At 39.3% G+C, this 110,846-nt stretch overlaps 1 protein-coding gene across 1 annotated transcript; it reads left to right on the top strand.

The window, feature by feature from the left end:
- The first annotated feature begins 25,010 nt into the window (after positions 1-25,010).
- On the top strand, positions 25,011-77,330 carry Sumo (Small ubiquitin like modifier). Its single transcript, XM_067145706.2, has 3 exons — positions 25,011-25,218; positions 25,313-25,441; positions 73,880-77,330. Exons 1-3 carry the CDS (start codon positions 25,201-25,203, stop codon positions 74,027-74,029), a joined length of 297 nt encoding a protein of 98 aa, XP_067001807.1. The 5' UTR covers positions 25,011-25,200; the 3' UTR covers positions 74,030-77,330.
- The last annotated feature ends 33,516 nt before the right edge of the window (positions 77,331-110,846 follow it).

The raw sequence follows: 110,846 nt of genomic DNA on the forward strand, positions 1-110,846 counted from the left end.
AGCTGGAATAAGTATTCCACGCTGGTACACTTCATTTGGACAAAGACTCCTAAGTTGACTAGGGCCACGGATATATAGCCGTGATCAATGGCAACCAGAATACCTGAAGGAAATAGTTTACCTTATGTGTGATTCACACTGTATCTTTTACTCCCTCTGTATGTATATGTAGGATATATATCGTGAATAAGAATTTTTAAGGTAAAAAGGACTGGAAAAACCAGGAGAAAATTGGTGAGCAGCATTTCACGAATATCGGTATTTTAAGTCAGGGAATAAAGCATCACAATCAACGCCCTGAGCAAGGCTATAAATGATTTTATTCACGTTGGATGACATGATATTTCAGGGGAAGACGTCTACATTTTAAATTTGAAATACGTAGATTTTTGGTCCCATCGAAAAAGTTTCATAACAAGATTTGTAGAGGGAAACATTTTGGATCATTCATGTCTTATACAAATTTTCCGTATAGACTCTGAAAATATATTTGGTGAATTTAGACTTTTGTTGCTTAGTACATAGTAACGCCGAACATTGCTAACAGGGATATATTGTTCGGTCGTGTTAATTGGCGGTAGTTTTTGTCATTATTGTTTTTAAGGCGAAAGAACGCATGGTCGTTGGTCCATGTCGACAAGGAAAAAATTTAAGATGATTATAACACTTTAGAAAAACCGTAAAGGAGCGATCGCTTGATGACTAAGAGAAGAAGGCATGAAATAAGGAAGGACTCCCTTTTCATTATCTGCCCTAATATCACAGAGTCGGAAGAAAACTAAATGAGAAAGCCTACGTTATCGAATGCTAATAAAACTGATCAACAATAGCATTACATTGACCATTGTACTGATGCGATTTTTTTCTTCTGCTGCCAGTCATCCCTAATAGATTGATAATAATAACAATAATAATAATGTTATATTCTTTATTCCCCACTAACTAATTTTACGGTTTTCGGAGACGCCGAGGTACCAGAACTTAGTCCCTCCGGAATACATTTACTTGGCAGTAAATCTACCGACACAAGGCTGGCGTATTTGAGTACCTTCAAATACCACTTGAGTGAGCCAGGATCGAACCTCCAAAGTTGTGGTCTGAAGGCCAGCGCCTCAACCGTCTTAACCACACGGTCCGGCCCCGGCAGATGGGATTACTGCTCCGTCACGAGTAAAAAAGGATACCTGAATATTCGGACAGTAGCTGGGGAGTTAGATATCTTTGCATATGGTATATGATTGTCCTGTCAACGACGGGTATTACAGCTAGTAAGATATAAATTAATATACCGGGAGAGCTGGCCGTGCGGTTAGGGGTGCGCATCAGTGAGATTTTACCCGGGAGATAATGGGTTCGAGCCCCACTGTCGGCAACCCTGAAGTTGGTGTTCCGTTCTTTGCCATTTTCACACCAGGCAAATACTGGGGCTGTACGCCCTCTTCCTTCCCATGCCTAGCCCTTTCCTATCCAATCGTCGCCATTCGAGCTATCAGTGTCGGTGCGATGTAAAACAAATTGTAAGAAAATAATTACAACCTTCTGAAGCCGTCGGTGATGGGTTATTTTTTAATATTGCAGTAGTATTGTCATCTATTGGACACGAATTGTAACAATAGAAGTATGGCACATCTATATTAACAACAATAAGTGTAAGTATTCATTCAGATCCATAAATGTAAATATTAGCTTTGTTTTATGGGTCTCGGACATTGTCGGCACGTAGGGAAACTTCCGCGGGTTAATACTACTGCACCTCGGAGTCTCAGAAAACAGGAAATGTTGTTAGTTGAACGCTAAATTATTATTATTATTATTATTATTATTATTATTATTATTATTATTATTATTATTATTATTATTATTATTATTATTATTATTATTATTATTCATCTTGTGTTAGTTGTAAGAAATCTACATTAAGTTCATGTGTTGGTAACTTAAGTGTATTATTCCTTGAAGAAACTGAGTCGATTTGTCTACCATGTTGAATTATAATTATATTAGATTAATATTATTATTATTATTATTATTATTATTATTATTATTATTATTATTATTATTATTATTATTATTATTATTGCTGCTGTTGTTTTGCCTATTATAAAGCGATCATGACAACAACAACTATCACCCTTACCAGTTAGTTTGCTACTGTGTTACATAACAACACTTCCTTTTCGGCAATGGTTGCCGTTGATAGACTTCGTAAAATATATTTAAATTCTTGAAAATCTCCATTATTACAGCTCGCACGGTAAAACGTTTTCAGATATAAATGAATGAGTGAATAAATGAATGAAAATTATTGTTGATATCTATTCGTTTTTAGCTCACAACACCAGTTCAGACAAACACATTTTACGACAAAAACACCGGCTTCATCACACACATCTTTATTGCGAACTGTTGCCCACAACTATAAATTACACACAGCTAGCAGTTCAAACAATAAAAAATATGGTAGACAAATCGACTCAATTTCTTCAAGGAATAATACACTTAAGTTACCGACACATGAACTTAATGTAGATTTCTTACAACTAACACAAGATATATACTGCATGTATGTTATTATTAATTTTCATGTGAAAATCACAGCATTCCAACACTCCCAACTTTTCTCAAAAAAAGGACTACACTTCAATCAATTTCCACTTCATTGTAAACCTATAATGCTACAGAAAATCTTAAGCTTGTTGCTTAATAAATTCTTTGTGAACAAGTACGCAACATTTCTCTCTGATGCTACATATACAAACTCAATGAACCCTTTTCCTACTAGTTATCTACATACATGATATTTGATGCCAACAGGTTTTGACCTTTCACTCACATTGTCGTATTTACTTAATTTAATTGCTGCTGCATTGTCAGCAAAACTTTATAAGGTGTATCCATAAACCTTTCCAACCCCAGCTCTGATAGCAAATCTTCCATCCAAGTTACTGTACTTCCCGAGATACCTCTGCCGTTGATTTTATTCAGCATCCATGGTAGATCTATCAATACAGCTCTGTTTCTTACTATACCAAGACACTGCTCCCCCTGCCACTGTGGTTACATTCCCACTCACTGATCTTCTTGAGTCAGTATCTCCACCCCAATCCGCATCACAGAATACTTGTACGGATTCTTCACTATTTTTAAAGCATAACTTTAAACCTCCAGAACCACATAGATATCTCATGATATGCTTCACCTCTTTCCAATCTCTAATCTTAGGTTTTTGACAATTTTGGCTAACTTTACTTATCGCAAACGTAATGTAAGGGCTAGTATTACTTGAAAAATATATCAAACTTTCTACTATACTGGGAGAGATGGTACAATCAATTCCTGCTCATCGTTTTCAGTTGCTGTATACCCGCTTGGTAAAACAGTCTCACTCGGTTTACAGTCAAGCATGGAAAAAACAGCAAGTAATTTTTCTACGTACAGACTTTGAACCAACATAACCCCTTCTTTTGTCTGTTCTATTTTTCTTGACAGTAAGTTTATCACTTTCCCTAGATCTTTAAATTATAACTCATCTGCCAACCTTATTTTTACCATCTTAACAACCTCTTTGTTAGATATTACAATTATATCGCCAATATACTAACCAATGATACAGTTTTCCTTTATATACATACATGGGTTTTTGACATATCTCTTAAAATCTAGCCTTATTATTATAGCACCAACACAAGCATTCCACTCTTTACTTGAATTCGGTAGTCCATAGATGATACTTTTCTTCAATTCACATACATAAATTTGGTCATCCTTTTCTACGAACAATTCTTGGTTGTTCCATGTACACAATAAAACTGATTTCACTATTTAAGTGAACACTAGTTACATCTAGATGTTCTACAGTCCAATATTTACGCACTGCAATGCCTATCAACAGTCTCATTGCTTTCCTCTTTATCGCAGGACTAAATGTTTCATCATAACTACAGTAAGGTTCATCTGTCTCTTAAAATTTTCGGCATCCAATCTGGCCTAATATTCCTGAATGTTACCCTCATTGTCATTTGTCAATGAAAACATCCACTTAGAACTAATTACCTTGATATTTTCTGGTCTTTTTTTTCGCAAACATCCTTCTTCCTCACCCCTTAGATCTCCACTTTCATGGCTTCCATCCAGTTATCAAACTCTAGTCTTGACATACCCTCCTCAACTGTTCTAGGTTCCACTACACTCCCATGTCTAATTTCCATCACTGCCTTACAATCTGCCCAAGTCTTTCCTTTCCCCTGTCTTATCGACCTTCTCAGATTATTCCCTTACTCTTGTATTGCTATAGACTTAGCCTCTAGTTGTTCCTCCCCTGTCGTTGACTTAAGAGACAATGTTTCCTCTCCGTCCTCCCCTGTGTCTAATTCAGTCCCTAATTTTATCTCTGTTTCTTCAATGCACATTATGTCAAAGTATGTTTCACCATCCTCTGCCTTAAGTACATTTATCTATCGATTCCAGGAACTTTCACCTTAAAGAGAAATATCTTCTCCTCAATACCACACTTCTTCTCACTATTACTTTTTGCTTTCAAGACACTTTAATCTATATCCATCTTTAGTACCTGCCTCGTACCCTATCATAACGCATGACTCTGCTCTGGGATCTAACTTCCTGCTGTCTACTCTCACAGCCCACGCCTCACATCCAAATACTTGCAATCTACCTATTTCTTCCTCACCCAACTTCCTATTGAAACACAGTACATACTGTACCGTACCCAGGGGTAAATACCCTCTAGGACGATGCCTCCATTCCTGTTGAACATCCGACTAACTCAGGGTTGGGCAGAGTGTGGGTTGGTTGTCGATTGGGTCAGGATAAAAAGTCGAAGTTATACACTAAATAGCAATCAATGACAGGAAATGGAGGTATAACACGAATGAGAAACAATCATAGGGGGTAAGATGGATTTATTAACAAATATCCCCGATCAAATCACCCGAAAATAAATTGAATCAAAAAAAATAAAAATTTTGTAAAAGAAAAATAAACTCAAAGTGTAAAAATAATTCGAAATTAGAAACGTTAATTGAATAATTGTACAAATTTGACATTAAAAGAAAAACAAGTTCAACAAAGAACATTAATATATATCAAGGCTGAACTTCTTCTAATAGTCCAATGTTTAAGTTGTATGGCAACAAGTGTACGCAAACACTGCCATATAGTATTTCCGTATGGAGTTTCACACTATCGCATCCCAACGATACGGTTTCAAAACTAAGTTACTCCCGAGAGTCGTCAAACTATTTCCGTAAAATAAAAGTTACATTATAAGAAAAATTACAACGGAAAGAAAAATAATTAAGACGCACCGGACGCTATGTAAGGTATGCAAAATACTAGGGGCAAATCCTACACTATATTTACAGCAATTCAAATAATCAAACTAAACATATATGTACATCGGATATCGAGTAAAGTCTTAAATGCTACACTGCTTCTAATGTGAATCCCGGTTCACTACAAAAGATCTAGACAGAACTAGATAAACCAACAATACTTCAGCACTCGGGCTGTTCCCTTAAAAAAAACAACGAGACAGGGTATACAATCATAAATAATAAGGTAAAACCATCCTGTAAGGGAAAAACATATAAATAATCCTTGATATCATGAAGAAAGCAATGGGCAACATTGCCTCCTTCTGCTGCGTTTAAGCGCTCAACAGCGCGGTCATCCGTCATGTACATCCGGGTAGATTACGAGCTGTAAAGAAATATTTAACTCCACTATGCTAAAAATTGGGTTTTGTCTCCCAAGGCCGCCACAAGGAAATACTGTCTCTTTCACACATAGCGATAACACAGCCAGGAATCAGCTTGCCATGAGATAACGCCCATCATCAACTACACGGAAACTCCCGTATATTCATTGCTTCTTAGCATGCTTGGGCCATTTAACAACATCAGACTCAATAGTCTGGAATTAACACTGTCCATTCTGATCACAATATACACTCAGAAGACACTAAGCAGGCACACACATCTGCATAATATTCTTTATCTTGTCAGGCATACCATCAGCCTGCACCAATACATTATAATTCAGCATGCAATTATTATCTCATTATTCCTCATGAATCCCACTGGCCTTTCCACATAACGAGACGCAGTTCGAGTCCTTGGCAGACCATCAGGCAAACCGAATCCAACTTAACTTCAAAGATCTTAATTTAACAACGACGTTCTGCAGCTCCTTCTGGCAGCTTCTGTAAAACCATGCATCATGCAAAATAGCTATACCTGTCTCTCTGAATAACCGAAATAAAATGAATTGATACGTGTTTGACGTAATATAAAAATGAACCTGTCGATCTAGCCCTTCTAGCCTATATACAAGGAAAACTCGGAATATCCTACGCTAAATACTATATTTACAACAATAACTGATCCTATCAATCCCTCATTTTCCCAAACATCTACTCATAAAGCAAAATGAAAATAAAATAAACATGCATTAATCTCGTATCCGAATCTACCATAGTAACAAAATTAAACAAACACATGCCGTCAGGCTTACTTTATATGAAAATTAAAATTCTATCTACACTGCCCTAGTACCTTAACATAACTTACATATCATGCGGTAAATAATACATGCGTCTTACTTTACATTCTACGTGACTCTCGGGAAACCAGGATAGCAGCTTACATCCCCACTGCTTTTGTGTTTACTCCATGTTAATCACAGCATTAACATGTGGGAATGCACTTCCTTCCTCTGCAGGTGTATCCATCATCTTGCTGGAAAACAATTCACTGGAACTCAGAAGACTATTATTGATAACCTCTTCACTGCTTAATGCTGCGAGCCGAGATACCCTTTCTTTTACCAGATCAGCTAACACACTGATTCACATATATATAACACACTTCACTTAAAGGGTAAAAACACAGTTTTTAAAGCAGCCCACGGTTCGGTACGGAAGTTCCACGCGAATACGCGCCCGTCGCGAAATAGTAAAACAATAGCACATTTCCACCACACTTGTTACTCAGCGGTTACTGAACACCGTCTTTATCACTTGAAAGTAAACTCTGCCAAAATTGTACTATTTCATTTACTGAAGTACAGTAAATATTGCGACTGCACAATTTACAGTATCAATGATAACCAGTTACTATTACTGAAATAACGTCAGTCACAAAGTTAATACATCCGCACTGTGCAAACTTTTACTACAAAGTGACGCTCTCCAGAGATAAGGGTTACTGAGGAGGCTTCGGTACGCCAATAATGTTGGGGTTCCCGGGTGTCTGAACCAACCACCAATCAGAAAGTTCGTCATGTATGATGACATAATACTTATTGTAATATATTTACCAAACACAGCTCAAACACTAGCAAATCTCTTCCACCAATTTCTATAATACATTTCCAAATATATCTGACTTCAGAAACTGTGGAAAACCGATCTCTTTCAGAAACTGACTTTATCCACAAAGCACGTTGGTCATCCTGGAATTAATATTTGGCGCGGTGTAGCCTCCAGGTTTGCCAAATCCCTAAGTTCCCATTGGCTGAAATATCTTGCTTGGTCAGCATCTAATACACGTGTCGATCCTTGCCAGCGCTTGGGTACGCTATCCTTTCTCACGGTCATACGGAAATATGAAGCAACATCCAGCGAACCACTGTCTTGCTCAACATCCGGTATCAGCTACCTTAGGATACGATGCTTTCACATATTAGACTGTAACTTTTCTGAATAAATTTCACATGTTTGGTCAAATAATATTCCAGTTATTATTATGGGCCGGTAGGATACGGCTCAATACGGTATCTGAAAATTTACCTCTGAGGATGGGCACCTATTTCTTAAATAGACTGCGGTCATTACCGCGTATCCCTAATATTGATTTGGTAACCCAGATGTCTAACAGTATCAAACATCGTTCTATTCTGCCTCTCAGCTAATCCATTTTGTTGTGGAGTGTACGGTACTGATCTCGTATGAGTAATGCCCTGTTTTTGCAATTGTGTTGAAACCCGCTACATGTGTACTTTGTACCTTTGTCAGATTGTACTACATTAATTCCTACACCATGCACTATTCTACCTTTGCCTGATACCTATGAAAAACCTCCAACACTACATCCTTATTTTTCACACACACAGCCACACTACTACTCTGGTGTAATCATCAATCATATTTACAACATAATGAGCTTTCCCAAGTGATGGTGGACTAATTTTTTCAACTACATCAGTGTCCACAACATCAAGTTGCTTTCCCCCTTACGCTCACAAGACTTAGGTACTCCCTTGTTACTTAGTTTCCGCTGAATGCATACAGAAGAAGTATTAATATCATTGCTTCATTTCAATTCTAACATAGGAAAATCAAACAAAGCTTCAGAATATACATGTCCATATCTTTCATGCCACAACTTGACCTGTCCAACACATTTAAATGCTACATTATTATTATTACATTCTTGATCTAGCGTTTGGTCACAATCACTCACAGCTACAATATCATTTCTTCCCTCTATCTGTACTACATATACATCAGTCCTCCTGTTTGCAATAAACAATGTTTTATCTCCATTCTTAACAACCGGTGCTTTCTTGCCTGCAAATCCTACTTTGAAACCATTGCTGGTTATCTTACCAACGGTTATTAAATTCGCACCCAAGTTTGGCACAAACAACACACCTGTAAATGTAATTGTCCATCCTGTTGACATTTTCACTTTCACCTTACCTATACCTCTAATATCCAGCTTACTGTTATCTCCTGTTTCCACAGTCCCAGTCACATTTGTTGACATGTATATAAACAACTCCTCTGTTGGACACAAATTATGGGACGCACATGAATCAAACAGCCAATCTCTAATTTTATCAGTTCCTACAGAAACTTTCATGCTCTATGCTTCATCTACTACATGTACAGTTTCCGAGCATACCACGTTTCCACTCCCATTCATTGATTTACTCTCCTGTGATGATTGTCACTCTTTTTAGGATAATGTCCCATCTTACAGCAATTGAAGCACTTTTGGGTACTGTGACAATATTTAGATACATGTCCCTGCTTACCACAATTGTAGCAACTATATTGTTTTCCTCGTCCCACGCCTTCTTTCTTGATATATCGTTTCTGTTGCACAGCGATGACTTGAGCTTCATTCTCCTCATATTTTCCAGTGTCATAAGCCTTTCGTCCATTTTTTTAAGTTTCTTTCTGCTTTACTCAGTGACTAATCTCGCCTTCACATTCGAGATCGTCAGTTTTACCAAGACCGACTCCAATCCTCAGACCTTAATGCTATTCTCGATAGTTCAAAGATGGCGAATCGAGTAGCCAGAATTGTTGGAAAATGGGTTTGTTTTGGTTTGTTGTAATCGTATGTAGTCTGTGTAATTTTATGGAAGTTGACGATAAATGTTAGTTTCTTTGTAGAATATAAGTGTGCGAGTGTATTTATATGAGTCAGTGGACACATACGATCTGTAATTATACGCAGTAACGTGAAAATATGCTTGCTTTGATCGTGTTTTTACCCATTAAAGAATATGAGTGCACTAGGTGGACCAGGTTTTAGTCTAACTATGGCAAAGCCACTCATAAAACTGTTCTTATGTTTCCGACTGAATATATCATTAAGATAGAAATGGATTGGGAATATATATCGTGATTATTTTGAAGTCCATGACAAAACTGTAGCGTGCATACATCATTTTGAGAATAAATCTGAGGTTAGGGAAACCATTTCTCTGCTTGCAAACTATTTGTGTTCCTCGAATAGAATATAATCGATATTGTGTTATTCCGTCAGTGTCTATGTGCTTCAAATTATCAAGTGATCTAGATGCAAGTTTATTTTACAATAATCTGTGCTTTTCCTGCGTTAATGTTTGGCTGGATTTTAGAGTATAATAGAACTTATAAGTGTGACAGTTGGGGAAATCTGTATACTGTTACACAGAAGAAATAGTGACCTAGAGGTTTTGTAACTTAGGATTTTACACTACCAACACTTTCCGATTCATGCTGTGGTTATCAGTTATCTAGCAGATTGCGCCGAACTGAAGCTCGTGCTTGTGGTTAAATATCAATGTTTAGTCAACAGAGTTTTTGCACTCATGTTCTTTAATGGGATAAAACCTATTATATCTTTATTATCTGAACGTTTCATTACTAAGGTTACTATCATTGTGTGAGGTGCTGTTATGCCATATGTATTATGCTAACATTACCAGGGCCGTTCATAGGGGTAACATAATCATTTTGGGTGTACCTGGGCTGAGTGACTCAGACAGTTAATGCTCTGGCCTTCTGACCCCAAGTTGGCAGATTCGATCCTGGCTCAGTCCGGTGGTATTTGAAGGTGCTCAATACGTCAGCCTCGTGTCGGTAGATTTACTGGCATGTAAAAGAACTACTGCAGGACTAAGTTTCGGCAATTCGACGTCTCCGAAAACTGAAACAAATGTAATTAGAGGGACGTAAAGCCAATAACATTATTATTTCGCCTGCACTTCATTTTCGTTTGGTGCTGAATTTAAGAAATTGTCCAACACTGCAAAACTAAGGCAACAAATTGTGTTTCACAGTTCTCATGAGAGCGAATAGATCGAGGAATTTCGTACCTTAATTTATTTTGAAACATTAAAAATGATGTTAGAAGTATCATTTTAACAGTTTTATCATGTATTTACATCTATCCAGCGGAGTGAAATCTAAGAAAAAGCATTATTTGACGAATTGAAATTTCTAAATAATCAGCTTGTTGGTCTCTTTGCTAGTAGAATATATGTGATTCTTGTTGGCGAAGCGTTTTCATACTTGTAAAAGTGATTTTCCTTATGATGTTACATTTGAATTGTTAATTTACCGCCGTTTATATAATATGTATGCGCTATTTTCGTGTTAGCCAATATCAGCAATCCGGCTACTTCGGCCGCCATGCTTTTTAATGTTACGGTCTGAGGATTGGAATCGGTCTTGGTTTCACCGAATCAGCTTCTAAGGAAGGTATGCAATCTGCATATTCCTCTGTAAGATTTCCGATGAGCAATCCTGCAAATTGTTGATCTGTGAACTCGTATCCGGCGTTACTCGTTCTCCTTCACAGTTGATTTATTTTTGCGAAGCATTCATGTCCTTGGGCTTCACGAAATGAGTTAACTGTTGCTAGCCCTCCATCATTACACAACTCGTTCAGTTTCTCCCATGCCTTTTTCGCTGATTCAGTATCTGCAAAGTCACTTTCGACATTTTCTTCCACAGATTTGAAAATAACCGCTAACGTGATCATATTGTTTCGCGCTTCTCTTCTCGTTTCTCTCTGAGGCAATTGACAACCTGGCGTATCCTCATACCCTATAACTGATTCCCACACATTTTTCAACAACAGTTCTTGTTTCACTTTCAATGCCCACGAAAGGTTGTTCTCCACTGTAAGCTTAGCCACATTCCTATTCAGTGTGGCCGAATAGTCCACGAGGTCACATTTTCTCTGTTAATAATGTCACAACTCGCTTCGTCCGTTAATTTTAGTTACGGTACTCCATTTCATCTTATATTGTCCGAAATGTACTGCGGCGCTCTGGGCCCCTACCGTCTTGGTATCTCTTCATTTTTAGCTCATAACACCAGTTCAGACAAACAAATGTTACGAAGAAAACACCAGCTTCACCACACACACCTTTTATTGCAAACTGTTGCCCAAAATTACAAATCACACACATCTAGCAGTTCAAAGAATAAAAAAACATGGTAGACAAATCGACTCAATTTCTTCAAGTTACCAGCACGTAACTTTAATGTAGATTTCACCGGGCGAGTTGGCCGTGCGCGTAGAGGCGCGCGGCTGTGAGCTTGCATCCGGGAGATAGTAGGTTCGAATCCCACTATCGGCAGCCCTGAAAATGGTTTTCCGTGGTTTCCCATTTTCACACCAGGCAAATGCTGGGGCTGTACCTTAATTAAGGCCACGGCCGCTTCCTTCCAACTCCTAGGCCTTTCCTCTCCCATCGTCGCCATAAGACCTATCTGTGTCGGTGCGACGTAAAGCCCCTAGCAAAAAAAATAATGTAGATTTCTTACAACTAACCCAAGATATATATGTATGATATTATTTGATCGTTATTTCATGCTAATATTTTATATTTATGGATATATTTCGATGCTCGTGAAATACTAGAGTCTCTCTAATCCGATATATAGTAAATATGAAGAAAGAGACAAAAACACTATCTTGGCTTACGCTGCCTGAACCGTCCTCGATAGACTCCAATTGTAAGCGTACGAATTGTAGAGCACAGAAAGCTCTACAGAAAAATGTCCTGAGTGGTATATACTTATTTCCAACCGGTTGCCCTCTGTAAAGCATCCAGCGTTAAGATAAGTCTATAGGCTTTATGGATTTTTACTTCTATTGGTGTTACCCACTTCAGTTCTACACGTATATAATGACTTCCTATCAAAATGTATAATTTTTCTTTACGAAACGAGCATTGGCTGTGCCATACATTACTGAAGAAGACGTAAATTCATTTTTATATCTTCGAGTTTATCATTTTAAATATCGTATATGCGGTTCAGTACACGGAACAGCCGTTCATGCTTGTCGCATCGCGTGCCACATTTCAGCGTGTACTGTGGAAGTGTGGACAGTAGTCAACACGTGTAATAACTCAGCATAACCTCTGCGAATGATTATTGGTGAGGTCAGGGAGGCATGCTTCCTGTTTTGCGTGTGTCCCTCATTACAGTGATTGCTTATGTAAGGGAGATATTCGGCAGATTGAATTGATCGTCTTTCTGTAGCGCGTAGTGTTTTGTTATAAATATATTGTGTTTCGTTTTTCGTGTATTGCATTGCTTTTGGTTGTGTATCGTGTATTGTTTTGTGTGTTTAGTACGGTATTTTACATTATCAATCAGCGAGTAATACATTTAAATTTTGGCTGAACATTTGAAAATGGGAAGTGGTGAAGTTGCCAGGAGAAAGGAACGGCAAATGGTGTTTAATAAATTTTCATATTTGAAAACAAAGCATCCAAGACGAAGTGTAAGCTGGGAAGTAGATGAAGCCGCAAAGTTTTTAGGAATTTCGAGGTCTTCCGTCGTCAACATAAGGAAGGAAGCCAGCGAAGGGCCACTCCAGAGTACCAGCAAGAAGCGGGAAAGGAAAAGTTAATTCGCTGTAATTCCAGACTCATTAAATACTATGTTTTTTTCAGAAGTGGAATATAGGGCATTGTTCATGAATTATATTTTAGAGATGAACCGCCAACTCTGAACACAATCCTCACTTCCGTAAACAGCAACGCCGCACTACGTGATTTTAAGAAATCATACGGAGAGGTCATTCAGCATTCTATATTTTATGTTGCGGAAGTATATTTAAGTTATCGTATTTTGTGATAAACATGAAGCCCTTGCATCTGTCACTTACGAGTAAATTTATCTGAAGTGAGCTGAAGGATACATCACCGAGATAGAGATATCTAACCACACAGTGTTTGCCTAATGAAATGTTTCAGGGGGCTAATAGACTCAGCACTGCGCTCCCTTAAAGCAACAACGATCATGAAACTTTCTCAGATATAAGAAACAAGACATAATCATTTCGGTTTCTGGACACGCATGTTATTATTATTATTATTATTATTATTATTGTTATTTTGTTCGCATCGCTACATGTTCAAACTCTTACTCTATTTCGAATGATACTGTCAGTGGGCTATTATCCTTAGAAACGTTATGGCAAAACGAAATTTCATGACTGTTATTTCATTAATGACTGAAGATAATCCGGCATTTATATTATTAGTCTTGCAACAGCTGTACCTAGCGATGTATGATGTTATGTCATCACTGTATTTCACAAGCAGTTTCCGAGCCGCGGTGAGTGAGGGAGTATGGCAACAGTCGAAGGTAGCAGGCACATAAGGCCTGTAGCCTTTTCTTAACTCTGAATGCTCTAATTTTGCTTGAATGTTTCAAAAGTTATTACCATTTCAATCTTTTTGTGATAGTACATTTTTTTATACGGAGGGCCCTCGTAGCCCGCTCCCCCGCCGTGACCATCGACGCAATCTACATGGTCTCCAACATGCTATTAATTTCTAAGAAGAAAGGAGATAGCTGGGTAGAGTGGGAAGTGATACTACAGGAGTGTGCCTGTCCCCATGCTCAGCATGTTATCAGGCCAGATGTGGTGGTGGGTATCAATAGTGGTGTAATCGGGTAGTAAGGGTCAGGAAAAAACCACATAGGCGGAAATAGAAAGATGTCTCCATATAAAACCTGACATTTTGTAGATAGCACATGCAAGGATGTGGGTTTGATTTTTCCAGGTTGTGTTAGTGAGGAGTATGTATCATGCACATGTCATGTCCATTATCCAGAAATGTTTGTTTGTTATATGGGGATCAGCCTTCTTGGCACTGCGGGATTTCGTGCGCGGGTCCAATGGCTTCTGGGCTTTGGAACCACAGGAAAGGTCCCATTGTCCAGCCGCCACTGTTCCCTGGTGCCAAGCCTCCATTTACGGAGAAGGGATAAGCCAAGCCAGCTGTATAGCTGGGGCTAGCGTCTTCTTTAACGTCGTCTTCTTCCTTTCTCATCCCTTGGGTGTATCCCGGCGTTGCGGTGGTGGCCACTCATGTCACTTCTAATCTAGAGATAACCATATACATATATATATATATATACACCAATAAACAATCGGGAACATACATGCTTGATATTATAATGATTACTGTACAATTTTTTTTTTTGAGTGCGGTCTCGGGTTTCCGTTCTCTTGTCTCTGTGGCCAATCTTATGCGATTGTTGTCCATGGGCGCTTCTTGAGGGGCTGGTCAGCTACTTTCCCTCGTGTTACTGAAACATATACGTAGAAATACAAGGAAGTGGAAAACATAATATAAAATTTATATACACTTTTTTAGTGATGTTTGAGTGGTGTTTATTTGAGTATATTTTGGTGAGTTATGCCTTAGAAGGAGTGAGGAGTCCGTTACCTTCTATTCCTGTGGCTGAATAGTATTTGTTTTGGCGTGGGGTACTTTTTGTATTGGTCTGGGTCGTACCTTCCAATACTCCTGATTAGGGGATTGATTTTCTTGCCCCACGCCTTGGTGTGCATTCGTAGTGTTTGCTTTCTAAGGTGGTATCTTATGGAGCGAGTGTTTGTTAGAGTGCGTAGGTCCCTTATTGCCGTTCCGTAAGGGAGTTTCGCCGCTGCTCGCAGGCATTTGTTTTGTATGCGCTCGAGGCTGTTTATGTTGGTTTTGGCCTGTATCCCCATGCTGGGGCAGCATACATGATGATTGGCCTAATTAAGGCTTTATACATGTTGACTGCTACCTTGGTGTTAATGCTGGATCTGCTGTTTAGTATGGGGTACAGTTTAACAAGCCTTATTTGAACTTTTCGCCTTAGGTCTCTGACATGATATAGCATCGTTAGCTTTTTGTCTAGGATTACCCCTAAATATTTGGCTTTTTCGTGCCACTCTATTTGTTTGTTGAATAGTGCCAGTGGTTTGATGTTGGCGGGTTGGTGTGTGCGTCTGTTTTTACGTGTGAACATCACTGCTTGGCACTTCTCTACGTTGACTTTAATGCGCCATTTAGTGAGCCACGGTTCCAGTGTGCGCAGCGCTACCTGGAGCCTCTTTCTTGTGCTCGGGAGCTGTGGGTGCTGGACGGTAATTGCTGTGTCATCTGCATAGAGGTGCGTGGTAGTGAGCTCTGCTGTCGGCATATCGTTGGTATACAGGACAAATAGGATCGGTCCTATTAGTGAGCCTTGGGCTACGCCCGCTCTGATGTTTCGAGTACTTGATAGAGTGTTGTGCACGTCTACTTTAAATTTTCTGTCTGTTAGGTAAGATTTAATTAGCCTTACATATCCTGGATGGAACTCGTAGTCTATCAGTTTTGCTAGCAGGCCTTCATGCCATACTTTATCGAAGGCTTCTTTTATATCTAAGAATACCGTGCCTGTATCCCTTCGCTTGTTAAACCCGATAGTGGCATGTTCAAGGAACCGCGTGAGGAGCTGAATGTCCGTTACGGAACCCAAATTGCTCGTTCCTTAGTACCTCCTTTCTCCTTTATGTGGTTTACGAGCCATTTTAGCAGTATTTTCTCAAATACTTAAGGCTGTTAGTAGACTTATGGGCCGATAGCTGTTGGGATGCGATTTATCTTTCCCTGGCTTCCCGAATACAAGGATTTTTGCTAGTTTCCATTGTTCTGGGAAGTATTGCAGTTTATGCATGGCATTGAATACGTTGGTAATTTTTGTGAGGGCTTTCCTGCTTAGTTTTTTGAGAACTAGATTCATGATATCGTCTGGCCCTGCTGCTTTTTGGGGGTTGAGATGATCAATAATCCATTTTATTTCATGGATATTTGTCTTTTTAACTTCTGACCTAGATGCATTGTTCAGAAATTCCTCTACCTTTGCTTCGGTTTGCCGCGTGAATTCGGGGTCGGAAGGACTGTCATTCGGTGTGAATGCTGCCTCTAATGTGTCAGCTATGATTTCGGCCTTCTCCCGCGTGTCGAATACTGGTCCATTTGGTCCCTTAATGGTTGGAATAACGTGTGGTTCGCGTGTGAAGTGTCTTGCTAGTTGCCAGACGGGTCTGGTGTTCGTGTCGAATTTTCTCAGTTTATTGTTCCATTCGTTGGACCGATGTTCTTTCAGGGCATTTTGAATTTCAGTGTTCAACTGATTTTTCATTTCCCTGTCTTTGTCGTAGTGGTATCGGGCCCAGCTGCGCCTGTGACGGTTCCGTCTTCGTGTGAGTTCCTTAATGTTGCTTGGAATTTTGAAAGTGTGCTCCTTATGTGTGTGGGTGGGTACGCTCACTTCTGTCGCTGTCTGTATCGCCTTAATGAGGGTTGATATTGTCTCCTCAATCTCGGCAGGGCTTTCAGGGGTGTTGTTTTCTATTCCCTGTAACAGCGAATCAAGTTTCCTTACGGACTTGTCCCATTTGGCTGCTTTATAGTTTAGCCTTCGCTTGGGAGTTAGTTCGTATCCCTCGGGGTCAGCATCCAGTGTTAGTAGTACTGGTTGGTGTCTTGATCCTAGGTCATTGATCACCTTCATGTTTTAGCCTTCGCTTGGGAGTTAGTTCGTATCCCTCTGGGTCAGCATCCAGTGTTAGTAGTACTGGTTGGTGTCTTGATCCTAGGTCATTGATCACCTTCATGCTGTATTCCAGAGGGATGTGATTGAGTTTTTTTTTTTTTTTGCTATTTGCTTTACGTCGCACCGACACAGATAGGTCTTATGGCGACGATGGGATAGGAAAGGCCTAGGAAGTGGAAGGAAGCGGCCGTGGCCTTAATTAAGGTACAGCCCCGGCATTTGCCTGGTGTGAAAATGGGAAACCACGGAAAACCATCTTCAGGGCTGCCGACAGCGGGGCTCGAACCCACTATCTCCCGATTACTGTGTGATTAAGTAGGACGATGTCTAGTATATCAGAAGTGTGCCCTCTCGGAGCTAGGAAGGTGGGTTCCTTGGGTGCTGCTATGACGTATTCGCGGGCGAGCATGTGTTCGTATAGCGTGGTGGGGTTTAAGACAGCCCCAGCTTTCGTGTTTCGAATTGATGTCTCCGCCAATTATCGTGTTTCTGGCTAGTCCTAGGAGTACGTCAATGTCGCCTGTGTTGACTCATCTTGGAGGGGAGTACGTTGCAATGACGTTAATTAACGTCCCACGTACTAGTAGGCGTATCCAGCATGCTTCCATTGCCACTAGTTCCGGAATTTCAAGCTCCATGTGTTTTAGGTCCCTTCTTACCAGTACTGCCACGTCTCCTCTGGGTGAGGGTCTGTCGTACTTGTGTACTTTGTAGCCTTTAACTGTTAATTTCGAGCCTGGGGCGAGAAATGTCTCCGCGATTAGTGCTACGTGTATTTCATGCTTTACTAGGAAGGCTCCGAGTTCTATTTTCTTGTTGCGTATTCCATCGCAAATCCAAATTAGAACTCTCAGCCCCTGTGTGTTGTGTGTGTTTATGTGATGTGTATTTTGTGCAGCCATTTCAGGAAATAGAGATAAATGACTCGATGAGGTTTACTATTATTCTCAGTCACACTTTTTAAGAAGTTTAGTATGGTGGGTATCAGGGTGGTCAGCGGTATATTTATGCCTAGTGACTTCAGTATGTCTTCGGCCGCATTGGTCTTCCGACCTTCTCGTGGAAGTTGTGGCTGGGGTAATGTGTTTAGTGTTTTGTTCGTGGTGGTGGGCGTGGTCTGGGTAGCGGATGCTTTGTGTGTAATCCTGGTTACCGTGCGCTGACTGCGAGGGGTGGAGCAGGCGGCGGGTTCTCCCTTTAGTTCCTGCTCGGGTTCCCTAGGCATGGTCTTTGCGTCCATTTTGTTGTTTTTGTTTAGCGGGTTGGTCCTGCCTTGGTTGTTTGAGGCTATATTTCTGTCGCCCGAGGCTTGGGGAGTGGGGTCTGGTTGGGTTTGAACCTCGGGGTATCTGTCTTGTCTGGTTTGTTTATTTTGAGTCTTGCATCTGCCTGAAGGGCCTATACAATTGGCAGGGCCTTTATTTCCTGGTTGGCTATGTGATAGTACGTTTCCTGTTTTCTGCAAATTGCCCCTTGTTTGCCGCTAGGGATGCCAGTGTCGCTCCAGCTGTCAAATGGATGCACCTTCCTCTGATTAGAGCTTCATGACTAAGTTTCTTCGCTTCCTTGGGAGTGGTGTGGGAGTCTTGTGAGTAACTATATGTATTAATTTCTCAACTCGCTCCGAACCTCATGGCGGAGTCGAGTGGGGGACAGCGTATGGAGGAGGAGTCAATTGAGGTAGATAGTCGTGAGTTCTCTTTGGATAACACCCTCGTGTTAAAAGACCCACCCCCACCTGATAGTAACCGTGCTCCCTCTCCTAAAGTTGATGTGTATTCGCTGAAACCTGACACACAGACATATGACGAGACACATACGGGACCCTACGTCGTATTTGTGGAGGCCCTTGCTGACGGTAAGAAATTGGGCAGCATCCATCCCATGGCTTTGGGAAAAATTTTTTATGATCGTAAATTTGAGGGTGTTACTCAAATTGCTCGGCGAGGTCGCCATAGGATCCAAATTGAGTTTAATTCACGAACAAAAGCTAACGATTTTCTCACCAACCCTATTTTAAAGGAAAAAAACCTTAAAGCGTTTATTCCTTCTGCGTCAATCTATAAGATAGGCGTTATTCGAGGGGTTGATAAAGATTTATCGGTCGAGGAACTTTGTAAGGTTGCTGAATCAACTGCCCCATTAGTCGAAGCACAGAGAATGAACCGACGCTCCTTTCAGGATGGCCGCGTCAGTTACATTCCCACTGGTACCATTAGACTCACGTTTCGCAGTCAGACTCTCCCTGCTTTCATTTCCGTCTACCGAGTTCGTACCCAGGTCGAACCATTTGTTTTCCAGCCGACGATTTGCCGGCGATGCCAACGATACGGCCACACCAGAAAAAACTGTAGGGCTCAACACCCTCGATGCGCTAATTGCGCACATGAACATGAAACTACAGAATGTAAGAATTCTACCCGCCGTTGTCTCAATTGTTCCGGAGAACATTCCGTAGGTTCACTTCAATGCCCAGAACAAAAACGGCAACAGGAACTGAAAAAACAGCAGGCGTTGGCCGTCCCTCAGTTATCCTCAGAGTCCCTTTTTACTCCGACAGCCAATAGATTCAATCCCTTTTTGACCTTACACAACTTTCCTCCGCTTCCGAGCACTTCGTCGTTTCCTCAACCCCAGCAGCCGAGAAAGCGAAAATTTACGGCGGTTGTTTCATCGCCTCCACCTAGTCCGGATCGTTCGCCAGGTTACGATGTCAAGGGATATCGTGCTCTTCTCAAACAGCCTCCCTCTGTCACCACTGCTATTCATCCTATACCCTCCATATCGGGGACGAACCTCCCGGCCACTTCCCGGCATGTAGATTCTACTGTATACTCAAAGCAAGACAGTTCCCGGGCCTCGAACCCGGTATCGGCTACCATTACAGCTATTTCAAACAAACTCTCTGCCTATGCCCGGGCGGCTGAAAACGATGCTAAATGGTCTAAAATGCTCCTCACCATGCAAGAGGAAGTTCAGTCACTACTCCATTCATTAGTATCAATTATATCGTTACATGATCATTCTTCAGTGGAATGCACGGAGCGTAGTTCACAAGAGACATGAAGTATTCTTACTTATTGATTCTTACAAACCTCATATCATTTTCCTTAGTGAAACTTGGTTGGCTCCGGCCAAACATTTTCATATACCCCATTATACTGTTATTCGTCATGACAATTATGGTTTTGACGGGGCGTGTATTTTGGTCCATAACAGCCTATCATACTCGTCGGTATCATTAACGTATAAAATACCTGGTACACAGGCGGTCGCCATTGTGATCAACAACATCCATTTTATTTCCATCTATTGCCCCCCGAGAATTCAAGGCACTTATGCTGATTGGGCGACCTTTTTCTCACACCTGCCGCACCCCTTTCTTCTGGGGGGCGATTTAAACGGGCACCATCGGAGTTGGGGATGTGACGTTTCGTGCCCTAAGGGCAATAAAATAGCTAAATTAGCGGCATCACATCATTTACGGATTTTGAATGATGGGTCACCTACTCGCGTTACGCCCCCTTCTACAAATAAAAGTGCTGTGGACTTAACTATCTGTTCGAGTAATCTGGCGCACCGTGTGGAATGGGAGGTCGTCAAGGACACCCATTCCAGTGACCATTTCCCTATTTTTATTGGGTTGGCTGACGGTCTCCCCGCCGCTCAACCCCCGGTTAAAGTAAGCAGACGAATGAGCAACTTCAATTCTTCTCAGTTTCAACATTTTTTAGCCCACAAGTTTGCAGCCTTAGGAGGTCAACCGGTGTCCTACAGTTCCTTCACAGCTATTATCACTGAATATCTCGATCTCTACCATCCACTACAACCATATTTCCCACCTAAATCTATCGTTTATGCTCGCTGGTGGGACGCGGAATGCACCGCCTTAATATCACGCCGGAAAGCAGCATTGCGCTCTTTTCGACGTTTGGGTACGTTCCAATCTTATTTACATTATAAAGTCATAGTAGCACAATCGAAAAAGGTTTTTAATGATAAACGCCGCCGAGCTTGGAAAACATTCATTGCCTCGTTAAATAGGCAGACACCGTCCAAACATATATGGAGAGCAATCGCTGGTCTATCGAACCGCCTCCTTAATCCACCGTCTACTATACATTTCAATATGGATGCTTTGATTACCTTGTTTCATCACCTCACGCCAGATTCGGTAGACCCTCAGTATGGTTTCGTTATCCCTCCTAGTTCCAATACTTTTTCGTCGCTCATGAGCCCAATTGACATAGACGAATTAAATCTGGTTATCAATACTTCCAACAATTCGACACCTGGACGGGATGCGATTTCGTATTCCGTATTAAAGCAACTCCCCCTTCTAGCTAGGCAACATTTACTACACATTTTCAATCATTGCCTTGAGACGGCTCGAACCCCTTCCACATGGAATGACTTTTATCTCGTACCCCTGTTGAAACCAGGTAAAAATCCTCTCCTCACTGATAGTTACCGGGGTATCTACCTGGGCCAATGCCTTAGGAAACTTTTCCAAAAAATTCTTCTGGAACGCCTCAAATGGTCTCTCGATTTTTATAACCTGTTACCAAAATATCAATTTGCCTTCCTCCCGGGTCGTTCTGCCTCTGATGCCATTCATCTTTTGGTTACAGATATCAGTTTAGCACGCTGTCGGAAGGAACCTTTGTTGGCAATTTTCTTTGACTTACGGGGAGCATATGATCATGTTGACCTAAAAATTTTACTCCAAAAATTGCTAAATTATAAGTTTCCGCCGCTCTTTATTAATCTCCTTTTGAATATGCTCAGGCACAGATCACTTCAACTCAAACACTTCCCACAAATCTCCGCACGCCTGACCTCTACGGGGCTCCCTCAGGGGGATATCTTAAGTCCTATTCTTTTCTCAATTTATTCGATGTCCCTCGAGAACATTATTACACGCAGAGCACGTATGATTCAATTTGCTGACGATCTCGTGATATATCTCAGTCTTCCACAACTTGACGAGGTTTATAAGTCATTACATCTGACGTTACTGGATTTTGGAAAGTGGCTCCATGATCATAACTTAGAGGTATCTTTTGCCAAATGTCGTGCGATGATTTTCTCTTGGGCTCGGCGTACAGATCACCCGCCTATTCGCTTCCAAGGGTTTTCGATCCCGATAGTCCAGTCTACTAAATATCTTGGTATTTACCTTGACCGGAAATTACTATGGCACTCTCACATCAAATACCTGGTGGATAAGTCCTTTCCAAAAAAATCACTCTTTGTTGCCCTACGACATAGATCTTGGGGATCCGATCCTAGTACGATGCTTCTGTTATATCGTAACATTCTTCGATCGTCTTTGGATTATGGCTCGGGGTTTATCGACACGGCGGCCAAGACCAAACTTAATCACTTGGATTCACTGCAAGTACAGTTTGTTAAACTTTGTCTTGGGGCTCTACCATCTTCCCCCAACAATGTCACCCTGGTTGAAGCTGCAGAATTCCCCTTAAATCTGCGGCGAAAATTGCTAGCAACCAAGTTTCTTCTAAGGACTTTATCTCTAAACTCTCACCCTCTCATCCCTAAATTATCTTTACTCGTTCGCTATTATCACGATATGGGTACTCCGTTACACAGATTCCCCGCGTTGGCTTGGGCTTATTGGAAATTTAGCTATCTTCGCAACTCTATTCTGCGTAACCCGTCCACAGCTAACTACATCTTTCCCTTTCAGGCAAACTACTATGTCCCTGACATGATACTCCCCACGTCAGGGGAGGTCCCATTTTTGGCCCGGCCCGGACACAAAGTGCTCGGAAATATGTCCATCACATTTTGGCACAGGATGTTCACACATTAGCACCAGTCTTCTATACGGATGGGTCCAAAATTGGTACCCCCCCAGGTGTGGGGGCGGCCTTTTTCTCCCCAGATCTTGTCCTAGGTAAACAATTCTCCCTCCCGTCGGAGACTTCTATCTTTACGGCTGAAGCTTTCGCCATCCGTCAAGCCCTCTTATACGTTAAGTACTCCCGCCTCGAAACTGCTACTATTGCTTCTGATTCCTTGAGTGTACTTCAGGCTTTACACAATCCCACTCACCGCTCTCATTGGTACATTCAGAATCTCAGAAAAATTTGTTTCGATCTTCATCAACGAGGTAAACAGATTAAATTTCTCTGGGTTCCGGGTCATTCCCATATCAATGGTAATGAACAGGCTGATCGCTTAGCCCAGGCTGCTGCGCATGGTCAGGGTGTGGCGTTTTATTTGATGTTGCCCTATATGGAATTTTGGAGCGGCTGTTGCGAGACCCTACGACAGATTTGGCAGACTGAGTGGAGTAACCCCGCGTGTCGAAAAGGACGGAACTTATTCACAATTCTCCCGAATGTCCCACGTTCTCCGTGGTTTACAAAACATCCTTATACTCGACGTCATATTACGAATCTTGTCCGTTTGCGGCTTAACCACATGTGCACGCCGGATCAATTATTTCGGATGAAGTTGGTCGCGTCTAACCTCTGTCAGTGTCGAACGTCGATTGCTACCATTAATCATCTACTTTTTCAATGTCCGTTACTCGAAATTAGTAGGCGTAAATGGTTACAACCTTTTTTTAGTACACACTTCGCGTTACCCACTCAATTGACGTGTTGGATACTCGATCCCACGCCTACTACGGTAATTGCCCTCTCGAATTTCCTTCATGACACTAATTGTTTACTGTAGGTTCGGTGTTGTTGTTTTTCCTTTTCCCCTTATGTGTCGACCTGGTCTTGTTTGTGATTGGTAGAAGTCGCCAAGTATCGGTCACTCTGGCGTGAAGTCTAGTACCTTGTGTCCTTGTGCTTTTCCTGTGTGGTAGATATGTAGTTGAATTCCTTATTCCCTTTTTTTTTTACATTCTACATATTCCTTTTCATCTTCTCCATCTTTTGGGTTTGTTTAGAGGATGCGTGGCTGGGTATACCGCTCCCAAGCGAAGCCCATTAAATTATACGATCAAGACAAGACAAGAGCTTCATGACTCGTTACAGATCCTTAAAATGTGGGACTTTGGACCGTTGGCATGGAAAATGCCATTTTCGAGCAGCGTTAGTATATAAAGTTATTCTCAATGCTAACGCGAAACATTAGACTCCAACTCTCGTAGACCTTAGAATAACTTCTGACTAAACTTTCTTACATGATCCTTTTCTTTAACTACTTTCACGGTTTTCGGAGACAACGATGAATGCATTCAAAACAACTAAAGCCTGACTACTCTTTTTTCTTTCTTTCTTTTACGTATGGTCTGTTTTGTGCTATATATCCTTACTGGTAAAGATCGAAAGTCCTACAAGCTTGTTTTGGTCTTGTTTGATGAAGGCTACCCAGAGAGTAGACCGTGTGTTCGAACCTTACTGTCGACAGCCCTGAAGATTGTTTTCCTTGGTTTGACATGTTCACACCAGGCAAATGCTGGGGCTGAACCTTGCTTAAGGCCGTGGTTGCTTCCTTCCCGTTCGTATCTCATTATCGCCATTAGGCCTGTCTGTCCTGGTGCAACGTATAGCAATTTGTAAACTTCGTTGGCCTAAGGCCGGGGCTTTTGCGTAGTTGCCATGAACACATCCCGGGCCTCCTGGTAGCTTTCTTATCAAGCATACATTTACCTCCAGGTCAAGTTTTTATGTCGTTGTTTAATAAGCAAGACACTAATACCTTTTGTATTTCTCTCTCTTTCGTTGGTTTGTCATTCTTTGCTTATCGCAAGGACGGAATGGGAGAAAGTGAGATGGCACAAGAAAGAGACGGAAGAATCGGTCACGTGGTGATGAGAGAATGGTCAAGCTCTGTGTATCAAGCTCTAACGATGGATTATTTACCTCATGAGTTCAATTTGTATATTTATTATTTGGCATGAGACTCAGTTGAAATGTTTGAGGTAACTGCTTTGATTCAACAGTGACAGGTTATTCATTTTTTATCAAGCCTTTTCTTGACTTTGTGATTATGTTTTTCTACTTCCGTTTCCGTAAATTGAGTTCTTCCATCGCTTAGTGAAACGCGCGGGTAACTGCATTACGTACTTCATAATGTCTGACGATAAGAAGGTATGAATTTGGAGCTCTTGCAAGTAATGTGAAATATGGGAATATTGACCACTTCAATATTTGTTTTTTCTAATTCGTATCTTCTGTATTTCAGGATATCAAAGGTTCTGAAAGTGAACACATAAACTTGAAAGTTCTTGGACAGGACAATGCTATTGTCCAGTTTAAAATCAAGAAACACACTCCGTTAAGGAAACTAATGAATGCTTACTGCGATAGAGTGGTGAGTGTTATAATGGAAACCTTTAGGAATATCTGAATGTATTATGTTGTCCATTGTATGGTATGACGTCACTTTCCTTCATTGTTTATAATAACTTTGAAGTGCAATGTTTTTAGTTCATTTAATGTTGAAATGTTCGCATTTGGAGAGACCTTTAGTATACCGTATTGTTCTAATCTATTAGTATATTTGAGTTGTTTTTCTGGTATTGTTGTGTGCGTCTAGGTAGTATTTATCCTGTAAACATAACCTACAATTAATGAAATGCCCTGCCGGAACTTGTAGATAGTGTTGATGAACGAGGCTCAATTCAGGTTTAACAGCTGAATTGAAAACATTCTGTAGTATTATTATTGATGAAGAGTTTCGTCACGAAATTCAGCATCTGGTTATACCTGGGCAATGATCTTCTGTCATGTTGTAATTAGACTTTCTATGAAAGATAAAAGAAAATTGGTCAGTACCGCTTCATTGTATTGCCAACTTAGTAATTCTGTGGGTCTGACTTCGCTACGATGATACATTCCGAAGCGTGATCTCTCTCTTTTTTTTTTTTTTTTTTTTTTTTTTTTTGAAAGTTATTCTGGGTTCAGATTTGTAAATTTAATTTTATTTAGACAAAGAACATTTGGATAACATTTAAAAATGGGTCCGGTTGCCCGAATTAAACAGTTTTGGGGTTGTTTCTGTAATGGGTTATTATTTGGAATACTTGTACATAGAGGAAGTAAAGAGCGATTTATTGGCGACATATCTGCTTAAATAGTTTAAATTGTTCGTTCATACTAGTGTCACTGCAGTCCATGTTATGACAGATACCCTGAGCGAAAAGCATCAGTGGTTATTCAACAGCGTCTTTGACTCACCGTTGCTTGAGAACTGTCACCCCTTGATTGCTTTCTTTTTCTCTCGCCTTCTCATCAAGATGCCTATTATGCCTGACCTGGTTTGAGCATATCCTTGTTCATCCATGATGAAATTAATTCTTAATACCATGTGAACACTGTACAGCATGATACAGACCTATTTCCATACGCATCCTCCACACAATGGCTCTGCTGACACCATCTGCCACCATATCTGAATAACTGATGTGGGCAGTTCTGGACAAATTCACCCCCTCTGTGGGTGAGGAAAATAGAATATCATGCCTGGTATCTCCTGCCTGTGGTAAAAGGCGACTAGAAGGTGCCCCAGGAGCTTTTAAATTGGGAGCATGGGTTGTCGATCACAGGGCACTTGTCCAAAGTGCAAAAGTAAATTGATCAGTACCGCTTCATTGTATTGCCAGCTTAGTAATTCTGTGGGTTTGACTTCGCTGTGATGATGTATTCAAAACGGGGTCCCTCTCTTTTTTTTTTTTTTTTTTTTTTTTTTTTTGTGGAAAGTTATTCTGTCTTCACATTTGTATACAGTATTTCTTTTAAATTTCATTTAGACAAAGGATATTTGGATAACATTTAAAACTGGGTCAGGTTGCTCAAATTAAACAGTTTTGTGTTGGCATTGCTTTCATTTACTTGTGCCAGGTTCCTAATTTTCATCCATCTTATCCAACCTCCCTTGGTCAACACTTCTTTTCCAACCCTGATGGTAATATGTTTCCAAGTCTTAGGGATTCTTTCATTTTCACACCCTTCATGACCCCTGTCTTTCTTTGGCCAGTACCTTCAGTTTTTGAAATGTTGGACCACTTCCTTATTTTCTGTCTGATTAGGGTTAATAGAAGATTGTTGCCCAGTTGTCCTTCCTCTTGAAACAATCACCATCACCACCTGGATGAATTCATGGCAAAACTGCATCTAATCACTTTGCTTCCGGATGTACAAACAGCATATTAACACAATGCGGACCCCTCCCGAGAAAACTCGTGTTTGCCTGGCCGAGCGTTGCAGACCGGTCCCGAGTTATCTCGTGTTAGCAGCAGACTGAAGTTTAGTGCTATATTTTGAAATATACCAGAACTATTTGGAGGTTAAGGGTGATAAAACTCTGTTATGTATGGTTCTATACAATCAATAGGCGCATTTTTTCCTTTGCATTTCCTGACAACATGTTTACAAAGTTCGAAGAGCCATGCAAGGTGGCAGGGATCGCATGTGTTTAGACAAGGATTAAATTATTCGCGAATTATGTGCTGATACAGGCTCCGAACATCCAAGTGATGGTGTGAATATTTAGGGTTCGATGATGAAATATATTCTAATGGAAATGTTTCAAGTGATGACGAGGATATAGCCTTGTCTTCAAGGTGTGGAACTCACGTAGTGCAGAACGAGAGTGATAATTGTGTTACGGGTGTAAATATTCTAAATATTGTACATAATGTAGTGTTTTCTGAAAACTGGGTTATAGATAACAGTTCACCTAGGCTAGAGAATTTTGAAGGTGCTCCTGGTATAAAGGTATGGGCTAATGAATCTGGAAACATAGGTCAAGTAGCAGGACTTATGTTTGGTGAGGAATTTTTTCAGTATGTAGCTGAGCCGACAAACTTATACTACGAGCAGAATTCACATTCTCATAACGTATCCCCTAAAATACTAAAGTGGACTAATGTCACTAGCAGGGAAATTAAAAAATATTGCTCTGTGTGTATTGATAGGGCAGGTGAAGATATCATGTCTGGAAGATTACTGGGCAACCGATCCCCTAATAGAAAACCCCATATTTTTGAAATCTGTGAGTCGAAATAGATTTCAACAAATACTTACCTACCTGCATTTCAACAACTATTCAGGAAGGCCACCAGAAAAAAAACACACTAGTCCTTCCAAAGCTAGTGAAGTTCTGACAGTTTATTTGAATGCATGCACTCCAGCTTGGAGGTAGTTAGAAAGTTGCCGGGAACAGGGCTGTGTATGGGGTGAAGGGCACCCGGTCTGCAATGTGTTAACACTTTACGACGATACCTGATTTCTTCCTGATATTCGTAGCCAGTCATAGACAATTGTGCGATGTTCTTTTTCTTCGAATAACGACACCCATACTAAAGGGTCAGTTATCATTTTACGTGGTTCTGAATATCGTGGTCGCTGTGAGCTTGCATCCGGGAGATAGTGAGTTCTAACCCCACTGTCAGCAGCCCTGAAGATGGTTTTCCATGATTTCCCCTTTTCACACCAGGCAAATGCTGGTGTACCTTAATTAAGGCCACGGCCGCTTCCTTCTCACTCCTAGTCCTTTCCTATCCCTTCGTCGCCAAAAGACCTATCTGTGTCGGTGCGATGTAAAGCAACTGGCAAAAAAAAAAAAAAAAAAAAAAAATCACGGTCATTGTCACAGAGCATCTAGTTTACTTGGAATGTAATCAGCAGGTTCGTGACTTTTCATTTTAAAAATTCTACGTTCATTGGACTGTCAAGCCCTGAGGTACAGTAGAAGATGACTACAACATAGCTTTGTAGTAGCAGTGGGGTGGTATCTTTATGTAAATCATTCACATTGATCTACATTGCACCCTACGTTACTTCACTAGGCCTGGAAATAGAGCCATATCTTGCAGTGACTGTCTAGTAGTTCTGCTTCGTGCCTTTGGGATCATTGATTGATGCTCAAGTTGCTATTCACAATAAAGGCACACCAGTGATTACCTATGGTCTTCATCTTATATGGGGACGCCTGTCGTCGTCCAACAATAAAAGCATTGAAAACATTGAGGCAATATTCCTGAAGAGACCACTGTGTGTGTGAGAGTACACACCCCCAAGGCTGTATATGAACTGTGCAAGGAGCCAATGCTGTTGGAAGAGCTGCGTCTCGAGCTGCTGCTGTTGCTGCCATCTACACCTCTTAACTACTACAAGCTCACCATAAAATGAAGGCTATGATCTGGAGTGATTTTTATGTCACAGATGTGATCAGCAAGGAATGGAAAGAAATCATTTACAAATTAAAGATACTTGATTACAAGGTATGCGGTCCATGGCTTCCACCATGGGTATGCTGTACACAGGACTTTCATACATGCCGCATGAAGATTGAGTTTGTTCCCATGTGACCAGCCGTGCGAATGATGTAAAAGTAAAAAGAGAACTGTGTCAATCACACAATTTTGTAACAATTAACTTATGTACTTCGAATATTCTGCATATTTCTCTTCTTAAATTAACCAGCTTTAAATATATTTTTGAGCACTTCTTACCTAATGTTCCAAAGTTTGAATCACGTTTCATGCCATTTTTAAAACCTCCAGTAGGTTTTGTGTTCATAGTTGTGTAATTCAGAAATGGTTTAAAAAATTATTGCTGTAAAACTACTGAAAGCAAACTTTCATGTATAATAAAATAGTATATATATATATATATATATATATAAGGTTTTGTCTGTACATTGCTCAGAATTTGAAAAGGATGGTGTTTCTGTATCAGTCGTGCCCACAGTAACAAGGAAATGCACTTTTTAATTTTCCGTAATTTGTCTGTTACGTACACGCATCACGAGAAAATGGCTGAAAAGAATTTAATGAAAATCGGTGTGCAACGTCGGGGAATAAGTTCTTACAATCTAGGCCATAAATAATTGTATTCACGCTGAGTGAAATGGTAGTTTAGGGGAGGCTTAAAATTTAATTCTCAAATATGTTATTAGCGGTCATATCTTAATGAAAATCCATATGCGAAGTTGGGGAATAAGTCGGTGTAATCTAGGCCATAAATAATTTTATTCACACTGAGTGAAATGGTAGTTTAGGGGAAGGGCTACAATTTAATTCTCAAATATTTATTAGTGGTCGTATCGATAAAGACTACATAACTAAAGTTATATAGTAACACGTGTCTCCTGAAAAATCAGGTTTTTGGACATACCTGGTTCTGCCTTAGTATCACAGAAATAAAATAAAGGTTCAGTGAATGCAGACTGCTTTTGGTGAAAATTTGAATTTTTGTTGTCTGCACAAAAGGACAAAGCTATGCTAATTGGAATGCTAAGAGTCTTTAAGGCAGCTTGTATGAATTTAGATATACGTAGCTTATGCAGTCTCTTGAGATTCCTCCATAAAATAAATCAATGTTTTTACATACATTGCTTTCACTATCCAGTGAAACATACTGAACGCATATTGGACAGAATTTTCTGGTCTCTTTATACGAAGTGTCGGTACATATAGAGGGTAAAAAAAAATACATTTATTAAAGAAATAAATCATCCATCCTCCAATGAGGGTGACCATTCAGATCCGGAATACAGTTACAGTTTCATTGGAGTTTAAAAGTATAAAAAAATGGAAATGTAATTGTTAATGCTGTTATCTTGTTTTGTCCAGGGTTAGTGGGGGAGGAACGTTAATCACTTTCTTAGGTGTAGATGGAAATGAATGATTTGCAGTGTATCCCTTAGCATCTGTATTACTTTTAACTCGCAGAATAGAACTTTAAAATGTTGTAGGAAGGTCTATGTCTGACTGGAGAGGGTGCCTCTTGCTCCGAATAGCAGGCCTCTGACAATCCACCGATCGATAGGAATTTTATACTTAGATGACAGGTAAGGCAAACACGTAACATAAACAGCTTGCTTTTCTAGGTCTACATCCCGATCCTGATTCAGGTCTTTTTCAAAGCGAATGGTGGGATCTAAAACGATTGCTTTAATGTCCTTTCTGTTGATGGCTATGTTGTCAGCCCTCCAATTAGTCATCGGTAGAGATGCAGTGAACCTCCTCGTGCACCTCCCATCCACGCTGTCTCAAGCTTTGAGCATTCAACGTTCTTACACGGTGGTGGCGATGGTTGTGCATTAGCTCAGTGCTCCGGCAGAATCCCACCACATGTCCAAGGGTTTCTGTCTCGTTTCAGCCATTTTGGCCGCAATGGGTTGTGTTGAATGACCTACCGGGAACCAACCTGACTGTGGTGAGGTTGCATGACATCTTGACTACGTTTATGTATTCGGAAGAGGACAGAGGTGATTTATGAGTCATCCAGGAGTTTGTTTCCGGTTAATCTGAATATAATACCACTTCCTTTCCTTTATGTGATACCTGGCACCCCGACTGAAAGGATCGATTTCTCAAAATTTCACGTAGTTTTTCTTCTGTCAGTCTTTGGGCGAAAACTTTCTTTTTGTATGTCAAGTCTGTGGAGGGCCATATGTTGTTCTTCAGGTAACTTCCTTACGTATGGTAGTTGAACGTCCTGAATATGGCGTAAGCGATTACAAATATTGGAATGCTGTATACTGGCTTCCCGTTCTGCGTAAATTATTCCCATCCCTCAGACCTTTCTGGCTCTATAAGGCATCGAATTAGTAGTATCATCTGGCAGAGTCATTATTTCTTTTACAGAACTTCTTGTAATTTTGTCCAGATCTTTAAGAAAAGCATTTGATAGTTGTGTCAGAGGGGCACATTGTAGAGGATAGATCAAGCCCGGCCAAACAAACTTGTTAATAACCTTGATCTTTAGCTCTGGTTTTAGAAGTTTTTTTTTTTAACCAGATTATTTAAGTCAAGTTATTGTGCTTACTAGTTTATGTCTGTCAAGAGAAATTTCGTTGTTGAAGTCAATTCCTGAATACTTGATTCTTTCATTGTTTGTTTGTATCAGTGGGATTATAGATTTGCTTTTAAGAGGATGGATATGTAAACCAATTTCTGCAAAACTGCTTTCAGCTAAATTTAACAAGGTAGTGGCATCACTTTCGGTTTTGCTGTGTATGACTAGGTCATCTGCAAAAGCAAATTAGGATAATGGTGGTAGATCATCAGATAAAATATAGCCATAACATTGGCATATGTCATGGTCAGTGAGAGCTGTTTCTGTGGATCAATGGTAGAGTGTCGGCATTGGGATCCCAAGATAGCAGGTTCAAACCTGGCAGAGGTAGATCTCTGGTGACACATTTGGTGTTTACCCGACTAAATTCATTAAATCTCAGCCATAGACGTCCAAGAGAGTTTCGGTTTATTCGGGCTGCCATCTAGTGGGCCTAGAGTAAAACAGAACATCAAAATTGATGAGCAGACAGCCAGATAGTGTCATATTGAAATGTCTGCACATGGTAGCTGAGGCAATATTAATATTATTATTATTATTATTATTATGGTCAGTGATATTTTGTATTACAGTATTGATTGCTAAATTAAACAGCAATGGTGAGATAGGGGACTCTTGAGTTACGCCACACTTAATTTCAATGGGTTTTGATTTCTTATGATCAGCTTCCACTTGAACTGTGTTCTTTGTAAGAAATGCTTCAATTAGTCTACATAAGTTTGGAGGAATTTCAGATTGTCGAAGAGACCGTTTGATATGATCATGTCCAATAGTGTCGGACGCTTTTTTGACGTCTAAAAAATGACGCAACAATCCTGTTTGTTATGTTTCGCATCCTGGAGGCAACCATTCACAAGGGAAGCGTTGACATGAGTTTCAGCTAATGGCAGGAAGCCACGCTGGTGGGGACTTAGTGTGACATATGAACGCAGTCTTGTATCTAATACTCGTTCAGTTCTTCTTCTGATCTTCGAATATGTGGTTATAGGTCTCCATTCTTTAATATCACATATGTCTCCACCCTTATGTATTAAAACTGTTCTGGCCATTTTGGGCCGATTGCAGAAACGGCATTTAGACGATGTCTACGGTTAAACAATGCCTAAGTATGGCTGCCGCATTGCAGAGACGTTATTTATCACTTAGACACTGTCTAAAACCGATGTTCAACCGGTCATGTTTAAACACTGCTGAGAGCACTTTTTAACCTTAAATGATAGGAGTGAATCACAGTCAGAGGTTATGTACCGTGAAATATGTAATTTGTATTATCATGTTGAGACGATTTCGGGAAGAAAGGTTAGTCCGACGGCCTCTCTGTGGGTCGCCCGCTGCTAAATCGCAGCAATTCGTTTAACATGCATGGGGAAATAATCATAAAATAAGGTTTCGCTTTACGAGAGGCTTGTTTCTTGAGACTGACAAAGTGACAGTCCGGTAACTGTCAACTTGAATACAATTCTTGGCAATTGATATATTTTATTATATACATGGGGTAATTTCCATGGAATTATAGGTCACTTCGACTACATACATATCAGAATTATGTGTCCCGATCGTCTGAGGGCTGTCACATACATCAACCGGGAGAGATTCACTTATATTTGCTGCCAAGTAAACACACATAATAGTGAAAACTAAAAAGTAGGTTGTATGAGATTTTTATATATATATAATCGCATAGGTTTTCGGCAACTGTCAGATAGGAAAAGGCAAGTGGTGGTGATTATCGTTTGAGGACTGGGGAAGAAGAGCAGTGGCCATAATAACAGCCCTAGTATTTGCCTGGTGTAAAGATAGGGAAACTACGGAAAACAATCTTCACGGCTGCCGATGATGCGCTTCGAATCTACGATCTCCAGAATGCAAGCTACATCTATATGGCCCATACAACACACTCGGTTACACATTACTATTGCTTCATCTTCTCTTCGTCAAAGCTACTGTATTTATGAGTAAATTACACTCACTGTAACAACGCTATAATGAAAGCTATACTTCCCCGTACGGTGGCGTGTCGCTTTAGTGTCGATAATATTATGAGATTTAATTTGCACCGAAAGCGATACTCTTATCTACGGGCAAGTCATGCTCAGCCATATTTGAGTAATGTGTAGGAAGACAAACAGCTGACTGGCGTTCGGCACGCGCACCGACGAATTTCATTGGTTGCGACAAGCAAAGAGTTGCATGAAAGATACTTCTGTCTCCATTTTCAAAGCAAAATTGAAACTTTAAGGGATGTCTAGTTAAACATCGACTGAACATTGTTTATGCAATGGAAGATCGTGAATGATTTAGACGTTGTTTAGGTAGACGATGTCTAAGACTTAAAACTAGTCATCGTTTCTGCAATCGGCCCTTTGAGTTTTGTAGGTACGTAGGAAAAATGAACCATCATGTTGATGAGTAACGTCAGAAATTTAGTAACCTTGAGGTGCCATAATGTGCAAACTAATATGATCTGGGCCTGGTGAGGTGTCAACTTTAATGTTGTATTATGCCTTATGGAGATCATCTACTGAAGTATTAATGTCAGCAAGTAAGTCAGTGCTTTATTCCATAAGAGAAAGAGAATTGTTATTTTCAGTACCAAAAGTCCTTTCAAGATGATCCGAAATCATAGTTATTGGGATTTTACAAGAATGGTCCATAGTAGTTTTGTCAAATTTTGTGAGCAATTTTCCGCTTCTGATTATAGAAATTATATTGGGCTACCTCATAGGCATAACGCTCTCTGTTTTTCTGTTGTCTTTTAGACCGCTGTGGGTTACTAGTGGTGTCATGGTCATTTTAACGATTATTTTGTAAATTTCTACTTTTGTAATATTAACAGCAGGTTGTTGAAGGCCAGGTAATTCATTTACCTGATCTGCAAAGAATTGCATAACCTCAGAAATAAGAGATTCCAGCTGATCAGCATCACCGTTTTGCATAATATTTGAAATCCTATCCTCCCAACTCTTCATAGGATTCGTATTTTCAGTTTCATGATCAGTGGCCATTGTGGTTTCTTCTGTCAACTGTAAGCTTTCCCCAACATTCATGTTACAAGCATATTGTGTGTTACGATTGTATTTCTTCTTTTCTCACGGTGAGCTTCTATGTGAATATTTACTCCTAACATTGACTTAGAACATTTATTACAGATAGGGCATGGAATTTTGTCACCAGACTGAATCATCGTTGGCCATTTTAATTCAGTACGTTTATTTTAACATGGAGGAGATGAACATTAGTTTATTTTTCATAGAGTTACTAAGGTAGATATCGGAGCTCTAAGTATTCTTAACTCTGGGTCAATTATAATTTTGTAATGACAAGATAGATGGACATGGTGAATATTGAAAAGAAATAAACATTGTAAATCTAATTTATACGAGGTGCGTAGAGTATACATACAGATAGATAAACCCACTCCATATGATATCAGATGTAACTAATGCGAATTCTGCCAGATGGTAGTGCGTTATAACTTCCAAGATTTGGTAACGTTTAAATTAGTCTGTCTCGAGAACTGTGCAGTCAATGCCAAGCAATAAAATAAAGATGGCTGTTACCTTTGGCACAACAATTAAATATAAGAATCTCTTAACAGGAACATCGCATAAGACAGAAACATAGACAGACAACGTAGAACATCCTAATTTTGATTAAATGGCATTAGGGAAGTCATAATTTTTGCAATCAGCATTAGTAAACACCACGTATGATAACAAGTTTTGGAACTAGTTCATAACCTTCTAGGACTGTGGCATATTTGCCTCATTCATTTTCCACTAAAGCCTCTTCTTTTACTTCTGCACGTCATATTTGTAGTTATTTTCAAATCCTCACATAGATAATGGGTCAACTTGTTCCTGCAGTCTAAATAGTTGTAGGACTAGTTATGTTTTACACAGTGATGTACTCAAAACATTTCTGCCAGTGCAATCTGCAAGTTACTTCAAGAGTTCTAGGATTAGTTATGTTTTACACTGTAAAATGCTTGAAGATTTTTTTTTTTCAAATCAAAATCTCTTTATTTGCAAATGAGGTGTTTACCTCGGTGGCAAATGGTACACTAAAATACATTATTGTCAAGCACCAAATATTAAATTAACAAGAGAATAAAATTTTCCTATAATACAATATTATATAATTTACGCTAACGATTTTTTCTATTAAACACACAGCTCATCCTTAATAAATTTACATTGTTTACAAAATTCTACTTATGATATCTCCTGTACTACATACAAATATAGTCATCTGATATTCAGTATGTGGAATTACTTCAAATGATACTGTACAACTGGTATAAGATTAAAATTTACATTGCATTTATTTGCTTTTTTCTTTTATTTACCCATTCTGGAACCTAAGTAGCATAACGACCTGCTGCGTCTTAACCAGAGCCCCTTTTACCACCACTTTTCAGAGTTCTTGAAGGGCCTTCACAGCTACCGTAGCGGTCCCAGGGCCCTCGAAGTCTCCACTGTACTTCACCCCTACAGGCAGTCCCCTACTTTGGCTGTCCAAACTTCTTAGACCAGGGGATGGAATTAATTTATTTACACACATTTTTAATTTACAATAACCTGCACTGGTCGAATGCCCTCTAACACTTCATTTATTTTCTCTATTGCTGTTTATTCTCTTTTTGAATATCTGTACAGATTTTGGAAAAGGATCAAACACTACCCCTGGTAAACTGTTCCACTCCTTCACACCCTTCCCAATGAATGAAAATTTACCCCAATCGCTTCTGCTAAAATTCCTTCTAATTTTATATTTGTGGTCAGTCCTGCCGATATAATTATTTTCCAACTGAAGCCTCTCATGGATATCTCCCCATGCTGCTTCTCCTGTATAGGCTCTATATAAACCTATAAGTCTAGTTTTCTCCCTTCTCTTACTTAAAGTTTCCCACCCTAGTTTCTTTAACATTTCTGATACACTACTCTTTCTTCTGAAATCCCCTGTTACAAATCTTGCTGCTTTCCTCTGCACACTATCAATTTCTTTTATTAGGTATTCTTGTGAGGATCCCAAACACTGTTTGCATATTCCAATAATGGACGAACCATACTTAAGTAACTTTTCTCTTTTAATTCTTTGTTGCATCCTTTAAGTAGCCTCATTATGACATGTAACGATCTGTATGCTTTCCCAACAACGTCATCCACATGACCCTTCCAATGCAAATTACTTTCAAATCTTACACCTAAGTATTTGCACTTGCCATCTTTTGGGATAACTACCCCATCCAAAGTATATTCAAATTCAGTTTTAAAACGCCTGTTTGTAAATGTTGTAACAGTTGATTTGCCTCCATTAACTTTTGTTATTCTCTTTAACCCATTGTTGGATATCAAGGTCCCTTTGTAATTCTGAACAATCCTCAATGGTATTTATTTCCCTGTAAACAATTATGTCATCTGCATACAATCTTATTTTTGATATATTGTTCCCTAAATCATTTACGTATATTAAGAAAAGTAACGGACCGATTATACTACCCTGTGCAATTCCCTTCCAAACTTTCTCTTCCTGCGATACGTTAATTCCTACTTTGACTTTCTGAACCCTTGAATTTAGAAATGTTTTTACCCAACGTGTAACCCTTACGTCCAATCCTATTCCCTCCAATTTCTTTAATAATAATATTCCATGTTCCACTCTATCAAAGGCTTTGGAAAGATCTATGGCTATGCAATCTAACTGGCCTCCTGAATCCAATTGATCTGATATGTCCTGCTGAAATCCCACCAGTTGTGCCTCACAAGAATATTTCTTTCTAAATCCATACTGGCTCCTCATTAACCAATTTTTATCATCACATATCCCTCTGATGTACTTTGATATTAACTCTCCAGTATTTTACAAACTATACTGGTCAGGCTGATTGGTCTGTAGTTCTCTGGTTTCCTTTTATCACCCTTTCCTTTATAAATTGGTATTATTATAGATTCCTTCCATTCCTTTGGTATTACACTATTATTTATGACATAGTCAAAGAGAAATTTTAAATAAGGCACTATGTACCACCCCATTGTCTTTATCACCTCCCCAGTAATTTGATCACTTCCTGCTGCTTTTCCTTGCTGAAGCAGTTGGATTTCTCTGAAAATATCTTCATTTGTGAACGAGAAGCTTCTTGTTTCCCTCTGTGTCTGTCCCTCTGTAATTTCTGTTTCAGTGTCCAACTCCTGACAATCATCTACTGAATCTCTAAATTCCCTACTAAAGAGGTTTGCTTTCTCAGTATCTGTTAAAGTGTTCACCCCCTTCTCCCACCATTATAGGTATTTGGATTCCATTTCCTTTTTGATTCCTGATATATGAATACAGTTTTTTCCATTTCCCTTTGTGGTCATTACGCTCTTGAAGAATGCCATTCATATAATTCTCTTTTGCTTCCTTTTTTACTCTATTCAGTTCCCTCATTAGCTGTTTTCTACTTTCTCTACTCTCCCTACCTTCTTTGATTTTCCTGTTTACTATTCTACATTTTCTTTTTAATTTTCTTATTTCCCTTGTATAATAAACAGGGTCTGAGGTCATTTTACCCTTTCATCCCTTTCATCGGTAAACCATTCATGTGAACAATATGTTTCCTTCACCAGAATAAACAGCCCCCCTCCCTTTTTATCTCCTCGGTCTCTACGATAGACTGTGTACCCTTCTGGAAATACTTCTCTATTACCCACCCCTTCTCTCAACCACGATTCCACTCCTATCACCACATCAGTCTCATAAGATTCCATCAATGTACCGAATTTTAATTGTTTATTTACTACACTCTGACAGTTTACTAAGAGCAATCTCAGACCCCCTTCCTCCCTAAAAATTGACTGTTGCAATTGGGTAACTTGAAATTCCTTACTTTCCTGAGTTTCATTTACTAGTTGGCTGAGCCAGCTTGAAGTACAGCTGGCTCTTTCTATTAGTTTTCCTGGTCAGTATTATAACTCAAGGGAGTTGCCTTTTTTACAGTACATATCTTATGATTAATAAAATCTAGAACAATATTTGCTATCTTTCGTTTACCTGAATTGTTTAGATGAAGGCCATGCTTTGTGTAACAGTGTCTCTCGAAACTGCTGCTATCAATTACCTGTGTATTACAAAAATGTTTACAAATTTTAACCATATCTGTATTAACTTTGTCCACTTCAGTGTTCACACACGAGTCTCTAATCAAATCATGCCTTTGGGGCACGTTCACTACAAAAATGTTAGTGTGAGTCAGCTTACCTAGTGTACATTTAAGTTCCGAAATAACATTCTTAGCGTCGTTATGAGCTACGTCGTTCGTCCCGCCGATGATCACTACTGCATCACGACTTCCGAGATTTCTTGCCGCCTGCCCTGTGTTTTCCAATACCTTCTTCATTGGGGCCCCAGGATAGATGACTGCCGATGCTGCAATATCTTCATTGACCATTTTCTCCGCAATTCCCCTCGCCTGGCTATCACCAAATATAAGAACGTTCGATACTTTAATTTCTGCCAATGGAGTCTGCAAATAAATTACCTAAATTGGTAAAAGATTGAACAAGATGTTGCCGGCCCTCCATCCCTTGCCACATGCCGACCGGAGACACGTTTCTAGTATTTTGTATTTGGTGTTCTGTTTGAAATGCTCAAAATTTGATATGATTATGGCTGTTTAAAATGTTAACAAATAAGGACAAACAGAAAGAGAGCCTGGTGATGCGTGTTCAGTAAGCATCACAAATTTTCATGAAAGCAATATTGAGTAGTTCGAACTCGGTCCATGGTGAGTTTCGGTGCCTATTCTGTATCAGACCTTTCCCAACCTACTTCAGACAAATGCCAAATTGGTGTCTTGTTAAGGTTAACTTCAATAATAATAATAATAATAATGATAATAATAATAATAATAATAATAATAATAATAATAAGCTAATGAACCTATAACCCTTGAGGAGAGCACCCAAAACCCCAAAGGTCTCGAATATACCTAGGTTCAACACCCAACGGCTGAGCGATGAGGATTGTGACTTCCAGACCACCCTTTAGAAGAATGCACAGAGACTAGGGTGGTCTACTCTACAAAAGGCTGTACTGGATGCTGCTCAAGAAACCATCCTTGCTTCATCCAACAAAGGCAATCACCCTTGATGGACTACATAGTGCGAACAGGCTATAGAGCAAAGGTACATAGCCTGGATCAAGTTGAACTAGCGCAAGGATGAGCCCAACTATCAGGCTTTCATTGTGAAAGAAAAACAACAGCGAGCATCATCTGCAAAACCCAGAGGAACTACAAGAAGTCTCAAATACAACAGGCAGAAAAAGACTTCAAGAGAAACAATTCAAGAGAACTCTAGAAGGGACTCAAGAAACAGAATACCTCATACATAGCCCCCACCCTACATCTCCGAGGGCCAGATGGGAAGTTCCAAATGAACAACAGAGACTGCACCAACACCTTTGCAGAGTACTTCCAAAAACTCAACGCAGAAGAACCTTAACCGAGCCCACTGTCAGGAACCAGGACTCTGTACCACCCAACAAGGAAGATATGGAGGAGATCATCAAGGACCTCAAGAACAAAAACACCCCAGGTAAAGATAGTATAGTTGTAGAGGTGTGGGAGCACATAGATGAACAGTCCCTGCAGAATATCACCCAGATCATCCAAGACATATGGAAAACAGAGTTCTTGCCCACGAGATGGACCTCAGCCATGATTCATCCACTACACAAGACAGGAAGTCAGGCCTCAAAACTACAGAGGCATTTCCCTGTTACTTGTAACCTACAAGATCTTCTCTAGAGTCCTGCTTACTAGTCACTGAACAGCTGGTCTCCCAACTAGGAGAATAACAGGCTGGTTTCCACGCCAGTAGGTCCTGCATTGAGCAGATACAAAACCTCATGGCCATCCTCGCATATAGGAGCCAAGGGGGGACGTCCCTGGGTAGCCATTATGGTGGCTTTCCAAAAGGCATACCACTCAATAGACAGACCCTCTTCTCTACCCTGCAGGAACTAGACCTAGATAAGATGACCACCAGACTGGTCCAAGCTACCTTGACAAACACTACCTCCAAAGTCAAGTTCAGGGGCGAACTCTCTGAGAGCTTTCCCATCCAGACAGGAGTCAGACAGGGAGATGGCCTCTCATGCATCCTCTTCAACTGTGTACTAGAGAAGATCATCAGGGAATAGACTGCCACATTGTCATCAGAAGTAGGACTGAAGCTTGGATACAAGAAAGACAACCTCAGTGTACCCTGTCTAGTCTTTGCTGATGATCTCACCCTACTGGCAAACAGCATGGAGGAGGCTATTCACCAACTACAGAGCCTCTACAAGTACTTTTCCAAGCACCTAAAGCTGAAGCACTACATTCAACTCAGTAGTAAGACCCTCTGTATTCTATGCCTCTGAGTGCCTCTTGATGAATCAAAAGGGCCCTCTCAGGAAACTTGAATTTAAAGAGAGGAAGATCTTGAGGATACTAGGACCCATAAGAGAGGAGGATGGCACCTACAGGATCAGGCACAACAACAAGCTGTACGGACATCAGGAAGACATGGTCAGGTGTATGAAAAAAGGCAACTGAACTTCTAAGGACACATGACCTGCCTCACCAACAGAATCCTCACAGTGACAAGTTGTGGAAAGGCTTCCAAGACTATGTGGATCACCTCATTAAAATCAGACCTAGAGGAACTACAAATCCCCTTAGAGATCACAGAGAACAAATATCAATACCGACAGGCCATCCTACCGGGAGTCTTCCCACTGTCCCTCAGAAGCAAAAAGAGTATAGGGACCACCAGATCTAAGTGGACAGATGGAGGGAAGCAAGCACATTGCCAGAAAATGAAAGCACCGAGTTCGATAGTTGCAGTTGCCCAAGTGCTGTCAGTATTCCGTATTCAGAAGATAGTGGGTTCGAACCCCCGTCGGCAGCCCTGAAGATGGTTTTCCGTGGTTTCCCATTTTCACACCAAGCAAATGTTGGGGCTGTACCTTAATTAAGGACGCGGCCGCTTCTTTCCCACTCCTAACCCTTTCCTATCCCATCATCGCCATAAGACCTACTGTGTTGGTGTAAAGCAACTTCTAACAAAAGAAAATGAAAGCGTACTGGGCTAAGAAAAAGCAGAAGACCACGACTAAGAATTAAGGCAAGTACCATGGTCCCTAGTAGGCCAAAACGAACCAAGAAGATAATAGGCTAATGACAATATTAGATGATAGTCGCAAATTTGGGAAGAGACTTGGAGCCAAATGGGAGAGAAAACAGCAGATGAGATTTTCTCAGCAGCCTCAAGTTACAAGAGCCTTCGTGGCTCAGGCAGCAGCGCGCCGACCTCTCACCACTGGGTTCCGTGGTTCAGATCCCCTTCATACCATGTGTTTTTTGTGTTGGACAAAGCAGGGACGGGACAGAATTTTCTTCGGGTACTCCAGTTCTCCACGTCATCTTTCATTCCAGCAACACTCTTAATATCACGTCATCTGTCAGTCATCATTACCCCAGAGGAGTGCAACAGACTTAGGCAGCCAGTACAATTCCTATCCTCGCTGCTAGATGGGGCTTCATTCATTACATTCCTGACCAGTCTCGAGGTACAGACTCGTCCTTTCCTTACCCACTGATGCGTACCTCTGGGAACATAACTTAAGACGAGCTTTACAGGTTCAAATACTGAACCCGGACAAACTTGGAAGAAAACAATATTTCATGCAAGACATATTCCAGACTGTCAGGAAGAATCAAAATAGAAAGGAAAAAAAAAAACAGGTAATAAAAAAAATTCTATGTTTTTACATTTTCATATCCAGTACAAGTAGCGAATCGTGGGCTTGCCTTTTGGTTTATATGGCTCTTGAATCACATCATCTGTCGCATGAGGTAAGGGTTTGATGACTCTAAACATCCCCAAAATCGGGAGGCAATAAGCTCGTAAAATGATAAGAAAGAAAAGTCAACCCTAAAGCTTCAGATTAAAAAGAAACTTGTCATTCTTGATGCTTCGTTTTATAGATCAAATCCAAATAACAAAAAATTCACTCAAATCTGAGAAAGTGGAGAAATATCACTGAAACTTGAACCAGTACCTTATAGAGTGGTCACCAGGCCAACACTGCATGCTGTTGGGTGAAGGTCATGTGATTTTTCAAGGCGCACACCAGGCCAAATTTCTTCCGAAATGGTGACTGCTATATTATTGATGGAAGGAAATAAAAACAACTCTCCAGACAGTATGTAAAAGAACACCTTCAGCCAGACAGTAGAATCCGTGAAGAAGAAATGGATGACAGAACACATACTGGATTTGTTGGAAGAACGCAGGAGTATTAAATCCAGCAAGGATCAATATCGGTAGATTTATAATCAAATTAGTAAATCCAAACAGGAGTGGATGATTGAAACATTTAAAACTATGGGGATTCTCAAAGATGAGCATGATGCCTTTAATACTCATATGTATAAAGTCATCAAAGAAGTAACTAAAACCTTCAGGCATAAAATATCCCTTGTTTTAGAAGATAACTATAGTAAACCTATTATAAATCACTTTGACAAAGTCAAAACATGGGGGAAAATATTGGAGACCTCTTTTTTGATAACCGGCCACCAGTAAATGTTCAGTCATGAGTACACTGATGGTGTGACGTACCCACTCAGCCCACAGATGTGTGACAGTATTATAACGTGGCGGGTCACTTTAATAGTAATATAAATAAATGATATCTAATTGTTTCTCAATAAACAATATCCCATGGGCGCCAGCCTTCAAGCTTATGGCTTGAAAACGATAGTTCAAAATTAATAATAATAATACGTCATGAGACTCAAAAAAACTCCCAGGGGTAGGGTGACGGGACACTAACCATTAAGTACACTAACTTGGAATTTAAGGATCATTAATAATCATTTCATAAAATACAAATTAAAACAGCTATTTATTAGGATGAAAAACGTGACGTAACGGCGTATTAACGAAATCTGAACTTACGGAAACAAAAGAAAAATTGAATTAACTCTAAGAAAATGAACTGTTGCGCGAAGACTTGCCGTAACTTATGCCTTTAGCTTACCATATGTAGACTCTGTTATCTTGAAGCTGATAATGGGTGGATCTCTCATACCGGCTGCGTCATCTGTTGTTGGATTCCAGTCCTACTTCTGCTTTTCCTGCTTTTAACACTTCCTACTGTACTCCTTACATAAAGTCGTAATGAGTCCTAATTTTAAATGCAAAACCACCGTGGGTTATGTTCATGGAGAGAATACACTTGTATTCTTCCGTATTACGGAACAGTAGCGTAGCTAAATTCATAATGAAAGCTCTCCTTCCCTGTACTAGTCAAAACCGGTCTCCCGTTGACTATACCTCTCGTCATTGATATAACAAGTCCCAATGAGAGTAACTTTTGAGTAGTATCCTACGGTACTACTCAGATGCGAAGTGAACTAAGTTAAAATCTTCTCCGATGTGCAGACGTAGAATCGTAGTAAGAGTGTCTTCCAAGAGTGTCTCATTGTCTAAGAGTGAGAATAAGAACGTCCTCTCCAGCTCTTGTCTTCGACGTATATAGGTTCAAAAGTCTCCTTCCATCAGCCATATCACATGGTCCAGTAAGATTCGAGGTTTCATCCCTTCTCCTATGTATTGCTGTGAATCCATCACGTTGCTTCATTACGTTCATTCACATAGGCTGAAATAAGGCATCAGGTAGCGAAGTTCGAAAAGTGGGCGTTCATAATGTATCAACTGTCTCTTCATGAGGTGGAGAGGGTAAGGTCTCTTGTAACGTTGATGATGTACTTTTCCTGGAAATGGGCTGAAATTAGCCTGCTGACTCTGGACACCTCACAACGGCTATTGGAAAATTTACCGCAAGCTATTAATATGAATGATGTTGAAATACTTTACCGAATGTGTGGTTCGTTCAGAATAAGTTATAGCCGCGATACAAAGAAATGAAATGATGTGAAATGGACAATTAAAACCCTATGTATATATTAATTTAAAAATGACCTATCAGTGATTAAATATATACATCTTATCAGTTAATTAGACAGTTCAATAATTTATCACATGCTGTGATGTTCCAAACATCACAATGGGTCAGTAATTTTGAAATCGGAAGTAACTTGTGCAGTAAACCACTTAAGATGGAAAAGCTTTGGGCCCTGATGAGATTTCAGCTGAGGTTTTCAAACTTATCAGTGAAGAACAATTCAAAGTTAGTGTGTCTCTTTATCTTCAGTGTATATATATATGTTATGCCTTTGGCGAGTTGTAGTGTTTACAGTGCACTGTCTCTTCTGGTATGGACTTTGTCCTGTCTCAGTCTCATCCTTGGCTTTGACAATATCAAAGTGACTGAGGAATGAGCGATGTTAAGTCCAGCCGCTGGCTGTCCGGCACCGGCAGATCGTGATGTGACGGAAAAAAAAGAGAGGAGAGAACAGTATTGCCAACCTGTAGCGATTTGAAACTATAGATATAACCTTAAAAACACTTACGAATTTACACTGTGCTGTATGATTTTAATATTAAATCACTGAAACCAACACCCTTCGTCGATTTGATGTTATTGTTTTAATTAAAGTTATTTTACCGCAAAGAATACTAATCGTCTTACTAATAAACAGTGTATAATTTTTATACAAGGTTTATACATCGTTTATATGTAAAATTCGTTACTAATAAACCGTGTATAAGTCTCATGTGTATACATCTGTTATAGTTATTCATTGAATTGCTTATACAGACCAGGACCCTTGTATAAGTGTTGTATAGCAGCGAGAAGCGGAAAATGAAAGGAGTGAGCAGTTTAATTTCGTGGTAATTGCTGTTTGCAGTAATATAATCGTGGTGAAATATTCGACTTTTCCATTTAACATTAAACACACATTGAAAGAATGGACGATAACGTTGGTGATCTTCACGATATTTTAAACGAAGAGACACCATTCAGAGGTTATGGGTTACATCTTCATAAAGTAAAACAATTTAAAGAGACGGAATGACAATAACTATTAAAGAAATGATGGTTGGTCGTATTTTTGTGCGATAATGTGTTACTACTTAATAGACTTTTGAAATTGTGAAATTATTATACATTATCTGCCTCTACAAAGATCTTTTCCAAATTTCAGTATAAAAAGGGACATATTCTGTGACAAAAAATGGTATAACTTGAAAACCGTACGTAATATGATTTCCATACTTTGTAGTTGAATACGCACATATACAGTGTATAAATGCCTAATAGAAACTTTTTTGATCAAACCTTTCTTTTAGCTGCAAAACAGTTTTACCTTTCTCCTGAAAAGTAAGGATTTTGGAATGTGTACGCTTTTCAATTCACCAATTGAATTACAATAGCTTACGTTTATCGTACTATCCCAGTTAGGAGCTTTTGATCTTTTCGTAAGCTTTTCCATTTCCTTCGTGGCGTTCTTTACACAAGCAAGCTGAAGAAATGTTGATATCAGTATAAGCCAATTTCCAGCTGTCTCACTTTATGTTGCAGCTGCCTCTGTGGATCAGCGGTAGAGTGTCGGCCTCCGGATCCCAAGATAGTGGGTTCAAACCCGGCAGAGGTAGTCGGATTTTTGAAGGGCGGAAAAAAGTCCATTCGACACTCCATGTCGTACGATGTCGGCATGTAAAAGATCTCTGGTGACACATTTGGTGTTTACCCGACAAAATTCATTAAATCTCAGCCATAGACGCCCAAGAGAGTTTCGGTTTACTCTGCCTGCCATCTAGTGGGAGCCTAGAGTAAAACGGAACGTCGAAATTGACGAGCAGACAGCCAGATGGCGTCAAATTGAAATGTCTGCACACGGTAGCTGAGGCCATACGATTATTATTATTACTTTATGTTGCCACTGCCTTTTCAATATGCCGTGCTACTGCGCGGCTTTCCAGAAAGTTTTGCTCGTAGATAACCAACAGAGGCGATCATAAAGGCAGTGAACGTGCGAAATACGTCAGTGAACTGCAGGAAGAGATTCCTACGACTTGGAACAAGTGTATACATGCTGTATAGTAATACAATGCGTATACGACGGTTATTAGTAAGAAACATATACAACGCTTATACAGGGTTTATTCACTGTATAACTATACAAGTGTTAAACAACTGTAGAAGGACTTTTTAATAGTAAGACAGTAAGAGTTCTGCTATTGGTAGAATAATTGTCACGGTTTGCAATGCCTGACATCACTGGCACGCCAGATTTAAGATTTAACAGCAAGCACCAATCACCGTTCATGTCGCCATGAGTCTTGTGTAGAGATCGGGCCAGCTAGGAAGACATCCGGTGAGGGGAAGTGTGCGAGTGAGAAAGCAGAGCCGTGGGAGCGAGAACGCTGACTTCCCCTTCTCGCTCAGTGTTGTGGCGACGTACAGTTGACCCGAAATATTTGTTATAACTGACATGTAACACTCTGCAGATTTTTAGTTAGTGGAATTCTCTTCCAGCTGTAAATTACAGACATACATAGCCGAAATCAATTTATTTACAAGTGTTACAGATGATTGATAGATTTAAGGAGTTAGAACATAATTTAACATCTTATTATAGTATATGTGAAAATCGTTTTCATGTATCAATTTGTGTAGTCGTTATTTTAAATTATAATTTAATGTAAAATTACCTTTACGACGATGTAGATACACAGTGTAGAATATGGTCTGCTATAACAACAGGCTTCATAACCTGAGCCACATCATATAAAATAAGTCGATAATAATAATAATAATAATAATAATAATATGAAGAAGATAATATACATTAAGAGTGAAACACACTACAAGAAAATTGAAAAACTCTCAGATACTATGCGAAAAAGGAGGATAATTTTTTACGGTCATCTTCTCCTCAGAATGAACTCTAATAGATTACCCGAACAAAACTTTGACTTCTTCCGTAACTGCAAAACAAAACCGAACTGGTTCAAAGAAACTGAAAAAGACCTGGTAGAATTAAAAATTACAGAAATTTCATTATTTGGTCGAACAGCTAAAGTAATAACTAAAGAAGAAAATATAAGGTTCCAAGACAAATCCACATTAACCACCAACGCTAGTGGCTTTACGTCGCACCGACATAGTTAGGTCGTATGGCGACGATGTGATAGGAAAGGCTAGGAGTTGGAAGTAAGTGGCCGTGGCCTTAATTAAGGTACAGCCCCAGCATTTGCCTGGTGTGAAAATGGGAAACCACGAAAAACCATCTTCAGGGCTGCCGACAGTTGGATTCGAACCCACTATCTCCCGGATGCAAGCTCACAGCCGCGCGCGCCTAGCCTCACGGCCAACTCGCCCGGTAAATCTACATTAAAAGCCAAATCTATCATCTCAGAAGATGAGGGGAAACGAAGGTCAGAAATAATGAAGAAATACTGGGCACTAAGAAAGGAACAACGCACAGAGATAGGAATAATAACTTTTGCTATAAGGCGTAAAAGCAGGGTTAGACTACATAATCGTTTGTCCCTAGCTCCTTAATGCCAAGATTTTGTTGCCCTCTTATAAAATAAGAAATGCGACTTAACGATATGACATATATAACGATATAATGGTTCTCAGGTGCAGAAACAAAATATAATTTAAAAAAAAAAACACCATAAAGGGTCTACATATGCCGAGTAAAAGGCAACAAGTACGTATAAAAAGATAACTTAAATGACACTTGAAATAATAAATAATAAAATGAGCGCATACTTGTTTTAAATGTCCTCTAGAGCTCTTCAATTCCACTGAGTCCTCCGTCATCACTTCTGTCGGCTGGATCACAAAGGACTCGATAATGTCTTCCTCATCTCTCATGAAATCTTTCTCCACCTTCTTTGTGTGTTCACATTTACGCTTCCAGTCTTCGTCGGACGCGAATTTCTGTCTAGCGAGTTTCTCTACATTGTCAATAGTGAAGGTAGCGTTGTGGGAAACTACCCAGTTCTTCACTTCTGCCCACATTATTTCAATACTGTTCAATTCAGGGTGATATGGGGGCAGTCGAAGGACCGAGTGTCCATACTGTCCCATGAGTTCATCTAGGACGTAGGTTTTGTGTGCCGGCTTGTGCAATTTGATAAGCTCATAAAGCTCGTGTTTGTACATTGTATCACGGTGTGGAATGTTCCTACTCACTAGCCAGATCATTGGTCACTTTCCGTGCATTTGAGGTTGGAGCACAATCTAATTCCTTATTGTGATATGACGCGTTGTCAATCACGAGAACACTTCGAGGCGGAAGATTAGCAATAAGCATACCTATCACCCACTTAAAAAAATTGTCACTATTCATGTCATCGTGGTAGTTGCCACTCTTGCTGCCAGACTTCCAGATTAGCAGATAGTTCTCGCTGAACCCCATTTCCCCGCCAGCATGTACAACTATAAGCCTTTTTCCTTTTGACATGGGCGCTGATATACCGGATATTGAATCATCAGGCCAGCCTTTGCTGTATACATGGGACGTATGTATATAGGTTTCATCCATGTATACTATAGGCCTATCTTCCGCCCGATACTGGGCAGTTTTTCAAATAAACAAATCTTTTGTATTTTATGTCATGCTTTTCCATTAGAATGCACTTATTAGTGTTAGTTTTTTCCAACGATATCCTAATGATCGAAGGATTCGCTTGACACTAGTATTGGATCCTTTGAACTTGAAGTCTTTTTCAAACTTTGCACGAATTTTAGAAACTGTAGGTAAACATTTTTCAACTAAATAAAAATTGTTAACAATATGACGTACGGCACCTTTGTCAAAGTTGTCCAGTCCAGTAACATTATTTGTGCGCATTATTTTTTTGTATGGTGTTTCAAACAGACAGTCCATAGGTTTTCCTATCGCTTTTCGCTCTTCATCCGTGCCACAGAACTTTCTGACACTCCCAACAGCTGCTGCTACTCTTTCCTGCACTTTCTTACAATCTATCACAAACTTTTCTTCCATTACCTCCCTTTCCATAAAGTCTTTAACGTTCGAGATTGCTGCACGAGTCTGACTCTTATATATATCGTACCTTACGATGCAGGCTACTTTTAACGCCTTCCTTATTGTCACAGATAGGCCTAATGTACACCACCACTAACCACAGTTACTACATAACGAGAAATTACAAAGCAGCGCGCGACAGCTGAGTGTAAACTTATGCAGTGAACTGTCCTTGTAGCAGGAGCTCTGTTAGGAGGGGATGTGCTACGCTGGATCGCCCAAAGTGTGCATGCGCGACCAGACGTCTTCCTAGCTGGCCCGATCTCTACTGCTAGTGCGGTGAAGCCACGTGTTTGAAGAAAAACACGTGGCCTCAGTTGGTCTCTAGCCTACATGAAGTGCGTGTGTTCACGGTGTGTGGAAGTCTTTTGTTATTGTGACATGGCTAGTGGATCATCGAAAAAGAGTAAGAAAATAATCAGTTGTTATTAGAGCCAAAGCCATGAATTTTTATATTGGCTACATGAATTTTTTGAGAAAGAGTTGTGATAATGATGGACCTCTTCTTCCTATTACAAAGTGGTGGATTGAGTTTGTAGCAAGATTATGGATGCATGTTCCAGCATAGCTGTCAGCCAGAATCGTTACACATGACTTACTACCTGGAAAAAAATACTGTGGGGGAAAGACACCCATAGCACCCTTTTGGATAGGGATGGAAAGGGTGTGAAGTATAAAAATAATAGGAAATGACCAATGGTAATGCAGGATCCATAGTTTTTGGAATTGCTGAAATGAATAATGACACTCCACATGCCATTCAAGTCCAAGTTCAGCCCCATCGGCACGGTGGTGAGAGGTGGTGCAAAAGTAAATGTCCAAAATGACAGAGATTGTAGATGAATGAGTGTATGTACCAGCATAGATCTCAACAAAACTTGGAACACACGACTTACTATATGGAGAAACGACTGTGCATGCAAGACACCCCTAGGAGAGGTTGTGAAAAGTAAAAAATAACTGAAAATGACCAATATTAGTGTTGAATCCATAGTTTCTGGGGTCACCAAGAGGAACTGCGACACTCTGGATGCCATTTAAGTCATAGTTCAGCCCTAGTCGGAATGGTGGTCTAGAGGGGGGTGAAAAAGAATGTCCGAAATGAGTGAGATTATTGGATGTATGTGTGTGTGTTCCAGTATAGCTCTCTAACAAACTTGGTACACATATGACTTACTGTCTGGAAAAAATACTGTGGGGTTAAAACATCCCTTGCACCCCTAGAGGAGGGAATGACATGTAAAAAATAATTTAAAACGGCCGATACTACTGTCGGATTTTTTATTATGGCCACTCTAGTTTAGGTGTTAATTACAAATAAACCAGTAGGTCAGATGAGTTATACCAATATTTTCCTTGTTTAATTCTTCATTAGAATAAATAAGACACATTGTTTCTGAAGTTCATTAATTAGTTTTTATTTGTGGTTGTAATAAATATCATCCGCATTTTTTGCTTCTTCTGTAGGAACCACTAGCTTAAAAATATATGTGGAAAACTTCCTGTCTGTTAAGAATGCTTTTTTATATATATATGCAGGGGTAGAAGAAAATAGAAATAATTCAGTAGCCAGCACATTTTTCGCAAATATACATTATGAACACCACAGGTTAGACTAGGATCAAGCTACGTATTATTTTTGAAATGTAGCCTTAAGTAGTATAGTCTCAGTTCATATAAGAATGGAAATGTATATTTTAAGAGATACTAACCCAAATAATCACCAATCACCTTCAGGGTCAGCGTCTTTTAAAATTACACTACATGTGCCTGTTTGATTTCCCACCAGTAACATTCAACTTGCTTAACAATGCAAACAAACCTTCAAAATCAGTGTAGGGTCTTTTTTTTTTTCCTCAGTATGATAAGACGCCATGAACAATGCATTCATATGCTGTAACATATTAGCATTCATTTTCTTGACGCACCTCGCTAAAAGTGCACATTCAGGATTTTTCATGAAACATTCAATCTCCTGCCGGCCCCGCAATGTAGTGTTAGCGTGCCTGCCTCTTACCCGGAGGCCCCGGGTTCGATTCCTGGCCAGGTTACGGATTTTGACCTGGATCTGAGGGCTGGTTCAAGGTCCACTCAGCCTACATGATTACAGTTGAGGAGCTATCTGACGGTGAGATGGCGGCTCCGGTCAAGAAAGCCAAGGATAACGGTCGAGAGAATTCGTCGTGCTGACCGCACGACATCTCATAATCTGCAGGCCTCCGGGCTGAGCAGCGGGCGCTTGGTAGGCCAAGGCCCTTTGGGGCTGTTACGCCTTTTTTTTTTCGAGTGAGGATAGGATTTTTCGTATGTTTTAAACGTTTCCAGGACCGGGCGAGTTGGCCGTGCGCGTAGAGGTGCGCGGCTGTGAGCTTGCATCCGGGAGATAGTAGGTTCGAATCCCACTATCGGCAGCCCTGAAAATGGTTTTCCGTGGTTTCCCATTTTCACACCAGGCAAATGCTGGGGCTGTACCTTAATTAAGGCCACGGCCGCTTCCTTCCAACTCCTAGGCCTTTCCCATCCCATCGTCGCCATAAGACCTATCTGTGTCGGTGCGACGTAAAGCCCCTAGCAAAAAAAATAAAAAATAAAAAAAGTTTAAATGGTCCTGAAAATCCGGATACACCAGGGTGTGAAATCAGAAATAAATGGTGGGGGGGAGGGACATAGGGTTTAACTACTAGTGTTTTTTCAGGCAGTATTTCGCGGGGGGGGGGGGGGGGGGGGTTAAATTTCTCCTGTAATTTAATTACCCCCTCCCTCCCCAGACAAATGTAAATTGTAGATCTTTTTGTTTGAATTTTGTTGTTATAACTAGAATGATAAACATTAGAACATTATTCCAATCAGCTGAGAAGTTTTGAGAGACGAGGTGCGATTTGTCCTGATTTATTGCTTTTTATTAGTGGAACCTTCCTCTATCAGGGCTAAGTTTTGACTGAAAAAATTTGTCGGTTTGTACACTGCTTAAGTGAATATTGTCCTATTGACTACTTATCGGAAATACACCCTTTCTAAGAAGTACACGAGTGGTGTAAGCTCGAGCTACTTAGAGAAATGACAAAGGAGGAGAGCTTCAAGTAATTTATATTTTTCTCAAGTTTCAGATGGACTTGTCAGAGTGAAATATGAATAATAGGTTGCAGGTCCGGATTGCCACTGCTGTGTTGTTTTATTGCTGAAGGTCTGGCAGTCACTTGAATTATTGTTGATGTTTTCATAAAAATATGTGCAGTAAAAATCATTAATTTCAGTCCAAAATTATATGTTCTACATTTTCCTCATAATTTTATAATGAAAGAATCCCCCCCGGGCAATTTTAGTGGACGGGGGGGACCTTTGAGGTAAAATAGTCGGTAGGGGGGAAATCTCTTCCTCCCTCCCCCCCCCCCCCCCCCCCCAACGATTTTGCACCCTGGGATACACCTTTAGAATGTTTATCGGCAATACTACGAAAGTTACTGCATAATTTACACTTCACAATTCCTTCTTCATAGCACAGCCACTGTAGTCATTCAAGCTACAATTCTCTGCATTGTGTATCATTCTCATGCTTCTCTGAACCAGTAACATTCAGCTTGCTTAACAATATAACCAAACTTTGGGTGTAGGGTCTGTTATTTTTTGCAGTATGATACGATGCCATGAGCAATGCATTCATATGCTGTGACATATTAGCATTCATTTTCTTTACGCACTTCGCTGAAAGTGCTGAAATTTTCGTTTGCCTGAAAATTGAAATTTCAACGTATTTTTTATGTTTGACCTATCATTGTCTTAAATACCATAAATTTCATGCTGGTCATTGTCGTCCTGAACTCTACAGTCGGCACTTCCATCAAGTGTTTTCTCACATTCACTCCCTTCTGTATAACTTTGTGTTACATTTATGGGCCCTACTTACGAAAAAAATCTGAAAGAGTACACTGTTTGTTACTCGCATCAGTCAATTTGTGCGGTTTTGTTCATTTTATTTTGCCGCTTTTCTCAAGCATAGCCCAGAAACGTAAAATACACCAGCGTTAAATGGCTTCCGAGTTCGCGGGCTTCGCTGTCTGATGCTACGTTGCCAATTTTCCATAAACGCACAGGAATAAAAACAACAGTATTTATAAAGTGCAAACAGGAATTTATCAGCACTGCTTTGGCGGCAATAGTTAAGGAATGGCTAGTCACGGGAAGGATGGCGGTAATGTAGTGTTTGTGGAATTATTTAACGTAGTAGGTCTCTGCATTTCTCCACAACTCTGGTCTGATCTTTGTACTCGGCTGCCGATAGCTGATCATCTGTAATAGAACTCGATGTGTTACAATACGTCCACATGAAAGGATACTTGTTTGACGGGTTACAACGATATCTCCCATGACCACTAGGCTTGACCGTGCAGAACTGAAACGTCCAGTTCCAAGGTACGAAGAGCAATTACAGAATTCAAGACTTTGCCAAAAGCACAGAAAATGTTTATTGCACATATTAGAATATATGAGCTATAGAAAAAAAAACGTGAAACACCACATGACTTGTTACTTTGTAAAGCAATGAGAAAGTACATGTAAGGGAACTCCGGATTTCAAAAAATTAATTTTCATAACCGAATTTGAAAATTCAGGCGCCATGGCGACTGGGCGTCCGGTATTTTTCGACCCCTGTATATATGTTATATCCACATGTCTTTGTAGTGTAATACTCAAGTTGTAATTTTTCAACCAGCCCAAAAAAGTTCTTACTTTTCTAAAGCAACTTTTTCTCAGCCCAGGATAAATGTACAACAGGAAACTTGGGTATGTTTTGAAGCAGTCAGTCATGGTTATCAGAACCTACAACCACTGTAACCGTACAGTGTGATACTGAATTTATGAAGAGTAATATTGGTAGGAAGTTGTGTGTGCGCTTGACCTTGTAATTAACAGCAGGTGGATGGTGAAACTGGGTGCAGGGTTGCTCTGCACACACTGCCCGGGCAGGTGTGAAATGGAATGAAGATGTCCTTGATTTGTCCGCTTGTTATTTTCAGTCTAGTTGTGTTCTGCATGTGGGCCACATCATTTCAAAATGCTTCCGAGATCATCGTTGTCAGAAGGTGAACTTGCAGTTGTTTTGAGTGCTATTTGTTTCCTTCAAAGTGAGGGAGAAAAGTATGAGACACAGGTTCCCAATGTAGAAACCTATCATCCAAGTCTAGAAAGAAGCAGTGTTTGAGGCCAGGGCGTTCAAAAATCCAACTCGATTTTACTTCGGCCACAATACTAAGAACTATACATGACTTTTACATGAATAAAGCATTCCCTAAGATTAAAAGCCTCCATCTGAAACTGGTGGAATAGATGGGGGATTTTACTTATATGTCAGTTTCTATGTTTTGGAAACTCTGGAAACAATGTAAAAAAAAAAAAAAAAAACCACTAAGAAAATGGAAGACTACAACTGGGAGAAAGATGGGCTGTCTAAAAATGCCCATCATTTCAAGCCAGTCATAATCAACATGAATGACAGCCATTCTGATTCATTGGAAGTAGTGTTGGTTACTGAATGTATGATTGGAAGCAGTGTATCCATTCATTCAAGTGTCCGAGTGAATCGTTTCACAGGAATGGCGAGCTCACGGCACATGATTCAGCTGACTCGAAGCAGACAGTGCTGAGTGGCGCACTCACGGATCAGTGAGACACAATACATATACGGCTCACTGCCAGGACACTGAACATTGGCGGGGAGCTGAACTTCCGCTGCAGCGAGACATGACAGAGCCATGGCACACTGAAGGAATCGTACGCAGTCATGGATCAGTAAGACACAACACATACATCTTTCATTATTGATACACACTGGACATTGGCGGAGAGCCAAACTTCTGCTGCAGCGATATGTACAGAGTCACGGCACACTGAAATAATTGTACCCTATAACGGATTCTCGCGCTCAGCTTATTTGAAAATTATACCCACTTGCATTCTCTGCCCTATTCTTTCAGGGAGGTTTAAATAATAGATGGAATTATTTGCTGTGTTAAAAAGATAGCCAAAATATAATTCCAAAGCACCTAGCTTTTAAGTAGGTAGGCTATTTACCGTATGAGTTTAATCAATCAGTATTGTGGTCATTCGACAGTTAAACCCAGCTCTCTAGCCCACCCGCCTGGCTGCGTGGCTCAGACGGTTGAGGCGCTGGCCTTCTGACCCCAATTTGCCGGGTTCGATCCTGGCTCAATCCGGTGGTATTTGAACCTGTCATATTTACTGGCACGTAAAAGAACTCCTGCAGGAATAAATTCTGGCACCTCGGCGTCTCCCAAAACCATACAAGTAGTTAGTGGGACATAATAAAGCCAATAATATTAAAATCTAGCCTTCCCTATGACTATGAGTCATGCTCATGACCACTCGAAATTACCCGTTTTATATTTGGAAGAAGCGCTCGGTATTCTCTCAGTCCATATGTTACATCATTGCACAATACTTCAATAATCGAATCACGAGATCACCGATGTACACGGACAGTGAGTGAGCCGACTGATGCAATAGCTTAAATATAAAGATGTTTAACTCATTGGGCCCGAGCCACGGAACCGTTCCATGCTTCGTCTTGGTGGACCAAATGCCGGACCATGGAACTGTTCTGTTGTCTCTCTTTACTACGTAATTCAACTTTTCCTCAAGAGATGGCAGAGTGAGTTGCATTTGTGATTTGTGAAGGGACTCTTTCTTTGCAATGTTATATGCCCTTTACTGATATGTCTGTTACTTTCAGTGACCTGTCTCAGTCTCATCCTTGGATTTGGCAATATGAAAGTCGCCGAGGTATGAGCGATGCTAGTAATACCATTCCTTATGCAGCCAGTCCCTACTATGAATGGTGTGAAAATGTTGCTCGTAGGGTCGGTTGGGGCATGCATTTCAGTGGGCTTGGCAGACTGATATGTAATAGCAACTTCTGGTTCAGTGAGGAAAGCAACAGGAAACTACCTCACTCCCCCAATTCCCTAGTATGCCTCTTCAGTGACACCTAGGCTATCTATGACAGTTGTTGGCGTAGCTGTGGAGGATCAAACCAGCCTCCAGACTGAATACTCAACATACATCATCATCAATAGTGTACTTGGTAATATTAGTTTGAAGTGGGCTACCTCTAGACTTTGAGATTCGCTTGTAAACAAGATGGCTGCCGGTAAAGAACTGAACTTTACTGATATATAACTCCTTTTAGAAAGTAATGATGATTAGGAATGCCACTTTTTTTTTTTTTTTTTTTCAGTGAAATTAGTATTAATAGTGTGAGCAATGCTTCTGAAGAACAAATAGATATGGAAATCGAAGAGGAAGTGCAAGGAGAAAACTGTGTTACAGCTCAACAGACCGACTGAGTACGGACCCGTGATGCTAATAAAATTAAATATTTTTAATTTATTCTTTGTTCCGCAATTTGTAGTATGAAAGCCATTTATTTTCATGTATAATTAAATCTTTAATGGTCTTGTAAGTAAGAAATTTCTCATGATATGAAGTGACACTATATTTCTTCCAAAATAATCTCAGCCCCAATGCAGTTTCAATCCAACAAATATGCAGGGCTCAATGGGTTAATCAGAAAACCAATGGTCTACTGTACATCTCTGGTAGCCTATACAAAATTTGACGATTTAAAAAAATCCTCTGCTGATAGAAAGCTATTTTCAAAGATAACCGAGCTAGTTGGCCGTGCGTTTAGGGTCGCGTAGCTGCAAGCTTGCATTCGGGGGATGGTGGGTTCAAATCCTACCGTTAGCAGCCGTTAAGATGGTTTTCCGTGGTTTCCCAGTTTCACACCAGGCAAATGCTGGTGCTATACCTTAAGGCCACGGCCGCTTCCTTCCCACTTCTAGCCCTTTCCTATCTCATCATCACCAGAAGACCTATCTGCGTTGGTGCAACGTAAAGCAACTTATTTTATTTATATTTAATATGTAGGCTACTTATTGTGGACACAGGTAATTTTGCATGTAATTCTGTAAATATAATAGAATTGTGACTTTCAGAGAACTGTGGAAAACCATAAGGTAGTGTATAAAATTTGAGTTATGCCAGTTATTAACTACGTAAGACTGTGCTGTAATATAATAAGCACGTATAGTACTGTACAAAGTACCTATTTTTTCCCGCACTTCAATTTTTAACTTATTTATTTTGTATTATATACTTACCGTGAATATAATGAAATTTCCAAGTTCTTTGAAATCATTTAAGACTAGACAAACAATTGATAGGGAATCTTCCACCTGGGCAACAGCTCTAAATGCAGATCATTGATGATTGTGTATACAAATATTTTTCATCAAACTCTATTACATATTTAATGGAGTTGTCACTGTGGGGGTGGGAAGGCTTTGTAACATCAAAACTTGATGCAAAGAAGCAGCTGCAAGAGAAACATTAACCTGAAAGCTAGATGACTCATAGGAAAGCAGTTCGTTGAATAAAGACCAGATGGCAGCAGCAGCAAGCATTGAATGTTGTTGCTGCTGTCTTGTCCTTGCACACTACACAGATGCAATAGGATCGATGACTCTGAGCCGTGAATCGGCTCGCTGTATTGATTCAGTAACGTGAATGGAATCAAATTAATCAATTCAGTAAAATGAATTGAATATCGCATCACTAATCAGAACATAGTAATTTTTCAGACGAAGAATATTGACAAAATTAAATGTTGTAAAGATATGTAAATAATGTATATTGTAAAAATTGTGTAGTGTGACATTAATAAACTAGGAAGCCAACCATTTGTAAACCTGCAATTGAACGCCCAAAGTCCTTATGAAAAAAAGATGATGGGAAGTGAATTTTTACGAGGAACTAAAATCAAAAGTTGAAAGTAAATGTAAAGCTGTGTTTTTTGTGCACTGTATCCGATTTCATCACTCTGCCTACTGTTAATTGCACGGTCTAGTGTGACTCTGAGCGCTACAGAAAAATAAGAATTTCTTTGGAATGGTTAAAAAAAAGTTGTAACTTGAGTTTTTCACTGCGGATACATGTGGCTATAACATAAAAATTTCATTACCATCAGATAAGTAGTTTTCTTGTATATATTTTTAAGTGAGCAGTTCCTAGAAAAGAAGCTAAAAACCTGGACAGTATTTACTACAACCATAAATAAAAAAATAATTATTTTCCAAAACGGTTTGTCTTATACACTCTAATGCAGAATTAAACGAGGAAAATTTTGCAATAGTCCTGTTGGTTCGTTAGTAGTTAAAGCCTAACTCAAGTGTTCATAGTAAAAAATCCACCAGTAGTGTCAAATCCATAGTTTTCAGGGTCATTGAGATAAGTTGTGACACACTAAATGCCGTTTAAGTTCAAGTTCAGCCTACATTGGTATGGGGGTTAAGTAGGTGTGAAAAAGAAAATGTCTAAAGTAAGAGAAGAGAGGAGAATGTTGATTTCGAAGTCTTTTGGGATCCCTAGGCTGATTGGTGACATTCCAGTAAGAGTTGGAATTGTGTGTCATATCCATACATACAAGGAAGTAGTTCAACACAAAATTAAATAATCTCAAATTAAAACTTAAAATTATTCACATAATATTTTTAAATCTACAAAAGAGTTTGTAAACTACCCGTCAATATTGCATTAAAAAACATACCCGAGCAGAGCTGGACATAAACATATATAACTCTTGAGAAATACCTAAAGACTGTCTATTATCTACTTTCATTCCTCTGCCAAAACAATCAAACTCGAAAAAATGCAGCAAATATTGTCTTATAAGCCTAGTGAGGCATTTGATGAAACCCATCCTGAGAATTACATGCCCGAATGAGAAAGGAATGTGAAGGCATATAGACACTACCCTGTTTGAATTTTGAAATGGTTATGGAACTCGTGAGGCTCTCTTCTCCAAGAATGCTGGGACCAACAGAAAGATGTATTTGCCTGTTTATAGATTATAAAAAACCATTTGATAGAGAAAAACTCAATGAGCTCATCAGAATATTTCAGCTGGAATTGACTGTAAAGATATGAGAATCATCAAAAACCTCTACTGGCATCAGAAAGCTGTGGTGAAGATTGATGATACATCAGACACTATGTAAATTAGGCGAGGGGTTCGACAGAGCTGTGTTTTGGCACCAATGTTATTCAGCATTTACTCAGGAGCTGTATATTTAAGTCAGTAAGGGTGCGTCCAGCCAGGATCCATTCCGCTGCGTGCAACACGTCATGATGTGTTTTATACGACAGCGCTTATCAGTCTTGTGCGGCGTGGCCACACAGAATCAGTCATCCGTTTTGTCAGTCTTCACCATGCCACTGGGAAGGATAGGATGGAGGTTATTGCTCTGTGAAAATGTTGCAGAAATTAAGTTTGTGTGAGGAGAGAAGTTGGTGTCATGAAATAAATAATGATAGACGAAGTTATGGCAAATACCATACATTATTTCCGAAACTTTTGAAGCATGATAAAAAATTTGCTGTGTACTTCAGGATGTCTTAATACTGCTTTCACATTCATGAGAGTATTTGAGACAGGCTGTCAAAAGTGAAATTAAATTACCGTGATCCAATTTCTACGGAGGAAAGGCTAGTAGTTACATTAAGGTAAGACTTTTCTTTAGAGTTTCACTATCATTGCCTTTTATTTTAAAAAATTAAGTACAGATAGATACAAAATAATGGCAATTCACTATGAGTTATTTATTATTAATAAAAGAACTGTGCCTGGTAGTCACCCATACTAGTGTCAGTCTGTTCACTCCATGTTGATACTGTTGTACTTGGCGACGTGGAGTATTGTTGTTGATTTAATCCGTCGGCTACTGAGCCACCGGCAATTTCCTTGTACAGCATCTCTTGAAATCATTCTTCTCTCTCTCGGAAGGGATTTGAAATCCTATAACATGCTTTTAAAGAATAATAAATCTTCATCTTCATCCTCAATTAAGTCCCTCTCAAGAAGCTCAGCTTTTTTAGCTTTAAACTCCAACGTAGACTGCCGGTACAGATCGGTCCCTCTTTTCTTTAGGTCTTGCCTTTGAGTGTTTCTATAGATAATGACTTAGGGTTTTGTGTGATGTCTTGACTGGGTCCTGCTTTTTGACTGATTTCCGTAACGGAGTCGTTGCTAGCATTTTCAATAGTTTCTTGCGCTGGCTCCAGTGCATCTTCACTCCTTGTTGACTCAAGATTTGTTGTCCTGGGCTGAGTAGACATTGAATCATTCAAAAATGATAACAGAGGGAAAAGGAGCCAGTTGGAGGTTGAATGGCTATCAGCTCCATCACCCGATCAGGGTTTCTCCAGTTTCTTCAGTTCCTTTCTGTAATAGTCCCGTATGCCACGCCATTTCATCTTGAGGTTCTCTGAAGAAAAAAATTGTTTCAGGTATCTGGCTACACGCAGTTCGTTTTGGGCACTGGCATTCTCATTTCACATGGGAAAAAGTACTGTCGCAGAAATAGTAAAGGAAACGTGTGATGTACTACGGGACCTGTTAAGTAGTATGTACCTACATTGCAACACGGACAGCTGATACGTGGCTTGCCGTAGCAAAACAGTATTGGGATAAGTGGAATTTTCCCAACTGCCTAGGCAGCCTGGATGGCAAGCATGTAGCTATCAAGTGCCCCCCTCGATCGGGATAGAAATATTATAACTACAAGCAGTTCTATTCCATCAACATATTAGTCGTCAGTGATGCGGACTATAAATTTACTGTGTTGGATATTGGTGCCTACGGTGGAGTGTTCAGAAGATCTGTTTTGTATGATCAGCTACAAAGTAATTGCCTGAATATTCCTGAAGATGAGTATTTACCGGGACAACATGTAAAACACTGTACATTTTTGTAGCTGCGAAGCTTATCCATTGATGGAACACGTCATGAGGCCATATCCGAGAAGATCACTGGGGTATTCAGAAACAACTTTGTTACAGACTGGCACGAGCCCGTTGAATAGTCAAATGCAGTTTTGGGATTCTTACAGCCAAATGGCGAATGCTTAATACAGCTATAGAAACAAGAGTAGAAAAATCTGTGTCAGTAGTTAAAGCAGGCTGTTTACTTCATAACATTGTGATGACTCATGACGGTGTAACATCTACAGATAATTTGCCCGATTGTGAGACATCTGTGGACCATATTCCAGTAACAAGAGCTCACAACTGTTACACCACTTCAGCGAAATTGATAAGGCAGAGATTCACACAGTACTTTTGTAGTCCCGCGGGAGAAGTTCCATGGCAGTACCGTTTGTTATAGAAATAGAACAATAAACACCTTCCATGTGCTTGCATTTTGTAAAAATAGATTCTGCTTCTGCTATACTGAATTATTACAATTTGAAATATTACTTAATATTAATTAAATACAGTATCAATATTAAATTAAAAGCATTTTAATAACATTATTTGCATACCTTCGTCTGCTCCTAATTCTGTCGCTAAATCTTGCCAGATACGTTGGATTACATTGCGGTCCTTGTGACCTTTGTTGGATGAATCCCACAGCGGCGGATACTTGAACACCCATGAAATAATGTCTTCTTTGGATGGCTCACTACTCGCTTTAGTCACTGCGTCTTGTCCGTTCTGCGTCTAGAAACAAACTGTTTTGAAATAAGACAGATGACGGACTCGGCGGAGAAGACTGATAAGCCGCGCACGCATTCTGTGCGGCCACCTCCATTAACACAGGTAGGTTTGTTCAAGGCGCACGTATGCGCAGTTGCCTGAAAAGACGGATTGCCGGACAAGACAGATCCTGTCTGGACACATCCCCACAGATACAGAAGTGAGAATCAAGGTCAGCTGAGAACTAATATGCACGCTCAGATAAGCAGATAGCACAGTACTTCTTGACAGTAGTGTTGAAAGCCTATAACTATACTTTAACAAATGTAATACAGTTGGGGGCGAATTGGTCTCACAATCAACACAAAGAAAACAAAACTTACGATTTTCAATTGGGGAAGAGATAGAACTATTCTGAAACTGAAAGGTCAGCAAATCCAACAAGTTGACAAACTTAAATATCTTTGTTGTTGGGTATCAGCTGATTTAAACCCAGAAATGGCAGGATTAAGTTTGAAACTGAGACAGTGCATACTTAAATGTTATGTTTGGTCAATTTTGTTGTTTGCAGTTGAAGCTTGGATATCGTAAAACAACCACTATAAAATGGCTCAAAGCTCTGGAAATGTGGTTTTATAGAAAAATGCTAAGTCTCCTGGATAGAGCATGTCTTTAATGAGCAGATATTGCAGAGAGCAAACTCTAAAAAAGAGAGCTGCTGATCACCATAAAATGCTAAATCTTTCTACTTTAGCTTTATGCTACGTGGTCACTTCCTATGACTTTCGCTACACCACCACACCCCTCCGACATCAGCAGCTAAATTCCCACCGCCAACAGTGCCAACTCTTAATGTAACACACAACGGAAGAGAGTATAAATGATCCACATTATATCAATACAAATTATGTTGTTAATACAAAATCGCAACATTTTTATTAGGAACCGGTTTCAATGTCTTTGGACATCATCCTCAGCCATAACAGGTTAAATGAACAAAGATATATATCTTACAATACAGAATATGAACCATTAATAATGAGATAATATAAAATGGGAGAAATATACAACATGATGCTCAAGAATCATTTTTACGAAATGTACAAGTTAAAACTTGATGGTCAGACTATAAAATAGGAATGAAACTTTTATCACTAGTTTAAAAAGTCTTTGCCATTATGTGATGTCTAAAAGTTTTTGAGCATGGCATAAATAAAAAAAATTGACGTCTGAAAGTTGACATAAATCGTTCCTCTGTAGAAAAATTGTCGTAATCGTTGTTCCTCTGTAGAAAAATTTGTAACTTGGTAATGGCCTGTATCTCGGTTTTCATGAGATAAACATTGAGTCATAAGGTGGTTAAGCAAGTGGATCATGTTTACAGTGTTGACATAAGTATGTGTTGTAAGACCAGAAAGTTCTCGATACAATGCGGGACCTGAAGTGTAAGAAATTTTGAATTAAAATAAGTTGATGGAAAAGAGGGCATTATGTTAAAAGAATTTTAAAGTACAGGACTCACCTTGATCGGCCTGTTTGTATCGAGAGCGGAGAGGAACTGAAGGTTGAAGCTTACAGGGAGCATAGCACAGTGTTAAGGGAGGGAGAGGGGTTGGTCAAGAGGGAGCGGGGAAGGGGCGGAGTCAGGCGGACGTGGTAGGGAAGGATAGCGTGATCATTTGTTACGTAAAATCTGATAGAACCAAATGTTTTCAGGGAGCTTGACACTGTTGAATACTGATATGAGGACATCAAATAAAATTCTAGGCTTTTTGGAAATGTCATTGAGATTCAGATTTGGATTGAAATATTGGTCCAAATGTATGTAGCAGATCTCCGTAGTGTCTAGCAAAGGGCCTTTGCTCAACGTATGTAAAATTGTTAAGTCGTGATCTATTCCATTAAATTTGTGTTTGTAATCATAAATGTGCTGACCTACTGTGGAAAACCTGTTGTATTTGACAGCATTAAGGTGTTCTGCATATCTAATCTTAAAGTTCCTACCGGTTTGTCCGATATAAGAACTGCGGCAGTCATTACACTTAAACCTGTAAACACCTGACTTCGTGAAAGGGTTTGATTTATTAATTAAATTGGAATTGTGCAAAACATGCATGTTGCTGTTGTTAGTGCGGAAGGCAATATTAACGTTATGCTTCTTGAAAAGTTGGTAACACCGTAAATGTTGCGCTTAAAGGTAAAAGTTGAAAACGATTTAGATTTGGGTTTGTCTTTTATTAAATTAGAGTTTGAGCGGTACCTGAATTTGTTAATAATGCGTTCAATAAAATTCTTACTATAACCGTTGGAACCTAGCTATCACACGTATGATGTTGAGTTCTTTATTCAAGTCTGCTTTCGACATTGGGACCTTGAACTCTTAATGTATGGCATTTACCTGTATTTGGCTAACAACAGGAAATTCATACATTACTGCATTATTTTAACTCTGTTATGTGCAAATCTACTGTCTTGTAATTTTTCCCTTTTAGTTAAATGCCATAAGTTTTTAAGTTATGTTTTGCCGGGACCTACAGAAATTTGTGTATAAAAGAGAATTTTGCAAAACAGAATTACATATAAACTAATTAAAATATTGCAGTAATTGCATAAACTTAGGCTGTGTACGTCTATTGATGCTATACAAATCGTAGTTGCCAAAATATTCTGGTTCATTGCAGTAAAATCATGAAATTAAAATCCCTTCAACACTTATCTTATACGGCATATTTTAACCACACGCTTTGAAACAGTGCTTCGGCTAATTTCGAGACTGGCTGATGTAGCTCATGTCTACCACTGGCCCACTCACCAGCGATACCTGGGCTATGTAATCAGCCTCCCCTCCTTTCTCATAGCCCTGCATCTTACACATCCTCCTTACGTCTCACAGCCACACGCCCTCGGTCCAAAAATTGAACCTCTTCACTGGTTACAGAGAGCAATCTAGTGTTGATGGAAAAATTGCTGTTATGTGCGTGAATATACTGAGCTAGTTAAAGGAATAAGCTTCTGATAGACCCTTTCTTACTAAGAGGTTCACTGAACAGATTACAGAGATTACACTTGCTGGGTGGGAAAATGAAGTAAGGAGGCGCCTAGGTTTCCTACCTCAGGTTACAAACCGTCTGCATTCCGACAGTAGCAAGGATGTGTAAACCATTCGAAGTGCCCCTGTTTTTTTAAAAGATGAAGTTGCTGCTTTATAATCTGATGGTTCGGGTTCAAAAAGGTTTAAAAAAAGTGTGGTATCCAACTGATGAGCCCATGCCGCACTCTGGGCGAAACACTGGTAGGCTAATTTTTGACGATTGAGATTCCTGAATTATATTTTTAGCTATCTCAATCGGAAGCCGTATTTTTGGTTACGTTAGCCCTAGAGGGCAGTATAGCAAGTGGAGATGCAATTCTCCCTTAGTACGTCGGCTCTGCATTGTGCTTATCAAATGTATAGCTTGCAGTGGTGTCGCTACCAGCGTGCTAGCCGGTCAGTGTCTTGGAAAGGTGCGGTATCAAACTGATGAGCCCATGCCGCACTCTGGGCGAAACACTGCTAATTTTTGACGATTGAGTTTCCTGATTATTATTATTATTATTATTATTATTATTATTATTATTATTATTATTATTATTGTTACCGTGTTTTTGTGGTAGTTATGCGTGAAAGAAGGTGCGGGGTGGTGAACAGGTCTCAAGCTACGAAAGTAAAATTAATTTAAAATTTAACAAGGTTATATTTTCTTTTCAAAATAAAGAAATAACAAGCATGGCAGGTACAGAGTAGCAAGTCAAAAGGGTAGTTACAATATTTACAGGATTTGGGCTTCGAGCCCTGACTTCACAATGCTTGGGCAATCAGCCCAACCTTACTTCAAAATAAGTATTAACAGAGGGGCAGAAAACCCCATTCATGCTCAGGAGCACTTGCTCCAAATTACACCGAAAAGCCTCCACGAGGCATACAACACTCAATTTTCGAAAAAGAGCCACTCGCTCTCAACTTTAAGCCTCTCAAAGGCCACACCAAACTCCACCTTCAAGTTGTCCTCTCAGGACATAGACACAGGGGTAACATACCCAACCTACAGAGGTCAATTAAATGAAAAAGGGTAATTACAATGACCTCTAAAGAAACAATTTGAGAGGAGGCGATCTGCACTCCTAATTTATTTGTTTCAAAACCTAATTTGGCTCTAGGCCACTGATGCAAGGGCTAATCCCATACTACGGAGGTGACTTTAGAAAAGAAACAAATTTACATAATGTTAAGGAAGAATAGGTTGAGAAAATAAGTTCACCTCAAAACAATATGAGTGGGAGCTCGAGAGGGTTAAGCACTCTCTATCCCAATATGTAGTTTAAAAGATAGAATAGATACAAGTTTCTTTACATTTTAAGGAAGGTTACATAATGGAAAAACTTCGGACCCGCCCCGAGCAAGCAAGAAAAGAAGTAATTAATCGGCCATTACCTGGTTGTTGACCGCTGCCGAAGAAAGAGGCGCTTCCCGCCCCCTGCTATGTACTTTACACACTGAAAGATGGAACAGAAGTGGCTCGGAGACCCTAAAATCAGCAGTTTATATTCTCTCGCGGAAGGTTCGAGGCGTTAGGGGAATGAAAACACCCTCCCACAAACTCTTTATTGGGTAGGATACAGCAACATATTCAAGTTGGGGGAAGATACATCCGATTGGTCAGAAATTAATAAAAGAAATTCGGGATTGGCTAAATACAAAACAAGGGGAAAGAGAGGGGTATACAGCCAACTTAAACAATAACAGAAGGAAATTTAACAAGAAACAAACTTTTGAAATAAAAATTTCTCCAAAAAATAGTTCTTTCACTCCGCACTAGGGTGCACTATTGTTGATCTTCAGTAGTGTCCTCTAGAAGAGAAAGTTCACACTTCTTACTACAAGCAAAACAAAAATACGTCGAAAATGACACAGTTCAAAAACTCTAAAATTTCCAGGTAGTGACATCTTCTGAGAAACTTGAAAATTAATACCGTCAATAAAGTTCAGACTTCCTCCAGCAGAGGAGTTTCAACTGGCGCACATTTTAAATTAGCGGCGTGGAGGTGTACCGCCCGGTACAAATATTATTATTATTATTATTATTATTATTATTATTATTATTATTATTATTAACTTCATTGGACCACTTGAGTATTTCATGTACATTTTTTCTTTGAAGGTTGTACTGTTTGATTCTTCTAATCTGCCCGGTACTTCTTCATTCATTCTGATCGCAGTGTTCTTAATTCGTCTGAAATCTCTACAGGCCTTCTGTGCATTTTTCAGTCGAAAATTTGTGTTCCTTAAGAAGGGTGGTAATTTTATTCTTGTTCTCTGCTTCTGTCATTTTGAGTCCAATTGTTTTGAGATCCTCTTGAATTTCTGCGATCCAATGCCGGCCCATCTTCTTTCCGAGATTTTCATCACTAGTTGTCGTAAAATCCTGTTTTCTGGTAATCGTAAGATGTGAAAGAAATGAGCAATTCTTTTCTTCTTCATTGTGCTGGTAACTGGGTCAGTCTCTCGATAGACAGTTTCATTGGGGAGTATTCTCCAGACTCCTTCAAATTGGTACTTTTTATTTATGCAAGTTCTAATAATTTTTATTTCAGTTTTGAGGAGCTGATCAGTTCTTCTTTCATTTTTAATTTGGAACAAGGTTTCACAAGCATAAGTGGCTTCAGGCAAAGTTACAGTTTTAATAGTGTTGGATCTTAGTGTCTGTTGACAAGCATTTTTGTTATAAGTTGACCAAGTTAGAAATTGTGCTTTTTTCATTTTGTTGGTTCTATTTATCCATGTTGCTTTCTTGCTTAAGTTGTGCATAATGATTTCTCCAAGGTATTTAAATTGTAGGACTATGTTAATTTTTTTATCATTTATGATGACTTTGTTTATGTCAAGGGGTTTGATTGGCATGATCTCTGTTTTCTCAAAGGATATTTGTAATCCTATTTTTAATGCAGTTTTCTGGAGACTGGTGATTTGAGCATGGACTTCTTCCATGTCGAGGGCTAAGAGAGCTAAATCATCTGCAAACCCTAGGCAGTTTGTCCTTATTGAGGGTTTGCTCCAATTTTGATTTTAGGTGGGTTTTCTTTTTGACAAATTTTCGTGATGTAATCTAGAGCCACATTGAAGAGCAGTGGGGATATTGTGTCACCTTGTCTGAGGCCTCTATTTATTGTAAAAGCATTTAACATTTCTCCCCTGAACTTTACTTTTGAAATTGTATTGGTTATAGTTAGTTCAATACTTTTGATAAATTTAGGATGAAGGCCATATGATTTTTTTTTTTTTTTTAAGAGTGGCTTGGTGTATACTCTCATAACCCTTTTTGAAATCTATGAATGAATAAAACAGCTGTTTATTTCTGTATTTGTAATATTCCATTATTAGTTTCAGGCTGAGAATTTGGTCTGGGCAACTTCTGTATGGGCAAAATCCTCCTCGGTATTCTCCAAGTTGTGGTTCCAGAATGTTTCTTTATCCTATTGTACAGTAAATTATGCGGGAGAAAATTTAGTAAGTGCAGTCCGAAAGGGTTATTCGTCTGTAATTGTTTGGATTAGTTCTTTTGGCTATTTTGCTTTACATCGCACGACACAGATGTGTCTTATGGCGACGATGGAATAGGAATGGGAAGGAATCGGCCATGGCCTTAATTAAGGTACATCCCCAGCACTTGCCTGGTGTGAAAATGGGAAACCGCGGAAAACCATCTTCTGGGCTGCCGACAGTGGGGTTCGAACCCACTATTTCCCGATTACTGGATACTGTTGGATTAGTTTTATCTCCTTTTTTGCATAATGGATGGATTAAGCCTGAGGTTCAGTGTTCTGGGAAGTAGAAGGTTTAGTCGTTCAGACGCAACCGGAACAACAATTGGATCCAGCTAATGTCACGCTGAAAATACAATATAGGTTAATCCCTTGGCCGAGCAATTGAAACACTGATAACATCAGTCTAAAAAGCATCCAAGTAACACTTCAGCTAACTATAGAATGACACTGGATAACGCATTCCAACATACACGTAGTTTAATCCACAAGATTGCTTAATTCCTTATAATAGTAACAACCTACTATGCTTCTTTCCTCATGGGATATTTCAAGCTTTGCAAGAATGACAACTAACTAGGTTCTTATTTTGTTGCTACCAAACTGGAACAAGGAGATCCAGCTAATGTCAGATTGAAAATACAAAGCACATTAACAATCTCATGGGAGAACAATGAAACACCGATAACAATCTAGAAAGCATCCAAGTAACTACTGTATGACAGTGGATAAAGCACTCCAACATACACAAAGTTTAATCCACAAAATTGCTGAATTCCTTATAATAGCAAAAAAACCTACTATGCTTCTTTCCTCATGGGATATTTCAAGCTTTGCAGGAACAACAACAAACTATGATTCCTATTTTGTTGCTGCCAAATGAATGGCATAGGAGAACAAAAAGAAACTACCAGCCTAACAGTTCATCTAATGATGAAGAGATCCAATTGTTGCTTTGTACAGTTCGTAAATTGTTAGATAATTTAAATGTATTCATGTAACAAATTTTGTTTTAATTGAATTTGCACATTTTTGTAATTTCTGTACTTATCACCTAAAGTAAGACCCCCTTTTCATTTGTAAAAAAAAAATAGGAAGATTTGTAAACTAAGGTCATATTTGTACATATTGGTTCCAAATGTTCAGCAAAGACAAGACCTGGGTCTTGACCTTACGATTGACAATAAGCTGAAGATGCCCAAAAACAGGGCGAAACATGTACCTAGGTAGTGTATACAAATCACGTAGAATTCAATCACCACAAAAGGTGAATTGTATTGAATAGGTGGCTACAATAAATTTTATTCTAATAGAATCTTAATTATTGTTAAGTGGAATCCAAACCACAATGTGACTTCCATAAAATTTCTCACATATATTGGCTAGAATTTGAACTGCAACCACCTTGGTAATAAGCCAGTGACATTACTTCAGAAGGTATTTTTATGTGTAGATGACTGCATTTCATTTTCTCTAAGAATTGCGATTTCCTGATCTTGCTTAACCCATTAGTGCATTAAGTTTCCTGGTCGCATTTTAGTTAATTTTTTTGTGTTTTCCTAACCATATGTAAGTACATTAAATATATATTATGCATAGAACACAGTATATGGCAATCCGAAAAATCGGATCACATGCAAGGATAAAATACACTGAGGGAGAGGAAGAGAAGACTCAATAATAGAAGACCAGTACAACACAACGATAGTTTCTTTATTGTTGATTTTGTCAGAATATCAGTTACATATACACTCACATACAAGAAACATGCTCAAATGTTGATACAAACAATATTTTTTGCTCAAAATTCTGTACTTCTATCACACTTCTGTAGAGTTCTTCAAAGAAACTGCCTAAGGCATAATACCACCACTGTTTTCCTAGTATGAATGGTAGGCCTTGAAACATTTCGGGTGCAGGCCTACATCACATTTGTCGCACATGAATTTTGCTTTACCTGAACACTGGCGACATTTCTTTTCCGTGATCATGGAAATAATCCAGTGGTTCCTTCCGTCGAAGCGACTATGTTGGGATCACACGGTTGTTTTCCCCTTCTAGAAACAGTTCCATGCGTTTTCAGCAAACTAACGCATACATCCCTTCGATACTTCAGGAGACTTTGCGATTTATCATCATCCGGCAAGACTTTACGCATTATCAGCCATGCATTGACAATACAAAGTAAACAAAGATTGGCCAGTACCACTTTTTTTGACGTATTCTGGTTCTGTATGTCGCCACTAACTGATCCATTAGATCTACACCCCCCATTCCTTTATTATAGGAGCCAAAAAGTGTAGGCTGCTTGATTGTCACCTTTCCTTTCTTTTCCTTGGACCATCTAGAGCAGGTTCCTTCTCTATTTTCACCGTGGTTTGTTGAACATTGTTATCCTTCCACCTGACAGCAAGTATTTCACCCGAAGAGCAGAAATCGCTGGATCCACGCAGCAGTTTCTTCATTTCTGCTGTGCTGATGAGAGGGGATTTCTCAGTACGGCCTTCTCGAATAGTTCCCATTGCACAGTCACCTTCATCAGACAGGTGTTTGAGCAATTTTATTGATGTGAAATAGTTATCAAAGTATAGCTTGAACCCTTTGTGTGGGGGTATATCTGCAGATTTTATTAGTGAGATAACTGTATCACCACCTAAGCCAAAGTGCTTCTCATCATTTTCTTCCTTCCCTGTATAAATTTTGAAGGACACCATATAACCAGATGAATAACAAAGTGCCCAGTTCTTGAATCCAAATCTTATTGGTTTACCTCTTATATATTGCTTAGCATAATGTTTCCCATAGTATGGAATCATACTTTTGAAGTCCACCATGGCTCCTGAAATTTTCGTTCAGTATATCGATGATAGGTCTCAACTTGTACAGACGATCGTTCAGGTCAATGTTGTCATCATTGAAATCCAGGTAGTGCAAAATACTTTCAAATCTATTACAGCGGATGCTGTTGGCTAAAAGCTTGGGAACATCTTGATCTGCTGACCAGTACATCCTTCTGTTGGGATATTGAGCATACCCTGATAAAAGCAGGCCTCCTATCAGCACCCAAAATTCCGACTCTGTTAGGCCGAGAATAAAATTTTTCTGAGCTGCATATTTATTGCTTTCTTCTACAATTTTCTGTACCAAATTCTTTGAAAACAAACAACTGAAAAAACTGCAATGGTGTTTGGCATGTTTCTGCAGTCTCAGACACAGGTATTGGTTCACAGAGTTTTCAAGACAGGATGAGGATCTGATTTCCTCCACGTAAAATTTTGTTTTTCCCTCACAGGAACATGTTTCTTCTTTCGCAGGAGTCCACCATTTTCATCCGTTTCAGATACTTGAACAACTTTTGAACCAGACGCAATAAGTTCTGGTGTGTCCGAGAAAATTTTCAGTTTCTTCAAAGTCTATGTCATTAGTCTGTATTTCACACGAGCTAATCATCATCCTCCAACCAAGGTGGTTAAGGTTACCCTCATGTTCGTCATCTGTTTTACCTCTGTCAATGTCTGTCTCCCTACCCTCAGCTGAAACTGCAGCGTATATTACATTCTCAGTGCCATCACAGTCTTCCTCGTCCTCTTCCTCAAGCATTTCAATTATCTTGGACACAGGGAGGCTGAAACAAAATGAGAAACAAATATTGTACTCATTATGTTGAGATCAGAAACATCCTACAACAATTACAACATTTAGTTGGTATTGTGTAAGGAGAACAATGTAAAACTGCTTTGCATGTGATCCGATTTTTCGGATCCACGAAAATAAATCACGTTATTTCCAAAACGTATGAACGTACTTGTCTAAAATACATATCAAACAAAAGCATGGATTCTCAACAATACTTCTACAACAAATAAGAGGTGAGATATGTTATAAATAAGTGATATTTTTGCAAAATACTTACCACATGCTGTGAACAGTGCTCCTCTGAGACGCCATGTTGTCTTCTGATTAATACTGTATCAGTCTGGCCAACTGCACGCACTAACTAATGGTACTGACTTGTTCAGAAGGAATTACTGAACAGATATGAAAGTGGAAAGAAAAGAAAATCACACAATTATGATGAAAGTGGAAAGAAAAGAAATTCACACAATTATGAAATTTAAAGCCTGAAATACCAAGATCTGATTTTTCGGATCATATGCACTAATGGGTTAACCCCTTCAGTCTTGAGAAGCAATCTGGGGGCATTTTTATTAAAATGTTAGTGGTAAAAAGTCTATTGGATCAATTATACCTGAAAAATATTAAATGTCATTAGAATGGTAAGCAAAGTAGGAAGCTAATGGAATCGTACCCCTTGGGTTGTCCAACTTTTAATTTTTTATGAAGCCATCTAAGCTCTTACTTGGATTAACTCTTATTTTAAGTGCTTTTTATCTTGACCAGGTTCAGCATAAACTCATCTAGTGATATTATCACTACACTTCCTCAGGCTTCACAAAGTTTCAGTGTACTGTACTATGATTATTTGAAAATAAACTATTGTTGCAATGGATTGGCTGGGGTTAGAGGTGATGAACAATAAATTTATTTAAGAGATATTATCTCTTCCACCAGATGATTTAACCACTTAAATAATTTTTTAAAATTTCCTACTTGTTTGAACACTAGCCTTCAGGCCCATAACGCGATGAACCTTATGCCTCTTGAAAAGAAAGGAATGACCTAATGTATCAAATATGATATATCATGTCTCTACACTAAATTTTAATGCTATATAAATAGATTATCTATTTTTGTCCTGGATTTTTATGTTTACATGTATGTAAATAACTATACTATTATTCTGTTTTATAGGGGATTGCCATGGCTACCATGCGGTTCCGATTTGATGGACAAGCTATAAATGAATCTGATACTCCAATTTCTTTAGAAATGGAGGAAGGTGATACTATAGAAGTGTATCAGCAGCAGACTGGAGGTAGGATGGCCAGAAAAGTCTGTTGAAGAGAAGTTGAAAGTGATGTGATGTGAAAGCCGAACTCATATGATTCAGTGCTGGTTTCCCTAGTTTCTTACGTGTAATGTATGTGATTTTTTGTAACACCGTCTGATACGAAGATCTTTAACACAAGTTTGAAATGGGGGAACTGTTGAATAATGTGATGTATTTATCATTTGAAGTTATCAATTTCCAGATTGTAGGCTCTGTGGGATTGATTACAGACTTTTCTATGATATTGTTTGTAAACAGTCAAATTATTTATGTTGTGGTGTAACGATAGTACATTTGCAGAACACTTCATGATAATTATGGACCGATTCGTACCTCCTTTAATAAAACCCTTCAAATGGGAACATTGGAGTTGTGAAGTTGTTTCAGTTCTTTTATATTTAATTTTTTTAAATGAATTTTGAGACTTCTGCAGGAAGGTCACTGCCCAGGATGTGTTATTTTCTAGGCCTGTTATCAACTTGGGAAACTTCTCTAAGCCACAATGAATGCCAGTTTGTTTTTCTGTCTTCAGTGTTCAAATAGTACCAAGTCTTTTAAGCTAGCAGAGTGAATACATGTCACCTATTTTTCCTTTATATTTATTGATCATAGACTTCTGAGTAATAACTTAAAACTACACTTTTCATGTTATTACTCCTAAAACTCTTCCTTGCTGCTTCACATTTTTCCTCCCTGAAAATGATGGAATAATCGGTAATTTGTATCTCTGCTTGTTGGTACTCAGAGGAATAGTTTTATTAAGAACATGCCAAATCTTGAATACATCCATGTAAATTATTGGAAAATTGTAATATTTCTAAATCTGTAACATAAATTTCTTTGCAACAGTGGTATTGACATTCTCTAAAAACCTGTAGGAACGTAATCAAGCTACCTCAGTTTCTGCAAATTAAAATAATAGACAGTTGGATTCACATCTTTTGTTGTAATTTTATACCCAGAGGAAAATTTGTCATTTTTAAATATGGACATAGAAATTTTGAAATAAAATCTGATTGACATATTTTCTAAAAGTCTCTTTGGAATAATTTTCAGTAATGAACCTAGAGCTTATTGCAAAAATAATGTTTTGGCATGGGGAGAATTGCTCCTGTATTTTTATGGAATTCTGAAGAGCTTCAGTCATAAATTCATAACAGGTTTTTTAAAATAAGAAAATGTGGCAACTGTAGTTGTTTGGTTAAACAAGTGTTCATGTCAGCAGAAGTGTTAACTCAAGTAATCTTACGTATAATTCTTTTTTGTGTGGTGGTATCAAATTTAAAGAATTATATTCCTGTCTAGATGTTGGATTTGGCAAGTACAGATGTATGTGTTGTACGAAAGAACAGCCTACTGCTGGTGGACTCTATGGTCAGAATTATTTCTGCCTCATGAAAATGTACACACTGCTATGAAAGTGGGAGAATCATCATAGAAATTGAAATGTGGATCAAACTGCTTCTTGGGAGAACTGGTTAATTAAGCAGAGTGCTTTCCCTGTGGTTACCATGAGTGGGATCCAAAATACAGTGAAAACCTTATTTTGTGGTATTGCTACTGCTGTTTAACATTTTCACAATTTTCTGTGGAGAGATTGTGCTCCCAATGCATATTTTTCTGAGTTCAGGGTACCACACAATTGTACCTTCAGGCAAACACTCGTTACTTCTTTGAACAGTATTTGTGTGTTTGGGAAATGGAATATCATTGTAGATTTGAAACTCTGTATCAGTTTGGTAGTAAATCTGCCATTTAGAACAAGCCATGGGAAGTGTAAATGTTTAATACAACTGATGTGATTCAGATTGTTTTGTACAGAATTAACCTGTATAATTGTTGCAAATGGTTAATACCATTAACTATTCTACTGTGGATTGATATATTATTTGTCGCAATTGTTTCCGATCTCTTTAATGTGCTGCAATTGGTATCTATAGAAACCATGCCAACTGGTCTGCAAGGATGAAATCACGTGCAGGTTCAGCACTAAAATTAATTCTGAAATAGCTGAAATGTAAACATTCTTCTCGTGTAGTTTTCTGTATTGAATGAAGAAAAAGTTATGTGCAAATAAATGAGTTAAAGCTATATGTTTGACTTTTGTAAATTACTGTTAGTTTCTAAACATCCGCATAGCAGGTTTTCAGTTTCAAAGAGGAATTTGCCTGTAAGAAGTTAGATCTCATATCACCAGCAGAAAACTACCTGAAGTTTGTCTAAGCCTTGACTAAATGCTACAAGTAACTTGACAACCTTAATATTACAACTATGATTTTAATTCTTTGTTTGCCAGAACGTTGTTTGTTGAATGCTCAGTTTGGATGCTGGTTTGGACCTCAACAGCTCCTCCATCAGCCGTCATAGGTGGCCCAGGTGTCACTGAAGAGGCTTACTAGCAAAATGAGGAGTGAGGCAGTTTCCCGATGCTTTCCTCACTGTGCCTGAAGTTGGTATTACATATTAGTCTGCCAAGCCCACCTGAAATGCCCACGCCAACCGACCCTGTGAGCAACATTTTCACACCATTCATAACAGGGATTGGCTGAATAAGGAATGGCATTACTAGCATTACTAATACCTTGGTCACTTTCATGTTGTCAAAGCCAAGGATGAGGATGAGACAGGTCAATGAAAGTATCAGATTTGTTCTAGCCCACATCAGAAGACATAGTGCAGTGTAAACACTAGGTCTTGCCAATGTAGGAATTTGATTGTATTGAAAAAAGTGCTGGTTGACAAGTGACACGTTTCTGAGGTAGAAGCTGCCATTACTTTGCCTAACAGGTTTGTGAATATTATTAGAATTGGATTGGTATAAGATAATGATGGTATTCAATTTGTACATTTTTAAAATTTTATTTTTTTATTTTTTTACACTTACCATATTAAAAAGAAAAAGTAGAATGTTTTCTGCATCATGTTTCAACTTAATAAATGCAAATGGCTGTTTCACTCTATTCCATAGATTTGTCCCCATTTATGATTATTTTTTACCTCTTTTACATTATCTTGCAATTGCTGTATATACTTGTGTATCCCATGCATATCCAGATGGTATCTGAAAAATGTGGTGGTGTACTTGATGATATGCCATATTTGATGTCATAGTTCTTGCACTGTTTCTTTGAAGATCCCAACCAAAAATTCGGGTGTGAGAATTACACCTGTAATTCGATCGATTGGAGAATATTTTACAGATTTGGGTATAAATGAAAATTAATGAAAAACATACCAGACAACCTTTAAATATTTTTCAAGCTCATCAACTGGCTTTGTAAAGCATACAATGTCCAATACAAGACACGAATGATACAGGCAGTACACCAGTAATATCAGTTTTATGAACTAGTGCCACATCTGCTGCAGTCATCTTAAAAAATAGTTGCTTCTAGATAGTGATATTATGTTCATGCACATATCGTAGTTATCACTTATAGGATATATTTTCTGCACAACACATATTTATAAACAAATTATTTTACCACCTATAAGCTGGACTAACACACAAACTCCACCTTTCACTTCATTGGGCTTACATATTTCACTAAGCCTTGATTCTTTATTTAAAAGCTCAATATCATTTAAACTATTAGCACTTTCTTGTCATTCTTCATCCTCAGAAGTTTCAGAATCAGACAATCCCTTTTTCTTGTTTTGTATTGCCTTCGTTTTTAGTTTTCCAGCCAGTAGAGGACTAGGTCTACCATGCTCATATTTATTGGATTTGTTCTTTCCCAATTCATATATTCTTCTGAAGTAACAACTTGGCTATGCTGTTTTATTTTATTTATTTATGATTTTTTTTTAAATGGAAATCATTAACAGGGTGAAATGATGTAGAATTAAATTCACCCGTTATTGAATAATATACTAATCGTAATGAATAACATACTGTTAAACCTATAGAAAAAAATAAAAACTAAATCTTTTAATATAGGACACCTCAACAATTTCAAAAATTAAATCCTTCAAATAAAATCCAGCTAAAAAAGGTATACCGCATAACACGAGAATATCCAAAGGATGTTAAACCACCAAGAAGTACTATCAGATCAGTGTTCATGTTGGTCACCAGTTGCTTTGTGTTATCTGCTATATGTCCTTGAAAACTGTCAATTACAAGTAGAGCTGAAAGTCAAAGCAATGATCCAGTTCAATTTTTCCAAATGTGTGAATCATTTACCGAGTACATGTCCATCAGCCTTTCTCTTGAGCATGAATGTGTATCCCTCTGGAAGTTTAACCTTCGACATTGTTATTAGTTGAAATATAACATATGGAAGTAGTTTCTTTGTTTCTCATCATCATCATTTCTTTGCTCCAGCAAGCCGGGTGCAGTTGTGTACGAGCCTCCTCCAGTTTGTTCTATCCATCCACAGATGCTGTTCATATATGCAACACCAGTTCACATCTCTAATTTCAAAGTCCTTCATTGTCTGTTTTTCCCAAACATCACGAGGTCTTACTCTTGGTCTCTTCCCAGGAACATTGTGGTCAAAGTATGTTCGAAGAGTCCTGTGAAGGTTCATTCTTTTCATGTCATCCTACCATTGCAATCTCTTCACTTCTAGAGTCTGCAGCAAGCTTCTTTCCAATCCAAGCTGTTGTCGAATATCCACATTCCTTATTTTATCCATTTTTGTTTTTGCAGACAAGAATGGAGAAACTTCATTTCTGTTGCCTGAAGACGACTCTTTGTTGGTCCAGTAAGTGTTGCTGCTTCCATACGTCAATATAGGTACTAGATATATTTGTACAAGCTGATCTTGGAAACTAACGGAAATGTTTCATCCCAAAGTATTTGACGTACAGCGTGATAGAATTTGGAAGCTTTCTGTATTCTGTTACTAATCTCTTGATGTATGGTATTGTCTGATGACAGAACACTACCTAAATACTGGAAGTCGTCTACAATATCCATCTCCTCATCTCCAATTCTTGGATACAGTTGGAGAGCTTCTACTCATCACCAAGCCAACCGTCTTAGTTTTGCTGATTTTGAGACCTAAGGTTGTAAAGCTTCATGCCAGAGATCTAGTCTAGTTTGTACTTCCGCTTCTGTCTCATCCCATACCATTACATCATCAGCAAAAACCAGGGCATTAGTTGTTGGATCCTTTCTCTTAACCGCTTTTAAAACTTCCTTGCTGGACTCCACTCTTTGTTTCAAACCAACCTGACTTTCCATCCTGGACACAACACTTGGTTTCATCATATAATCATTGTACTCGTGCTGTGATGTCATTGGGCACTTTTTTATGTCTCAAACATTCCCATATATACCTGCGTGGTACGTGGTCAAATGGTAATAAGTGTTTTACCTTTCTCCCAATACTTCTCATAGAGCATTCTGGTGGCAAAAATGAGGTCTATAGTCGATCTATGAGGTCTAAATCCATGTTGTTCCTCCTCAAGTGTAGGTTCAACATATTTTCTAATCCTGCTCTCAAGGATGGATTCGTAGATTTTGAGGCCATGTGACAGCAGAGTTATACCTCTGTAGTTGGTACATTTCTTTCTATCACCTTTTTTCAACAATGGAATGATGACTCCTTCCTTCCCATCATTGGGTATTACATTCTCTTTCCAGATTCTATTTAGTACCCTGTACATCCACTGTTGTCCTACCTCGCCTAGTGCTTTGATCATCTCAACACTTAATTCATCTAATCCAGTTGATGTGTTGTTTTTCTGCTTAGATATTGCTGTCTCTACTTCCAACCATGTCAGATTAGTGGTATTTGTGCTGCCAAAATCATAAGGTTCGTCATCTAACGGGGTGACATTTTCATAACAGTTCAGCAAAGTTTCAAAGTGCCTTTGGAACTCCTGTAATATTTTGGTCTTATCCCTAGTCACCTCACCATTAGGAAGTTCTACAGATTGGATAGATTCATTTTGAGTTCTTCTATTCTTAACAATACTGTATAACAGTTTTTTATTTCTATCCTGCGTTATTTTGGTAGCCAGATCTTCCTTGCATTTCTGCTTTTCAGCTACAACCAACTGTTTGACCTGTAATTTTTTCTTTCTGTAAAGTGACAGCTTCTCCTCTATTTCGTGTGGATCTCCCCGGGTTCTTGCTTGATATAAGGATCTTCTTGCACGGTTTCTTTTTAATATCATCATTCCACCAGGCAGTTTCTTTAGGTTTCCTTATTTGACTCTGTCGTCCACATACTTTTTCTGCTGTACCAACCACAACCTTCTTTAGAGTATCCCATTCTTCATCTACCAATTTCAGTTCTTCTTTTGGCAACAACCTGCGGACACCTTCCCTCAATCCTTCCTTTACACTTGGCTCGATTAGTCGCCAAGTTTTTATTTTTGGGACTCTTTTGTTACAGACTTTGGGAGGTCTTTCTTCTGCAATAACTGCAACAAACTGTCTATGGTCTCCACCAAGGTCTTCACTTGGAATGACCTTAACATCATTGACATTTTTCCATACATTTTGATCTATCAGAATATAATCTATTACTGTACCTATTTTGTCATCCCAGCCATATCTTGTGATTTTATGGGAGTCCCTTTTCTTGAACCAAGTGTTACTCACCATCAGGTTGTTTCTCATGCATAGATCTAGCATATATTCTCCCTTTTCATTTCTGTTTCCCATTCCATGAGGGCCCAGTATGGTTTCATTCCTGTTCGTTGTGAGCCAACTTGTGAATTAAAATCACCCATTACAATTACATTGTCATACTCAGTGTGTTCTTCCAAGTTATTAAGGAAGTTGGCCTTTTCCTCTTTTGAGCATCCTACCTGTGGAGCATAGACTTGGATCACATTGTACTTTTTCCCTCCTAAACTTAATTATCCTTTCCCTAACAAACTCAACTTCACTACAAGCATCTATGTCTTTATGTATTAAAAATCCTACTCCATTCTTAGACTCTACTTCATTTCGAGACCATTAGAGACTATAGTCCAATCTGATATTCATTTTCCCAGTTTTCTTCCACTTTGTTTCACTCAGGCCCATGATCAGAAGTTTCCTCCTTTCCATGAGGTCGACCAGCTTTACAGTTTTGTTTGTCAATATCAGGATATTTAATGTTCCCACTCTGATACTTCGTTTGGTTTGGGTAGCTGGTGTAACATCGGGCTGTAAACCGTCATTCGCACCAAACTGATGTCGTCGTCGTGAATTCCTACATCCGAGGCTCATGTTATTCTTGAAAGCAACTTCTTCAGTAATCCCCCTGTTGACCAGCTGAGCCTAACATAGACGGAGATTTTCTTTCAGGGTTTTCTCCCTTAGCCTTTGGTGTCCAGTCACCTCAACCTACAAGGCAGCAGGTTGTACTCATATTAATCCCTGAATACAGGGATGCCTCTTCCGCCATCTTCACCATACCGAAGTCCACCTTCTCCGCTGTAAAAGTCGTTGAGGTCTTCACTTGTAACCCTGAGCTGGGACCCTTACCAGATGTTACACATCGGGTTAGTGTGCTCTGGGACTCGCATAGGCAGGGCTGCCTCCAAAAAGGGTCCCTACCTGCTACCCTGATCTTTCTCATTTCCTGTATTCCACACTGTAACGCTTAATTTTCTTGAATGATTCTATTCTGAGGAGGCATGTCAAAATTCATTGGCAAATGGCCGCCATTGCTTGTTTGTGTAAACAAGTACGCCTTCTCTTTCTTCTAATAGCGTATTGATTAAATTTGTATTTTTTTCGTTGCGGTCTTTGGCATTCTTTGGCACAATATTTGATGTTTCAGTGTGAGGTTATTTCGCTTCATAAATCCAGTCATCCATCCCTTGCTCGTTTTGAAATCTGAGAAACTAAGGCTGTGCTTTGTGGCTATCACACATTCTTAAAATTGCCTCATTCCATCGATCGCTATGTAAAGCCTAAATGTATTTCAATAGTTCTTCAACTTTTGGATACTTACTCTTTGGACTGTGGAAGGCTTTACACAAATTTTTCATTTCTTAAGGTGTTTTTTTTTTTTTTTTTTTTTTAAACGTCAGTATTGTACATTAATTCAGACACTGTGAATTTACAACTTGCTGCTCTTTTACCTTGCTCTTCAGCGTACTGTACTATGAAGAAATTAAATCCAGCTGTATTGTACGAATACTTACCACACCAAGAACTCTCCAATTGGATGTCACTTCAGCTTGCTTCTACTCGCACACAGGAGCCAAGAAGCCTGGAAAACATGGGCTAATTTAAGAACTATAAACCAGTATGCCTACTTCATGTGGGAGAACAGGAAGAGGGGTAGAAGGCTGAAGGTACCCTTACGCAAAGCATCGCTGGGCTGTGTGATTCAGACGGTTGAGGCGTGGCCTTCTGTGCCTAACTGGCAGGTTCGTTCCTGGCTCAGTCCAGTGGTATTTCAAGGTTCTCAAATACATCAGCCTCGTGTCGGTAGATTTACTAGCATGTAAAGTAATTCCTGTGGGATTAAATTCTGGCACCTCAGAGTCTGAAAACCATATAAAGGTAGTTACTGGGATGTAATAACATTATTAACACAAAGCATCGCACCAGTGTTGGTGACCTTGAGGTAACTAGTTATCAGAGATGCCAAGAAGGGGCAGAAGTAAACATGGTTTTCTAGCTTAAGAGGAGTAGAGATTCATAACTACAACTGATCAACAATAACATATTGACCATTGTTTATTGTGATGCTCTTCGTCTCTTCTGCTGCCACTCATCTGTGATAGATGGGATTACTGCTGCGTACCAAGTATAACAGTCTGCCTGAATATTGGCGGGAAATAGCTGGGGAGTGAGTTAACTTCCTTCTTTAGCATGCCATTCCTCTGGTTCATACATTTTCTGATACTGCTGGTACGTAACACACTAGTCCATTCCCCACTGAGGCACTGATTGGAATAAGCAGTGTGCACATTTAACACATTGCGGACCGGGTGCTCATCACACTGTTCAGATCCTGCACCCGGCCATTTTCTTGTAACTTACTGCTACAGCGCTTGCACATAAAAAACTTAGTCTAATTTCACTAACCTTCTACGGATTATGGTGAATTTTACTGAAGACCTTTGGTAAGAGTCCTAATAAGGTTTTCTGGTGTGGTAGGCTGTGTAGTAATGACCTCCGTGAAGTAAAACGCATCAAATTTTGAGGGGATAAGTTGACCAGTAGTCTTTCCAACATGGCTTTTTTTTTTTTACCTGTACCGTCAATATGAACAAAGCAAAAAAAAATTTCAATTTGCAACTAATTACATCGGGCCACTTCAAGCCCTTAGGGGATATTTTGTGTAATGAAGTATTTCGCTGGATACAAGTTCGTCTGCTCGGCAACAAGTTCAAAGAAATCACAAAAAATAAGCCCTACTACTCTTCAATGTTTTGAGGTTCATCAAGTCTTACCGTTATGCCAGGAACTCCTGGGAAATTCTTCAGAGCCGGTGAACTATTGTTTTCTACCCATTCATCAGGAGAAATGGACGTATCACTTTCATTTACACTGTAGGAATGCATGCCTTTTATCGTGTTCTTTTTTTTTCACCTAGACCGTGGCGCAGTATATGTGATGGTAACCAAGAATTAATAAATCTTATTTTTGATTTCTAAAAGTTGGCAGGTATGGTGCTGACATGGAGTAAGCAACAAAAGTCTAAATTATGAATATCTCTGTTATCACAGCTGGTCAAATCAAATCAAAATCTCTTTATGTGCAAATGAGGTGTCTACCTCGGTGGCAAATGGTACACTAAAATACACTGTCAAGCACTAGATTTTAAATTAAGAGAAGAAGAAAATTTTCCTAGAATACAATATTATACAATTTATGGTAACAATTTTTTCTATTAAACATACACAGCTCATCCTTAATAAATTTATATTGTTTACAAAATTCTACTTATAATATCTTCCATACTTACAAACATAGCCAACTCATATACAGTATGTGGAATTACTTCAAATAATATTATACAACTGGTATAAGATTAAAATTTACATTGCATTTATTTACGTATTTATTTTTTACCCATTTTGGAACCTACGGTAAAATTGTATATATAAATGCAGGAGAAACTGTATTCTCCACAACTTGGTTATGTTGTATTTATCAATAGAACCACTAATTACAACAATATTTTAAAATTAAATTTTAGACCTTCCCCTAAACCACCATTTCACACAGCGTAAATAATATTTATAGCCTAGACTGTATTGCCTTATTCCCCGACATTGTATGCCAATTTTCATTGAATTCTGTCCATGCATTCTCTTGTGATGCACATCAATCAATCAATCACTACTGATCTGCATTTAGGACAGCCACCCAGGTGGCAGATTCCCTATGTGTTGTTTTCCTAGCCTTTTCTTAAATGATTGCAAAGAAATTGTAAATTTATTGAACATCTCCCGTGGTAAGTTATTCCAATCCCTAACTCCCCTTCCTATAAACGAATATTTGCCCCAATTTGTCCTCTTGAATTCCAGCTTTATCTTCATATTGTGATCTTTTCTACTTTTAAAGACACCACTCAAACTTATTCGTCTACTGATGTCATTCCACGCCATCTCTCCATTTATTTTATTGCTAAATGATTAAAACCTGGTACATGGTTTCACTCACTTTCTGAGCATCTTCAGCCACTTTAGAATTTAAGGCTAATTAGGAATACTGACCTAGAACTTATATGATTGATTTGTTATTAGCAAGCTTAAAATAAATACAATTTTTAAGAAACTTAGTTAAATACAATTATTTTGTATATTGTGTCAAAATGGTTGTAATCTAAGTATAACAATTATTCACATTCAATTAAAACTATTACAATTTTCTTGTATAAACATCAAAATGGCTGGTCTAAGTATAACAGATATTGTCACTTGCAACATACCACTTAGCTGAGTAGCTCGTCTCCTTTCTCCCAAGTCTTCCTAGCCCAATCTTTGCAATATTTTTGTAACACTACTCTTTTGTTGGAAATCGCCCAGAACAAATTGAGCTGCTTTTCTTTGGATTTTTTTCCAGTTCCTGAATCAAGTAATCCTGGTGAGGGTCCCATACGCTAGAACCATACTATAGTTGGGGTCTTACCAGAGACTTGCATGCCCTCTCCTTTACATACATACATACATACATACATACATACATACATACATACATACATACATACAGAGATAACTGAAAATTTAAAATGGCATTTCCTTCTTACTGTGGACACGACCGATACAGAAATGTGTCTGTTGGGGGGGGGGGGGGGTGTTTCCCCTTCGGTATTTTAGTTATGTACATGTACAGTACATACCCTATTAATATTAATGACATTCTAAAACATTGCTTTAAAATAGAAATCTTTGAACACAGTACATAAATCACTTCAGGTCAATTCACTTGGTTTCGGAGACGCATTTGTACATGGAATACAATATGGTCATCTTTGTTGGTAATATTATTTTTTTTTGTAAAAAGGTAGAATATTACTTTGTTTTTTCCTTCATGGCAGTTTCTTGAGAGGAAACAAACCAACATGAAAAACAATAATTGTCAGTTTTGTTGAACTCGTGCAAAGTGCCTCGAACAAAAAACTAAGTCGTTTCTAAATACTGGAAACAAGATTTCTAATACTAGAATGCAGCATAAGAAATTACTGTTGTCTTTGGCAAAGAGCCAATATTTCATAAACGTTTAAACTTTTTTGCCTGTTTCAAATTCTTGGTTGCTAATGGTGAATTGACCAAAGATTTCGCTCCTGCTGTAAGCGAAGCATGAATATTATGTACAGTAAGGTTTTTTTTTTCTCTGCCTACTGTAACACTTGTTTTCTTTTGTCATTAACATGGTCTTTATTTTTCTTGGAATTGGGAAAGTTAGTGAAAGATTAGTGCAGGCATAAAATTAATGATTTACTGCAGTCCAAAGAATTAAAAAAGACAAGAATATATGATATATGGGAATTGTATAGTTGTGATTGACTAAAAAAACAGAAGGCAGTTTTTAGAAGTGTGAGCATTATAGGAAGAAATAACATCACATATTCGAAAAAATGACTAAACGGCTTAGGTGGAAGACATTTAGGACAAACATATTCTAATGTCATTATTTTCAGAACCAAAGTCCATTATTTTGCAAAGCTATCAAATAATATGGTATTAAAAAACCTTTTAGGTTTATGGTGGTTAATCGATTTGAAGAAATCATTACTAAGCAAGCAGAATATAAAATGAGAAATAGGTGGCTTGATATTACAATTGCTGCAGGACTAGCAGGCTTAAATCCTGGCACCGATTGTTGGGATTTTTTTAATAATGTGTGTGAACTATTTCAGTAAATTTACTGGCATGTTTATATCTTTCCAGGGTAAAATTACCCTCCAGCATTTTAAAACCTGTAGCTTTATGATCATATGAGTATTAGTTTCTGTTTTCATGAACATGTGGTCCTTATGTGTTGAAAACAAGGGATACAGGAGTAAATATGCTTTGTAAAGATGACAAACATCACATATTTATTTTAAAGGATTTTGTAAACGTTGTCTGCAGCCAAGAAAGAATATATTTGAGGCATATCTTTAGTTTATTATGATATTTGAAGAAATAAATTTGTGTTATTATGACTAGTCTCATTCATTTCATTCAAACAGTGAAATGTTATCCATCTGAAGGGTTTTAACTTATATGAAGCTTTATGTTGACACAGAAATTACCAACCTTAAGAAGAGTTGGTGTTATTTTGTTCTCTGTACAATTCATGAATCCATTCCTTTCCACTTCATTTATTTTTTCAAGTATTTACTTCACTAATACGAACTTTTCTTTATGGCTGAAAATTTGACGTGTGCTCAGTATTGAGATATATGTTTAAGGTTCTACTTAGATATATTGTATAAAGCCATGAAGTTGACTAAAAATAAAGTGGATTTTACAATAGGCGAGTTGATTTCTTTGATGTTAATCCCCATAATAACGCCATTATCCTGACACCATCTTGTTAACTTCTGATAGGTAAATTCATATTAATCTCTTTAAATCATCATCAGTGTCACCTGGGTGTGGTTAACAAGCCTTCTCCACTCCTTTCTGTCCTTCCACCAAATCCAAATCCAGCATCTGTAGTGTCCTTCCAAATCTGATCCATGCACCTTCTTCTAGGTCTTCCAACTGATCTCTTTCCCTTCTTGCTACCAGTTCCTTTCCCATTCTTTTTGCATGTCCGAACCATCTCAGCCTTGCTTTCTGTACTAATGGTTCTATATTTAGCTCTTCTCTGATTTTAATATTTTGAATTCTATCTCTTGTTCTTAAAAAATTTATTTCTGCTGCTTGGATCTTGCTGTCTTGTCTTTTATTAGTTACCAGCATTTCTAGTCCGTATGTTACAATTGGTATGAAATACTGTTTATATAATGTTAATTTTGTTCTCTTGGGTACTTTGTCATACCATAAAAGCTCTCTGACTTGATAAAATGTTGTACTTTTACTTAGTCTGTATTAATTTCAGGGTTGATTTCATTACTTCCATTAATAATGCTACCCAGATACATAGTTCAAAATTTAGGGGAACATGTTTTGTAACATCTGGTATGTGAACATTAATTTGGTAGATGGGGTTCCAATGGTCGTACAGCATACGTTGAGCCCTTAGCTACTCAGGGTATGTCAAATCAAAGTTATACTCTATCTGGAGGCATAGCCATGCATTAAACTGTCATGTGACCCCTAAAACAAAGTGAATAGTGGTGCGTCCGTGTGTCGTGAGGTACACAGACTACTGCGGCCATTTGAGCACGTACGTAAACCAGCACATCCCATGGGACATCATAACGAGGTTCAAGTCGCAAGGGTCGCCACTTTGATCCAGGAAGAATGGACTATTCGTCGTGTTGCTGTGGATCTCAATGTCTCTTCGTCAGTTATTCAACGCTTGTGGAATCGCTACAGTGAGACAGGCCAGTTCACAAGGAGTGCTTGACAAGGTCGTGGACACATGATAACCCCCCAGGATGACCGATATCTGACCATCTGTGCGTTGCGGCGTCGTTCAGCAACTGCCCGAGAACTGAAACAAGACCTCAGGAGGGTCACTGGAGTCACAGTGTCTGACCAGAGAGTAAGGAACAGTTTACGAGAAGTGTCCTTACGAGCCAGACGTCCTGTTCGAGTGCCCCGTTTACTGCAGCAACATCGTGCAGCTCTCCTTCTGTTGCCCGTACCCACATCAACTGGCAACTTCGCAAATGGAGACCTGTGTTGTTCACAGAAGAGTCCAGATTTCCCCTGACACAGCGTGATGGACGTCAACGTGTATGGAAACACCGTGGTGAGCAGTACGTGCCAAATGTTGTCCAGGAACGTGACCGATTCAGACAAGGTTGTTCTGTGATGGTGTGGGGTGGCATCAGTATTGATGGCCGTACGGATCTTGTCATCATTCGTGGTAATCTCACCGCTGCGGGGTACATTGAGTAGATACTGCTACAGCATGTGTTGGTTGCTGCATACGGTGTTGGCCTTGAATTCGTACTCATGCACGACAATGCCAGGGCTGATAGATGTTGATTCCCATAGGGAATCAGAAATATTTGTTCCGAATGAGTAAATTTATAATACCAATATAAATGGTCCGTTATTGGACATTATAAATTTTCCAGCCAACTCATTCCTGGTTGCCAGTGTTTTGCCCCCGTGTGCTAGGCTGGGCTCATCAGTTGGTACCTAGCACACCTACCAAGACACTGGCTAGTGCATACCGTGGAGGCCACTGCGTAGGCTAATTGTAGCCACCAACCATGCCAATGCACTACGAGAGACTTTGTCCCACTACCAAAAATTGACATATCATCTGATGGCCAAGCAGGCATCAATTTTTGGTAGTGGGACAAAGTCTCTCGTAGTGCATTGGCACTGCTGGTGGCTACAATTAGCCTACGCAGTGGCCTCCACGGTATGCACTAGCCAGTGTCTTGGTAGGTGTGCTAGGTACCAACTGATGAGCCCAGCCTAGCACACGGGGGCGAAACACTGGCAACCAGGAATGAGTTGGCTTGAAAATTTATAATGTCTAATAACGGACCATTTATATTGGTATTAATGCCAGGGCTCACGTAGCGTGCATCACCAGAGCTGTCTTGCGAGAACTGGACATTCAAGAGATGGAATAGCCAGCAGTGAGTCCCGACCTTAAACCCATCGAGCATGTGTGGGATAGGCTTGACAGAAATGTTTTGTGAGTGTCCTGTTCCACCACAGACTCTCCAAGACCTCGAACAGGCTCTCATTGAAGAATGAGACCTGGTACTGAAACGTGGCCTCCGTCAACTTATACGGAGCATGCCACGTATGCGCCAAGCTGTGATAAATGTTCGTGGAAGACATACATTATACTGAATCTCTCCAGCTGTGATAAAAATCCACCCTGGAGGATGTATACTTCAACAGTAAAGAATAAAGGTTTAGTTGGTAATATACCTGGGTGTGAGGTATTGTTTTGTGGAGCATGGCATACGTTCAAAAACATGTTCCACTAATTTTTTTCAATTGTGTATGTAAACTGTTCTACATTCTCTAACCGTTCTCAGTCGTTCACTTGACTTCTCTTTTTTTTTCACAATGCATGAGTACAGTTTTCTTTCTACTAATTACCATTCCAAATATCCAGTCTCCTTTGTACTTCCTTTTCTCCCCTTCCCCAAATCACATCGTCAGGAAATACCAAAGCATTCACTTCATCACTACTAATACTCTGTACGTTTTATGATTTCATCCATCAGTATAGTAAACAATAATGGCGATAGTGCACTTCCTTGCTTGAGACTTTTTTTTTTTTTAAATGTATAAAATATTTGTCACCACTCCCTACTTGTACACTGCTTTTACTCTCATGATTCAACATTTTTATCTTGTTAATGAATGATTTTGGTACATTCCTTTTCAGTAAACATTCCATACAATGTTTCTCTTAACTGTATCATAAGCTATTCCAAATCCAAAAATATGAAGATGATTTCCTTGTTCTTTTCTAGATGTTTTTCCATTATCGTTCGCACTGTAAATATCAAGTCTATAGTTTATCTATTCAGTCTAAAGGCATATTGTTCTTCCTCTATCAGTGTTCCTATTATATCCCTCGGTCTTTTGTCTATGATATCTCCGTTATTTTTAGCCCATGTGATATTACAGTTCTACCTCAATAATTTTCACATTTCTTCCCATTTCTGTTTTTGAACAATGGTACAGTGCTTCATTGTTGGCAATCTTCAGGTATCCTTCCGTATGGCATTGAGGGCTCTGTATAGCCACTGTAGTCCAATGCTTCCTTCTGCCTTAATCATATCAGCATTGAATTTGTCTTTTCCACTTGCTTCACCTTTGGTCATTGCTTTCACTGCCCTTTTAAGTTCCAACCATGTTATCGGGTTCTCTTCTCTTTTTTTTCCCCAATCTCTTTCTTCCTCCAAGCAGTCGTCCTTTATATAAAGTTTTTCAAAATACTTTGCCAGCAGCTTCTGAAGACCCTTTTCATCGTGTAATATGGATCCATCTTTTCTCTCTAATGCCTTGATTTTTTTCTTTTCAATTACTCTGAATAATAATTTGTAATAATATGGTTCATTTACACATAGCAGGGGTATTTATTACATTTTTAATTCGAAGTTATTGGTCTTAATATTTGTAAAGTTATACAGTAAAAGTTCGTTATAGCGAGAATTCATAACGGCGAAAAATTTACTCGCCATAACGGATTGTCGTTATATCCGATTTTTGTATAAAAGTCTGAAAACCCTTCATGCACTTTAAAATCGGTATGAAACGGCAATCAGTTTGTTCAAAACTTGCGTTTCCGCAGATGATATCCACACTACGGCTTCCTTGTTTTATTTTTCGTAATTCGATACTACGTGAAAGTGTATGTTTAATTTCATTCTGAAAAAAATATAGTTCCGTATTTCTCCGAATCCAAGATGAACCCCACTTTTTCCTTCAAAAACTTTAAATCAGGCTCAAAAAGAAGTTTGTAAAATCATACAGGCCTACGCATTTTTAGACGCCGAATATTGACTTTCGTTACGTCGTATTTCTTTTTTTTTTTTTTTTTTTTTTGCGGCTGCACAATTATTCTTTATTTCCGCGGGTTTAAGGACCATTAACTTAACATTGGCATCATAATACCGAAGAGAACTCGTTGAAAATATTCCGGCAATACCTATTCCATGCGTCTCTACAATACAACGATCCATCAGGAAATTATTCTTGCTGTCTATAAAACTGTTACTTTTACGCAGCGTCAGATATAACCGGCTACCGCTACACGCACGTCTCGCTTGTCGCGTGCGGCCTCATTCAACGGCTAGTGATGTATAGGCCTAATCGCGAACGTTGAAAGTCAACGAACGAGTTTATTGCGCCACGGTATGGCCAACCGCCCTTGCGTTTTTCGTGCACATACCTCACAATTTCATCGAGTTCTTTAAAGCGTCCTTGTTCCGGACCACTGAATGCATTTTTTTAGCTCTGTCTTCACGCTAACGCCAAATATTGGCTTTAGTTAGGCCTATGCCGTAATTTCTTGCGGCTGCACAATTATTCTACATTTCCGAGTGTTTAATAAACATTAAAATTGGCATCATAATATCAACTAGAACCCGTTGAAAATTTGCCGGCAATACCCTTTCCACATATCTTTACAATACGACTATCCATCACGAAAATATTCCTGCTGTCTAGAAACGTTAATTTTACTAAGCGTCAGGTACAATAGACGCGTTATGACTCTGCCACTGAGTAGCAATGGTTTTTCTAAGAATACGAAGGGTCGCATGTTTTGATGCCATTTTGCAGATTTGAGAAACACACAGGCACTGTACACTGTACAACCGGTAGCGATGTGTAGTAAAGAGACGGTCGTTTATTGTCAATGAGTTCTGTGCGCGTGTGAAAAGAAGCAGCGTGGTTACGACGGTAGTTGCCAGTGGTATCCATTATCTTACTGTTAGGCCGCGAATGCAACAACCCTTGAGTTTTCGCATGAGATTCTGAGGGGAAAAAAAGAGTCTTGGATTCGGAGAAATACGGTATCACTCCAGAGATTTCTGTGGCAAACACCTCAGCTTTCTTCTTCAAACAGCGTCACCTGACCTAACCGTATATGTAGCTTGAGAAATAACCTCCTCGCAAAAAATTTACATGTAAATAGCCGTAACTAGACGAGAGAAAATATGAAATATCCTCTGAAATCCGTGATTTACTCTGCCATATCTTGAGGTGTACGTAATTTCCGTATATAACACTAAAATTAAGATAACGTTTATTCAGTCTTTATTTTTACGAGTCAACAACTGCTACCGGCCACGTTATTTACGCATTTATTACGAAAACGTGTTATACTCTTTCATTTCGAATTTTCTTTAGAGAACAGCAGTCGATGGGTATTACTAATCAACTCAAACATCGCCTTTGAATGTCAACGAGAGCGATCGCATTTTGTTGCAAACGTTTCAGTTTTCTTATTCAAACATTGTCACGTATCCTAACTTAACCATACTATACGTATGATGAAAACACATTTCAAGCGCCGGTAGAGAAATTATACCTTTCTCGCTATAAATTTTCATAATAGCCTTTCCGTAATTTAACCAGACGCGACAAAATACAAACTAACCTATGAAATCAATTAAGCACTCTGCCATATCTCGAGGTGTATCCCATACTTACTTAATTGCAGTATTTAGCCTCAAAATTAAGCGGTCGTTTAGTCAGCCTTAATTTTTAACGAGTTAACAACCGTTATCGGACACGTTATTTTCGCCTTTATTACGAAAATATGTTCTGTTTCATTTCGAATTTTCTTTACGGAACAGCTGTCGACGGATATTACTAATCGACTCCGACATCGCCTTCGAATGTCGACGAGAGAAATCGCTAGTGTACATAGCGAAGAAACGATGCCGAAGGTAATCGATTGCATGCAATATTGTCGCTGGGGTGCATAAATATCGGTAACGGAAAAAATCGCGTCCGCTTAATCGCTCGTAATAACGGATGCGCCAGTGATAGGGTTCTCGCTGTAACCGAAGGACGATACACAGTTTAATATAGGTATTTTGAAGGGACATAAAAAGTTGTCGCTATAGTGGAGATCTCGTTATATGCCGTACTCGCTATAGCGGACTTCTAGTTAATAGATCTGGATGATTTTGAGTTAATGCTTGTACACTTTGGTTGCAGAAAATGTTTTTCATCATAAATCTTCAACATTCTGTTAATGTATTACTTAGTTGCTGTTACATACTTGGGGCAACATATTAATAAATATTAATGTCCAAACAGGGATACGTACCATTCTATAATGAAAACTGCAATTATTTTTAAATTTCTCTAGGAATGTACAGCACGCGGTTGTAATAGAATTGGTATGGAGATGAATGACTGAATAAAATAAGTGTTATGATATTTGAACACAATAAATCATTCCATGTTAAGAAAACAGTATTGCTCTTATGACACCATAGTTGCCATTTTGAACAGGTCTGCTCAACAGCATAATGGCAAGACGGTGGCATGTAAATTTGTGAAAATTAATATCTAAGTACAAGATTAACAAAGGAAGAAATTAAGCCGAAAATTATTTGAGAACTCAGGAAGGTTGGTGATTTAGAGTGGGCTAATTTTAGTATTCACGGTATAACGGGGAAACCGCTCACATATATTGGTGACACTCGGTATTTAAGTTCAAGATAAGTACGCACTAAACTCACGCATCACATGAATCACAACAGTGGTGAGCTGCCAGCGATTCACAGATAAACCGAGTATGTGTTACATGTACCAGAGTGACACAGAAGGAAAATGAAGGAAAGTGATTGCTGTTTCTGCTATTGTGCTTCCTCCTTGCAAATGTATTTTTGAAGTAGAAAAATCTTAAGTAGTTATTAAAATAACACACGGACAAAAATTACTTTCATCCTTTTTTCTTTCTTGCATAATACAATATAAAGTACCTTGTAATATTCCTTAATCAGGAGGATGTCTAAGAGGGGGTGTGTTCACTCCACTGATCTCTATGCATGGATGGCTGGTAGCTTGTGTAGCAGTAAGCCGAATAGAAGATGACTGGCGTAAGATGGCAGCGAGCGCACGGTGCAGTAGACCACGAGGAGCGCGCTTGCTTTGTTTATGCTTAGTTCAGTGACGCCAGGCCTCCTGATTGTAGTTCCACGAGTGTTCTGTGCTGTGTTATTGCAATACCTCACACATTTACAAAGGAACTAAGATGAAATACATCAATGAAAAATCACTAGTTTAGATATATCACTCGCTGAATTGAAACCACATGTTACTTCTGCATGTTAGTAAAATATAAACAAACAAGGGAGCCATGCTTGTACTACTAAGATTAACACAAATACGAATTCCTAAATGTAAATAATACAAACACATAATACAGTAAAACCTCCCTATAACGGACACCTTCGGGACCGAAAAAAATGTCCGTTATGAAGAGGTGTCCGCCCACGATAGGTTATGAAACTGGTACCATTAAACATAAGTTGGAACACAATAACCCATGTATTGTATGTGTTAACAATTCTCGCAAATGTACCTCTAACTGTATACTGTATACAGTATTGTACAATATACTGCACTGTACTCACATGAGAAAGTTGTAGATGGGCTGCTGCAGCTGCGATGCACTGTATTAAAGAGACAAAAACACTTCTATGGAAACCTCTATTGAGCACACTGTACACTATTACTGTTCACCATGTTAAAATTAAAAAGAATGTATGAGTTTTTGAAACTTCAAATCAGTATGTAGATGTAGCAATATCTAGCACAGTACAGCAAAACATTAGCACTTGAAAAAATCCTTAATGTTCGTTTGTTTTGTCCATTTCGGTTTAGTAATGATGTTTTCACTGTGTGCAATAAAATCCTGGGTCAAATTTGCACCTTTTTCATTGTTTTGTTTATAATAAAATTCTTTCAGTCGCTTAACAATGCCGAGAGCCTCACTGTACGAGGTTATTGGCAGCACATTAATGTCCGTATTTTCTTCAAAGTCGTCATTAGCATCACCTGCACTCCCGCTTTCGTCAGAATGTTCATTTTTGTCCTTCTTCCCATGGATTGACTGAAGAATCGTTTTCGTTTCTCCACTCTCACACACTGTTGGAATATCTGAATCAATTTCGATATAGGTGTTCACTTGTACACTGTAACCTGCTGCATTAATCAACTCTTGTGTTGTTTCCATGCTGTCAGGAAGGGTATCCGATTCTATTTCGGGATGTCCACCACTAGCGGGAAACCCAGCTTTCAGAAAGCAGTTACGAATTGTTGAGGCCGTGACGTTTTTCCATGCATTGGTTATCCATGAAATTGCTTGGAGAACATTCAGCCCCTTTGTCAGTGTTTGAAGGGTTACTTCATTCCCGTTAAGTTCTGATACTATGTGCTTCATCACTAACTGACTGTACATAACCTTGAAGTTCTGGATCACTCCTTGGTCAAGGGGCTGAGAAACTGATGTTATATTTGATGGGAGAAAGACGATCTTCACATTTTGCAACTTAATTGTATCCTGATGCGATGCTGCATTATCGAGGAATAATAACACTTTTCGCTCCTGGCGTATCATTTTTCTGTCCAATTGTCCTAGCCACTCTGTCATTATTTCTCTGGTCATCCATGCTTTCCTATTCGCTTTCCATTCAATGCCAAAGTTCGTAACGTCCATATTTTTAAAACACCTTGGTTTTGCAGCTTTTCCTATCAGAAGGGGCTCCTCCCATTCTCCACTCATACTTGCACATAACAAGACCGCAAGACCTTCTTTCGCAACTTTTCCCCCAGTACAACGATTTCCTTTGAAACACAAAGTTTTGTCGGGTAAAGCACAGAAAAATAATCCAGTTTCATCGGCATTCAAATATTTTCCGGAGCATACCCGTCTATGATTGAAGGTATTTTTTCTTGCCAGTTGTCAACAATCTCTGGATGATTCTCCGCAAATCACTCTGAAGTTGATACCATGTCGCTTTCTGAATCTTTCTAGCCAGCCATTCGAGGCTTTGAAATCTCCAATACCTAATTCTGTCACGAATTCTAACGGTTTTGCTTGTATCATTGCAGGGACATTCTGACTTCTTATTTTAGCGAACCACTCTAGCGTTGCCTTGTCAATGAGAGCTCCACTACCACTTTGAAACAGTTTAATGCGCTGTTCGTTGCCATTTAAATGCCATTCATTCACTAGTTCCTCTTGCTTTTTCACAATTTCAGCTGCCTGTGTCCTCCCAATCTTAAACACTTCGGACAGTTTACGCACACCACACTTCTCACGTTTATGATAGTCTATTATGCCTACCTTTTCTTTTAAAGTTAAAAACTTCCTCGGAGCCATGTTTACACACACTTACTAACGTAAAATTGAACACATCAAAAGCCCACGAGTCAATGAAAAGTAACCTGACAGTGAAGGTACGAATTCCAGGGCTGTCGAGCATGTCAGATCACACAACTTCCGGAAGTGATAGCGTAGCTTAGTGTTGCCTTCCAAGAATGTGTACAGCCAGGATAAAAACTTACGGTGTCTGTGATTCTTGGAAGTACCGGCTGTGCAAAAAGTAAGCGAATACATACTGTACAGGACACAAATACAGAATTTTTTGAAAAAGAAAGTGTCCGTTAGGAGAGGTTTAATTGGAGTTTCTCGTGGCTATGGTGTGTCCGTGTCCGTAATAAAGGGTGTCCGTATAAGAGAGGTAAATTACTCATACACAACATGGCATTTAATTACGGACCTAGAAAATCGTCCGCCAATGAGGGGTGTCCGCCGATGAGAGGTGTCCGTTAAGACAGATTTTACTGTATATTCAAACTATCAAAGTATACATGTGTGGCAGATATAAATTGAGTAATAATTGGAAGAGGTAGGACATTCTCTCAGTCAGTTCAAATTACAATATTTCCTAACATAACGTAATTGTATTGATTACGTAGTAAACAATTGACTGTCAGCATGCCGAAGTGTACTAATTTGACTACGGCATATACGCTGCGAAATACTTGAATATTTAGCAAAAAAACACAGTAAACTAACATTATGCCGTTACAGGAGAAGTGGGTGTGGTTCTGGGCTTTTAAATGTCCTGCAGGCTCATATTAAATGGCTTCTACAAGCTTTAAACAAGCCGGAATTACTAAAATAAAAACATTTTCTGAAAGAGGAAGAATAAGGCTATTTTTGTATGAATAAAAAAAACGAGTTTTTGGCACAAAATACGAAAAGTTCAGTCATACCACCCCTTAGGAATGCATAATTTTGTGGCATACATGTATAAAATTTACAGCAATGTTTCCAGAAACTGTTTTTCACTCGTATTCTATTACCGATCGCCAATTGCATGTATTCAGCACCTAAGTTAATATTTGTCGGCCGTTATTATACACTCATTTTTATTGCTATCCCGGAGATTTTCTGACCTCGGAATGACATGTCGGTGTTCCCAGTGTCCTTCTGCTTTGAGTGAACATGTCACTATATTTTTTATTATTCCAATGCGCCATTAATTGTGATTTAAAATTTATTACATCATCATTGCTTCCCCATAAGGAGAGCTCTAGGATGGGTACACCAACATGGCAGACCGCGCGCTCAACTTGGAGTACTTTCTCCTGCAGCAGAGAGCTGCCATCAGCGATCCATGTATAGAGATCAGTGGTTCACTCCTTGTAAGTCCATAAGAGCTATACTGTATTCTTAATGTGGAACGATCTATAGGAGGGAGGCATTTTTAAAACCTAGTTTTGTTTGAAGACTGCCAAACTGATTGGTATTTGATCAAAAGATCTTCTCTTCTAACAAACCAAACCGTAATCAGCATCCTCTTTTCCCCTTATGCAGCTCCTGCTAGGTTGCGGCATTTGTGGGACTTCTCCCCGTTCTTCTCACTTCCAACCTATAAACATTTCAAGGAAAATGGCTCATTTGATGGCTTGGGCAAGTTTGCCCAGCTGGACCACATTACAAATCACTGTAAGGTTCAGGCTTAAATTCTGGGGATTTGCAGATCTTTTAATTTTTGTTGTAATGGCAATCTACTTATACAGGAACCTGCCTTTTAGCACGAGTTTGATACTTCCATTTTCCTGCGAGTAGACTTTATGCTGTCTGTCACATTACACAATTCTAAGAAACTGCACTTTGAGCCAAGGTTAATATTTTCTTTCATTTCACCATCTAGTATCCCCCTTCAAAACTACAACAACATTGTTTCTGTTTAGGTTTATCACAAATATCTGAAATGAAGCCCCTTCTTAGTCAGTTGCTATTGATCTGCTTTTAAGACTGTTTTCTATCAGTTCTTTACCTAGTCTTTTTGTAAATGATTTCAAAAAGTTGGAAATTCATCAAACTTCTCTCTTGGTAAATTATTCCAATCCGTAATTCCTCTTTGTATTATGATCTTCCCTACTTTTTAAAACTTCATTCAAGCTAATTTAATTGCAAGCCATCTCTGCACTGACAGCTCAGAACATTCCCCTTAGTCATACTATTTGTCTCATTACCCCCAAGCTTTCCCAGTTCACAATCATATACCTATAATGATGGCATCTTGTCTCCAGAGAGGCCTGGTGCAGGTATTTTGAGTTGGCTCCATATAGGCAATCTATGCATTAGTGAGGATGGAACCCTACCAAGATGAATTCTAATGATGAAGACAGCACAAACACCTAGCCCACAAGCCGGAGTAGTTAACCAATGAAAATTAAAATTCCTGACCCAGCTAGCAATTGAACCCAGGACCCCTTGTACCAAAAGCCAGCACACCATCCTGTAACTTAGCAAAATACCTTATCTGTAATTCCAGTGCAGGAACCTCCCCCCTGCCCTCCTCATAGTTACAGAATCAGGTAATGCTTCTCCTACTCTCATTCTCGTGAGTTCTGTTTTCTAGAAATTTAGCCACCTAATCAGTCACTCTAGTCCAGTAGCCCTCATTTTTTAAGTCAATAGTTATACAGTCCATTTGACCTGAATCTAAAATATCTGCTGTATCTTGAACCTCACTGGAATAATCTTTCTTAAACACGAACTGCCTTGTGTCAAACCAGTTAGTAATTTTGCAAATGCGTTTTAATTTAATCGGAAAGAATGCTTTCCCAGAGTTTACATGCAACACGTCAAACTGACTGGCCTGAAATTATTTGATTTATGTTTACCACCCTTTCCTTTGTATATTAGCTGCTAGTGTAGCAACTCTACGTTTATGTTGGTAATTTATCATTTAATTTCAATTGGGCAATCATTCATACTTTCAGTGTCGAGGATCCATTTTGATAATAAAATTTAGATTCATGTACCAGGATAAACACATTAACAGATGCTATATTGTTGGGCTGAGGAACTTTGATAGTAGAGCGCTGACAAGCTTTTTGAGCACAAGTTGGCAGGTTCAATCCCGGCTCAGTCCTATGGTATTTGAAAGTGCTCAGTTATATCAGACTTGTGTTGATAGATTTACCAACATGTAAAAGAACTGGGAACCATAAAAGTAGTTTGTGGGACATAAAACCAATAACATCATACACTTCCTTCATCACCAAGTGATTTGGCTGTTTGGTTAGGGTCATGTAGCTGTGAGCTTGCATTTGGGAGATGGTGTCTTTAAATCCCACAGTCGGCAGCCCTAAATAGGGTTTTCCATTTTTGCACGAGGCAAATGCTCAGACATTGCCCCCTCAGTGAATGTGGACGTCTCCCTTCTTGACAAGGCTGTGAAGCGGAAACAAGCTGGTTGAATGTTCAGGGTGAGAGGACACGATAATTAATATTTAAAGCAGCACGCCAAGGTTGTCTTCAGTTTTTAACATAGATGGATTTACACAAGACTGTATTGTCTCCAGCATTCAAAAAGTGATTCATTAAGTGCCCAGACATATGTTTTTTGAAAAAACTGATTTGTTCCGCCTTTCGTCAAGATGGACCTTTTTATATGAACAAATTTGTTGTCAATTTTTAAATTATCTTCAGTTTTACATCATATACTTTTTCCATTTTATTCCATTCATTGTTTTAATATGTGCCTGAAGAAGGCCTAAATATTAGCCAAAACATGTACCAAGTTTTTAATCACGACCTCTTCAGTGTTTTTAATACAGTAAAGCCCCAATTATCTGCGAGTGCTGTAAGAAAAAAGTTAAATTATGACTCTAAAAAAAGAAAAAAACTAAATCCAAGCCAACAACAGGGAAAATTCAACAGACCCTACAGTGCAAAGGTCAAAAATTACTGACAAGTTTATTTTACATTGTAATCCTATAGGTCTTCTCGGGAATTTATGGATGAGTGGCAGGCCCTTGCTCTTTTGTTTTGGACATGGCTTTCACATTCTCTGTTCACTGACCTTGACGACCTGAGTGGGCGAGTGTATTGATCCAATCTGTCAAGTTCACTAACCTTCCCCCTCTACGTACATATTATCTCTGCCTACTAATGGTGTCAGTTGTCAGTAAGTGTGCTTAGTGATCAGTCGTGTTTTATGTTTCTTTGTCAGTGCTCAAGTTTAGTGTTTCATTAGTTCCTTGACATCAATAACGGCTTAAAAACGAAAGAAGGTAGTGTTAATGATTGCACAAAATCTTGAAAGGCACTTCAAGCAAGCAGGTGTGTTTGAATTACGGGATGAGGGCAACAGCAGTGCGAGACGTTTAAAAGCAACAAGACAAACTGTTGGCCTTTGCATCAGTGTTGGACAGTGCTTCTGAGATGAAAACAATGGAGAGATCCACCTATAATGAGCTTGACTCGGCATTAGCAGAATCGTAATCTTATTTGTTTTGCTCATGGCTTTCACATTATCTTATCACTGACCTTGACAACCTGAGTAGGCGAGTGTATTGATCCACTCTGTCAAGGTGCGAAGTGAGGGCAGCCCCTTGTTTGGTCCTACAATTGCAGATGAGGAAAAAATATCTTTTGGTTTATTAAGATTGGAAGGAAATTTTGATACATCGTTCGATTGGGTACATCGTTTTAAGAAACGTCATGGAATTAGAATGGTCTACACGCAGAGAAGCTGAGTGGTGATCAACAAGCAGCTCATGATTTTCAATGTCATTTTGAAGAGTTTGTGTTGTCTGAAGATCTGTCATATGAACAAATTTATAACGCTGATGAATCAAGGCTTTTTTTGAAAGTGTCTTCCTACTCGTACTTTAGCATTTGAAAGTGGACATCAAGTGGTAGGTCAAAAAGTAACAAGGAAATAATTTCAACCTTGCCATGCAGCAACGCTGTGGGTCTCGCAAACTTAGGCTTCTTGCAATTGGTAAATATAGGAAACTGAGGTCTTTTAAGGGAACAAGAGCAGAAAATTTACCAGTTGATTATTTCAGCCAAATAAAACTTTGGATGAAACAGCAAATTTTTCAAGAATGGTTTGAGAAGATTTTTGTGCCTCAACTATGTAAACATCTTGACTCAAAACATTTGTCAAAGAAGGCTGATTTGTTAATTGACGGCACACCTTCACACCTAGCTATAAGTGTGCTTAAATCTCCTGACGGGCAAATCTTGGCAAGTTTTTTCCCCCCAACCTATGGACCAGGTAGTCATTGCAACCATAAAGAAAACATACAGAACAAAGTTGTTACTGTCAAAAATTGACAAAAGGCTGCGATCTCAAAGAATTTTGGAAGAATTATACAATTTATGATACTGCGTCTGCATGGGATTACGTCAAACCCTCAACCCTTGTTAAATCGTGCAGAAAAGTCTTTCAGAGTATTGAAACAAATGTCAACCAAAACATTTGTGAAGAAGGGAATGAAATCATGTCGACCACTACACTTGTTGACCTAGTGACATGAGTTCTGGTAGGTGAGAATGTCGATGAAGAGAACAGAGAAGAGTGGCTGAAATGCAAAGCAAGTGAGCCAGGGTTTGAACAACTGACCGACATACATATAATGAAAAAAGTAATGGGAATGAACGAGAATGAAGAAGAACAAAGTGAAAGTGAAGAAGACGAGGCACCGGAACAGATGGCGCTCAAAACTGCTTTGCAGCACATAGACGGATTGCTTCAATATTTAGAGGAACAAAACGACAATCTGGCAGGAAAACTCTGTTAAGGAAAGTACAATCTAGAATAAAGAAACTGTTTCTAAAGTATGAAACGAAGACGCGCGACTGATAAAAAAAAAGCATAACTGAACACCCTGTTAAAAAAACAGTATTGTTTTTAGTTTACTATTTTTAATTTTAGTGATTTAGGCGTAGAGCAAATGTTTCTGCTGTGCTGTACATATTTTAAAAGTTTTACATATTATGTTTTTGTATGTACAGTAAAATATAATTTTTGTGATGAAATATCTTTTTTTCGTGTTATCCGCGAATTTCGCTATTCGCCCTTGCCACCCAATTTCATGGATAATCGGGGCTTTACTGTATATATTGAATTGTAATGACTAAGATGTATTTTTTTTTTTCCCCCCAGTCAAAATACACTTCTGAAATTATATTAATGAAATGTAGTTAGGAGGAAAACTGGCTCTACTGAAATTTCATAAGAAATTAAAGAAAATTGTTTTCATTTACTAGCTGCAAACACTTCAAAGTTTGTTATAATAAAATATGCACACAAATAAAATAAGAAAAATGAAATTTTTAACCTGGAGTGTAAACACACACACACACACACACACCCCCCGCCTTTGTAATACATTGTTATTTGCAATGCCTTTTCCTTTAAATGAAATAATCTGGTGGAAGAATATGTGAAGAAAATGTATACGATATATTTATAATCGGACAATGATATGGGTCCACTTTGATAAAGCAAATACACTGAAAAAAATGGAAATTGCAACACCCAGAAGGAGTGGTGCTTCATTGCTGCAATTGAACATGCAGGACGAGGGTTTGGTTGTGCTTCGATGATTACACTTTCAGGTCCCTCTGACCACAAGTTTGGACAACAATCAATACAGGATATGCCCACCACGAGTTGCAATGCAGTGATGAATTCATCGAGGCATGGAGTCAATAAGGCCCTGGATTGCTTCCTGAGGAATTGTGGCCCATGCTTGCTGCACTGCACGGGTCAGTTGTTCCAGAGTTATGCGTGGCAGAGGACGGTTGGCCAGTTGTCGACTCATCATGTCCTACACATGCTCAATAGGACTGAGGTCCGGGGATCTGGCGGGTCATTCTAAGGTTGTGATGTCGTGGAGAGCTTCTCTGGAGATGTGTGCAGTGTGAACCGGGCATTGTCCTGCTGAAACATCCCATTAGCAACGTTCGCAATCATAGGGACAACCACTGGATTGAGTACCCTATCAACGTACTGTCGAGCAGTCATAGTGCCCTCAAGCACTAATTGTGATTTCACATTAAAGCCAATAGCTCCCCAGCCCATAATGCTTGGTGTTGGCCCTGTGTGCCCCTTGACAATAAGATCTGGGCAGCCCCTCTCCCCGGTACGTCGGCGCACACGATTCCGGTGATCACTGCGGGCAAGACAGAAGTGCGATTCATCACTTAAAACGATCATATGCCATTCGTCGACCCACGTCGATCTTTCTCGACACCAGGCCAACCTTACACGTCGCTGTTGTGGGGTCAATGGAACACCTTCTGCAGGGACACGGGCTCGTAAGCCAGCTGCAAGCAGGCGATTACTAACGGTTTGTTGTGTAACGTGGGGTGCCACAGCTGCTCGAATTTGCGCTGCTGTTGCATGGGGTTCCATCCGGGCCATCCGAATGATGCGGCGATCCTCTCTCACAGTTGTCTGTCGCGCTGGGCCTGTGTCAGGTCTACAAGTGTGGGTACCTTCATTTGACCACTGCTGCCATACACGTTGTACCGTAGATGCCTGTCAGCCAACACATGCAGCGACAGTCCTTAGCAATAATCCAGCCTCACACAGCCTAATTATCCGAGCCCTCTCAAACAGCGACAGTTGTTGATAGCGTGCTCTTCTCTGTTGTCGAGGCATGTTTGACGGGGAACACTTCTCTGCACAGACTGCAAGTCAACTACGCTACACCAGAGTCCGTATACTGGAGTTGATTCCTCCACGACCAATCATGTGGGGAGACCTGTAGCAACAATCCAATGGGTCTGAAAATTTGATTGCCGGGCTGAGTGGCTCAGACGGTTAAGGCGCTGGCCTTCTAACCCCAACTTGGCAGGTTCGATCCTGGCTCAGTCCGGTGGTATTTGAAGGTGCTCAAATACGACAGCCTCGTGTCGGTAGATTTACTGGCACGTAAAAGAACTCCTGTGGGACTAAATTCTGGCACCTCGGCGTCTCCGAAGACCGTAAAAGTAGTTAGTGGGACGTAAAGCAAATAACATTATTATTATTGAAACTTTGATCGTTTACATACCTACATGGCATCGTTCCATATCTTAAAAATCAACACAAACGACCAATGCCTTCATGGTGTTGCAATTTCCATTTTCTTTAGTGTATAGTTAGTTTTAACTCATAACAGATTTTATTGAAACAAATGATGACACATGTACATAATAATAAATAATAATAATAATAATCGTATGGCCTCAGCTACCATGTGCAGACATTTCAATTTGACACCATCTGGCTGTCTGGTCGTCAATTTCGACGTTCCGTTTTACTCTAGGCCCACTAGACGGCAGACCGAGTAAACCAAAACTCTCTTGGGCGTCTATGGCTGAGATTTAATGAATTTTGTCGGGTAAACACCAAGTGTGTCACCAGAGATCTTTTACATGCCGACATCGTACGACATGGAGTGTCGAATGGACTTTTTTCCGCCCTTAAAAAATCTGACTACCTCTGCCGGGTTTGAACCCGCTATGTTGGGATCCGGAGGCCGACACTCTACCGCTGATCCACAGAGGCAGCTACATGTACATTAAGTATAGTGATGTGTATTGAAATAGGATACTTTTCTAGTAGGAAAGAGAATTATAACATATGCAAAAGGTAAACAGAATGATAGGTTAGAATTAGGTGTGTTAGTGTGACAGGTATCTTTGCTCTGGTTTTTGGGTTGTCAAGTCTTATAGCCATGGAACTTTTAGGGTGGATTGTATAAACTGTTTGATCTTAGATCAGAGACTAAATTGATCTCGGTTCATGCAAAACTCGGACATTTTTTATTGTATAAACTTTAATCTGACATCAATTCGCACTGAACTTTGACTGGAGAAATTACTCCGATCAAACTCTTTGAGCTCAGATCAAAGAGTTTGTTTTCTACTTGAGATACAAGAACAGCTGATTGTTAATAAAATATTACCTGTGTTGTTACGATAAATGGTGTGCCATTGCATTTTCCGTAATGTTAAAAAAAATGTTACCAAGTTGAATGAAAAACAGAGCATAATCGCTATGGCAGTGGAGAAAAAAAACCAGGAAATACGTGGCAGATTGTTAAAAAAAATGGTATGCTATAACTAGCTACCAAGAAAAAGCAAATGGAGGACAAGATTGTCAATTGCATTTAATCGCAAGGAAATAAAATAAGTATCTTTATAGGCATTCTTCAAGCAAGAAAGAAAAATAGAAAACATAGGAGAACTAAGTACATTTATTATAAAGAAGCAGTGTTCTCACAGTAAAAGAAAAGTTGATGATGCTTGTTTAAAGGGGCCTAACATCCAATGACATCGCCCCCTCTATTTGCTGCTACTGGACCCATTGTTTAAAACCTGCTGATCCAGCCACAAGAGTGGTATCTTGCATCATTGAATGATTGTTTATTCAACCCACAGCTTGTGTTCTTTTCGGGTGAGGCCTGGTTTCATCTTAATGGTGTCCCGACTCGTTGGCTGAATGGTCAGCGTGCTGGCCTTCAGTTCAGAGGGTCCTGGGTTTGATTCCCGGCCAGGTCGGGGATTTTAACCTTCGTTGGTTAATTCTAATGGTATGGGCCTGGGTGTTTGTGCTGTCCCCAACATCCCTGCAACTCAACACACCACACAATTCTCCACCACACTGACACACAGTTACCTACACATGGCAGATGTTGCCCACCCTCATCGAAGGGTATGACTTACAAGGGCTGCTCTCGGCTAGAAATAGCCAGATGATGTAGATGTTGATTCCCATAGGGAATCAGAAATAATTGTTCCGAATGAGTAAATTTATAATACCAATATAAATGGTCCGTTATTGGACATTATAAATTTTCCAGCTAACTCATTCCTGGTTGCCAGCGTTTCGCCCCCGTGTGCTAGGCTGGGCTCATCAGTTGGTACCTAGCACACCTACCAAGACGCTGGATAGTGCATACCGCGGAGGCCACTGCGTAGGCTTATTGTAGCCACCGGCAGTGCCAATGCATTATGAGAGACATTGTCTCATTATCAAAAATTGATGCCTGCTTGGCCATCAGATGATGTAGATGTTGATTCCCATAGGGAATCAGAAATAATTGTTCCGAATGAGTAAATTTATAATACCAATATAAATGGTCCATTATTGGACATTATAAATTTTCCAGCTAACTCATTCCTGGTTGCCAGCGTTTCGCCCCCGTGTGCTAGGCTGGGCTCATCAGTTGGTACCTAGCACACCTACCAAGACGCTGGATAGTGCATACCGCGGAGGCCACTGCGTAGGCTTATTGTAGCCACCGGCAGTGCCAATGCACTATGAGAGACATTGTCTCATTATCAAAAATTGATGCCTGCTTGGCCATCAGATGATGTAGATGTTGATTCCCATAGGGAATCAGAAATAATTGTTCCGAATAAGTAAATTTATAATACCAATATAAATGGTCCGTTATTGGACATTATAAATTTTCCAGCTAACTCATTCCTGGTTGCCAGCGTTTCGCCCCCGTGTGCTAGGCTGGGCTCATCAGTTGGTACCTAGCACACCTACCAAGACGCTGGATAGTGCATACCGCGGAGGCCACTGCGTAGGCTTATTGTAGCCACCGGTAGTGCCAATACACTATGAGAGACATTGTCTCATTATCAAAAATTGATGCCTGCTTGGCCATCAGATGATGTAGATGTTGATTCCCATAGGGAATCAGAAATAATTGTTCCGAATGAGTAAATTTATAATACCAATATAAATGGTCCGTTATTGGACATTATAAATTTTCCAGCTAACTCATTCCTGGCTGCCAGCGTTTCGCCCCCGTGTGCTAGGCTGGGCTCATCAGTTGGTACCTAGCACACCTACCAAGACGCTGGATAGTGCATACTGCGGAGGCCACTGCGTAGGCTTATTGTAGCCACCGGCAGTGCCAATGCACTATGAGAGACATTGTCTCATTATCAAAAATTGATGCCTGCTTGGCCATCAGATGATGTAGATGTTGATTCCCGTAGGGAATCAGAAATAATTGTTCCAAATGAGTAAATTTATAATACCAATATAAATGGTCCGTTATTGGACATTACAAATTTTCCAGCTAACTCATTCCTGGTTGCCAGCGTTTCGCCCCAGTGTGCTAGGCTGGGCTCATCAGTTGGTACCTAGCACACCTACCAAGACGCTGGATAGTCTAGCGCACGGGGGCGAAATGCTGGCAACCAGGAATGAGTTAGCTGGAAAATTTATAATGTCCAATAACGGACCATTTATATTGGTATTAGAAATTTACTCATTCGGAACAATTATTTCTGATTCCCTATGGGAATCAACATCTACATCATCTGATGGCCAAGCAGGCATCAATTTTTGATAATGAGACAATGTCTCTCATAGTGCATTGGCACTGCCGGTGGCTACAATAAGCCTACGCAGTGGCCTCCGCGGTATGCACTATCCAGCGTCTTGGTAGGTGTGCTAGGTACCAACTGATGAGCCCAGCCTAGCACACGGGGGCGAAACGCTGGCAACCAGGAATGAGTTAGCTGGAAAATTTATAATGTCCAATAACGGACCATTTATATTGGTATTATAAATTTACTCATTCGGAACAATTATTTCTGATTCCCTATGGGAATCAACATCTACATCATCTGATGGCCAAGCAGGCATCAATTTTTGATAATGAGACAATGTCTCTCATAGTGCATTGGCACTGCCGGTGGCTACAGTAAGCCTACGCAGTGGCCTCCGCGGTATGCACTATCCAGCGTCTTGGTAGGTGTGCTAGGTACCAACTGATGAGCCCAGCCTAGCACACGGGGGCGAAACGCTGGCAACCAGGAATGAGTTAGCTGGAAAATTTATAATGTCCAATAACGGACCATTTATATTGGTATTAGAAATAGCCACGCGAAATTATCTTAATGGTCGTGTGAACGGTCGTAACTCTTGCTGTTGGTGTGCAGAAAATCCTAGTGGTGTTTTATGAAATATCTCATTATGAAGGATGACACTTCCAGCAACTTTTTATAAAGTAAGATTGTATACACGCTTAAAGCAGGGCGGCCGCACATGACATAAGTAAGGCTGAGGCAGCTGCTGTAGCGCAGAATGCAAACACCGCGTGCTCAGTCTGGGTTTATAAGAGAGACCTTGTATTCTTAAAATATATGCAGACTTTTCAGCAAAAGACTTTATCTGTTTTTACCATACAGTTTTTAAGAATGGTGAGAAAGCCTAAAAACAATATTGAATGCATAACATTTTAGGACTTTTATTAGAGAATTCCCAGGTTATTGGGTAGGGGTATTCTGGCCTCAGTAGTCTACCTCCTCCCACCCCCATCTCTAAACTCCAAACCAAAGAGTAGTATTACGAGCAGTGTGTTATAAGCTTTTGTTAAATAAAAATTATGCCATTATGTTTTGTTCTGGGTTGTAGATACAATAAAATACTCTGTGTTAGGCATTGTTTTTTAAGCCTGCCACAAAACGAAAGGATTCATTACTTTACTTGACGATTCTTCTTCAAGGCAAAGGAAATCCGGAGAGAATTTTAAGCATGGAAATCTGCTGATAAAATTTCAAAAGTAATGGACATCTGCCCTCCCGATGGTATCACCACCTTGACGAAGGCAAAATACATTTTGCTCGGTGTTTTGGAGGCTTGCTTGTTCAAATAATCCTTAGAGCTATGCTGGCGGGAGCATATACTCCTGGTGGGGCCACCCAAGCTGGACAGGTCTAAGGTGATGATCCAGACTAAGGGCGATACCCTGGTCCTCCAGGTTGGGGGTTGGTACGTGGGGCTAACAACTCCACTACCACAAAACTATGTTCAGAAACCAACTCAAGATAACCGGACGGTCCCAAACTTACGACTAAAGCCCGCTAAATGGTAACGATACGGATATATTGGAACATGGAATGTGAGAAGTATCTTTCAGGCCGAGGCTAGTAGAAAATTGGAGGAGGAATTGCTTAAATATCAGATAGATGTGACAGCATTACAGGAGATAAGATGGAAGACAATTGAGGTGACAGATCTACAGCACTATATTTTGTTCAATAGTGGGGAGGAAGAAAATAGAATAGGAACAGGGTTTATAGTCAAGAAATCGGTCAGTCATAATGTGATTGAATATGAAGCAATAAGCCCCAGACTATGCCAGTTAAGATTGAGAGGGAGATTTGCTAACATGTCACTAATTAGTGTCCATGCCCCAACAGAGGATGCCGAAGAGGAAGAGAAAGAACAGTTCTATGAAAAAATAGAGCAAGTATATGACAAGTTGCCCAAGTATGATGTTAAAGTTGTCCTAGGGGATTATAATGCCAAAGTAGGCAAAGAGAAAGAAAACCACCCAGTGGCAGTATATCACAGTAAACACCAAGAATCCAATGAAAATGGGAGGAAATTGATTGACTTTGCCTTTAGCAAGGAGCTGGTGATTAAGAGCACATGTTTTCCTCATAAGGAGATCCATAAAGAGACATGGATATCACCAGATGGTCTGACAAAGAACCAGATAGACCATGTGCTGATACATGCGCGACATGCCTCCAATATAATGTATGTGAGAAGCATGCGTGGTGCAGACAGTGATTCGGATAACATACTGGTGAGGATCAAGTTCTGAGAAAGACTGGCAATTAAACCCAGGGACAGAGCTGAGCAGAGCAAGATCTATAATGTAGAACTGTTAAGGGATGAGAAGAAGAAGGAAGAGTATAGAGACCGGCTGCAAAGAAAGCTACAGATGGGCAGAAACGGAGATGTGGATATCAACATAGTGTGGGAAGAAACCAAGCTAGGAATACATACAATGGCACAGGAAGTGCTTGGAGAGAGAAGGAAACAGAGTAGAAATAAATGGTATGACGAAGAAGTGGATATGGTTCTGGAAGAGAAATCTTGCCCGACAAAGAATGCTACAGAGACCCACACGAAATAATATGGCATTTTTTAAAGAGAAACGGAGAATAGCAAAGACATTGATAAGGAACAAGAAAAGAATAGAAGAAAGGGAGAGAGTGGATGAAATGCAGAAGAATTTTGAAAACAAACAAGGTAGAAAATTCTTCCATGGGGTTGGACAAGTAAAGAAGGGATATCAACCTAGAGTGAATATGCTTAAGGATGAGACTGATAGATTCATTGTTGAGAAAGAACGAATTCTGGAAAAATGGGCAAAACATTTTGAAACATTACTTTCTGTCAGACCAATAAATGAAGAAAGAGAAGGATCAGGCCGTATGGAAACTTCAGAGAGAGATGAGGAGGGTGAACATGGAGATGAGTGTGAGCGGGAAGACAGGAATGAGGAGAATGGAGTTGAGGATGAAGAAGATATGGGATCACCATCGATTGAAGAAATAAGAGAAATTATAAAACAATTGAAGAGCAGTAAAGCCCCAGGGAATGACCTCATAACGGCAGAAATGGTAAAACATGGAGAAGTGTTGGTGAAGAAAATACACGAGATAATTCAAAAGGTATGGGAAACAGGTACAATGTCGGAGGACTGGACACTAGCAAATATATGTCCTATACA

Source organism: Anabrus simplex, chromosome 4 (assembly GCF_040414725.1).
Source record: "Anabrus simplex isolate iqAnaSimp1 chromosome 4, ASM4041472v1, whole genome shotgun sequence".
Taxonomy (NCBI): Eukaryota; Metazoa; Arthropoda; class Insecta; order Orthoptera; family Tettigoniidae; genus Anabrus; species Anabrus simplex.

Bases quoted from the DNA above. Each gene is read 5' to 3' on its own strand.
- Sumo (XM_067145706.2), top strand. The intron at 25,442-73,879 runs GTGAGTGTTATA...TCTGTTTTATAG, and splicing joins ATGCTTACTGCGATAGAGTG to GGGATTGCCATGGCTACCAT.